Here is a 144,179-nt window from a genome sequence, read left to right on the forward strand (position 1 = left end):
TGGGTGAAACAGCACTTCAGAAAACAACCCTAAAATGCATATCACCAATCTAGGAGTTATAGGGCAGGTAAGCAGGGTGTTGTAGAGTCTTGGGATAGGATTTTCTTTTCAAACTGCCAGTCCCTGGAAGATCAGATTGGGGACCTGTATTTAAATGATATTCTCAACACCAGTGGACCACCACTTCCTGGCTCAGCAGAAACATCGGGTGAGCGATGGTTGTGTGTCTCTGTCTCTGAATCAGAGTCATTACGATTTCATTTCAGTCATCTATCCTGTTTTGCTTTGGGACACGTAATTGAAAAAGATTAACAAACAATTCAGTCTTTTGTCAGAAATAATCCGATTTTTTTATGAAACTAAATTTGATTTTGTATGGATATATATATTGCAAATATGGAGTTCCCGCTTCATATCAAAACAAATTGTCAAAGTGCAAATAAAACCTCAATGAACCTCAATGAACTACTGACAAGATGGTAAAACAATAATGCTATATCAGCAAGAGTCACAAGTATTCTAAATAAGATTTATTTATTTTAAATGAAGAAGATAATGAAACAGATAATATGTTGTATTTAATTTAGTGTGGCTCATACCAATTGGAAAATGTCATAGAATTATTGTTTGCAAATCATTAACTGCCACAAAGCCAAGTTGTGCTTCTGAGCATGCCTGCATAAGATGTCAATTTATCTTCACACCACACTGCTCCGAATGTGGTACAGTTGGCAAGATGGCTGGAAACACCAAGTCAGTGCCTCCTTTGTGAGCGATTGTTCAAGCTCAATTGGCACTTCTGCAACAGTGCTTTGTCTGTGAGATCAGGCAGAATAATAGCAGAGGCTTTGAGGCAAAGAGAGGCCTATTGTGGTCAGCCAGCGGCCAAAGTTAGATGTCATTGTGGTCATTCGATGGATTGTGCCAAAGGCCATTGTGTCTCATAACGTGACACAGTGGAGGTACAGAGTTGCTGAGTGAAATCGATCTGAGTGGGGACAAAGATCACCATTTTGTGTGTGTTTGAGTTTTGCATTGTTTGTTCACGTGCTACGTATATGTATTTGTATGAGTCTGTGTTGAGTGCTGTGTGCTGTGTTTGTTTGTGGAAATTCAGCCGACGCAGGCCTTTCACACCACTGGGATCAGCGGTTTGCCACATCAGAAGAGAGACTGAGAGAGGGGTGAACCGTGTGGATGCCCCCATTATGCCCCTATTGTGCCCATGCGGCTGCATCGATAGCGCTATTGCAGGGGCCACTGGCAGCAGAAAAGTGCTGTACAAGACACTTTGAGATAAAGGTTCAGTACACCTCTGTGTCACATGAAGAAGAGAGGGGACAAAGAGCCTAATGAGAGCAGTGAACAGACTGAAAACACACACACACACACACACAGTAGTTCATCCCAAAAAGGTATATGTCATGGCCACAGCATGATGTTCCACCACCCATCTACACTGGTGTGTGTGTGCCTCTGTGTGTTTGTGTGATGGCTTCTGTGCTTGCTGGCCACAGCCTGAGGATGGTTGCCTAGGACTTGCATGCAAGCTGAGATAGGAACAAGCCTGGGCAGGTCGCTTCGTTCCCTTCACAGGACAATGGCTGTTTCAGATGCTGAGCAGGAGTCGTGGATAATCAGTGAGAGACTGGGGGGCCTCTCACAGCCCCAGCCTGACATGTATGCTTTTGCCAAGTTCCAGACAGACTTGCATACACAGAGAGCAACATTGTTTTTTTTTTTTGCTGATAAAGTATCCTAAAATGCTTTTCTGATAGCTCAAATAAACAAGTCGACACTGAGGACTGAACCTTGTTTTTTTTCTTATTGTGTCATTTCCCTGCTGTCCCTGCTTGTTTCTATAGTGGAAGTTTAATACTTCGTAATTTGATTATACCTCCATAACTTAGTTCAGCAATACCTTGATCACACCAAGAGTCTCTCAGCTTGACACTGTCAGTATGTGACAACTGAAGAAGTACAGCTCTGGTTTACTGGGCATCTCCTATCGGTGTCAGAGGAGTTTGGCCACAAAAATGTTTGATAGCACACACACACATGGCAGATGTTTGACGAGTGATTAATAGTTTCAACTGTACACTTCAGTGTCTGTACTGAACAATGGCTGTGGGCAGCATCCTCCTTGAAGTGTCTGTACAACACAATAGCATCTAACTAGTCTTGAACATCCACCCAAATGGTTTCAAAATGAATTGGGTGGGTAAGGATAAAAACAAAGGTGTTGAAATGTTGTTCAGCAACCTTTCACAAACAGACAGGTTCTGCAGGTGGACATGATGTGAGCAGTGTGACCGACTAAGCAGGGTGGACCTGCTTTAAGCTGGAGGCGGTGAGCACCAGCCCTTCTGAAGTGCTCTTGAGCAAGATCCCATACTTCTTCCAGTGAATTTTCACATTATATTAGCCCATGTTCATACTTCTATTGATATCAAAGTGTATGAAGTGGTACACACTATTGTGGCTAAAGCAACAACTAGATTATTTTTGTCTTCTTTGCTCCACCCGACAGTCCAAAATGTTTTGTTAATCTTAAGAAAATATTCATATTTGAGAAAATGATAACAATGTTTTTGTTTTGGGGGGGGGGGGGGGGTATTTTTGCTTGAATGTATTGTTTCAGCTTCAATTGTCATCTGTGACATCTGTTCACAGGTTTCCAAATATATTGGAATTGACTAATTATGTTACATCACTGCCTATAGCTTTATATACTGTACGTAGAGAGCCTATAGGGACAGCTGCCACGTTTCTCACCAATTGCACATGAATAAGGAATTTCATCTTTGTGAAAAATAACTATTGAATTTTTTTAAGATGGTAAAAGTCATTAAGTGCTCATCACTATATGTTTTAAAGTATGAGACGCACAAATTCGAGGCATGCAGCCATAGCCATTTCATATGTCCCTATTACATGATGCATCTTTTACCTCACGGTGCGCACTGTCCGGTCTGGAGGCTGGCACGCTCTCTACTTTATGAATGGATGGGTGTGGCGCTGGTGACAAGCAATGAGGCTGTCGTCACTGCGCTGATAGGCGCTGGCGTGCTGTAGTGGTGAAGGCTGGTCCAGAGAGAAACATAACTGCTCTGCCGCCGCTTTGGAGAGACAACGGGAGAAGGAAAGGGGAGGAGAGGAGAGTGAGAGAGACAGAGACAGAGACAACAGCGTCACTCCACTACCCAGCGAGGAGAAACTGGCGAGAAATTAGGTGAGGTAGGGGTCTAGGACAAACAAAAAGATGGGTGCCGACTTTTATTGTGGGATATTGTATTTGTATACATGGGAAGTGAACAAATCAAATGAGCAGAAATCATTAGGGGATTAGCCAGATGCGATGATGATGAAATGCACGCGAGCTGTTTAAAAAAATCGCGGATAAATCCCTCGTGCATTTGTGATGTAAAGAGTGGAATTATTACTTTAGAAAAAAAGACAGACAAAAGAAAGTCGAAAAGGGCTCCTTCCTCAATGTGCTCCCCTCCTAGGTGTGACAGAAACAACAAAGGGACGTGGAACAAACTCGCATCAGGACCACAGGCGGACAGCAGCCCAGACAGATCGTTAAGCACAATAGGGGGGGGGGGGGGGGGGCTGCAAACAAGAGCATGTCTGCTGCTTTTTGCAATATGCAGCAGTCTTCATGTAATTACATTCCTCTTGGCGTCTCTCGGCTGCAACGGGCCGGGAGTGCTTTTCCTCTGGCAGGTCTTCACTAAACACGAGCGTTTAGAAACGGAGCCGATCATTTGAGAACGTTCAAGTCCAGACTGAGACGGAGCAAAGTGTTGAAAGGTGTGAGTTGTGATTCGGCGTTGTCATCCACAGGAATGCCCTGAAGTGATTGCATGTGTTTGTGCCTTGCAGTTGAATGGGGAGAGGCAAGAGACGAGCGCTGCCCAGAATTTAAGTGAAAGGGAGCAGAGCAGCGGAGCGGTGTGAGCTGAGAGCGGACGGCGAAGGGGGAGAAAGACCTGCAGCGATTCCAGAAGTGAATGTCTCTTAAAGGTAGGAGCTACGTGGACTATCACACACACACACACACACACACACAGCCCGCTCTGTGTCTTAACTTGTCAACTGTGTATATGTTCTCAACTAAACGGTCTACAGCGCAGACCACATGTGGACAAGGTTGCATAACGGTTGAGTTCGTTTGGGTTGCTCAGTTTTGCTCTGATGGACAGACCTCAGGTTGAACTTGCCTGACATTTAACTTCTGCTCCGGACAGAATTTGTTCAGCTGTTTGGGAGATGAGACCCGAAAAAATAAAATACACTGCAAGGCATCTATATATATATTTGGTCATTTGTCTGACGGCTACATTTGCAAATAAAACACAGCTCTCGTATATTTTATGTTTAAGCTAAAAACTTAAGTTCATCAAATCAATTTGGGTGTGACACCTAAAGTCAACCACAAAAAAAACGACATTTATGAAAGCCAGGGGGCTTCTGCCGTAAAAGGTCAGTTTTATTTTGTGCCGAGTCAACCAGCAATGCCCACAAGAGTCCAATATTTCCTATTTCTTTTGTTCTTTCCTCTTCCCTTTTCCAACACTGTGTGCACAGAACAGATGGTGGGTGTGGGGGGATGGTCTCAGAGTTGACACCAGTTCCTCCGCTCTGTCCCACTCCTCGATGTTTTTCTATCTGTGGAATTTGAACCATTCTTCCGTTGGGTTGAGGCCCATCCCTTGTGTCTGCCCCTGTTCAGAGGAGTGGGTTGTCTCCAGAGGAGGCTGTGAGTGTGTGTATGGGTAACTGGGGCTTTCCAGTAGAGTTGCACACGAAACAGTTCCTGGTTGCTGGATGGTCGTCTATGAGGCCAAATACACACAGCTGGGAGTCATATAAGAAGCCTTTGTGTGAGTTGAGCAGTATCGCACACACAAACATGCTGACACGCAGAAATACACAGAGTCCGGTTCGAGCACACACCTCCCCTCAACAGGATCCAGAATGACTTGGGGCTGTGAGATGTGAGCATGGGAAGGCTAGTTTGCATTGTTTGTATGTGCATACATGTATGTATGCAAGGATTTAGAGTTGCAATTATTAAAATGCAAAAGCAATCCCAATTGAAAGACACTCAAATGCACACCCTTGCACGCTAACACAGGCATTCCCACATCAACAAGAAAAAAAAACTTAAAACAGAGACTCACAGTCACCGTACAACAGTGTCTTCTTCTCTTACCAGCACCACATGATGTTTGTCCTCTTGAGTAAGTTTTGGAGAGAGTGAAAACATGGTGGTGGGGGTGGTTGGAGGGAGAGAGAGAGAGAGAGAGAGAGAGAGAGAGAGAGAAGTAAGTGATTGTGCTGGTGATGGCAACTGTACCGTTTGTTTCTGTCTCTACTGTATGTGTGTCAATAGCTTTATCGGCCTCTGCAGCTGGTCTGAGTTACAGCGGGTAAACAAATGCCATCAATAGTTTGGTCCACCAAAACACTGAAAACAATATTAATACAAAGTCAAACACCATGTGCCTGCCACAGTTGTTTGTACATATACTCCTGATTTCATGTAGGCAGGAAGTACAGCACATCTTTACAAGGCCAGACAGCTCATGTGTGAGGCAACGGGCTGTTTGTGTGTGGTGAGAGACTCGGATAGGAAGGTGTCGCGTCGCCAGCGAGGACAGGACAGGGCAGGGTCGGACCAAGAGGGCGAGAGGAGATAAGAGAGCCACTTCATTTCAGGGACGGTATCTTCATCCGGTCGTGGCCGGGCTGGCCCGAGGCCAGGGGGTTGTGTGTTGATATCCAGCATGGCTGCACTGACGGGGAGGCTTTACAGAATATGGGGAAAGACTTATGGGCTGAAGGTTGTTATGCAGCAAGAATCGCTTCATTTTTGTATGATCAGTGCATTCAGGTTGTATTAAAACAATTTTAGTGGATGTTTCTTGTTGTGACTTTATGCCCTTCAGGTTCTGGGTCGTTTTCAGTGGACTGTCACCTGTAGGAAAACTCTCCCTGCTCACATGTTCGACATTGTGCAGCTTGAGAATAACTGATTGCCACAGGCCTGAGATAGGACAAGGTCAGGGTCAGGTAGCATTCCAGTGGAAGAGGAAGCTGCTCTTTAACGAAAACGGTGGGTGGACTGATTGGGGCTCGGAGGTCTTAGGCCACAATTTGCCAAAAAGCACAGACACACTTTTAATCATTAATAGCATATAAAAGTTGCTGCTGCTGTTTCCCTAACCCCTTCACCCCCACACACAGGAAATTACATTTGAATATTTCCGTCTTCTGACCTGATGTCTGTTTCATCAAATCTATGTTGCTAACTGAGTTCATGTTTGTGGGTACTTGCATGTGTGCGCCTGCATGTGTGTTCAGAAAGAGACAGCGTGTTATGCCACAGACACCAAGAGGCACAGCTTGGTTGCTTGGCTCTAGCGCCTCTCTATTTATGTTCATGTTTGTGTGTGTGTGTGTGTGTGTGTACTTCTGTGTATCATGGTGGTGGTGATGTATCACTGCAACACATATCTCTTCATGTGCATCTGCGGTCCAGTGTACATGTATATTTTGGTATGTTTGCATCTCTGAACGCAATTTGATCCCTGGGTGTCTCTTTCGTTCTCTCTTCTTTGTGGTGGAAAGCCGATCCCATTGGGTGAGTTGGCTCCAAAGTCATATCACTGAGGATATGCCAACTAAATATTGAAGTGTGTGTGTGTTGAAATCACAGATTGCACTTCCCACCATAGGAGGTTATCTGAGGGTTTTATACAGGTTGTTGTATATCGCGTGCTACGAGCAGGGTTGGACGGGTGCGGTTGGCCTTCCATCCCCAACAGGATTAAGGAGGCTGACCCACACACTGGCCACTTCCCATGTCTGTGTGGGATCAAACAGCCCCATATGTCTTGCTTCTGTGTTGTTCACACGCAGCTCATCTCTAATGTCTGCCCACCTGCCTTACAGTAATTACTCACATCCCATTACATACACTATTCAAAGCTGTGGCTGTCATTAATTGAGAATGAACAAACCCCAATTCAAACCCTCAGCAACATCAGCGATTGGCTGTGCTCGGGTGAGAGCGGGAGAGTTTGTTAACAGTTCCATGTTCTTGTTTGTCAGACGGAGAGAAAGAGAGTTGCCACTGCATGCGTAATGTCACGTAGACGTTTGCCCTCATGTCATTTTAGCGCTGCTTGCTGGTGTTACAGGGAAACTTGAAAAAGCGAGCAAGAACAATAGTTAAGTGTTCTCGTTCAGTTTTCTGTGACCTTGGGTGTTGCTCTGTTTTGGCATCTAATTGCTTTCATTGTACCCAGAAGTAGTTGTACATTTTCCTCTTACACCACTCCCTACTCTGCCTTCATCCCATGCATCCAAAAACCTTCCAACACACCCAGACTCATACACACAGACACAATAAGAACAAGCCAATGACTCACACGCAGAACCACATTTGGAAACACAAATAGACACATAAACACATTGACACGTGCATACGCTCTCTGCCTGTCTCGAGTAAGAACTAAAGGCTTTTAACTAATCTGTGGTGCGAGGAACGCCCAAGGGTGCCATTCCTGCTTATCAGGCTCAGACCAGTTTTAATGTTGGCCAAGGCACTCATGAAACCACAGGATTTTAATCTGTAATTGTGTTCTTGTTCGTGTGATTATACCTGTCCACGAGTAAAGGTGTTTCCTTTCAAATCTATATGTGGTTTCTTTTCTTTGTGCTTGTAATTGCCCGCATGCCATTCGATCGAGGGCTGCCCATTTCTTTTGCAGTTTAGGCGGCTGATGCAACCTCACTGACACTCTCTGTCTCTCTCTCTCACACACACACACACACACACACCAGAATGGATGAATCAGATTTACTTATGTTCTGTCATCATCCTAGTCAGTGTTTGTCTGACTCCCGTCTCTGTGGTTTGCTCTCCATAAAAATCTGAAATTGACTCGCCATAATTTATCTGGTTTGGCGAGCCAGTTTCAGCTTGGATCTATTTATAGTCATCGCATACTTCAGGAACCTTTTCCTGAATTAAAACAAATTGAGAGGAAAAAAAATCATACAACTTAAAAGTCAAGTTGTTGTTTTTTTTTGATAAATGAGAGAGTAGTATAAAGCATGATGGTATGTAAATCATTATATATATCGTGAGTTATAGCTTGTATATAGATCTGTATAGATAGTCTATCAGTTTGTAAAGTTTGTCTCTCTCTGTTTCTCACAAGAATACGTCACTCTCATTTCAACATAAATATTTAATCAAAATCATCAATATCATTCCTATTTTATATCCCGTGCTTCTTCAACAGAGGTCCTGTTGTGAATAGTTATTGACTTCCTGAGTGTTGTTATGCTGCTCCATAATAGCTGTTATGGTTTTCCCCCTCACCGCAATGATCAATAATACAGTAGGGACATACTGTTGATCTAAACTAAATGGTTAAAAGCCATGTAGAATTGTTTCGGACATTTTGAGATCAGTAAATTACATTTTGCACATCCTAGTGTGTCTGATCTGAACATTTCTCTGGTCTGAAAAGTACCTCTGTTCACAAGTGGTTTGGATTAGCTGGGATCAACAGTTATGCACAAAGAGCTTCCACCCCAATGCCCCTTGCCCTTATTCATATGACTAAAGCCCCGTGTGGCAGTGCTGCAGCTTTGCAATGAATGACATGTGGTCACAGAGTGAGGTGACTATTGTGTGCCGGTTGTATCACCAAAGCGCAGCAGTGCAGAAACAACCGGACACCAGTATAGAGTTTTCCATCACGATATTTTAGGAAGCAGACTGTGCATAGTGTATCAGTTGTGTGTCAGCATCTGTGTGCATGCATCTGCTGTCTTGTTTAACGATGTTCCCGCAGTTGGAGTTGCATGTTGAACTCCATTATGACAGATTCACGCAGTGTGTAGGTCAGGTGAAAATCATATCTCGATATTTGGTGATTTTTGTGGCCAGCTGAAGGATTACATAGCTCTTCTTAGCCAAAAAGCTTTGACCTCTGAGGGTTTCAAACCCCACTCAAACTTTCTCAAAGCCCCATTGGATGAAGTCAAAACTGCATTTCCATTGAGATTAATACGTTGCTGTTTAGCTCCGTCTGTGAGATGCAAGGTTTTCAACACACAACAGGTTTGTTTTTGTTTGTGCAAGTGCGATACAATATGAGGAACTCTAACTCACAGAATGGATAAACAACATGCAGGGTATTTGAACAAAGCACAACAAAGGACCTTCCTGTTATGCCTCAGCTCTCTGTCATTGTTGGAATGCTGTTAAGCATTCCAACGATTGTTCTTCGAATCTTTATTCAACTTCTATTTCTTCCGTCACACCTCTTCTTCTCCTTCATATTTTAAGCTACAGAAACCGTTCAACTATTAAAATGTTCAGCTCTTTCACACGGCATTTTAAAATAAAAGCCCCACAGAATGAATCCTAACTGAAATGCTTGTGATGAGCCTGTCATTTAATAACTGGTTTGTGTTTATCTAACATTATGATTCTGTCTCCTCTCCCCTTCTCCCCCACACCCCACACCCCATTTCAAAATAAAAGCCCCAGAGAGTGAATTCTAACTGAACTGCTTGTGATGAAGCCTGTCATTTAATAACCTCTGTTTATGTGTCAGACATTATGATTATGTCTCCTCTCCCCCTCCCTCCCCCACCCAGCCCCACCCTTTCAAAATAAAAGCCCCATGGATTAACTGTATGTAAACATTAAACTGAAAATTAGGCTTTTTTTGTTGAAATAATGAATGCTCTTACTAATACTGCGACAACTACTACTGCTGCTAATATTTCTAGTATGACTACTACTACTGCTGCTACTACTTCTACTACAACTTTTGCTGTTGCTACTATTACTAGTTCTATTACTGCTACTATCAATATTATTACTACCACTACTGCTATTACTACCACTACCACTATTACTTATACTACAACTACTACTACTGCTATTCATGCTACTACCAGTACTAATACTACTACAGCTATTAGTACGACTGCTACTAGTACTACTACTACTGCTACTTCAAATACTGCCATTACTTCATTACTTTTACTCCTACTACTACTACTACTACTGTTATATTAAATACTACGACCACTACTACAGCTATTACTACTACTACTGATACTAGGCTACTACTTCTTCAATAGTAATTCAATTTTCATATCTGGCAGCAAACAGTATTCGGATATTCTGATATACTGTATCTTTGATAAGCCAGTATTAGCTGAAAGCAGCATGTATCATTCAAGCTGTAGTTGTTACAGCTTAAAGAGCTGTGGTTCTCCACTGTTCTCTAATTTCTTCTTTATTTCTTATGGATTACTGGCTACTTGTATCTCCTTAAGAGTCTAAAAGTTGTTCAAATAAAACTATGAAAATAAATCCCTCTTTAGTTTAACTGGTTGCCACTGGTGGACATATGCAACGTGATGAGAGGTCCCGGGCACTTTGCTTCATTTTAACGGGTCACAAGCCAAAAAGGCCGGGAACATATACAGTACTTTGCAGAGTGCTGGGTTGATGTACTGTGTGCAGTGTAATCTCTGCTTCCATGTGCCAGACTGAAGTCCAGAGGTATTTGGCTTGGCTTCAGTTTGTGTTTGATCAGGCTGTTTCTGGAATATTGACTGACCTGTGCCCAGGTCAAATACATCTCTTTCCTCACAACGATTGCCTTTTTCCTCTGCTCCTGCCCTTCTCCCTGGTTACTGTCACATTGGTCAGCACTTTGCACAATTTCATTCCACTACATTCAAGAACTAGAAATATAGAAATATTTGAATGCATTACCAGATGATTGCAACTAAAACAACCAAAGAAGATTTCTCTTTTTATCTCCTGTGCTTCAGAGGACTGAAAGCTCTGTTTGCTTCTTGTCCTGTTTGTTGTCTGATCTCAAACCTCAGTCCAAAGTTTACTCTGATACATCCTCACCAGAGTGTGAGTGTTGGCAGAGCTGTCTGAGGTTCAGAGAGGTTACCAGCATTCCCAACATCCCCACAGGTAGCAGCAAGGTGTCAAATGTACTTAGATTGCAAGTATTGTTGGAAAAACCTCCTGGCAGATGACACATTACAGGACTTGGTTGTTTACCACCCATTGATCTGCCATTAAGGGGCTGGTCAATAATGCTCGTAAATGTATCTAGAGCATGATGTAACCCATCACAGGAACCCATCTGAAACAGAATGAAGGCAGATGTTGCCTGCTGGGTCAGTTGAGTCATACCTTCCCTTAACACTATCAGATACTAGCACAACAATCAGAAATTTGAGATGTATCCTGTATTTGGCTTATTCCCTAATCCCTGCATTCTGGATATTTCATACTGGCATTGAACTGTTATTCAGAAAAAGAAAAAATATATACTGTATATATTGAATAGGAATCATATATTTAGGCAAATGCCACATACTAAAGTAAACACCAGAAGAGTTGAATGCAAAAAAGTGGGACACATACATCATTTTATGTTAAGGTTTACATGTGGGGTTTCATCTTTCACATTTGTTAAAAAGTATTTCTAAAAACTCATCCAATTACATTTACCGAGCTATCTCCATATCAACGAGCTCCAGGAACAAAATATCCCATTTAAGGCACTTTGCAGGTACCATGATAAGCTTCACTCTTATCCCTGCTGATGGATTAACTAAAGGACAAATTAAAACATGGCTAGGAAATATATCTGGTGGATTAAGTCAATTTCAAAACTGACATTGAACCCATGTCGTGTCTGGGGAGTAAGTGTTATAAATCGAATCAGACGTGGCATAGAGAAGATGTTCAGAGGATTACCGGTACACTTGTACCGGCAATTACCGGCAGGATGTAGCAAAGAGGTTTGACATGGTTATGACCTTAGAGAGTCAGATACCAGCAGGTATCAATCCTTCTCTATTTCTCAGAATGTAGTGCTGTGCTTTGTCTTTCTGTCATTTGGTGGGTAGTCCAACATCTCGAAGGAAAATGTGGACGGATACTGAATAGATAACTAGGGGATGTACTACATTTGTTTACAGGTGCATTGTGAGTATTGCTATTTAATTCATAAACATTGGTATTTAAATGCACCCCATGGGTAACATTATACCAAACTGCATACTGATGGTAGCATCTCACATTTTCCATAGTTTTAGACCAGGGCCACTGGTCTGCCAACAAGATCACATCAGACTTCCTATAGTTGTAGATCTATGTCTTCTGCTGCAGTCCATGTCTGTGTGGCCTGCTGAAGTCTGTTCCCTTGCTAATCTAATTTGCATCCTATCTTCCTAGCTTTACTCCCCTAGCTTTAGCACGTGTCCTATTTCCACCTCCTTCCTGATCTCCATCCCCATTTCCACATCTGTCTCCGCCTCATTCCTCGACCTGATTGTCACACCTCACCTTGACGTCATTCCAAACCAGACCCTTGACCTAAGGGTCTGGAATCCACCAAGGAGATTCTGAACCTACTGGCTCAGCATGCACTTCCCAAGTTAATTAAAGTGATCTTTCACTTTGGTGGACTTTTAGCTACACCAATTAGTGCCCCTTTATGTCAACCGCCACTGAGATCGTTACAGAATCTGTGCATCATTATATTGATCTTTAAATCTTCACTCTCCATTTGCTTGCAATTCTGAGGAACCTATTTTAGTGTCAAATCCAAACATCTAATACACAAGATATTGTGTATTAGACAGGACACTACTTCTCCCAAACAAAAAGGCAACACTTCAGGTTTTAAAGTTATGCTTGGATTCAAATCTGCAAATTTTCCAGCAAAGTGAACTATCACTTTAAGAGTTTGGACCAGCGGCTGAAGAGAGCCTTCATAAGATTAGCCCTGCCGCTTGACAGCCACAGCTTAAGAGGCACCTCGACTGACCCCTGTGCCTCCATCAGCACAGAGTGTACATTTTGTATTTGCTTATGCGTGTGTATATTACAACAATTGTGTTTGTTAGTGGGGGAGCCTGTTCATGCCTGCATGTTTGATTTACCGTTAAAAACCGAGAGTCAGTCAAGTCATGAATATTTTGCGTGTCTGTACATCCATTTGGGCATAGAAAAGCAAGCAAGACATGCCTGTACAACCTCAATCCCCTCAGGTCAGAATACAGACAGTATATCATGCCTGTGCTATGCCACGTTTGTCTTTATCATCGAGGATTTACGCCACTCAAGAATTTAGAGCATCCACTCAACCCTTCAGCCTCTCAAAAAACCCTTGTACATCTTGTTTATCACCAGGCACTCTCTTGCTTTAGGCCCTGGTTTAGGATGAAACAGGCTATAAATTACAGGCAAGGATTCTAAACCAACAAGAAAATAATTTGTCAAACAAAAGGCCCACAGAGGCTTACAAGTCTTGCCTAATTAGCACTCAGAGATGTTTTAACCATGGTGCTGGAGGCCATGCCAAGGAAACCATAGCCACAAAAAGCTGAGTTATCATGATATGGGTATTGTATGCATTGATGGTGGCAGATGTGCTGTGGGTGGTTGTGTGTGCCAGATGCCACATGACTCTAAATGGAGTCTGAGGGCATTTAGCAAGGGACAGTGAGGCACTCACAGTAAAAATGTAAGTTGGCATTAATATCGTGATCAGAGGTCTGTTTATTCTCAGACAGAACCACCACCACCACCACCCACCATACTCTCTCAGCAGTGCTGCCTTTCTCCTTCACTCATCCCGCCCTCCATCCTTTCCTTCTGGTTAGCTATTCCCAGCTGTATCCAGCCTTTGCCCCAGGACCTCAAGCCACTTTAAATTCCCAACATATTCCACTATCATGGCCCATCATCACCAGCACACACGTGACCTGATCGTACATCGGTATTATAGTCAGTAAACGGGGTGAAATACCTAATGACAAGTGTGTCAACAGAACGTGTTATACATGTATCTCACTGTTTGGGATACAGGAGTTCTTGGGCACAGTTTAATAGCTCGTACATTTTTATCACAGACTTTTTCTTTGAATCCATGATTGGTTTTAAGGGCACAGGTCATTCAGTATTACTTCTCCCTGTACAGGGTGCACACCTCAAACACACGTTTTTTTTATATGCTGCCCGGTTTGTGGAAAATGTAATTGCTTGATTTGGTCATTAGATAAAAAAAATTATATACATTTGTGAATTTTGAAATTCTAATTTGGTCAGTTGGTTGAGTTTGAAATTGGACAGTGCAGTTTGGTGTCTGTGGTACTCATAAAGAATGCAGAAATGAAGGCAATACCAACACAACACGAGAGCTGATTAAAAATGGTATAAAACGATTTTCAAGATAGATTTGTTTTTACAAGGCATAGCATTGAAGAGTGAATACATTCATCAGCTCCTGACTAATGCACTGAAACCTTTTACTCTATTGGAGTGTTTTTTTTTCTTTTTCTCTTGTAAGGAATGGAGTGATATGTCTTCATTAGGATATAACACCAGCATAAACATGGAGTTTTCCAATTGACTGTAGATAAGACAATCTGCTGATAACTTAGTAAGTAAACAATACCCTCTCTCTTGCACTCTGTCTGTCTGTCTCTTCCTCTACTTTCTCCCAGGCCTTATCGAGCGTTGAATGTTTTTCACTTTAACTCACACTGTGCTAACATGCCCACTACCCATCGCCACATAAGCTGGCTGTTACAAAACACTCTGTTTCATGTCAGGGTGCCAGCTCAGCCAACACATCTCAGCCACCTCTCCATGTCAAAGTGTGTGTGTGTGTGTGTGTGTGTGTGTGTATGTTTGTGTGTGTGAGAGAGAGAGAGACAGAGAGATAGAGAGATTAAGAGTGATGGATAAACGGTCGTTTCAGAGTCAGAGATTTACATAGTATGTTTTTGATATGCACTGTTCTTCTACCTTGGATCATTTGAGAATGCCAGTTTTCCACAGGCTCATTTTACTTCAGCCTCCAGTCATTCATTCCATTCTCACGCCTCACCTTTGACCTCTGAATTTTGTTCCCAGAGAAAATAATTGAAGTTCCTGTGTTGATGCATTCTTTCGTGTTGCTCTGCAAAACAGAATTGCGTCATCCTGCCAAGAAAGAAGCGAATGATCTCATACTGTAGATCTACATACGTACATGTGGTATGTAGTGTTTTTTCATGTGTGTGTGTGTGTGTGTGTGTGTGTGTCTGTCCGCGCTGAAGGTAGAATTTAATCTTTGATACTGTTATCAGCTCCATGGTGCTGGAGGACTGTTTGGAAGACCCACTGCAGCTCTGACCTACTTGTGTCAGTGTATACGGGGCTGCAGACTGTTTTCCATTGAGTGTGTGTTGTATGTGTGTGTCTTTAATAGTGCTTGGGATAGTGTGTGTTTGAGGAGAACTCTCTGTGGACTCGGGGAGTGTGAGAAGCTGGGTGTTTTGACAGCTTTAGAACTGTTCCAGTACAGTGCTGAGGCAGGGGGTGTGCAGGCCTGTTGGATATTTGGGTGAGCTGTAGGGGTGAGAATAGGGCCAGCGGAGGAGTGGACAGGAGGAGATGAGATGAGGGGAAGAATTTCATTCCAAAGTGCTCTACGACCATAAAATCATACCTGCTATGCATTGCTTAATAATAAATAAATGTATGATGTCTGCTAAAATCAATCCATTCGAGCCCAAAGGTAGCCATAATGTAAAGTAGAGAATTTCACTGAAACGCCTGTAATTCATACTTTGTATGAACAGGTGTCACATTTTAAATATGGTGTATCGTTGATTGCAAAATGAAGGCCTACCTAAATGTTTGATGAAGACTGAGGGGAAGGCATTTACAGAGGTAAGATGGAAGTATTGTTAAAGGTAAAAAACAATATCCACAGGGTGCCAAATTGGGATTTACTGAACTTGAAAAAAATATTTTTTACCTAAATAAACAAATTCAATCCTTCAATAAAACTTGAGGAACATTGGATGGCGTTGAATATACTGCAGACCAAACTGAGTCTTTGTCTAAGCAGCAGGACGATCCTTGTTGAGGTAGTTATGCCAAAGAATGATCTCAGCTCATTCTCCCAACTTTAATCTCACCAAAGTGTAAAAGCAATGGGTGTGGACTTCCCACACAGTTAATAAAAGAGCGATAAAGCTCAAAAACAAAGCCACTCAGTCCTCTCTGTACTACTGTAGCTGAAAAGGCCAGACATAAGCTCAGCCTGTGCTGCTTGAGAGTTCTCTCACAAGTACACCTCTCCACATTTCTGAGCCCGCTCAGTGCCAGTGCTGTGAACCCCTGCTTTCTCCAGCAGCATTCCGGTCCATCTTTCATGCTGTTTCATTCTGGCCATGCCAGCCAGGTCAGGGGCCAGAGTTTTCTCAGGCCTTCAAGATAGCACTGGACAAATAGACATATAAAAAAGACATCTCCACTTAGTTGCACATTAAAATCCTGTTCATGTAACTGTGGTGTTGTTGCTGGTGTTATTGCATGTTGTGTGCAAGAGCATACATGAAAACACAAGAGTTTGTGGAGACAGACTAAGGAGAAAAATGGTCAAGTATAATAGATTTGTGGTCTTTGACTCTAAGCATATAGTGTGGCAGCTACTGTTGATCTGCACAAAAATATGTCACACAGACGAGGCCAGGGGCAGTGGCCTTGAGTGTCAACACTGACATAATGTAGCAAAGAGGGTAGTTTATAGCGTCTTTGTTCCAGAGAGGTCAGTACCAAATTCTACCAGTAGATGTCCGTCTTCAGTCTTCCACAGTCACGAAAGGAAGTTGGTAAGATCAGACTGTCCTCGGGTCCCCAAGTGGCCAAACACTGCAAAATGTCCAAAATGAATTGTAAGATAAAATGCAATCTAATACAAAATGCATTTTCTCTTCTTATCTGGAATTGCACAATGAAAGGCAGATGAACTCAGAGGAAGGTTCATGTCTTTAAAACATGCCTGGGCAAAGCCTTGAGTTGGACAATATAACATTTATAAAGTGAGGTATTTTACCTCCTGGCAACATGGCGACATTCACTACTCTGATATAATTTAGCTTAACATTCCAGAAGGTAATTCCCTGACATCGAGATCTTGAACAAAATGGGAGTGTTTTCCACATCAATCCATGATCTGCCTTTTCTTTCTTGGCTCCTGTCTTTTGTAGCAATACATAAGTGTTGCTATGTGGTATCTAGTTGCTAACAACCAGAATAACCACAGAAGAGAAACTATCTCCATTGCCTATGAGTAATAACGAAACGATTGCATCATTTATCTGGATTTCAGTTTGGATAGGGAATGACTAATGTGTATGCGCAAGGATTAAAGGATACATTAAGATAACATCAGATGGATATTCATACTTTTGCACATTTACCAATTTATTTTTACATATTTTGTTAAATGTTTGCCATGCTTTTTTAAAAAGTGCTTTATCCCTCGTGTTTGGGTAATAATGGGAGTCACAAGGAAAGAGAGTCTCCAAGCAGCACAGTGGTGGACGTGAATGCTCCACCACCAAAAAGCAGCATGCTTTCCGGCATGTATTGAGTTAACAGGATGGAACGAGCACGCGTTCGGGCGGGGATACCATCATCATTACAGGATAGGATTGGCTCTTAAATCCTAATCTCTTATGAGACCTTAAAGTGTTCCTCTTCAGCTCCAGCATCTGACACATACGGTCTTAAATACAAGTTGTTTGTAGTGTTCAGCCACTTCTGTTGGCTGATATTTATGTTGAAGAAAGCTATTAGAAGGCTGTTCTTTAGTCCCGAGTCAAAGTAAAAATTGAAAATGCAAGAGAAAATGTAAACGCCAGGGGTTGAATGTAATGTTGAAATGAATGCACACCCCAAATATTTTACAACATAAAATGTCTTTACTATTCATGTGTTCTATGCTTTATAGTCCACCCCTAAATATCACGGACGTGCAGCTGGCGTCGATCTGCGCCAAATTTATATTTTTCTGACAGCACTTGAACGCAGCACAAAATGAGACGCTTGAATTGTGTAGTGACGCGCAGCCGTGGAGGCGTGCCTCAACTGAAATCAGCTGGGGGAAACAACAACAGAAAAGGAGGTGACTCAGACCACAAACATCTTTAGGCCGGCTATGTTTACATTCCACCCTAAAAAGCGTCCGATTAAAATCACAACAGCATTGCATCAGGTCTGCAACAGCGGGTCGAGACTTATTGAGGACTGTGAGACGCTGGATTGAGAAGGCAGCGAAGGGGAAGTAAGAGGAGAGGATGTGACAGGTCAGCTGCTCTGCAGACAAATGTGCTCTGATACAAACAGCGAGACCACCGCGAACACCTTTTCATTCTCCGCGCGTCCTTGTCTGGTTTGAGTGACCGGCTGAACCACCGGCAGAGTGGCATGTGGGTCAATTCCGGAACCGTCGGAAGGTAGGGACCCCTCCTGCAGCAATACAGAGTCACATGCTCCCAATGCAATTCTTGTTGTGCACTAAGCAATCCGCACACTGCTTGTAATATCCTTTACTCTGAAGATTATTAATTCATCAGCTGTATTTAAATCAATGGTGACTTTATTGGAGACTACCTAATGGATTTTTAATCTCTATAATGCCACTGTAATAGTCTCAAAGGCTCTTATATTTTACATGTATTGCATTCTTTTTTTTATAATCCCACGCGTGGTGCTTCAGAGCATTTCGAATCAGTGTGGTAGTGCAGCGGATGGGTTTGGCACGTTACGCAAGACTTATCAGCTCGGGATGTAGGATGATATCCACCTGCCTTTTACAACACAGATGATAACAGACACCTTACCACCGCGCTGAATGTGTGTAACCTGCATTGCGTTTCCGCACACAGGGATGCCAATACAATGGATAGCCTGCTTTGTTGAATCGGTTTCCCAAAAAAAATATGAATGAGCCAGGTGGTTGTGAATGGCTACGGTGGGAGGGAGGGAGCGCACGAGGTGCTTTTCATTGATGAGTGTAGTGATGCGACAGCACATTATCTACTGGAATAGTGGATCAAAGCTATGGCAATAGATCACGAGCAAAATCTTGCTGTTTGAGTTTGTAAGAATGCACATGCACTCGTGCACGTATGCACCTGAATACACACACAATGATGCTGATCCTGTGGCTATGACGTCATCGGAGGAAGTGACTCTCCCCTTTACCTGTAAATTATGTAATTTCCAGTCTTTAGCAATGAATCATATCTGCAAAGTGTGGTTCGGTAAACAAACTGTTTTGTCTTTTGGCCAATGCATCTTTCTCCTGAAAATACGTCTATTAATGGCCACCTGCCTGTGGCTCAACCTTCTGCATTACTAAATATTACTTTCCATTCTGGTACAAATTACAAATAAGTATTGGTTTTAGACTTTCTATTGGCCCACTACTTCTGTTATTTTATCAATGATCGAGGCTGTCGTTATGTGTACGGTGAGATGGATCTGGGACAGAGCTGTTAGCCTGGTTAGGCACTAAGCCCAACGCTTTGACTGTGTCAACAGCTGTGAGATAACACAGTGCAGCACTGACAGACCCACATGGAAGAGTCAGCCAGCATTATATGGCTGCTTTGAATGTTCTGATCCCTGGAACAGACTGTAGTAGGGTACCCGGGGGTGATAGACCTTGCAACTGCGTGTACGTATTGTGCTTTATGTGTGTGTCTTCCTGGATCTGAACCCAGTATGTTATGATATGGACCGCTTTGGTGAGAAAAAAGTGCTCAGTGTTCAGCTCTGCTAGTGGTATGTTTGTAATATGATGTATAATATAATAGAATGCTAATTAGGGTCCAGGCTATTGAAAGGACCAGGCTTTCTAGCACATTTTTAAAGTATGTTGTGTTTAAAGCCCCTGTTACATTCCCAAAGGAGATTCATGGCCTGGAATGTGTCTGCCAGGCAAACTTTATCCACCTCCAGTCCAAAATTGCAATATTGTTTGGGTCACTTTGCCTTAAAGTTACAGTAATTCCCAAATGCTTTGACTCAATTTCAGAGAAAAAACACAACGCACACAATCAGAACATAATTATGTATATCTGGAGAAATGTATCATCATTGCATTTTGAAATATCAGTACAAATGATGTTGGCAAGCATCAAACCAGAGTATGACATAGTGATTGCAATGATCTGTTTTGCATTTTGTATGCAAACACTGCATACAAAAAGAATGTTTTGCTCTTCAAACTTGTACTCTCAAAATGAAGTCAAAGCAGTCACAAAGTACTGTAATTGAGAGGTCATCTGTATATTTGTATCAGAAATGTCTAGAAAAGAAAAATGGGTGAGAAAGTGGGAGAGGTGATAGAAGAAAAGTCATACTGGAAGATAATAAACAGCAAAAAATGTTCTGTATCGGATCAGATGCTGGAAAGAATGTTGTGAAATAGAAACACGATAAAGACAAACGAGTTAAGACAGAGAGATGGAGAGAAAGAGAAGGTGTAAAATATGGACAAGGGAGGAGGAGGAGGAAGATGGGAGGGAGAAAGGAAATTAGGGCATCAAGAGGAGCCTTCCTGTGTTTACAAAGCATTATCGCAGCAGAGAGAAGAGAGGAGGAAGGCTTTCTCCTGCAGGCTCATGCTGCTCCCAAAGACCCTCATTCATTAGGATTTATGCGTACATATCGCCGTCTGCCACGGTGCGCACAGTAATACCAGTGCCATCTGCAGTGGGTGAGGCAAGTATGTGCCGGCATGCTTGCGTGTGAGCATGTGTGTGCTAGTGTGTGTGAGTCTGAGGTCGACTGTCAGCCATCAAGAGGCTCCCTTGATGGCTGACAGTAGACCTGGTCCGTAGCAGAGGCTATAGGCTACAGACCAGGTTATGTAACCAGTCTGTGCCAGCTGCGCCTGTGGCAGTCACTGTCTCAATCACCCACATAACACACACACACACACACACACACACACACACACACCTGAAAAGCATATACCGGTACCCAAGTACGAATGAGTAGACTTTTTATTTCACGAGGGCATACTTTGACAAACAAATAGTGAGATTAGTTTGCACATGTAGCCATAATTATATCCAGCAATTGCACATGGACACTTTAAATATGCAGTCAAGCCTGTGATAGTGTAAACCCCATAGCTCTGTGCCAGTGCGCAAGTGTTGACCCATCTATAAAGTGGGTGGTTATTGGGGGCATTTTGTTTTTGCTGGGTGGGAGGGAGCGGAGAGGCAGGCGGCTTCAGTCAGGGTGGTGAACTCTAGCCCCAAGGAAGAAGACAAAAAAAGAGGCAGATGGGGGGCTGTGGAGGGCTTTGGGATGAGAGGTGGCTGCCAGTGTATTGCTAAAAGTATTGCACAACAGAGAGAGGGAGACAGAGGGGGAAGTAAACCGGGTGTGGGAGGGCTGTCTGTTTAATGCTCCTTGATTGCTATCCAGAAAAGTGCAAGGTCATAGATAGATGGATAGATAGATGACTTCTAAATCAAGGGGCGGAGGGAGAGAGAAAAAAACGAGGGAGAGGACAAGAAAGAGGGCGGTGGAGAGAGGTTACGAAAAGACAATGGGGGAAGTGAAGAATGGAATAACTGTGAGCTGGAGCGTTAGATTTGGAGAATGAATACAGAATAGGAAGGAGAGAGGAGGGAGCTTGTGAGCGGGTCAGAAGGTGCGGGTGAGTGGGCACAGCTGGGAACAAACCAGAGAGACATAGACAGACGGAAGGATAAAGGAACGGATTTAGACAGGAAGTGTGTAAAAAAACAAACAGCAAAGATGCCAGGAAATGTGCAATGAAGTAGAGCTTCAAGCCATCTCCTTATGAAACCCCCATCTGGCTTTTAAAGCAAAGCCATACTGAGATGCACACTATCCAAATTATGCATGAGCTTCTTTGTCTGTCTGGTCCTCCTGCACCAAACACACGCGCACACACACACTGACTCAATCCGGGACATTCCAGAGTAGAAACCAGAAGGTCGGTGTTTGAGTGTTTTCGAGTGAGTGTTTGAGACCCCATCGCAGCGTTCCTATCACTGTGGTCTTGCCTACACCCATTCATATGTCACTACAAGAGTCAGAAATGCATGCACAAAAGAACTGGGACAGAATCTCATTCTCTTTTTCAAGCACGCATGTTATGGTTACATGCGACACTTCTTTGCCCATGCAGCCTCCTTTGGGGCCCTGCTGGGAAGATGACACTGGCTGGCAGATGAAGTCTAGACGTCTGTGTACAGTTCACTATAGGTCGTTGGCTGAAAATGAAACCTGAGCTATGCAGCTTCTCTTTCCGCTCCTCTGAGCTGCACTGCTCTGCTCTCACAGTCTCCGGCTTCAGCTCATCCCGAGTCATGCAATTCAAAATAATTGTTGAAGTTGGTGAAAGCCCAATCACTTTAAATATAAACCTGAGAGCAGGTGCATATCTATACAAGTTCAGTGGTGTGCTAGTAAACAACTGTGTTATGTGCGCTGACTGCCGTGTGACCAGACTCTCGCTCGGAGCCCGATGCAGAGCATCAGATGGAGGATGATATCTGGGAGCCGGGTACTCTTGATCCCCCTGGGAAACTGTCCACACACCGACACCGCCAACTCCGCCTCCTGGTTACATCACTGCTCGCATCATTCCATGCCTCATAGGCCGGCCTTAAGCTCATTACCACGTGCACACACATGCACTCATGCATGCTCACATGCCTATATGCCGATGACTTACCTTCCTTTGGGTCACTATATGATCTCACACTGTTCTCTAACTGTCTTCCGCTCTTAAAGAACCACATATTTGAGGGTAGAGAGAAGCAGCAGCAGCAGGAAAAGCTGTGCTACGTTCCCCTGAGCAGCCTCGGTTATTGCTGGTCTTGCCCTTTTGATCCCAGTGGCATAACTGACCGATTCTAATGCTGGGCTGACAGTCCCTCTCTTTCTCTCTAAGTCTCTAATAATCCCGCCCCTGCCTTGTTTCTCTTGCAATCCCTTTTGCTTATCTAATGTTGCATTGGAAACGCTAAGCATTTACAATACTCGGCGTCCTCTCATATTGGGGATGTTACAGCACCCCTTGCGTAGTAGTTTTTTTCCTATTACAGCACGAAGAGGGCTGCTGCGATGACTATTAGGCAGATAGCTGTTAGATAAGTGCAAACGTTTTTATTGCTTCTTCTATCTCACTCCTCCACCTGTAGTACGTGTCTCAGAAGGTGTCGCAGCCAGACAGGTGGCAGGGGAAAAATGGTATTTATAGCTCCGAAAGGCACAGTTCTATCTGTTCCATATGGACCAATCAGGAAACGGCCTCTATGACGGACACTTTTCTTCAGCTCACATAGACAAAGGTAGGCTCTCTGTGCTGTACTTTCTGGCTGACGTAATTTGGGACTCCTTTTGACAGCAAAGATGCTTTTGTTGATGTTGGCAAGGGACATCGTTGTCTGATGTCTCTGCTGGGGGAAGAAATAAGCTCTATAGTTTAGCCGTGGTCTTATGAATAGGTTGGAGGTCTTTGGGGACATGGAGAGCAAGTGATGGCTGATTAACAGGGTGCACACATGGCTCATATGTCCGATGAATAGATGCCATTTTTAGCTGTTGGTCTGAACTGGCATCCACGTCAAAGGATAAGCAAGGCCTTTATGAATGTTTCAGTTGCTCTATTTATGGGGTGTGTCTTTGATCTAGTTGCAAGTACGGATGGACTGATTATCTGATTTCAGGTCTAACTGGGTGTTTGGTTGCGTGCGTGTGTGTGTGTGTGTGTGTGTGTGCGTGTGTGTGTGTGTGGGGGGGGGGGGCTGTTTATGCAATACAGCAGATTCTTCCAGAAATGTTTTAGAAAATGGGTATTGACATGTGTTTTGACATCTCAGAAATGTTTGCAAGCAGTTTATCGACAGGGGATTTTGACAAGCTTTTCACAGGTGCGTGGTTTTAACAGAGGAAGTCGAGCTGTGTTGCATAACCACCTCTGTCTTGTGCTGCGGTTCAGTGCAGAGTTGACAGGTGCTCAAACTTGCAACGAACACTTTCTTTCTACTTTCCCTTCTATGTAAGCCAACAGTAAATAGGTTTGAACCCAACAGATGACGCAAAGCTCCCCCTGGGCTCCCTGAATGAGCTAAAAAGTTATTACGAATGCCCCTGGGAGTGATTTTATTGTCTGTCTTTTTGCATTGTGTTTTCTGTGAAGCATGCTATCAATGCATCAAAAGGGGAGTGGATACAGGGAAAGACAGACAAGAAGAGAAAAGGACAGTGAGCTCATGGGAAGTCTCGCTGTCTTTCTCTCCCTCTCTCTGTGCTGTTACAGAAATAGCTCTGCGGCCCCTTCATTCCTCAGCCTGCGAACCACGTGTTCTATTGAGGAGTTTGGCAGACGCGTCTGAACACACTGGTCAGTACAGCTACGGGAGCCTTAACACAGCCTCCCTAGCCTGGACTGGGCGAGAATTAGAAGCTGTATTGTCGCTGGGGCCAGTTGCTTTCATTGTCCAAATGCAGTGTCAGTCTTCGTGGGATGCATTATCAATGTGATTTTAATATCCCATGAATATTGAATTAACCTCTTTTCGTTCTCTCTCTCTCTCTCTCTCCTTTTGCCTTTCTCCAGGGCCCTCTCCATGGATATAGACACAGACTATGAGCGGCCCAATGTGGAAACCATTAAATGTGTGGTGGTAGGGGATAATGCAGTAGGCAAGACCAGGCTAATCTGTGCCCGGGCCTGCAATGCCACCCTCACACAGTATCAGCTGCTTGCCACCCACGTGCCAACCGTCTGGGCCATCGACCAGTACCGTGTATGCCAGGAGGTGGGCACACACGTACACCTAAACACACAGCCAAACACAGTGTGGAAAGAGCCACATATAGGCACACTCTGGTACACCGTTGGACATGTTACTGAGGCTGATTCTGTTTATTGTTCATATGTATCACAGCTGAAAACCTCTCTCTTCAGGCCTATGAAATACAACTTGATTCTAAAGATGTTGACCATGCAGTTTGATATTGTGCATTGTTTGTGTTTTTTTCCTTCCTGAGTGATTGCATAATCCTTCAATATCACTAAAACATCAAACATCAAAATGAAGTTAAGATATGTGACTGTTCTGCAGGTGTTAGAGAGATCTCGTGATGTAGTGGATGAGGTCAGTGTGTCCCTGAGGCTGTGGGACACGTTCGGGGATCATCACAAAGACAGACGCTTCGCCTATGGCAGGTGAGCGGATGAGTACACAGTAACAGGCACACCTTGCAAACACAATCCTTTTTCACAATTGGTGCATCCAAGACATCTTTGTCTTGTCTCTGTAGAATTTGTATGGCCTTGACACAATTTATTTCGGCGAACATGTGAGCTAATTCTTTGCCGGGCGGTTTAGGAGAAAGAAACCTGACAGACCCGCACATAAAAATGCCCGCATAACATTTACCTCCCCAAAAGTCGTTTTTTTTGTGTGTAATCCAGCTGCCACGCTTTTTAGTTGAACTCTGCTCTCAAGCTGTTACATCCTTCCTCCACCAGACATGATTGGATCATCGCTCTATCCTCTTACTCCCTTTCCCTTTATCAAAGCTGCTTTATTGGCATGAAATGCAAAAGTACTTATTGCCAAAGCGAAATCAGCAAATACCAATTCAAACGACGGTGACCAAACTTGACCACATGACAGTAACACAGAAAAGTGAAGATACATTTCATACTTTATTAGATGAGTTCTGTATATATATATATATATATATATATATATATATATATATATATATATATATATATGCCACATATTTATCTAAACACAATAATTAGAGGTTTTCTTTTTTCTTTTCCCACACAATGCTGAGACATTTGTTGCCATCTACTTTGCCATTTTATCTATTTTATACACATCTTTCAGAATTGACTGTTTCTTACGTTCACAGCATTACATCATAAGCCATAACCAGATACAAACATCAACACACACACACACATGCATGTACACATCACACTGTGCAACCTGTGAGTTCTCACAAGGGTGGGTGGATGCACTTCGTGTAACATGTCACGCTGTCACCTTTTGGCAAGTATGCATGCCTGACTGCGTTTGTGCATTTGTAGGTTGGATGTAGTTCAGTTTGAGGATCAAATTCCCTCCCTTCTGTTGTGTTCTTCCACTCCCTCAGTGTCTGTACACTTGTACATTGATCTGCCTCTGTGTGTGTCTGTTTTGGTGTGTGCGTTCGTGTCTGTTTGCATGTCCCGCATGCTTCGTCAGCCTACAGTCAGCTGATTAAGATACAGTGCCAGCTCAGCTGTTTTCCGCCTGCCTGCCTCCCTGGCGTCTGCAGCTCCAGGCATCAACCTGCTCCTCCTCCTGCTCCTCCTCCTCCAGCCATGTTCATCCACTCTTTCATTTTGGCCATGCTCTCTCTTCCAACCTTCCCTCAGACTCTCCTCTGCCTCACCTCCCCTCTCCCCCATCTCCCTTATTACCCTGTAACTCAACTCCCATCATTAGCCTCCTCTATACTCTTGACACTTGCTGCTCCCAAACCCTCTTCACATCTTCCTCCACTCTGCAGCCTGTTGTTGATATCAAAACATCACATAGTTAGACAATACCCAGACTGTCACATGCTTTCGTTATCGGAGGGGAACTTCAGGAATCTCAGCCTGAAAATAGGCTAAGCCGAACCTAACCTGAGCCAACCTCAACTAAATGGTTTTGTTTTTTTTCAGTCAGCAGAATTTTGTGAAGAAAATAAAAATCTAGTTTTGCTTCTTGAATAAATAAGCACAACAATATCACATTGCTCTGGTAAGGATTGTTATTGTAATCTGTTTTAGTAGCTTGTTATTAACTTTTATGACACTGATAGACAGACTTTATGACTGATGAGAAGTGTTATGCCATGAGAGTCAGACAATCTGATTATCTGGGACCTCTCTGCTCATATTTGTGTGTCTATGTCTGTTTTTCTTTTTACATAATCGGGCAGCTGATGACCTTTGTAGTTTGAATCTGCCACACACACACACACACACACACACACACACACACACACACTATTTATTAGCATTCGTGCTGGGGGTAAATTGTGATAGACTCACATGTGCTTTCTCATTCAGACAAACCTATATGTACAGTACACATTGTTGACCTGCAGGTTGAACCTGGAAGTAGCTCTGCAGTGCAAAGCATCAGTACGAATGGATTAATCTGGTACTAGCTTTTACTTACCTCACCGTAACTCTGCTTTTGACAGATTTATCAAGATTGTACAGGTTTAAAATATATCTTGGGCTCATATGTTGGTACAGTATTATGCTATCATCAAGGTATACTGGCACAAACTAGGGCAGTGAAGCCTAGGTTGTAAAGAAAATGCTTACGACACAAAGAACAAAGGCACGTACACATAACATGACCTCAAACAGAATAAACCATGGTAATGATCCTTTGACAAAGTGCTAATGGACTGTGTGTGTGTGTGTGTGTGTGTGTGTGTGTGTGTGTGTGTGTGTGTGTGTGTGTGTGTGTGTGTGTGTGTGTGTGTGTGTGTGTGTGTGTGTGTGTGTGTGTGTGTGTGTGTGAAGTGTGATGTAATGTTGTGTCATTGGGAGTAGGAGTAGGAGCTTTTCAGAGATTACATTCGTGAGAATAAAGTTGGACTATGGAACCTGTGTCTCTATGACACTGTAGAAAATGTCTGATATGGTGCTGTGTGCCTTAAAAAGTAATTCAACTTGTCACTCAGGTAGCTTGTATGTTTGTAATGCAAATTGAGTATTTTTATTAAACTTCTTCGAGGCCGTTTTTTTCTTTGAAGATTTTTCAATGCTTGAAACTGTTGAATTTGATTCCAAACAGGTGGAATTACCTCTGTTTGTTGGACTTTTTACCTGATTTGCACAAAGTGTAGTAAATATTTTAAAAGTTAATGAATAAAACAAGCAGATAAGTTTTTTTTTTACAGTGGCGTTGCCTTTGTCTATTCAGTAAATAGGCCATGTTCACTGTAGCACAGGAGGGGAAAAGAGAAGTGTTTAGGTGGTTTGTAATGCTGTTCTCAAGTTCAGGATGTGGTTTAGCACCTCATGTCTTCTGGTGTATACCGAATACCTGATGAATGTCATAAACAGGAATATATATTTCATTATCTGCAGGCTATTAATAAGTTACACAAGTGATGGTGATGCAAAAATAGGCCTGGTCTTGTGCTCCTGGGGTCAAAAGCCCTGTGTTGTTGTGTTGTTTTAAGAAGTGGATCATTTAGGAATCATAGATTCTTGCACGGTAAGCATTGTACTGGTACTAAATGATCCGTCTCACTGACAGAGCTTGATTTAACATTACCTAGAAACAGACAGACATGCGCAAACATGCCACAGACCAGAGATATATATATATATATATCAGCACCAGAGAATAGCTGTACGTGCTGTTGTGGGCTTGCTTAAACACATCGGGTGAGGAAATGAATTTGTGTGTGTGTGTGTGTGTGTGTGTGTGTGTGTATACTGATCTATTCTTAGCCTTCTCTCTGTGCATGCAGCCTTGCAGGGCTTAGGGATATTTACGTAAGAGAGAGAAAGAGAGAGAGAGAGAGAGAGAGAGAGAGAGATGGGCCACACAGATCACCAGCCCAGAGGCCCCGACAAACTCACGCACACAAAGTCCCGCCCACACACATACGTCTTGTGACCCCAGCTTTCTGGATGACACTGTCGATGCTCCCACAATGCTTTGCAGCAGCTGAACAAGCTTCTTCCATACACATATCACACATGTTTTAACATAAACTGACAAGATGTTCAGTGACTCAGTATACTGGCCCCTTTTGTTCTTCCTTTCTTTTCTGTCCCCTTTACGCCATCAAAGGCCGTATGTCTTCTCTCTGCTGACATCTCTTGCTTATGACACAACAAATCTGCTCCTCCGTGCCATCTTTTTTTTTTCCCATCTTATCTATGATCTCTGTTAGGTTATAAGTCTGAAATGAAGACTTTTTCTACCCCTCCTCTCCCTGTAGGTCTGACGTGGTGGTGCTTTGCTTCTCTCTGGCTAATCCCAATTCCCTGCGCCATATACGCACCATGTGGTTCGCGGAGATCAAGCACTTTTGTCCCCGGACGCCCATCATTCTGGTTGGCTGCCAGCTGGACCTGCGCTATGCCGACCTTGATGCAGTTAACCGTGCGCGGCGACCCCTAGCCAAGTGAGACGCCTTCTTCATCAGGCATTAACAGTCAAATTCATTTATTAACTGTAATCCCAATTGTTCCATCATAAAAGTATGTAATATTATTAGTAGTAGTAAAATGAGAGTATAAATATATGTTGTTAAAATGAGTTCTCAGATCACAAATTGTGTAAAAGATCCTCAACTTCCTGCTTCCCTTTTACTTGCATCTTTATCTGAACACTTTCGTCTTTATATCATTATCTCTTCCTGTCCCACAGACCAATCAAACTTACCGATATCCTTCCCCCAGAGAGAGGCCACGAGGTGGCTAAGGAACTTGGGATTCCCTACTTTGAGACCAGTATTGTTGCCCAGTTTGGAGTCAAAGATGTCTTTGACAATGCCATCCGAGCCGCCCTCATCTCCCGTCGTCACCTGCAGTTCTGGAAGTCCCACCTGAAAAGGGTCCAGAGGCCCCTTCTCCAGGCGCCATTCCTGCCTCCTCGTCCGCCTCGCCCCATAGTGGGCATCCCAGACCCGCCTCCCACAGACGGCGAGGGCCCCGATTCCCTTTTCTGCCAGCCACTGTGTACAGATGTTCTTTTCCTTCTGCACGGTGGTGCCACATGCGTATTTGCACACAAAGTATATCTGGCAACGTCCTGCTCCAAGTTCTATGACCTCTTCACCCTTGATCTTGGTGGATCATGCATGGGGCCATGGTGGGAGGAACAGGAGAGCAAGGAAAACTTGGAGAGTGGAGAGGAAGAGGAGCAGAGCAGGAGAGGAGCCAAGGAGCAAGCTGGGCGCACGAAGAGCCTGGACATTGATAAAGACGGGGTAGATGGAGGAGTGCGGGGCCTGAATCAACCCCAACTGCTCCAGCAGGGCTCTTTGAGGACTTCCCAGAGTGATAATGCGCTCCCCTCTCGAGCCCACTACTCCATGGGAGCACTGGGTACTGGTCGAGCACTTTCAGGATGGGGAAGGGGGTTCCTGAGTGTGTGTCTGGAGCATGTTGATGATCCCATGACGGGACGACCACGACTCATGACTGTGGTAGCCATGGATGCGCTTATACAGGAAGAACCATTCAAGGTGACTTTAAAGCAACAAGATTTCAAAAACCATCATTGTGCAATAGAACATAAATCTGTTGATGTGAATATTAGAAGTGTTTGGCATATTACTGCAGGCTACAAAAGCTTTTTTGGTGTTTTCCCAGCTGTATATTTGACGTCTGAATTTGTTCTGGTTTCAGGCGGTGCTTCAGTACCTGTACACGGGCAGTCTGGACGAGGGCCGAGGGGATCTGATGCAGGTGGCCACCATCGCAGAGCTGCTTGAGGTGTTTGACCTGCGGATGATGGTGGCCAATGTTCTCAACAGAGAGAGCTTCATGAACCAGGAGATCACCAAGGCTTTCCACGTCCGCAGAGCCAACCGCATCAAGGAGTGTCTCAATAAAGGCGCTTTTTCTGGTAAACCAATGTGCCAACAACTCAGTGCCTCAATACATTCAGTAGCATTGGTGTCATTGTAGCTGTTTTTCCATATATGCACCAGTAGGTGCTTGACTGTAGGTGTGTGCATGTGTGTAGAGGATTACGAAAAGCTGATGAGGAGAATGCGCGAGACAGACATTAAATATTGAACTAATGTCCAGCATTCTTTCTCTGTCTCTGGAAATGTACACGTTATGTACATTTTGATCACATACTTGCCGACAAAGATGCATTTTATATGTTGTGGTTTCCCTGGTTTCTGAAGTCCTTTTAAAGTCATCAGGTGATCTGATGACTGACGTTTCAGTCTGCTCGGTTGTCTTTTGTCCGCTCTCGTGTGCATCCTGTGTGTTGTGGGTGTGCGGTGTTGTCTGCTCCTCTAAGCTGTTATCTATGCATGTTGTCACAGCATTTGCAGCCAGAGCCAGAGATCAGCTGTCTCTAAATAACGCCTGTCTCACATTCACTTCTCTCTATAATTTATCTGTTGTCTTCATGATTATAGTAATGGTAATCTTCATATAAAGTGCTAATAAGAGATTATATTGATACATTAAGCAAGAACAACTGTATTATCAGACTTGCTCAACCCAGTTATTATTCAAGGATTGTTTTGAAGATAGATGAAATCCTTTGCTTTCAGATTTTGCCCATTGCAACATGAATACACAAATATAGTTGCTGTGTTCCTTATGGACACTTTCTCTACCAAAGCTGTAGTCCAGATTCCACACAGGATTTACTCCATGACCTACTGCCCTGCGTCTGCTCTTCTTCCCTTACTCTGTGTCAAACGCTGTTCTGCCCTTCTGTCAATTTATCTTTCTGTCTGTCTACCTGTGTCTATGTCTCTGTGTGTGTCTGTCTGTCTGGCCTTCTGCCTGTGTGTGTGTGTGTGTGTGTGTGTGTCTGGATGTCTGCCTTGTCTGTCTTTCCCCCTCTGTAGCTTGGGCTTCTGTGGCACTCCAAGAGATGAATGCTCTTTTCCCACCCCGGTTTTAGATGTGGTGTTTCGACTGGACGATGGCTGCCTCCCGGCCCACAAGCCCCTGCTCATCTCCAGCTGCAGCTGGATGGCTGCCATGTTCCGAGGCTCTTTCATGGAAAGCTACATCGAGGAGGTGAGTTCAGATGTACCGGGATGAGCTTCAGGATGGAGTTAACTTTAAGTTTTGAGCAGGGATTTAGTTTTTGTGTCCTGAATCTTAGGAAGGTAACTCAGGTCAGCCTTTAGGAGCAACCTAAGCACGCTCCTGTACCAAACAACAGCAACATCTGATTCAAGAAGCGAGTAAGCAAAGGTGAATGGGTTGCTTGGATAAGGTTTATTACTTGGTAGATGTCTTACCCTCCTGACATTGCAAATCCTGCAAATGTATGTCTTGTTCTCATTGTGTGCTTCTGGTATGTGAAGGCTTACAGCTCAGCATGCCAGAGGCCTTTCATCAGATTGACCTATAAATTGTTGTTTCACCTGCAAATGTGGTTGAAACTCTGCAATTACTAGATCCCCGGAGGCCTTGCACACATAATGAGTGATGATAATGCAGTAGCCCGGCTTGACTTGGACTTGCCCCTTAAAGACTTGAGACTTGACTTGCCAAAAAGGACTTGTGAGCATCTCTGACACACAGACATACTTTTTTTCACACATCCCGTGATAGCAGAACTTGGATGTTTCACTAACCTGTCTCAGTGCTCAAAGTAAGCCCAGAAGAGTACCTCTTTTGAGGTCAGCATTGTCCAAGTGGTGGGTCTGGTTACTTCAGGTGCGCTCTCCTAGGGCTGGGCGATAAATCGATTTAATCGATTAATTCGAATGTGTGCTTTAAGGCGATGTGTTTTATTGAAAATCGAGAAAATCGCCCCCACCCCTCCCCCCCGTTGGGTTCCCGTAGTAGAGTGCGCGCGCATTGTTTACAAACTAAAACAATGTCACCGCCGCCGCCGCCGCCACCTCACAACAACAACCCAGCATTTTGGAGACATTCACCAACTGTACTCCGCATGAGAAGAAGAGTGCCCGGTGGAAAGCCATCACGGATGCAGTCGCGATGTATATCGCAAAAGATATGGTGCCCATATACACCGTGGAAAAGCCGGGGTTTATTCACCGTCTCAAAGCTTTGGACCCCAGGTACGTGCTACCAAGCCGTAAACATTTTTCTGACGTTGCCTTGCCTCGGCTGTACAATAGTACACGCCAAAGGATCTCTGCGGAGCTGGAGGGGATGTCATTCTACTCCGCAACAACTGACCTGTGGTCCAGCAGGTTGACCCAGACACCGATCCACTTGACTGGTGGAAGCGTCACCAACTTAACTTTCCAAGGCTAAGTACTTTAGCAAAGAAATACCTCTCTGTGCCAGCTACAAGTGCCCCCTCTGAGAGGCTTTTCAGTGTGTGGGGGGGGGCATTGTTACATGCCACCGTGCATGCCTGAAGCCAGAGGTAGTAGACAGGCTTGTCTTCCTGGCAAAAAATATTTAGAAAAAACATGCACTACTGTTTAATACTGTTGGTTATGTTGTGAATGCACTTGATTTTGTTTACATGCACTTATTTACTGTGCAAAATATGTTATGTTGATGTTAGATCAGATGTTGCACTTTTGAAAATGTGAATGTTAAAGGGTCACATACATTTTATTTCATGCTGTGTTTGTATCAGTGTATTCAGTTAGAAAAGCTTACTGTAAAAAGTTACATTTGCACAGTTGTTTACAATGGAAGGCTACTATTTAATGCCATTTAATGTTATGTTTAATTTAATTTTATATTTAAATGATTCAGGCAAACAAAAGAGTGACCAAATACTTTTTGTATACTACAGGCACCTTTCTACAATGTTCAGGTTTTGTTTGCACTTTATTTTTATCAACCTACTTGGGAAAATCATCACAAAATAAAAGAAAAAAATGTTTTCAACAGCTTCTGTCATCTGCAAAAAATTTTGGGGGAAAAAAATCGATTTAAATCGTGAATCGGATTTTTTGTAAAAAAATCGGAGATTTTTTTTTTAGGCCATATCGCCCAGCCCTACGCTCTCCCTCACCTGAGGTTCAGCTTCTGTGCATGTGCAGCCGACTTGACCGAATCAGAGAGGAAGTTCATGTCTCCGTCTGTCTTTAAGTCGCCTCTCCCTGGACTGTGTTGCCGAACCAGATCCTCTGGGGTATCATGACTTTCACGGTCAGTAGGATTAGGTTACCTAGATTCAGGCCCTCAGAAGGATTGGAAGTAATCAGAGAGGGACAGACAAGGAATACAGATGTTGTATATCCAGTTTAGGCGTATAGCTCAAAGTTATAGAAGGCATGTTAGGAGAAAACTAAACCATTTTGTTTTTTTTGTATTTCCATGCGGATGGCCTGTATTTTAGTCCAGAACACACCATGTGAGTGGGTGTGAAAAGAAGCCATTGCCGCTATTGTGGAAGGTGGTGAACACAGGACATCAGCATCACTGAGGGGGCACAGTGTTTGGTGCTGATGGGCTGCCGGTGTCTATGGTTACTCTAAATGGGTCATGTTAGTGGCTAATGTGGCATTGTTTATGGCATGGAGCTGGCACAGCATAGAAGGCAGGTGCACTGGAGACAAAGACTCAAAGGCTGACGGCACAATGAAACTGCCGGCACTTGTGTTTACGAGAGTGTATACGGTATATTTGTGTATACGGTATATTTGCGTGTAAATGTATCTGCGTTTTTACGTTGGTAAAATGGCTTTGCAGTGCTAAGTATTTAATGTGATTTTATATGCCAATGGCAAGCTGCAGTTACTTATTTCCTTCTTTTATAGGCAAAGGTGTGAAGTGTTGCTAATGCACAGATTGCATTTACAGAATTGCCATGACATTGACTCACAACGTGTTGTATTCACCTTGAGGCACACATCTTCACGGATAAATGCTATTTTGACAAGCAGTGTCAGTAGTTGTTAGCAGAAATGCTGACTAAAACACTCAACACTGGTCTTTGATAGACGCAGAGCATTTAGAGCAACTACTTTGACACAGCAGATGGTCCGGTTCTGTTCGGTTACTCTAAAAGAGAATCCGTACTGGAGAAAGAATTAAGAGATGTGGATGTTGGAGATTTACAAAAAAGAAGTGAAAAATGACAAGATGAGTCTCATTTACTCAGGGCAATATTCTTAGACATATTCAAAATAAACGAAATTGTTGATTTCCACAAAATCTATCAAATTAAATGAGTGGAAAAACAGGAAATGTAACAGTTAATGGGTTATCTTTATGAAATACAAAAAAAGACGATATCATGATATTATCATTTTGCATCTGTTCTCTTAGGTTTGGGAAGATCATCATTATAAATATATTATGTGAAAATGTATAGAACCTGTAAATATAACTGAGAGTAGCATGTGGTCAGCCCGTGCTGCTCTATTTCCATGCTCACATCACACTTCTCACTATTTTTAGATTCACACATTTCAGTGGCGATGCTGTTGTGTGATAACATTCTAGTTCGGTGCAGAACAGCGTTAAGATATGTGTTTCATCCTAATTTTTTATCATTATCATCATTATTACTCAGAAAAAAAGAGGAAACGACGTGTCCTTTTTTCACTGCGAGAAGAAGAATGATGTCAAGTTTCTTATTCTTTCTCTTAAACTTTGTACCTGATCTGTGGTGGCGGCTCTATGACTCACTGCTTTTCCCTCACCCACACATTCTTTTTTTTAGTTTTTTGAGTATTTTACACTCATTGCTTCTTTAAATGTCCAATTCCGTTGAGCTGAGGCCTTTTTTAAGCCCTTGGAGGACTGATATATCGCATTTACAGAGGAAGATTTATTTGTTTGTTTATTTGCACAATACACATAAGTAAAAAGACATTGTGCAGGAGAGATTGAAAACATAAAATGGCTCAGGAAGATACATGCCCTATTAGATATCAATAGTACTTGAAAAATGGATAAAGGATAAAAATCCAGTTTCCGCAGCAGTTCTGCAAAGATTGATACAAATGTACAACTTGCTTTAAGTTTACAAGTTCAGATGCAATACAACACAATCCAGGAAGTGTTTTAAAACTGTCCTTTTGGGTTTGCAAATAATGTAAACTATTCATTGAGCTCTCGGGCGGCAGACTGAAGGGACAAAAGAACACGTGTCAGTACAGCTGATGGGTGTTTTCCATACTGTGGATATGTCTACTCATTAATGCTTCCTATCCCCAGCTGGGGCTTCAAGTTCTAGAGACCACCCTTGTCGTGGTGTTGTAACATTTTAGTCATAACGAGAGGTCGCGCCAAGTTGACATTCTTCTAATTGGCCATGGTAGTGGAAGTTGAAGAGCCTCTCAGTGGGTACACTTGGAGAGCTCCTGGAGGGGGCAGGTCATCACTTCCATTATCTTGCCTTCCTTTCGTCCTTCCTGGGCTTAGACTGCATCACCTGCCACTGACTTTTGTGTTTCCTGTTTGCTGTTTGTCCAACTCTCAGTAATTAGGACCTTTAAAAGGTCTTGCTCTTTTTATTCATGTATGTATATAACTACCAAGTGTGTTAGTGGGCTACACCTAAAAGCAGCATTTTTGCCTTTTGTCGCTAAGGTGTGATTGATGGTATGGTGACATCTAGAGGTTATTGCAGGTGATTGTTTTTATTTCTTATAATGGTCTCTGGTTCTGCACTTTTTCCCCACTACAAAACATTGGTTTATATGTTGTTTGACCGTAACAATAAAAACATGTTTTGCTGTGCATGTCTGGAGTGGTCCAGTCATCACTAATAGTCTCCTATGTTCATGTATTATTGTAGTTCACTATAAGAGCATCGTCTTTCCCAGGAGGACATTGAGCGCCAGTCTGAGTGTCTCATTTGTGCAAAGGGTCTGATAGCAGGGTTGCCTGTGTGTGCTTTTGGGTCTTTAGCTATAGCCATATTGCTCACATCACTGGCCCCCAGACAGCGCTTTCATCTGAGCCTAGATCAAAAACACTGCTACCAGAACAGCATGTCCTCTGCCCTTTACCTCCAAATACACACTGCACTGCTTTAATTGAAGTTACTGTCTTTTTTGCACCTTACCCGATTTCTAGCCATTACGCTTACAGTATATACTTGCCAACACATCCTTTCATATTAACTTCTCATGGAAACAAATGTCTATATTTGTGCCCATTTTTCTTTCCTCATGTATTTTTGTTTTGTTTTGTTCAGGTATCCATTCCTAACACCACTGCAGCCTGTATGCGCGGGGTGTTGGAGTTCCTGTATTGCGGTCTGCTGACACCCTGTCCTGGTCTGGAGCCCATAGAACTTATTATTCTCGCCAACCGTCTGTGTTTGCCACGCCTAGTCGCCCTCACAGGTAAAGACTCTCTCTGCAGAGTTAGACATGTTGCAAAGAGAACCACTTACTCGAATGTCTTCTTTTGAATATATGTTGCAGAATATGGTTATGATCAAGCTTTATCAGGCACAAATTACCTTTTCATCAATGACTCAAAAGAGATTTTGAATAGGAGATAACAATGTCAGTGGTGCATGTAAACAGTAATATTGACACGATTATGTGCATGTTATGCGTCTCCAGAACAGCATGCTGTGGATGAGCTTCTCCAGTTGACAGCAAAAGGAGGTGACATTGATGAACAAGTGTTGGGTTACCTCGAGCTTGCACAGGTCTGTTCTTACAAAACTGTTCTTCAAATGATCAATTTATAATTTACCAATGACACATTTTACATTGTGTAGGCCTCTTCTCTCACAGCTGTAATAACTCATTTCTCCTCTGTTTTTTCTTTTCTTTTGCAGTTCCACAATGCCAAGCAACTATCAGTTTGGTGTCTCCATCACATCTGCACAAATTATAATAGCATCTGCCGCAAGTTTCCCAAAGAGATGAAGGTCATGTCTGGAGGTATGTTGATATTTCCCCCTTCTTTTTCTGTGCATATCTGAAATGACACCTGAAATCTTCCATTTTTTTAATGTCCCCTTTTCTGTACCTATCTTTGTACCCCCCCCCCCCCCCCCCCCCACCACCCCTCGCTGTAGAAAACCAGATGCACTTTGAGAAGCAGCGCTGGCCTCCTGTGTGGTTCCTGAAGGAGGAGGACCGCTACCTGCGCTCTCACAAGGAGCGTGAGCGCGAGGAGGAGATCTTGCGCAAGCAACACACCAAACGGGGCTGGTGTTTCTGGAGGCACCCGTCCTCCTCTCCGCACGTCTCCTAAACGGTTTCGTCCACTAACATCCTACCCAGGATGATTAACCCCCCCCCCTCAGCATACAGAGGAGGTCGACATTGAACCCTCTATTATCAGTAGATAAATGACTCTCAGTGCTACTATGCCTGAATCTCAGCATGTTTGAGGGAATGTATGTGCCTCTTTATAATTGTGGGTGACTTCATGAGTGCATTTTGGTATATGCTCCTGTGTGGACTTAACTGAAGGTTATGTGCGTGGATGTGTGAGTGGATGTTTGCCGTTTGCATGACTGAGTGACTCTTCCGAGTTGAGTGCTTCCCAGACTCCCTGATCTATAAGGGCGTGCAGCGTTGCAGTGCACCCCCTTGTCCCCTCCACAAGAGCTCTGTCCCTCCACCAGCACTCACAGTGTCCCAGCCTTTGAGTGATTGGACTGGGAGCAAGGGCTCTCTATTTCTCTCAGTCTCCTTCCTTCACATTGACCTTAATGACTATTACTCATTGACCACTGCAGCTCCTCTCGGGGAGCTCACTTCTGCCTTCACTTCTACGTAGACTGTTAATTTGCACACACAGACTGGTGCAAAAGATCCACCCCTCTAAAACCAGCACTGGATTCCCAGGAACTGACACTTAGCAATGTAATTATTATTGTTTTGATATTATTTGACCTTTTTACATATTTTTTGCTTATCAGGGGCAAGTGGAAGCGTTGAGAATTTTGATTGCCATTGCAACAATAGCACTGTTCTAGAGCCCAGGTTTGGGTGCAAGGGCATCCTTAAAATCGTGAGCAAGTTGGGATACTTCAGTCAGGAGGCTTGATCATTGCTATTAGCCTACAGTTTAGAACTGAAGTGGTCCTTGGTGTCCATCATCCACCCCTGCACTTCCAAACCCCTCCTCCTGCACACCACCACGTGCAACAAAAGCTAAAGACAAGCTCTCCTTGATGCACCTCAGAGGCATTCAAAGTGACCACTCTACAGCAATGATGGGGGCAAATAGGGCTTGCCTTACTTGATACCTCTGCCATTGAGGAATGGTGGATGCAGCATTAAACAAATACGCTTGTTACGTCGATGACCACTTGGTTGCGTCAAAGCACCTCAGCCAGCCTGCCTTTACACCCCTACACCACTAGGGGCAGCACAGCTCAGGGCCCCGGCACTAACTAGTTTCTGTGCCTGTGATTGCTTCACTCTAGTTTCAGTTATTAAGATCAGTATAACTTATCCTTGCAGTGTTATAAGAAAAGCTCACCGTGTTTTTAGTGCATTTGAAAAACGGATTGCAGCTGACTTTGGATTTTCACCTAATTCTGGATACCAAAGCTGTGATTCTTTTGATCTCTTTCTTCCTCGCTTTCTTCATTTCTGCTTCCCTGCTTCTTTTTATTGGCAAGAGGGGATGGAGGAGAACAGAGAAAGTGGCTCACGGAAGAAGGAGGCGGCAGTATGATATGGTATTTGAATCCCTTCTCGTGGTGGTGTTTTCAGTCCGTGGTGTCAGAAGAAAACTGCTGTCACTGCTGGACATTGCCTTCCTTTCCTCTTGCTGGAATTGAACATGGTGCTTAAGTCATAATGAGACAGTGTCCGCATGAACACACAGACACACTAGCTATTCTATGTTCACAGTTAAGCGTCTGTGTTTATCTGCAATGAACGTGCAGAATATTGATGATGGTATTCAAATTTGACACATTTTTTTAACTCTTAACAGTCTGCAAGAGGTTGGTCACTGTTTTTAGCGTGTGTAGATTTCTGCCTTTACATACAGTGGTTTCAACTTTGTAATGTCTTTACCTGCTTTTGAATTCAAAAACAGTGTGATCTGGTATGCTTCCTTGTTCAGCAGGAACATTATATTTCTTTAGATTCAATTTACAGTCGTGAGTGTTGTCTTAAAGGAACTGCATATTTCGTAAAGGGTGCTCATTTCTTTGGGCTTTAGCACTGAATGTGAAAATGAGACTTTATGGCGATGAGTTCCTTTTAGCACATCATTCTATTTGTGGGTTTGTGCCCCTCAGCTTTACCCAGACCCAAACCGTAGGAGATAGATGGCTTGTGTGAGACATGTGGTGCGTTCTGCCGTTCTCAATGGGAGGCGCGTTAAAGTCATTGTCGGCTACCGAAATAGAAGTGTGACAGGATATCACGAGACCCAAGTGAGAATTTAGCTGATTCCTCTGTGAAAAGATTTAAAGTGGAGTAAAAGTGAACAAGTCTCAGTCAGTATTACATGCAACCTACATCATTTGGAATTACTACACGGATATTTTTAAACTCATCCCAGTGCAGTGCTTTGGGAATTTAGAAATGAGACCTAAAGAGGAAAAAGTTGGGGGACAGTTTTTGATGGACTTCCCTGGCCTCCTTTTGGTTCCCCATAGAAGGGATGGCTGTTAGATGTCTCTTATTGATGGTCGGTATGACCCATTAAGCCTCTTCTCTTGGTCTGTGTGCCTTATAGTTGGATGAAACTAAAAACCAGCAATATCGTAGTTCAAAGCTGCAGACAGGTTCTGCACTGGTGGACATGATGGATACAGTAAAGGCCGCCATGATAATGTTAGAATGGATTGGTTGGTTGCTTTATGCACTCTCAGCCATTATCCTTCTTGAGGATATTTTTTTTTGAGCCAGCTGGAGTCATGCCTGCCGAGAATCTTAAGGCCTGCTGCTTGTTTTTATGCAGACAAAGACACTTAAATTAAACTCTTTGTAGAGTCTAGTACAGTAGGTTGGTTAAACAAGAATGTTTTCTAGACAGGGAATTATTTGGATGTAGAAGAGCAGGTGATTGATTAGCAGGTTGATTCCTGTATGGTAACTTTGAAACCACTGACTTTGAGCACTGGCTGGCCTGTGTGCTGGGGGAGCGCAACCACTTTTGTAATGTGGTTAATTTGCATGGTGGCCTATCTTTGTCATGATAATGACACTTGGTGTTGGAATGCACTTTTCTTCCTTTTGTTGTCTCTGAATACCTTTATGTGCTTAGCATGAATTGTTTCTCGTGTCAAATTGTTTTTTAAACCTGATGATTGTAGCACGATATTTCCACTTCTTCTTCAGTCTTTCAGAATTTCCCACAACTTGCTCAGTGAGGAGCTGAATAACACAACTTCAGCTTCTTGGTTCATGTCTAGTTGGACGCTGAACCACACTGTAGCTCTCTGCGTGCTATGTGGCTTTATGCATAATTTTTATTAAGTAAGCTCAGCACAGCTCAAGGTAGCATCGCTAATTATACATAATTAAATAACATAATTAGGATATGTTGCTGCCGTGCAGCAGTCCCCTATGCTGTTACGGCAATTACTACAATCAATCTTATTCTTGCGAATTTTAAGATATTGGGCATGAAACAGAAAATCATAAAAAGCTAAATTTCATATTTCAAGAATGCCCTTAATGGCTGAAAGCCAAGTGTAATGTTTAGGTTCAGCCTGTATGAAATGACATGTTTCTGTGGACAACAGTGCTTCTTCACCTTGGGGTCGGGACCCTATCTGGGGTCACTTGGTATGCATGTGGGGTGGTGGGAAATGATCATATTTGATCATTTAAATACTGTAGCTTTATAATATATATCGCTACAATATTTATTTGGATATTTTAACTTCCAGTTGAGAACCCCTATACAGAGATGGAGAGAAGGAGATGCAAACCTTGATAGCTTTAATTAGCCCTCAATATTTGCTCCACACTGACCCCTACAGGCCAAAGTCACATTCTGACAACCGGATTGTCTTGTTCTATCCTAACACACCCTTTTTACTGTAACATTCTCCTCATTTATCTTAGGTGGAGCTTTTCTTCCGTCTTAGCATGCCTGACCTTCCTTTTTAAGTGTGAGGCCTAGTGACTGAAGGAACACCTTGTTTTTAGTCATAGGTGTCTCCTTTGCTGTGCCTTCAGTGAAATCTCACGCTTTTGGCTCTGTACATGGTTGGCGGCACTAAACCTGCGGCCTTCTGGGCTCACAATAAAGTTGATTAAGCCAAGAAATACACACACATGTGAGCACCGATATAAAACTGATGCAGCTTTCTTTAATGTACAGTATCTTAGCGTTGTTACTGGCTAACTTCCAATGATAACACTTTACAAGTTCAGTGTGTAACATCATCTATGCTAAAGAAGCTTAAATTATGAAATGACCAATAAACCCAGCAAACCAGCAGTTAAAAAAATAATAATTTTGCACTCTTTCAGGTGCCTGCACTTTCTATTATGTAGCCTAATACAACTTTTTTGACAAGTACGCTAAGTCTTTGTATTTGCCAGTTTTCTTGATCAACATTTAAATATCTTATTACTTTTTCCACTTTCTTGTGATCTGTCTCTCACTAAGCCAAATTCAAAAGCATACCCTATTGCTTCCACTATTTAGCTCTATCATGCATGAAGTCAGTGTATTCTAATTTGGGGAATGGCATCTGTGGACTACTGGTTGGATTAAAGGCAGATATTAGTTGGGACAACTATATATATATATATTACGCTTTAATTAATATAGTTGTTATCCAAAGTACAGTACAGTCATGTAAATCTGAGTCCCAGCTGGAATTAGCCTGCTCACCGTACTGTGTCTACAGTATTTACTTAGCCGGTGTATACATGGGATTGAAAGGACGGTGAGGCCCAGAACAGGGAGTGTTTATGTAGACATACATGGTGTGATTAACCCCTGGTCTATACTGTCTTTTTTAGGTGGATCGTATATACTGTATAATATTGTTGTGTTTGTTTCCATTGACTCATGAGTTTATTAACATTTACTGCTCATGTTATCGTGTTTATTACAATAAAAGGCAAAAGAAAGAGCACACTACACTCACAAATATTAAGGGCTTTCAAGAAAATAAACAATCTGAATGTTTTGCTCCTTTTGCAAAAGATGTTTTGAAACTAAAAATTTGTAATATTTTTGAACCACTGATTTGTACAAAATAAAAAATAAAAAGTAGAAAAAAGTTGTTTTTTTCCGTTTTTTGCGATTTCAGTATTTTGAAGTTTGACATGGATTTTATTAAAAATGTTAATCTTTTGTACTTGTCTCATGTGTTTCTTGTTATTGTGTGTTTTCCTGTATAATTCATAGACTTTTCTGATACCTAAGTTAGTTTTTCTGCTAAATGTTACTCAATATCAATGTGCAATTAAATTACTTAAAATAGGTGGTCATTAAGATTTAAATCATTAAGGAGAACATAACACCAATAAATACCACGGACAGTCATGAGAAAACATTTGAAAACTTGAAATTATATCCAGATTCCATATAAATATTCTTTGTTGGGAATTTTAACTGAAACCATTTACAGTACATTGATCTAATGATCGATTTTGTCCTTTAGTTGACGCACTAATTTGTAAAATGTGACAGTTAACAAGTCAACAGAATAAAGTAAAAAAACAACTGAAAACAAGAAAAGCAGTTGATTCTATTCTTCCACTTGTCGTTCTCAACCCTTTTCCTCACACAATAAACGCAAACTTACACACACTGCAAGTTTGATGCAGCTGTGCCACCTAGTGGAGAAAAACCCCCACTGTGCAACCTTACTGTGTGAGATAAAAATACATATATTTCTACATGGAATAGGTTGAACACATATTTTCTATCCATTAAATCAATTGGTTTCAAAGTTGAACACACACATATACAAATAAACTCTCTTTATTTAGTTGTTGTGATGAAATCGACAACACATGTATCATACAGAATTGAAGGTAGGCATTGCAAGACTGTAATGGCACGGGTCTTCTGGCAGGCGCTCTACGTTTAGTGGGGGATTTTTTGAATGATTCACGAGACCCAGAGTTATGTTTGAAGTCCTAACACGTGCCTTGGTTCACAGATATTTACCGTTTCAGGGCCCCGGCTGGGCTGCTGTCAGGGGTTCCCTGCTGCATTAACTCATGTTGAGCAGCATACTGAAATTTGCATGCCTCTGTCTCATCATTCATTTGTTCAGTTTTAACATTAAAAGTTGTCTTCAAGATCACCAAGCAGTGGCCCTCCTACATACGTATATTCTTTTCACATTTTCTTTTGAAACTTTGGATGAAAGAGAGACTGAATCAGCAGCTCCTACCCAGTAGCTTCCTGAGCCCATGCATAATCAGCATCAACATGCTGTGAGCTGAGACTTTAGAGTGCGTCTGGTAAGAGATCCCAGAAAGCCACAGAAACATGAGGGGAGTGGGCCGAGTGTTGTCATGGTAATGTTTAGTGATGTGGCTGATGATGAGTAACTTTAGAAGAGTGACGAGGGAAGGTGGTCGGTTGCGGTACAGTGAAATATGTATGTCATTCGGCCATCTCGACATGTGTGTGTGCATGTGTGCTACAGCCAGACTCTGCCAGGAAAACACAGCAGTGAAGCTGCCTGCCGTGAAACTCTTAACAACCAATGATGCGCACCAGTTTTCCTCTCATTCTCTAGTAAATGGAGGAATTTACTAGCGTGCTTTATGTAGCGGAGACCTCAGCATCATCCATGGTCACGAGCCATGGTTTGAACATTGATTACAGACATTTATGCTGCGTCAGCTGTTTGATCCGTAGGCTGTGTTCAAGGTTCCCACCAACCTTGCCCCTGCTCTCGCACCGCAGCCTCGTAGAACACATCTTAAATCCCAGACACACGATGACATCACCACATCTGGCTCTCATTTTACAGGGTTCGCTCGGGATGCAGATAAGAAGGTATGAATTTGAGAGCAAAAGACAAAACGCTGTCCTACAGCTGAGAATGGACAATGCGTTGGGGCTCTTCTTCGACCATTCAGGTGTGATAGGAGCATGAAACAATCAGATACTGTACAGACGAATCTCTGCTGATGCTTGAGACCTTGAAGAATATGATGGAGGAGGGAGAAGAAGCTTTAAACCTCAGGGAGGATGTATGCCTGATCAAACCTGGATCAGCACTGAGCTGCTCAACAGCAAGATTGTATTTGGGGAGCAGCTCAGTGCTGATCCAGGTTTGACACTCAAATGCTATGGACGTTTTTATAAAGAAGTAGTCCAAGAAGTCATTCCAAACGTACAGAGAAGGTACATTGCTAGAGGAGTGACACATTCCTTTGTATATTTCACCTTCCGCCAAGTGACATCTCATCTTCATGTTGTTGGTCCAGACCTCCCCAAAGTCTGCTCCATAAACAAAACTGTCTGCCTCCGCCCCCACCCTCCCACTCGCACACACACACACGTGCATACACCTCTAAATCAGGGCCTCTCACAGCAAAGTTTAGGAATACTTTATCATCCTGACACCGCAGTCATTTAAGGTCTGTTTTGCATGGAAAAGCAGACGTGGAGCTCCTTTTCAAACAGATATTTGTGGTCTCTTATTATTTCCGTGTAACCCTGCCATTTGTTTACGCTTGTCATATTTCACTGAAGCAAGGCAAACTCGAAACCACGAGGAAGTCAAATCTTATGTTTACTCGGGAATGAGTAAAGGGGAGACAAAGTGAAGCGAGAAAGAAAAAGCATGCTGTTCATCAATACTGTGTGTTTCCTGAACTTATAACGTGATTTCATACAATGCATGCACACAGAGACTCACGCACACACACTCATATACACTCTCAAACTCAAGGGGAAAATATCTCAAGTTTTGTTTTAAAAGGCGCATAGCTGAGCAGTGACCTCACCTGGAGACCCGACGGGAAGACATCCAGATGATTCCCAGAGAATGTGTAAATCTCTCTCTCTCTCTCTCTCTCTCTCTCTCTCTCTCTCTCTCACATACACAAACACACACACACACACACACAGACACACACACACACACACACACACAGACACACACAGAGGGTATGTTTGACGATGATGTGCAAGTGTGCCCTCTGTCTTTTCTTTCTCTTTCTCTTCCCTACAAATGCCTTTTGTTTCCATCTTTGCCACATACCGCTGATGTTTTCTTCTCCTACCACGCCTGAATAACCTGAGTTGACCTCAACATGTCTTCCAATGCTAAGGCACGGTGTTGTTAGCCCCAACCAGCTGCTGTTGTACGTTTTTGAGTTCAGCTGTCAGATAAATGTGTGTACACCACATTGTATCACCGCTGACTAACTTCTTTGTTGTATCATTGCCAATCATGAGCCTCTCCCACATCTACCTCATTATCTACCTCCAGGAGAGCAATAACATGACTCCTCCACTGAGCTCAGCTTCCCAGGAGGAGGTGAGATACAGATGACAAAGTCTGTTCACTCTGCTAGAGTAAAAAAAAAAGCATACTCTGTCACTGATACAATAAGTAATATAGTAAATTAAGAATTGACTTTAGGCTTATAGTTATTCATAACTTTTGTTATGAATAACTACACAGACAAAAACTGCTTATCACATTGCAAACGTGGAACTTCTGAAAGATTGACACAGAAAATCTGCCATATAAATATTCCCTTCCTAAAACACAGCTTAATTTGAGGAAGGACTATTTAAGTGTAGCCTTTAAAACATCATATGATGAGCAATAAAACACGATTGCTTCCATGGGATGAATTAATTGTACCATTTACAGCTAGGTCTGACTTGCTGGCACAAAAGGCTTTCAAAAGGTTGGACACATTCCAGCTCTTCATACTGTAAAACAGTCAATTCACAAGACGATGGGATAATGTCACAGGAAATGTTATATTTGTGACAACTTCAAAGGAAGATTACAACCACTGCAACTGTTCATACACACGGAAATATGACCGCACATGCAGGTAATCCTGCCTCTCACATCATGCAGAGAAGAGCAGTGGAAAACATATTATTAGTGAAGTAGGACAGCAGGAGGACAAAGTTCAAGCTGTGACCTTAAACCCGAACACATCTCTGAACTTTTAACACCACCCATCAGTTCTGAGCACACATGAACCTGCCACGCAAGCCTCGACCCAGGGAAACAAATCCATGCCAACAAGGAAGTGGTTTGTTTAGTGGCGGAAGTATTTTTTTTTATCAATTCAGAGGGAGATTGCATTTTGTATGTTGTGCAATGCCACATATTATTGGTGGGTATTATCTGAGACACTTGCTGATGAATGGATTCTGGATTTAAGATCGAGCTGAGAGACGATGAGAGGATGTTGCGTGTGACTGGACCACTCAACACTCACCATGTCACCATGCACTCTGCTACTTTAGACGATGTCAGGAAGGCAGGAAGCTGGACAAAAAGCCTGTGACAATTAGAGGAGTTTCAGTAAATAAGGAGAAAATCCCCATTGGCACGCACACACACACACACACACACACACACGTGCACACACCCACACATCTCCAAATCCCCACTGGATATACAATCATTCCCCCATTTAGACCCCATCTCCAACAACAGCTGCCACCGCACCCCAGCAAAGGAAATGCCAAAGTCCTCTGAAGTGGAGCATAACAGCACTGCAGTTCACATCCACAGTGAAGCACTGAGAGTCTGGAAGGGCAGGAGAGCATCTAATAGCAGGAAGTTGTAAGAATAATAGGGGCATGGGGATGTCATGCCCCCTGTCCCTCTGGCATGCAAGCTTTGGCCCAAACAGCAGAGTGTGTGTGTGCTGCATGCTTGCTTAAACAACAAATGCAACATTTTTAACACAACTTGCATTAAGGGTTTACCAGATTTGGGTTCTTTGGGGAGAACATTTCCAAACAAAGAGTGAGGCTAAACAGTTGGAATGTGTCATGCCAGATTTGTGACATGATTTGTATTACTAGACATTATGGCAATTTAAATGTGTTTTTGTACACCAGTCATCCTTTGATTCAAAGTGGTTTGCTTTTCTGTAATGTAAATACTAAAAGTGTTAAACTGTTTTGTATTTGTGGTAAATATTTATTCGTCATTTCCCTGACTCTGGCATCCCTGGAAAACAGCTACAACCCTATCAGTGAAAAATGTAACCAAGGAAGAGGACTACAAAGATGGAAATCGAAACTTTTCGGCTGAAAAGGAGATGATTCTTCTTTCCCAAGGGATTGTGTTGGGTGACTGTGTTAATCCAATACTCTCCAGTGTTATCATGAGCCACTGTGAGAGAACTATTTTCTGACCAAATCTCAGCAGTGAAAATCCACCCAGAGTCTGACACATTAGACAATAAAATCCTATGACTTTCAGCCCACATACATCTGTCCTGGATTATCTAAGAATGGCTGCTAAGTAAATTACAGAGCTCAGGAACATTCCCATCATCCAAGATCTTAAACCCCCATGCCACCGACCCACAGTGAAACACCAGTGCATGAGTGTGTGGCTGCGTGTGTTTGCATGTCTGGAGGGAGTTAGTCTAGGGTTCACAGCTAGTGTGTGTGTGTGTGTGTGTGCATGTGAGCCTCTGCAGGGCCGTGTTTGTGCATGATTGTGTGGTCAGTTTGTGTTTGTGTGTTGTCACTCTTGGGTAGCCATTGAACAGACCCCCAGCCGTTCTTAAACACCGAAGCGGCCTCTTGTTTATGTGCAACCTGCTTCAGACCCAGTTCCCATGAAATTGGCCCTTCTTTGGCTCATTCAGAGATGGACTGCACTGTAAATGGCTTCTCTGGAGTCTGCCAAAGGCCAGTGGGGGCCGATTCAAAGACAAAAAGAGACGAAGAGAGACTGACAGATCCAAAGCTGCCGCACTGCCCCCTGTAGCCCCTCTAACCCACATCAACATTTACTATTCTGGATATTTTGCTCAAACAATGGCTAAGCCATCACAAAAACAACAACAACAGTGAAATAATAACATTAATTTGACAATAAATGAATATTCTATTGGATAGTTCTATATGCTGTTCCCTCAGCGATCATTCTGGTCGTTCTGTGTGAATAATGGTGATGAGGCACAATAACTCCAGGGCTCTGCTGTGACAGTTTCACACAGTGTACGACAATTAAAGGGCAGGCCAAGTTGCCTTATAGAAGAGTTACCAAGTGAACATCACGATGAGGACGATGCACGAGACAGTGTAGTGATCTGTACGTGTAGCTGAGCGGTTTTCCTCCAAGTGACCCAGCTAGTGAAGTCATTACGCTTTCCACTCTCTCAACGGGAGGTGGGGCCTTACAGTGAAAACGTATTCAACCCCGCTGCACAAAGAGCAGTGTGCAGTCGCAAGTCTCTTTCACGCTGTGAGTGCGCAGCGCCTGCACAGATCGCCTCCAATTTGGAACTTAAGTCCACACTGCATGAACCTGCATTCCTCTACTGCTGTGTCCTCGGCCGCGAACGACCCTCACTGTTCCGCTGTGGCTGTTTTGCAGCAGATACTCCGACCCCGAAAACCGTCGGGAAAAGTGACGAGAGAAGCTGCGGGAGTGGTCTGGAAACTTTTGCCATCATGAGCTCGCAGACGGTCAACCTTGATACCTACAGCCTGTCGTTGCTCACGGCCAAAGAGGACATCCTCAACCCCCGTTCCTCCACCAACTGGTAACACATAGAGCTCTCGCGCAAACTTGCATCTGCCTGCATATAACACAATATTCGTGATATATAAGATGAAATGCCAATTTCTTGATGCTGCGACATTACGATACGAAATTACGAAAACGAGTATAATCTGTATCTTATGAAACTTTCATGTTTACTTTGTGGGCTGTTTGCTGTTGCATAACGCTTGTAGTCAATCCAATGAGGGATACGGAGGCAACCAGAAATGTCTTTAGAAGTAGGCTACAGTAGTGGCAAACGCACGCAAATTGGTTTCGTCACACAGGCGTGTATTGACTCTCCCAATCCACTCGGAGAGGTAATGTGAGGTATGGATTACCATCCCATTACGCACGCCAGGCGTCTGGTGTGGCTCAAAGTGCAGCACCCGCTGCCCTCACCCGGGTCTTGCGCTCTATGACTTTGTTATTCTCCCCAAGGAGCTGTGAGGCTTCATTCTTTGTGCCGAGGATCATGTTCCTGATGAAGTGCCGATCTCTGGCAGGGGTTGTCTTTCAGGGAGAGGCTCTTTAATTTGACATACAGCTCAGTGCGCATGCATGAGTATCATCCACATGATTAACCAATGATAATTATGATAACAAATATTGAGGTCTTACTTAAATGTGTAAGTAAAGATTATTTAGGAACAAAATATTCAAGACCAACTATACTATTCAAGTACAAGTAAACACATTGAAGTGTTTTACCAGAAGATCTATCTCACAGTTTTTAAATTTCAAGGTACATTTTGACTCTAGACGATTCTTAAACACATGAAACGTTTAAATAATTCAGTCATTGTGCTCTGGTGTATGTGGAACAATGTCATGCTGTACCTGAGATTTGGCTAACTTCGTTTGTTACAGTTTGGCTGGTCTGTAACTATGGTGCCCTATCCATCTTTTCCAAACATTCTCCTTGTCTCTTATATTCTTTCTCCATTTTCCTCTCATATACTGTGTGTGTGTGTGTGTGTGTGTGTGTGTGTGTGTGTGTGGTATTGCCATCTCAGCTACGGACATGTTGTCACTGGCTATACTCAGCTAACACAGGGAGAATTAGATATGACCCTGCTCTTTCCACATAACCACTCACTTTGATTAAGTTATAGTTTAGAGAAGTATAGGCCAAGGCCCAAGCCCACACACACACGTGTGCTCATGTGGAAGTAGAGGACTGATTCTGTCCATTGCTGTTTCATCTTCCTCTGCCTCACATCTCTCGCTGCCACAGGGTTTCCCTGCCCACATTCTTCCTACCTTCTTCCTGGCTTTTCATGATGCCTTACAGACTTGAGGAAATGGGATTCAGAACACTATGAGTAAACCTTGACAAACTGAGATCTGACATCTTCATGAATGTGGTGGAAATAAGTTCCCCATCCAGGCAGAACATGCTTAGTTTCCATTCTTTCTTGCATTTGGAAAATCTGTAAAAGTTTCCATGTTCAGTATCACTACGGAGGTTTTGTCCCATAGCGACACCTCACAGTGATTACCGTACTTCACTGCGTACTACTTACTTTCTCATTGGAGAGCATTTACCTAAAGTTTCAGTGTACAATCCAATGTATTGTCACAATGCTGGATGAGACCATCGTGGACAATCACACAAACACAACAAGCACGTGTTTGGTTGAGCTGATATAATCAAAAGAAAAGGAGAGAGAGAGAGAAAAATCCCCCAGCATTCACTGAGCTTACTTTAGAGGACTAAATAACTCTGTTGTGACTGAATAGAGAGGTGGGAGGAGAAACGGTCATGATTCCCTCTGTCGAACCACCCACACAGACACCCACCTTGCATGTGTGTGTGTCTCTGTGCGTGTCGAAGGGCTCCTATTTGCATGCACGTGAGTTTGCTTGTGGATATATTTGTCTCTGGATGTGCATTTGCACCCTGCAGAGACTATTACAGTGAGTCTTGGATCTTGAGCAGTTTGCACTGAGACGGGTAGGAGGCTTGTTTTGTTGAATGCTCCCGCCCCCCACTATGTGGCCTTGAGGTCCCTGTGTGTATTATCTAATGACCTTGTGTCATGAATGGGAAACAGACCCTTTGTGAGTAAGACTCTGAAGAAAAGCGGGGCAATTTCAATGCATCCTTCATTCAGACCTCTCTGCTCAACATACAGCCTTGGAGGTCTCTCCGCAGTCTCCCAGACCATTGTGGGCTGCAAAATGTCCCACTTGTAGGCTGGAAAGCTGTGCTGCCTGCATGTGTTTTATGTTAGTGTGTGTCTTGAAAGACAGAAAAAAGAGAAACAGTGATAATGTTTGTTCCCAAAGACATGGTCTAATTCTCTGAGCAGGAAATACTTCTCATTGTTAGAAGCAGAAATCATGATTTATGTCTAGTTTACACCAAAATAAATCAGATAGGAACTTTTGGTAAGGTCAAACTGGTCATTGACAAATGGAAATATTTCTATGCAACTATGTTGACAGCTTTCATGCGGGTGTAACGCTTATGAATATATGGCTACTACAACTCATTTGTCATTTAGAAGCGTACCATGTTGTTCCCGAGCTGGGCGCCTGCACGATTGATAGAGGGCGCAGCGTGCGGCCATTTTCATTTCCACTGTAAGTCTTTCCCGTGAACTTAGCAAACCGAAGAACATTCTTGGTAAAAGGCCACTTATTTTGTTATGACTATTGCCGTTTGTCAACACCAATAAGTTGTTCTCTTATCAGAATCCTCGCTGTGAACGTGAGGGACACAATGCCCGTTGAGTTATTAGTGTTTGAAACTCCAGTTAGTGAAGTGCATATTTCTTTGATAGTTGTTGGTAGCCATTGTGAGAAATGTCTAGTCTGATGTAAGCAGTTGTTCAGGGAGCTAATGTAACACCACACTTTCCGTTCTATGTCTGATAACGTTACCTTTTTATTAAAAAAACAAGGAGCCATGCCACTCTGGTGCATACTGTTTCATTGTAATGTTGTAAAAAGATCGCAAACGCTATCCACTAGATATAGCTAATCGCTAGCTGACACTAATTGCTAGCACTCGCTAACTAACGTTTAATTCTACAGTCTATGTAGCTAACGCTTGGCTAGTGGAACAGCTAATAGCTGGTGAAGCATTAAAGTTGCATTGCACTTATTCTGTTGACATTAAAGCCGTTCAGTTCTATTCGGTTTAACACATTTTAATGGTTTGTAATACAACTACTGTTACATTGTGATCACGCACATTTTGGTCATTCAAATATAATGTCACATGTCAAGTAAGTTAGTAGTAATAATTCCATTAATATTTGTTAATGTTTGAGGGGAAATATATTATGTATGAATTATGTATAAAAGGACTAAAAAGAAATATGTTACGTAATAGTAAATCCTTTTTCCGTTCTCGTTGCTATATATATATATACAGTAGTACAGTACAATAGTAGTACACCCACAAGGACAAGGAACTCTTTGGATCTCAAACTCCTACATGTAAAGGAGCATTCATTGATGCTTTCCATTTAAAGAGGACTTATTCTTTGTTTTTTTCCCATTTTATTTGATACTTTAAAGAGCTCTATTTTATATTATGTTTTGTTATTGCTGTAAAGCAATACAACTTTCAGCCGTTCAATACCAACTCCTCTCGTGAATTATTGCATACCGTTGCCCGAACCTATGTAGATGTTGGCGTCTCCATTGCTATCATTGGTTAGAACTAGAGGCACTACATGAGCTTTTTGCTTTTCATTTTGTACGAAATGATGTGTACACATTGTTCAAGCACAAACTCATAAATGTTTTATACAATCCAATACAATACCTCAGTGAGTGGTTTGTGTTCTGCACATTTCAGCTCGGTAAATAAGACCAAAGCAGCATGCGCTATCAGAGTGTCTTCCTGTGGAGTATCAAATAGAGTGCGGCACCTGCTTCGCCAAGCATGAGAAAGAGGTGGGAGAGGTGAGTTTCGAGAAATGTTTACAGCATTGTTTCAGTGGTGCAAACTGATCAGATTCCTTTTTGAGTTGTGGAGCAGTTTGACCTCGTATTCGTCAGACTTGGGTGTGGGCTGTATCCAGACATTTGTGGGCCCTGGTGACTTTGGACACACCTTCTTATTCATAAACCTCTTTCTTGCTGTCCACACTTTGATGCTGTGTTTCAGTGTTTCACCATGTCCTCTAGCAGGGATTATTACAGTTACCGTCGTGACGCATAAAGTAAATATCTGATTGCATTGTAGTAACGAAATGATTCAGTTTAGACAGAAACACCCTTTCTCCAGTCCGGGATGTATGAATGAAGTGTATTGTAACCATATGTCCATAAAGGAAACAACATGCTAAGATTGTGACATTACAGATTGTATTTTTATATTGTTAAGGAAGTATATATTGTAATGTTATTTTTTTCAGAGATAACTGAAACCCGTTTTAGGGTGGTGTTTTTTACTGTCCCGGATTTAGCTTTGCCTGTTGAAGTCAGTTCCACAAAAATTGAAAAAATCCAAGAATTTCCCTAGAAGTTACGAAGTACTTACTGTTGAGTGATGTAAAGCCTGCAAAGCTGCAAAGTTATAACCCCTAACTCTAAGTCACCAAATGGGCATGGAATTCCAGGATTCAGTTTCAGTTTTAGCATTGTTTTGAAATACATATTCACCTCTGGCACCACTTACGTTTTAAAGACATCCACTTTATTTCAGTAACGGGAATGGTATCCAAGGCGTTGTTCTTTTGTAGCTGTCCTCCAGTATAACACAACATGTTATTCAATCCACTTTATTTATTTACCATTTATCTTTTCTTTGATTTTGACTGTCTCTGGGAAACTTCAACAATCACTCTTACCCATTTAAATTTAATAAGCAACAACCTCTCCTTGCCAGGCCTCTGATATCCTGTGAAGCGAATCTCCCGTTGATAAATGGAGGAGCCTTTATTTCAGCATCGGCCCGGGGTGTTTGCGCTGCTGCTACTCGCCAGAATTTCCACAGGCTCATGCATGATTAACCAAGAGCTAAAGAGTTCCTGCGTCTAAAGTTACTCGCTACTTGGAAGACACCTGTGGTTGTGGGGAGAGGATGGGAGGGAGGTAAAATGCAGGGCTGGCATTGTGTGTAGATGCACATGCATTAAGTGCTCCTGCTTGTGTAAAGGTGTACAGTGTGTCCTGACTCAGCATCAAGTCAGTTATCTTCTTCGTAAAGATAAACAACCATTGTCATCGCACTGTTATCGAGAAGTTGCACACTGCCTGAACTTCCTTGCTCTTGTTCTGCTTTTTATTTAGTTCCTTAATTATCCACCTGCCAGAAAGAGACTGACTGACATATTAATACGAGCTGTTGACACATAAACATGTTGTGTGATCCTTATCCAGCCTTGTCAAGGTTGTCATACCGTTCTGTGTTGAAACAAATCCTTCTGATCACCTCACTGTGAAATCCCGCAGACAAAAAACAAGCAGTCTGGTTGGTTTCCTCTTGCTGTTCAGGATACGGCTTCAAAGGCAGCACATAGTGTTTATCAGGCTAAATGATAAAAGGACATGTTTGATTGAATCTTGATATAAATAGCGTTAAAGTTCATGGGAAGTCAAAGGGCAGTTACACTGGACCAATGCCCAGTCCACTATCTCTCTTTGTCGCCCTGTCTTTCTCTCTATCTCTGCTTCTTGTGTAATACTTTGCAGTCGATGTTTGTGAGGCATAGATCTCCTTTGGTTTCCAAAGAGGCTTGCATTCCTATCACTTATCACAATATGTTTGCTGCTAAAACCCAGCAAAAACACCAGTTTTGGTGTATTTCAGTTGAAATAATTCACGGGCTCTAACATCAGATACTGGGGCTTCCTTTCACACCATGGTGTTCACAGACTCTGTAAGGGGCAGCAGTGATTATCACAAAGGATTCAGCATTACGACACATTTTACTCTCAGGTCACACCACCGTTGCAAAAGCTAGCAGGACGGGAACTTTGCTTAACCAGAGGGGGCTTTAGTTGGCTGGACAATGGGGCCCCCAAGCACTGACTTGGGCTCACCAGAGTGGTGCTTGGGCCATTCAAGTGCTTCTAGTGTGAGATTAGGGCAGAAATGATGTGTCCCATTGGGGCACAGACATATCCTGGTTAAATAAAAGTTTTTTAAAAGCTATTGCATACCACCAACATAGTGCCCGTTTCAAAGATAGAGGGTTTGCACCTGAAAGCAGGACTGTAAAGAGTCCCCTCAGCTTACCTAGCTGCTTGTGTGAGCGTGTCTGTGGGTGGCATGTTGGAAGATGATGACAACAATGATGGCTATAATGGCTGTTATATGTATCTCTTTAGAGACTGCTCCAAACAGTAATCACCGAACAACTGCTTACTACTCCTACTACTCCTTTAAACGTTGTTTAGGTTCATTTGGGGTCTAAGATGAAGCTGCAGGGTAATGGTAGGTCTCAGTCATGATGAGACCTGACTGCAGAAGGTTATACTGTATGTGTGTGTGTATCTCTGTATGTTTGGGCTCCTTAGCATGCAAACTGTCGGGTGCATAACCCCAAATTGATACTGTGTTAATTGAGGTGTGACTTGTAATTGCCCCACAGAAGATGCAAAAGGTTGGTAATTAATGTTTCATGACCTGGTGGCACGCCGGTGCTGTTATTCTTCTCGGTGTCAATTTTCTATTGGTAACAAAATAACTTCAAGATAAACACAAAAGAGCCGCTACCCTGAAAACGATGTAATATCTAGCAGGTGTGGCATATTTGTTTTTATTACATTAAAGGTTTTGTATTAAGATTTCTGTGAACAATAACCAATAAGTATTTTGTCAAGTCGTCCTAACACGTGACCTTTCTGTCAAATCCTCCTTTTGTTCATTCAAGTGCCTCTGAGCAGTTGACCTTAATCCAGATACCCTCTGCACATTGTTTCCACTGGAAATCTGTCCTTTATATGCCCACAGCAGTGAGCTCAACAAATATGGTATTGTTTCCCTTTTGCAGTTCAAGATCAAGGCTGAAACTGTGGCTGTGTTTGTGAAACCAGATGAATTGTTCACGCAAATGCTATGAAAAATAGAAGCTGGGTTGAGGTGAATTGCTTGTTTAATTTAACTTATGGGCCTTGAGTGCAACATACAGAGTGGTGTTTCCAAGGGTGTGTCAGATATCTGTCTAAAAACATCTGTATTTTAGTGTGTCTTCAAACTTTGGCAAGACAATGAATATGGTGTGTGTGTGTGTGTGTGTTTTCAAAGCCCAGATGAGGTACATTTAGGGGACGGCTGAGCAACAAAATGATAAAGTAAGAATAGATTCCTGTGCTGACATTTACTTGTGTCTGAACTGCAGAGTTTGCTAAATATATAATTTTGGAAACCAAGCATTTGGCACTCAGGTACAATGCAACTCATATTCTAGCATTGCACATATGAGAGTGACCGACCTGTCTTAACATTGTTTCCACGCTTGAATTGCCCAAGCAGGAGGTAGAGAGACACAATGTTCTCCTGTGTAGCTCCCACATCCTCCAGAGTAGCTCCCACACAGGTGTCTAATTGCTGAAGAATATACTCGGGAAAAGATGGTCTTAGAATCGGGCCAGATGAGGATAACCTCTTAAAGATTCTTGTGGGAGAGATTTCAGGTGTGTTGTCTTATTTCCAGAAGTTAACCAAATATGTGATATCAAGAAAATGCTCGACTTCCTGTAGAAGTTAGGATGTGTTCTTAAGTCGCTCCTCTCTGGCATCTTTAGCCTGCATTAATGTTGTGAAAGGCGTAACCGAAACATCTCGTCATGTCCTGTGTTGCTGCGTCTTGTCCTTTTGTGAGCGTGCCAAGCACAACACACTTGTAGTGTCTGTGTGTCTGATAGTCACAAATCTGTTGACAGACAAAAACAGAATTGTTATTTTGCTCTTAATTTCAGTGATGAGATCATCCGACACTCGCAGTGACACTTTCACACATATTTTACGCAAGTGTTCATCGACACATGCGGAAATATAAACACACAAGAACGACACTGAGCCACATCAACAATGACGCATCCCTCTCTCACTCCCATAGCTTCACTGGCGCTGTGAGGTATCATCACCCTTTGCATCACCCTTTGCTTAAACTATTTCTCCCTCTTCACCATGGTGACAAAGGAGGACCGTGGTTGTAATCAGGACATTCTTATGGTCAACTATTAGTGTCTTGCAAAGTCTCACTGCAGGGCCTTGACTGAGAACTCCACTTTACTTGTTCTTGTCTTGTTTGTTCACTTGCTGGTGGCGGATGGTGGGTGGTGGGTGGGTAATGAGAGTCTGGAGGGTCTGTTGTCCTGACGACCCTGGTGGGAAAACTAGTTTGTTTGTTAAGATAGACTGAATGAAGCGGGGGGGACATGAGTGGAGAGGGATTGAAGAGGATGGGAAAGGGGTGCCAAGGGACACTTGGTAAGAAATACAGAGGAATAACGAGATGACAAAAGGACAACGCGTGAGAGGAAAGAGAAATTATTTCAGTTCAGCGGGATGGCCTGTATCCGGAGGTTGCTGAAAAGCAGAATGTCTGAAGCTGGAGAAGTGACAGAGTAAAGCGAAGGGAAATATGAGAGGGCAGGTGGAGCGGAATGAGAGGGAGATCAAAGCACTGAGAGAGGCAGCAGAGAAGACAGGCCAAATGAGTTCTGAGTGGGTATGTGATACTTGAGAGAGTTTAGTTTGTTTTACGGAAGGAAATGGTTCTCGATAAGATGCCATCATGTTTTTAATTAACTGATAATGACTGTGATATGAGTCTTTTCCTGTTTGTGTGTGTGTGTGTGTGTGTGTGTGTGTTTGTGCTTATGTGTTATTGTGTGTGTAAGCAGTACGGGACAGCATGCACAGGAAATGCCAGAGTGATCCCAGTGGAACACAATTTTAGAGGTTTCATCATCACTCATTCCTCACCACATCTCCCTTTATCCTCCTTTACTCCTTCCCATGTCAGGTGTAGGAAAGGGAATTATTTTGCCACCCACTCTCCTGTAGCTCTCTGAACAAGCGATTTACCACCCTGTAAGAGTCATAACAATTTACCCCATAGAGACCCCTGTAATACGCCCATCTAGACACTTTCGTCCAATAACCACATACTCTTCTGCCCCCTTGGAAACGTCCAATACTATCTGGCTGTTTCCCATTGTGCGGCATTGTTAAATGCGCCCCTCTTAGTCTACCCATTTATACCTATCTACATCCCCTGTTGCTTTTCATCGTTTTCCCCAGTGTGAACCCATATCTTTGAGTGGCTTTTCTCTAACCTGAATAGGTCGGTATACTCCCTCTCCACGTGCACCATCACTCTTCAGCACATGCCCTCATGACATTGAACTGCATGTACCCATTTTCTATTAAACCTAAACATAGATTTCACGACTGCTGTCTTCTTACTTTACCTGCATGTTTGAGTGAGACAGTATATCTCTTTTATTGCACAGTATTTGCGCATGCAGGTACACACTGAAGAGTGTCAGTTCTACATCGTCTTAATTCAAAAAAACTTTTATTATACATTTGGTAACAATAAATAAAATAGTTTTTTTAAACTAACTGGTAAACTAACTGTTTGATCTACCACTATACATATTTCGTGTCGTGTTGAGGTAGAGCGTTTGAGTGTAAAACACACCAGCTTCCTCTCTGTTATCAGCACTTGCATAGAGTATGTAACACACAACAGGGGAAGTCTAGACTGTTTCCTCTTGCTGAATTCGTATAGGTCCTACAGCTTTGAGAAGGAAAGATGTGATTTCTGTAAATCTCTTTAAAAACCAGTGCGACTGAGCTGCTCCACGCTTCAGCCTTTCCAATGTGTCATAAATAGCGGGGCACTCCAGGTGCGGGAATATGTATTGCTTTCACGTTCTGTGTCACTCTGACACACACACACACACCTACACTGTTGATGGTGGTTATGTTACACAGAGATAAATGTGGTGGCAAAGTCATTAGTACATGTGCTGCACAATGACTGGTTATTGTTATCTGTGGAATTAACTCATAGCTGTAACACAAGACCAACTGTTGTTCATGCATTCCACCATTACACGCAGTTCATCACCTGATGACAGTGTTCACTGCTGTTCTTCTGTCTCATGCCCCAGTCTAAGTATTACAGATGTGTTTTTTCTGTATTTGCTGTTTTTTTGTCCCTGTACATTTTGAAATTAACATCTACAGCAGCATGCTTTTGTCTCTCTTTGTCCATCCCCCACTCTTTTCCATCTGCCTCAGCACAGACAAGGCTGTTTTCTCTCTCTGGTCCTTGGCACTGATTTAATTACTTATTTGTTTAGTTTGTCATATTCTAAACTTCGCTGGCTCTGTGTTTTGCTGAGAACAGACATTTTCCTCCCTACCCTCCTCCTGTCAGCAGCATTCCATTCAGTCCCTCCCACTGCCCCCTGCTAAATCACCTCCACTGATTGATATTGTATGCACTCTGTTGTTTGACTTTGTACCCATGTTTTTGTTTATTTTAGCTACATTTTCTGTTCTTTCTTATCATTTTGTTCTCCGTTGCCTCTGTCATTTCTCCCACTATTTACCATTCCCTCCAGGCTAAATAGCTGCAGTGGTCTGTAATAGTCTCCAGGGGACTCTGCTGTGTCCTCCACCCAGTCAAATACTCTACAGATCAGTCAGTGTTACTCAGTGGGTGGATCTGAGTAAGTACTCTTAAACAGGCAGCCAACTTATTCTTCTAATTGACTTCCATGGATGTTGTTAAAAGGGAAGTCAAACACGATTTATCAACAGTATTAACATTAGCCCATCAATGCAACAAAAATAAAAGCTAAGAAATATTTTCATGGCAAAGTTTTCATCTTCAATCCATGCATGTAGAAACTGATCATTTTAGAGTTTACTAGTTTTTGCATGAGTACAGAAAACAAGACGGTAAAGGACACAACACTTTAGGAAAAAAAAACAGTTGTAATTTTGGACTAACATGAGGTCACTTTACTCCAACATGTCTCAACATCCTTCAGTTCTCCTCTCAACGTTTTTAAAGGTATTTGAAACATGCAAAGCAAGTCGTTTTTTTGCATCACCTTGTTTGCTCTGGAGTCCATCTCAGTGGGAGAGGGGCATGTTAAGTATTGTCTGGTCTGTCAGTTGAAATGACAGCAAAGGGAGAGTACGCCTGACTTCATCAACCACATACTGCTTGAGGATATTTGGCTTATTCATATGTGACTTCACCCCATATCATTCAGGGAGTTCCACAAACATCCCCATAGCTATGTCTTTGCTGCCTGTCTGCTTTATGCCCTGTGGCTTTATCAGCACATCAGCATTGTTTTACAATGAACTATACAGTACATTCAAATGTAAATTACATTTCTTTGTTGAATTAATAACCAACATGCATTTCATTTAAGGCAAGCACAGAGAACTATCAATTCACTAATGTCATTTTAAGATGTTCTTTAGGAGACTTAAGTGCCGAGTTGAAATCCCCCCCCCGCTCAGCAGCTAGTATTAAGGGGCCCTCTTGCTTGGTCTGTGGGGATTACAGTTGTTGCAGCCCACTCTCTGCAGGGCACCTGACTGAATCCTCTGCAGCAGGCCATGAGTTTGAGAACCAGGACTATCCCGTTTTGTGTCTTCTATGTTTTCTTTGCAAATGTCTTCTCTTCTTACTGGTTTTCTAGAGACTCTATCACATATCTTAGGTTTTTTCCCGGCACTCTTTCTCTGAATGGGATATTTAATAAGTACAGAGGTGTTGATATGAGCACCGACCTTCAGCAGCACTCTACACCATTTTGACATCCACGCTTCACCACTAAATGAGGGGCCAAAGAGAGAAACACTGATGGGTCACTGCAGTGTTAAGTACTGGAGGATTGTGGGATGTGATGTTGGACAGTCTTCATGCCTTGTGTAGGGGTTTCTTAACTAGAACAGCATAAAACTTGAACTTGTTTTATGTAAATGTGTGCTCCCTAGCAGCATCTTTCACCACATTACAATTCAAATGTGCCTGTGGCTTAGCATGCCACGTTATTCAGTCACAGTGATGCATCGCCTTCGAACACACAGGTGCTGCAGACATGTAGTGCCATTCTCTCCTTTTCTTATTCTCCACTTACACTCTCATTCTGTCACTTCCTCTTATTCACATTTCTCCACCTTTACCCATAAACCTCCACATGTGTCTGCTTTGCAGACGGACGGAGGAATGCGTGCACCACATGAACACTATATGAGTAACATGCCGGACAGGGGGGGGGGACTTTTTCAGCAGTCGAGTCTGGCTGGACTTTTTTTGCCCATGTTTGGCGAGAGGAAATGAGCGCCGTGGGGACGTCTCCGAGCTCCCCACTCCAAGACAGCCAGAGAGGTAGACAGGGAAACTAAAAATAGCACTGAGCCCAGGTCAGCTTTGAGTCAAGAGCAAGAAGTTGGGGGGCTGATGGGGGAGGGGAGAGAAGGAAACATATGATGTAAAATGAAATGAACAGAAGGAAGCTTGTGGAAAGGTAGATGTAGTGAAAATCTGAAAGAAGTTAGAGCATGACGTAAACATTCAGAAGGCTGCGTTGTTAAAATCACAGGTCAAATGCCGTACATGAGAGTTGGTGGGACCCACTGGGGATGTGTGTGCAATCTGTGGGAGAGCAAAGCAAACAGGGACAAAATATGGACCTGATGGAGAGCTTGAGCTGGGCAGTGAATTCTGGTGGGAGCTCCCAGCCTCTCATCCATTTTCTCATATCTTTCTCTTCATTTGCAGTTTATTATATCGCAACAGCATGCATAACCACAAATCTCTTATATCTCCCCCGCTGGCAAAGATGGAATGAATAAATGACCCATGAGCCCACAAGATCAGAGAGACACAGAGGGTATAGTTGAGGGGAAAAGGATCAGGATGAGATATTGCTCTGGTTTGTGAAGAGGTATGTTGTGCTACAGGATTTAAAGTAGGAGGGGAAGAAATATGTGTTGTAGGAGACGGGGGTCAGAATAATGAATTTAGAGTCGTAATGATGGTGAGATATCAACAGGATATATGGAGAGAGAGGCGATGGTGAAGTGAACAGGGTTTATGAGAAATGGATATTGGTTCTGGCACTCAAAATACATTCTCATAGGTTTGTTTGTATGACAATGGACGAGTAAAGTGAAATGTGTTCCTTGAGAGGATCAAAAACAAAATTGGATGAGAGTAGAATGGAAGAAAATCCGCCATAAGGTCTCTTTAGAAATGACAATACAAGACAAGAGTGTACATTGTGTTCAAGTGTTTCCTGCATATTACCACACTGTAATAGTTCATATTTGAGCCTGGTGTAGTGGAATGCCTGGATAAGTGAAAACAAGGCCTTCTCCAGCACAGCTCACCATCTGCTTCTGTTATGTTCATCTTGAAATGGTAGCGCGTAGCATGTTTGGAGGTATTACAGGGGCTCCAAAGCAAACAATCCCTATTGTTACTGGCTCAGGCTTACAGTATATTGTGTGTGTGTGTGTGTGTGTGCATGTCTGTGTTCATGTCCTGTATGTGTGCCTTTGTCTCTGTATACTCTGAGATGAACGGCCGTTTATTTGTTTTATAGCTGCACTTCGTAGCTGGTTGGGGTAATGATGCACAGATCTCATTCCTCATGCTCCTCACTCCCCTAGATGACGGCCTCTTTCTCTACATTTAGCATGTCTCTTCTCCACCCTCCATCCCTCCCTCCCTCTCAGAGCTGAGGTCATAGCTGGCTCGGTTTGGTTGTGGGCTGGAGTACCGACATAAGAGAGTCTGTTTTTCTCATCAGTCAGTGTAGCTCTCATGAAACCTACATGTGTGAAGGAATGGGGCTCTATCTGCTCTGTTAGTTCTGAAAGATTTTGAATACTTCTGCTGCTACATTACAGTAACAAAGTCAATCAAGTTGCCGACAAAAACAGAGAGAGAGAGAGAGAGAGAGAGAGAGAGAGAGAGCGAGAGAGAAGGCCATCCTCTTGTCTTATTTGCATGTAGCATTCGTGAGCTACATAAGAGTGACCGTAAAAGTGTTTGGGATTTGTTGTCTTGCTCGGGGACACTTCAGCAGGGTATACACTTGCAATGGGAGTCTTAACCTTAACCATCTGTGTAGTGAGTATAGAGGGAGAACCGTCCCTCTGTACTCACTACACCACACTGCTGGCATATCCAGATTCACAATCATTGGTTTACCACGGTATTTGACATTATCCTCTGTTACAGTAAATGGCACAAAAACATGTAATATCTGCAACTGTGAACTTTTGCAGGCATCATTTCATATCAGCAACGAGGATTCACTGAACCGTAGAAATAATGTAATAGCAGGGTTCGTTTAAATTAGTGGGGCGCGGCGGTATTACAGGTGGGGCGCAGGGGGAAATGCAGAATTTTTGTATTTCACAATAAAAAAAGTAAGTAATTGATAAATAAATGGCGAAATGCCTGTACTTGCGTGTAAATGTTTACGTTACGCCGTCAACAGGTTACGCTTGCGCATGCGCGACGGCCATGATCCTTGGCGACTCACATGTGTGGCTTAGTGTTCCAAATGAAGAGACATTTGGCAGGCGGGAACAGAAAAGCAACCGCAAGCGATGCATCCGAGACGAACAGCAAGCAGCCAAGAAGAACATATGATGACGCCTCTCTTGCTCTGGGTTTCACAGGGAACGCGGTAGGAGATGAGGAGAGACCAGTCTGTGTTTTATGTCTGAAAACTAGCTGTGATTAGTATAAAACTTGTTTTGTTTAGTTTTTCACAGGTTGCACTTTATTGTTATCTTGAAAAGATGTTTCGTGCAAAACAGGTTAATTGCAGCCAATTGCAATAAGCTATTTTTGGCCAAATTGTAGTTCTTTTTTGCACAGATATAACTTTATTTGCATCGTTCTGACAAAGTGATTGCACATTTTATTTGTTTTTGTCTGATGGAGCAATCTGGTTTACTTAAAAGTGATTGCAATCTTCTTTATTCTATTATTTGAAAAAGCACAGACGGAGGAGTCACAAAATGTTGTTTCAATAAAAATTCAATATAGACCATTTTGTTACAATTTTGTTGGGGCGGTGGGGCATGAACATTTTTCTTCCTCCAAAGTGGGGTGCGACAGAAAAAGTTTGAGAACCGCTGGGATAAGGGAATAATCCTAAAAATGAGACTTTCATAAAAAGTAGAAAGAAGCATCAGGATATTTACTTGATCCCCGCAATAAATGCTATTGTGCCAGTGCATTTCAGATATGTGTCCTTCCTCGGCGCAGAAAAGAGGGGATTTATGATTCTTACAAATGCCATTTTTTGTTTTGGTTGTTTGTAAAATCAGGATGATAGTAAGTAAAGTCTCAAGGGAAACAAATCCTAAAAAATAGACCTCTGCAAATTCCATCCAAGTGAAAGCTCTGTAAGAACAAAGAGTCTCCCACAGCACAGTGTATCCTCATGTGCAAGCCTGTTCCCTGTGGGTGGAGAATTTGCTCATGCAATTAAGACTCCCTCAGAGGCACAGTGATCTTTGGCCTTGGCTGCTTGTGAATGGTGACCTTTAGGAATGTCTTGAGGACCAAGGATCAGTAAATGTGGATTGGTGTCTAAGCTCTGGATGCTGGTAAGACTAATGAGGGAGTGGAGTGTGTTGTTTCTATAAATATTGTGGCTATACTATTCCCTGAAGTGACATGTGAAAAACCCAGGTGACCCAAAGCTCACACAATGCCCCAAAGCCCCGGAGAATGATTCCATGCTTTGTTGCTTGGTCTTGCTTGATGATATGACAGATATTCAGTAAATACTTGGCTGTCACTATCAGCGCAATGAACAAAATGAGAGAGCCGTTTCAGCCTGCCTCCTCTCGCATGCAGGGCCAGCGTGCAGCTTTGCTCGGTAGGGCGCACACTATGGTGATTGTGTCCTCAGAACACACACACACACACATACCGATTGACTTTTGTCGCTCTTTGTTCTTTGAACAGACAGAGACTTGTTGTATCAGGAAAAAAATAACAGAGTGAGTCAGAGATGCGAACTGAGTAAGCTGGCCATTTGTCAGCCTTTATGCCGACTGCTGTTGTTTTTACTGTAGATTGATTTTGTATGAAAAGCCAAATCCTTTTTCAATATATCTTTTCTTTTTTCGCTCTCTCCATCTCTGTGTTTCATTCTCACAGTCTCATTCGCTCCCTCCTCCCGACACACAGCCACAAACACAGAACATTCACCTTCGGCCGTTTGTAATAGCTGCTCATGGCCGTACACTCTTGCCACCCAGCTCCAGATGTTATTGACACACCCCCAGGAGTCCTACAGAGTGAAATGTACACTGACACACAGTCAGACACACGCACACACACACACACAACCACAGTCCTATGAAGCTGTGACAATTCATCTCTCTGCAGGCCACCTCATAAACTCCCTGACACTCACACACACACACATTTACCCCCAGTTGAGCTTCAAACACACACATGAATCAGGATTATGTGAGTAGCACGTCATGTCAAATAGCAGATGGGTCATTTTGGACTCTGGACTAACTATTTGTATAGATAGCAGCAGGAAAATGTGTAGCATTACAAGTACCGAAGTACCTTGTGGTTTGTTTCTCTTTGGTTGATTCTGAAGTCACATATTTCTGTCTTGGAGATTCTGCAACAAAGCTAACGTCGCAAAACAATCACTCGGTTTAGTTTCGCTTAGTTTGTTCAGCAGTGGAGTTGTAGCTCGCTGGTATCATGGAAACACGTTATGAGTTGTTGAGTTGCCACAGTGACCTGATTGACTGAAGGGTGCGGTAGGACAGGTTTTCACCTGCAAAATGTCAAATACCCTGTAGCTGTGAACAGCACTGACTACCCTTCATTTCACATTCAGGAGCTATCCATCTCTGAGGCAAACACTATGAATGCAGGTTGTTGTGCTGCTAAGTGCCCTCCTGTTTTACACGTGTACTGTACAGGCCTCTGGGAAAGGAAAAAAGTAAACAAGTGCATGTGTCACAGTTGAAGAGAATTTGTTTTTTGTTGGTGCATTGTAGAGATGCTCTGCACTGCAGGGACGCTTGTTATGGTTTACACAAAGTAGGTGCAGTAAAACATCTGGCTATGCATGTGTGCGTGTCTTTGTGTGTCCCCTGTGCACCATGAAAGACTGAACACATGGCATACCTGTCCACACGCTCATTCTTGGATATGAAAGTTTTGAATGAGCCTTTACTTTTGGGCAGACAGAAATCAAAGTACTCGTTTAGTACAGAAAATCCAACCTGTGTTTTGTTGACACTCGTCACAAATATGTCTGTCATGTGATTGTCACCCACATTTCTCAGTAGTTGACCTGTGTGCTTGTCTGTATGTCCACAGGGCAATATTCACATATGATGGGATCACCAACAAGCTCAAACTGGCTGACTCAGGAGGTAAGACGGACTGTCATATATGGTATGTTTGTTAGAAATCAGCATCTTCACTTTGGCCTGAAAGGAATTCACATGTCCTCTTGCGTTTAGAGACAATTCTAACACTCTAACAATGTGTGATTGAGAGCAAATGTGGCATTTCTGTTGTCTCTCCATCAGTCTCGCTGTCTCCTTTCTTACAGCGGGTGGTGTGGCGGAGCTGGCAGGGAAGTTTCACATCGCCAAGCCTCAATACGGACTGTGCAAAGTGGGAAGTGTGGAGACAGGGGGCCCTCGGATTGCTATGATCAGCTGGGTGAGTGGCAGACAGGCTCATGGGGCTTAGCTCACGTAAGCGTGTCATGTTAAAGAGACTCACATACCAGCACAAATTACAAAATCACACATTAACATTGCACATGCATTTTGAAATAGCAGGTACACAAACAAGTTTTAACATCAATTTGTCATATACAGAAACAATCTATGCACTAATCTGTAAAATACTCGAGGGGGACAATCTTAAGCTACTTGACTTATTCACATTCTCTGGTACTGTTTTGACACAGGCTTATTTGGCATCTGACATGTAGGAAAATGCTGTGAGAATGTTATTTTGTCATTGGAGGACAAAACTTTATGAATCACAGTGTATGTCGGATAGTTGTGGGACACGTGGAGTTGTTATAAACAGGCAGGCTGCCACTGCCTCTGATTGGCTGTAAATCCACCTTTACCACAGACTATCTGGCCATGAATTGGTCCAAGAATTACTCCAAGAAACAGATGCTGCAAGAGGGTTTATAATGTTGCTGGTCCGCTGTTGTGATGGCATGGTTAGATCCGAATATTGAAGAAAATCAGTGTAAAAAGAATACACGCATGCATTATTATAACCTTAGGGCTATCAATAAACAAAATAATACTGCCTATTTTATGGGGATAAGCTGTAAATTGTACATCACAATTACTTTCATGCTTTTATGTTTTTAGTGAGTTATCTATCCAAATGGTGAAAGACGTCAATCCTATTGTTCCCAAGCTTGCTTCTTCCTCTTTATTTAGTCGCCTCTGAGCGAGAGGTATGATATGAATGTAAGTCTCTACATCCTCTGTTTGTCTGCAGGTCGGTCAAAATGTGGATGACTTCCGAAGGACAGAATGTGCCAGCCACATTCCAGCCATCAAAAACTTCTTCAAGGTGCAGTACATCACAATGTGCTTTAACCTTTGTGCACTTCGTCCCGTAGTTTGTCTATTTGTTTGGTTTCCCCATTAAACTGTGTGTTAAAGATGACATAATTCCAGCTGTGACATTTTTAGCTTTGAGGAGGGGTGGGAGCAGTCCAGGACATGAAAATACCTGTCTCTTTGTTTTTCCCAAATCTCTGCTGTGGTGAAAAAGTTCTGTGCTTTTTCAGTTTTGTGCACAAAAACTCTATATTTAGTCACGGCACTTTACTTCGTATTGTCTTGAGAGTTTCCTGTCCTCAGTCCACTTCCTGTTGTATTGCAGTTTTGGTCATGTGTTCGGCTATGCGATTGGTCTGTCTTCCAGAGGGAGACAGCTGAGGTTGGGCTCTATTGTTTGTGGTGAAACACAAACTCAAGTGGTAATAGGAGAGAAAGGAAGCAGAGGGAATGGAGAAGAGAGCACCTCTGTGGTTTTATGATTCGGGTCTGCATACAGTTTATCAGCAACTCCGTCCATCATCACGTTAGCTGCAGATTCTTCTCTCCATCTGTGTCCCTCAAACTGTTTATTTTGCGTTTCAGTCTAACTAGGAGAGGTTGAACTGACCCCTGGGTTTACTAGTTTCCATATAAAGGCATCACCCAGTCAACTGCAGAAGCATGTGTGGAATGTTTGTTGTTTTTTGTCTCCTTTTTTTACACAGTGAATGCCGAGTTTGTGAGCCACTGTCTGAAAGCGCCTAACCTCTCTGTGTGTGTTTGTGTGTGTGTGTGTGTGTGTGTGTGTGTGAGCACCCTTGGTCCTGTGTACATATTCATGTGGGATTTCAAAATTGTAAGGAAATTACCACATGGTCAATATGGCATGGAGTGAAGAAAATTGTCTCTCCTTCTGAGAATTGTGGGAGAATTGTGACCCCTAACCTTAGCAAACACACACACACACACACACACACACACACACACACACACACACACACGCACACATATATACATTAACAGCCAGACCTGGGAGACGACAATGCACTTGTGGTCACTACTGTCACTACTAACCCATGTATCTTTAAGCGCAACAAAAAAGGAAACAAACTATTTTTGATCAAGACCAAACTGATCAAGACCAAACCAAAAGTTGTAATAATAATAAAAATAAAAAAGTAAGTTTAATTCTCCTTTTACACAGCAGTTCAGACTTAGATGTATTAGTTACAGCTGGTTCAGACTTAAAGAGTATATACTGTATCACCTTGCACCATGGACATCACAGCCAAACATATTGATGGCATCACATACGTTGTTCATGAGCAAAAGAGATCTTTCAAAACTTGACTCATATGCTGGCAAAGAGCAACGTAAACGTCATGGGAAGCGTTTTAAAAAAGCACAGCAGTCTGCGTCATACCTCTGTCTGGGAAATAATCGGGGGTTGCCGTGTGATAAATTCCTCAAAAGTGATTACTCAAACCGGTTTGTTTAACAGTTTCTCGATTTCACAGCAAAAAATAGCATTACAAGAGGTGACACATGATACCAGTGTTTGTGGAGATCTCACAAATATCTTGTGTTTCAAGCACCAAACTGTCAAAGTGGCAACTTAATGTTCATTAATCAATTAATAGTCGATCCGTCAATGAGTTTATCGTGACGTGAATTGTGGATTTTTACGTTGAGTAAATGTAATGCAAACTTTTTCTGCTGGTTCAAAGTCAAACACATGGTGTTACAGAATGCATTTATGAAAACTCATAGGCTACTGTTTTAAGGTCACCTCTCTCGTTTTGATTGATCTGTGACCTAAAACAATATGTGACTGATATGGGGGAAATAAATGAAAATAGAGGGGTCATGAGGTCGTTACTGACATTACCTAGCTCACCAAGGCAAGGTTGTATTTTACCGTTGTCCACATTTAGCAGAAATAAACCGATGCCACAGACTCTCAGCTTAATTCCTACTTGACCTTGTGATGACCGGGAAACAAAACTAGTGAGATAACCCACATACATAGATTGAGTGATGATACTAACTTGGGGCTCAATTAGCTTGTTTTCTTAGAATCTTGGCTTTCATTGCTTTTGATGCAGTTTCCCTCTGCACTTTGTTCGTTTGTATTCCTTATTTTCTTTCTTTTTTTCACTTTGTGTCTGTCTTTCTAGCTTGCTATTCTGCATGTCCCAGCTGGCAGTGAGGTTTTTGTTTTGTTAAGGAGAGTCTGCAGCAGCAGATTTGGGTTTGTTACGTACTGGACTCAATTGTGGCGTTAAGTTATGAAAACTAAAATATGAACAGGGTGCAGCTGTTTCCATTGTTCTGCATTTACACAGAAGTAATAGCAGAATAAAGTTAAATTGGAGGTGTGTGTGCGTGTGTGTGTGTGTGTGTGCGTGTGTGTGCAGGGGCATTCGATGTTGATACAAAAAGATAGATATGAGAGTATCTGATATAATCAGATATGAAAAAGGAAAAAAATGGAACTTAAGTCACAGTCTCTTGTAAACATGGAATTCTGGCATCTCGCCCTGACACACCTGAGAAGAGAGGATTTACTTTCAGGATTGGCTTCTATTACTGCTTCTGTCTTAGGAGGAGCCCTCTGAGGAACATTAAATGCTGTTAATGTAACAATCTTACAGTCCATGAATCAACTTACATTATTTTTTACATTTAATGGAGTGTTCAAAACGGTAATAATTTAGCGAACAGCGTAACAAAATGAAATTCTGAATTCTACATGCAAATGATAACCCTTATCATAAGTGACCCATCACCCATCTGGGTCAGACTTCAACTGGGGACACATACAGTTTCTCCACATCCACCTTCTGTCTCCCTCAGTCTCAACAACTCCTGAGTAGGAGACTGTATGAAGCAGTTCCAGAGCAGACAGTTTGTGCAGAGTTGAGCACAATTATATCGAGTTGGTAACTCTCACATTGTCACGTCACCTTGGCCTCCTTTTCCTCCCGGAGAGGTTATATTCTTATACCCGGAGCTGGTTTTCATCGCCACGGTCATCAATGTCACAAATCCTAAAAAAAAGATGGTTGGTTCGCAGGCAATATCCCACTTGGATGTTATACTAATAAGATTTTCCCTTGAAAATATTTGGAGCATTGATAGGGGTAATTATGACACATTTGCCTTAATCGAGCAGTTTACTATATAAGCAGTACTATGAACTCAAATAGAAAGAGTAAAATGTTAAAGCTAGCAGATTGGCACTTGTGAAGTCGTTACATTTACAGCAAAACACATGTTAAGGGGTTGAAATAAGTGCAACAGAATATACAAGGGGAAGGCAAGAGACTGAGGAGGGTGTTATTTAATCTCTAACACTTATGATTTACATCTTAAACAAGATGGTAAAAAGGGAATGCTAGGCCTTTAACACCTTAATGCTGCTGAATGATTCACAGCCATATCATGTTATAAAAAAGGCATGACTAGATTTGCATAAGGTATGCAGGGAAGAACATATAGACAGCGTTTTGTTCCTGAGAGAAAACTGTTCTGTTATATGTTTAATGCAAATCTGTCAATCCTGCACGCTGGTGTCTGAACTGTGCATGTTTAATGATTGCCATGCATTCAAATGAACTGCCATTCCGTAATACTATCGACTACCCTGGCAGTTTTGGTACCTCCTGTACTTGATGAACTACGGTACACGAGGATGCCAGGTGGCTGTCAGTTTTAGGCAAACATGTTTTGCTACTCGGAGCTTTTGCTGTATATTTTGGTTCTGTCTGTTTCCATGATGTTCCCTGCATCCCTGGCAGCACTGTGGGCTGCTTGTCTGGTCTGTGTGTGTGCAGTTGGCAGTGACAGCTAGAGTGATATGGATTATACACTGTTCTGACATGTATTATAGGGCACATTGAATGCTCTGTTCAGTGTCAGTGTCAGCGTTGTCACTCAGATAAAGCTGTGGTTTCCTGTTTGGAGGCTGACAGACCTGGCCCACCATCAACAAGCCTGGTCTTACTCTCCGTGGAATTTGTTCTGAGGTCCTGGCCACATACAAATGCCTGTATACATGCATGGTTTCATGCTTAACACCGATCTGTCCCATGGAAATAGCTGCAGTGAAACAGTATGTCTTGGTTCTGCGGTTTTTGAACGTGATCAATAGTCTTTTTCATATCTCTAAATCTCCCTGAAGCTTATCACATCTATTATTTTAATTTTTTTGCATCCTTCCCTCCGCCATTGCTAACCATCCAAACCAAGCATTCCTGTCCTCACGCTAAAGCCAGGAAGGATTATTGCTCCCTCACAATCCTTATAACTGAAGAAGTTGCACAACTCTTTGGCTCCAACTCTGCATAACTCCAAGTCAGACCAAGAGAAAAACACTTGAGGGTCTGCGTATACTTGTGTGTGTGTGTGGATTTCTAGCTGTTGTGCGTGTGTTTGTGTGTGTGTGTGGCTTCAATACAGTATGTAAGGCTGGATTAAATTCACATCGGTCTTACTTTACTTACCATCTCTTTTTCATTCCCTGCCCTCCGTGTTGCAGGAAGCACATGCGTTCATTAGCGCAGATAAAATGGAGGATGTGATAGAGGAGAAGATAACAGCAGAGCTCGGCAAGGCCCAGGCCCATACTCCAACACAGTGGGTGAGAAGGAGCTCCAGGTCTGCGGACAAGGAGGAATTAGTGGTGAGTCTACTGCAATACCTCATCTACCCATCAGATGGAGACAGAGACTTTCATAAACAGATGGTGACACAACTTAGACGCTTCCCTCATCGGTGACTTCAACGTTTCACTTTATTTTTTCGAGTATGTTTATTCAGTCATGCCCATGAAAATAGGGAAATGAATACAAAAAAGGTTTTAATTACTGACAATGATGCAGTATAATACAGTGACACAAAAAAATGCCTCTGAACACATTATTGGAAAATGTACAAATATGTGGCTCTTCGTTCACTATTCCTTTGTTTGTCTTATAGGGTACAAACTACAGAAAAACGAATGCTGCAATGGAGATGAGACGAATAAACAGAGACTCCTTTTGGGCACGTGCAGAGGTATGACAACTTATCTCAATTTGGCCACATTTGAGTGGCTAAAATGTAGTTCAGACGGATGTTTACCGCAATGTACACTTGGAAAGCTATTGAAGAGAGTCATTATTTTAATACGTTTCCCGTTGTGTGTGTGTGTCAGCGTGAAGAGGAAGAGAGGAAAGAGGAGGAGAAGAGGCGTGCAGCAGAGGAGAGACGTCGCCTCGAAAGAGAAAGAGTTTCAAAGGAGCGGAGGGATGCAGACGAGAGGGACAGGAAGATGAATGAGAAGCTGCAGATGATTGAGGAGCAGAGGTAGGAACAATGTCTATTTCCATAGTGCCCTCCAGTGGCTGTATTTTGTAAAGATTTGCAGAACAAAATGCACTGAGAAAAAATACAAATGCAACACTTGTTTTAAGCTGAAATTGAAGATCTAAGACGCTTTCTATGCACACAAAAGGTTTATTCACTCAAAGTTTGTGCACAAATGTGTGAGAATCATTGTTGGCGAACACATGCACCTTTGCCAAGATAATCCATCCAGGTGTGACATTTCCAGATGCTGATTGAGCAGCATCATTATCACACAGGTGTGCCTTGGGCTGGTCACAATAAAAGGCCAACATGTATTCGGACTTCACATGACTAGGGCTACAGAAATGCATTTTTTTTTTTTGGGTCAATTATCAGTCAGTATCGGCTGTGACCAACATTTGTCTCATACAGTGTGACACATCTCCTTGTGTAGAGTTGGTCAGAATTTAGTTGTGGCCTGAGAAATGTTGGCCCACGTCCTTTTCAATGGCTGTGGGAAGCTGGTGGCTCACAGCAGCAGCTCTGGTGGCCGGTCCTGCAGTCAGCATGCCAATGGCAGACTCCCTCAAAACTTGCAACATCTGTGGCACTGTGTTATGTGATAGAACTGCACATGTTAGGGTGACTTTTTTTTTTTATTCAAGGCACACCTGTGTTATAATCATGCTGTTTAATCAGCATCTGGAAATGCCACACCTGTCAGGTGGATGGATTACCTTGGCAAAGGAGAAGTGCTTGCTAACACAGTTTTTAACAAATGGGTGCGAACAATTTGAACTAAGTTGGTTTGTGTGCATAGACTAAGTCTTAGATCTTTTATTTCAACTCATTAATAATGGGAGAAAAAAAGCATTTGGATAATGACTTTTGGAAACGGTAACATGGCACTGTCTTTGTTTTTCTGTCGCACAGAAGAAAACGGGCAGAGCAAGAAGAAGAGCTGCGCAGAAAGGAGAAATTTAAATGGGTGAGTGAACAGATGCGTATTTTAAAGATGATGTTTTTTATTATTTAATGATGCAAAGTGGTCAGACACTGTTTTTGTCGTGTCAAAAAGCACACCTGCCTTGCTGGCGTCTGACTTTTCAGTTTGGTCAGGCTGCCTGGACTCATTGACCCCCGTGTAAGAACTGGGTTGACGTAACACTGTAATTGTTTCTTTGTTCCTTCCTCAACCTTTGATCCATGTAATGTAATCTATGAGAACCATGTAATGACCACCGTCGTCTGCCACAATATCTGCTGATATGCACAGATGTACTGCTACATGAACAAACAGTGGACTGATTTAAATGTACAGGGGAAAGTGGACTATGTACCCACTGCTGATCATTTGGTTTATAATGAGATATTTAAGGGACTTTACAACTGATAAGAATGGTATTTTACATATGTCATTTTAAACCTAAATTAACACGTCACTGATTCATTGACGCATACTCTGAATGGACATGACAACCTTTATGCATTTTGACACACAATTATTATATTGTATGCTGAATGCACAAACATTCCTGGATTCTGGCTTCCATGTTCAAACTGTGCAACACTAAGATTTTACGTCAGACGTTAATGTAAACGAGTTTTGGACTTTGGGTTGTATGCATGTTCGTGGTTTGGATCATTAATTAGGGCTCAATGTCAACACACTCAAGAAGTTGCACTCGTCTCAAGTGCTTTGTCCTCTACGTCTTCAAATAGTCCTCTTCTAAATGAAGAGATTAAAAAAACATAAAAATGTGTGTGTGAATATGTAAATATGATTCCACTGTGTTTCTGCACTGACAGGAGCAGCAGCAGAGGGAGCATGTGGAAGATATGAGGTCTCGTCTTAGTAGGAGCGAGTCCATAGAGAAAGCAGCAGTAAGTGAATCTTCGTAGAAACCATACAGCTGACATTACTTGATGATGTTTTGAAATAACTCTTTGTATAAGACTTGAATGGGCCACACGTTTGTCATTGCAAGCTGTCTCAGTCTGTTTAATCATTTCGATTTCTTGCCTATACTAAACATTACTTGACCTGTAGGAGGCAGCCACATTAGTGTCCCAGCGCTCCATGAACCCAAGGGAGTTCTTCAGGCAGCTGTCATCATCATCATCATCACAAAGTCCCACCAGCCCTGGATCCTCCCGCTCTGGTACGTATACTGTGTGTGTGTGAGCTTGAACGGCGGTGGTACCACATGGCACCATGCGTTCAAAGGTCTAGACTAGCTTTTTGAAACAAGGATCAGAACTGGATTGCAGTGCATGCAGTTTTTGGAATTTTTGAATTCTTTCAGTTCTTGAACTAACTGCTAAACAAACCCGTTTTCTTTTTCTCCAGGCAAACCCTTCAGACGATACCAGCGCAGCCTGACGGATACAGCCTTCATCTTCTCTAAAGCAGAAGAGAACACGTCATCCTCCCCTTACAGCTCACCCCTGGTCTCCCCCTTCTCCCGAGCTCCTCCCTCCCCCATCTACCGTGCCACGTCTCCCCCAGCAAGTCCTGATTTCCGCCGTGTCACCTCTCCACAAAGGCCTAGAGCCCCCATTTCACTGCCCACATCACCTCTCCGCCCTGCCCCGCCAGTCTCGGCCCTGCCCAGCGTTCCACAAACTAACGACCAAGTTCAGGCTGTTGTTGAGCCCAAACTCCCATCACCCACAGAACCTTCTGCACCTCCCGCCTCCCCTAGTCTGTTGGCTTCGTTGTCCCCGGGTTTAGTAAAAAGCAACCCCTCTCAGTCGCATCCAGAGGCCCTGCCAGCATCGCCCCCAAATACCCCAACCCAGCCAGAGCACTTAACTTTCTGCTTCCAGTCTGTTGTAGCTCCCCAGGCTCCGACAGCTCCTCTTCCAGAGAGACCACAGCCAGACACAGGTAGGGTGGAGCAGGGCACAAATGATTACATTGGGATCTGATTATACAATGTTTTTTACTTTTTTGAGGTGTGTGGTGAAGGTGTAATTATCCCAAAAACAAGAAAATCAGGGTGATGGTGCAATGTGAAGAAGAGCCTATTACTGTTGCCAAAAACATGAATCGTTTGACATTAAGTAGTGGTTGTTAAAATTTTTATTGCAGGCTTAAGTGACTTGGCTGTTTCTGCCAAAACATACTCCACACAGCCAGTAAAGCAGGCCAGGGGCTATATCAACTTTTATTTCAGACTCATGAGTCCATATAGTATCAAAAAAAACAACAACAAACAAATACAACAACAATATATAAAATACAGTGTAATCATTGCAGTTAATAAAAAAAAAAAAAAAGTCACTCGTTGTTAAAAACATACAGACATTTGTTCCAATGTTTCCAGAAACAAGAAGTATATCTTGTGTCACTTTGTGTTGGATCAGTTAAGGCTTTTATAATTACATTTTCTGAGTCATTTAACCGACTTTTAAATTTGTACATAATGAATCGGTGGCCTGTTGTGCAGAAATGGAAGATGGAATATTTTTACAGTCCAGTCACAATTACATATTCCTAAAGTAACCCCATATACTTTTAGCCATGCCAAGCTTAAATGTAATGTGCTCCCAGGATTCTTTATAGTTCAGTTTTTCTACCACAGGCATACACAGCCACTGTGGGCTCTTTTACAACATGTAAGCTTATCAGTTGTGTTTTTAATGATACCGTTTTCCAATCAACAGACCTCAACAACGCCACTCTTGTGCACGCTGAGCTGGTCTCAGACACTGGCTACAAAGTGCAGGCTGTACTGGTGGAGGAAGATGAGGAAGAGGATGGGGAGGAGCATGAAGAAGATGAAGGTAAAACGCAACCAGAGCCTTGTGCCGTTACCACAGAACCAGTCCAGACTGAGGCGGAGGAGAATGAGGAGGAAAAGAATGAGGAGGAAGAGGACAAGGAGGAAGAGGATGAGGGATTAAAAGCGGAAGCTGAGCATGCCCCACTGGAGGACCCTGTGGAGGTAGTGCAAGAGGAAGAGGAGGCAAAGGAAGATGAGGAGGAGAATGATCAATCAGAAGACAGTCAGACTCCCTCTGAGCCTGCTGAGCTTTCAAAGAAAGAGGAAGAGTCGACAGTCTCTGGTAGCTCTCTTGTTCTTGTATCCTGCTATTTTGACTTAATTAACATTTCTTATTGTTACACTGTCACACACGGTTTATTTTTGAATGATGCACTAAAGCCTTCCAGAAGTTGGAATGGCATTTGATAATATGCTGCTCTATGACAAAAGATTACAACCAAGTCATTATTTCAGATGCTGAACCAATCTGTCAAGTAATCAAACATGAGACTGTCGTCGTGTCAACCAATGGGATCACAAATGGAGAACAGAGTCAGAATGGCATAGGTTTGGCAACACATCTATTTATAACAATATTACAATGTAGGATTATTCAGTGACAATACCTTCATTCACTGTGCTGGTTGGTCTGTGATAAATACTTTTTACACTGGTGTACCTCAGAGCGATCCTTGAGTCCATCGGACACAGAACTCAGCTCAGCGGCGCTGACCGGCTGCTACGAACTTCACAACGCAGCAGAGGATGCTGACGTCAATGAGGATGAGGAGCAGACGATCTCAGAAAATGGACAAGAGGTAGTCTATCTACAAACCATAGACTTATAAGAAGCTACAAACACATACATGAACACACATGAACTACTTGTTCAGTGTCTCGCACAAAGCCGGTTTGTCTAAAAATTGGAATCTGTTCTTAATTTCAGAAAAGAATATTGTTGAATATTTGGTTGGTCACTTCTTTACCCTGTATGTTGCACTCAGCCCCAAGCTAATTAGTTACTAATGAAGATGTTAATTTATAAAAACGGTTACAAATGTCTTTTAAAATTTTTTATTTAAAATGCTCAGAAATGTTCTAAAATATTTAGTTGCTATAATGTTCAGCAAACGAAAGTGTTTAGTACATTTGTTGGGGACTATTTTCAGCAGTGGATGAATACGCATTCGGATTACTAGTGATTATTTACAGCAGCGGGACAGCGTACTACATGTGGGATTAAGAATAAAGCACAATGCCTCTTCATAGTAAAAAGAACATGTCACCCGGAGTTGAGGTGTTGCTCAGTGATGCATTTGTCATAGTTTTTGAGCAATAATTTAGGTTTATTGCACAGCGGAATAAGATATATCAGGCTTTAGCTCCATGGGCAATACTTGTTCGTAAGATAAATTAATTGATGGTTTGCCTTTTAATGGGCTTTGTTGACAAATGTATAGAATATTGCCAGCGTTATCATTAAAGATTCAATTTAATTTGAAGAAAGTCTCCATGAAAGTGAATTTAAGTTAAACAAGACATGTATTTCATTACAGCCTTTCTCTGACTCCATTTTCCTCTCCACACAGGTTTTAGCAGAGCAACAAATGTGTGTCCGAGCTCTGTATGACTACCAAGCAGGTAAGCTGCCATTTAGAAGGTAATCGCCATGCATGTGCACTTAAAGTGCCTCCACTTACAGTAATTGCACCGTGATCAGCGGGTCTTCAACATGTTGTCTTGCGGTTCCCACAGAGGACGAATCTGAGATCTCCTTTGAACCCGGTGACATCATTAAGGACGTGGAAACGGTGGACAAAGCCTGGTGGAGGGGATGGAGCAAAGATGGCCGTCAAGGCTTGTTCCCTGCCAATTATGTGGAGACCATATAGACAGGCAGAGACACATGACACTCACTCAGGGACACCATCTCACATTTGTGCATGTTTTCTTACCTTAATCCTCCCACTGACACTTTGTACTCTCTATTTTGTTGGAAGGATAAAGAAAAGTGTGACTCCCTGTTTTGTGACTCTATTTTGATTATTTTTATTTTTTTTAATTTTTTGAGCAAAACAAAATATTCTCATAAGTATGCAGACATTACCCAGCCTCATTTTCTTGGATATAATAGCGGAGACCTTTTTCCTGGACCAAAAATAACTTATTTCCTTTTGAGATACAGCAGGAATGTTTGTGGGAGGGATCAGATCTCGATGACAAAGGATCACAAACTTGCTTTTCTTGTGAGAAACACAAACAGCTTCTTCTGGTGTGTTGCCGTCTTTTTGATCCACACATATAACAAGCATTCCATTCTGCTCAGCGTTTGCTTTGTGTGTTGCATTGCTAAAAAAAAATAATTTACTGCTTTTGACTGGTATATATAATCAAGATACCTGTATCAGACATCATCTTATAATCACCTTCCTGTGTCTCCTGAGTTGTTTTATAGCACTGTTTTCTTACTGACGGTCTCACAGCACATTTTAATTACCTGAACGGCAGCGAAACAGACGACGGAACAAGCGGTAGAAAGAGGCACTGTGTTGACATCTGTATTTCTCCATCACTCGTTAAGATGGGCTGTAGTTTGTTCATATGGTGATGTCCTTCCATACATTTTGTGATTACTTCTCATCTTAATTTTCTGTCTAGAATTTTAAGAAATTAAAGTTTTGTGTTTCCACAGATGTTATAAAAATCTTCATATTTTAATCTTCTGTTATATCCTAATCTACACTGTATATAAGAATGTATAAAAACTGCAAAGATCTTCTCATTTTCTATACATATTTGTATGTTTTACGCTTGTTTGATGGTGTATATGTTCTTTGTATTTACTCCAAACTTACAAATATATAGCGTCTACAAACTCAAACTTTAAAGTGTTTGTCTCTTGTTTTCTTCTTCACATTTACAGGTTTTTACAACCAAACACACTGTGATAGACATTTTATTTTCATCCATTTAAGTTGAGCACAGTTTTTTAAATGAGAGCAAATGTCACAGGCATTTTGAAGGAATTCTAAAAATAATGTAATGTATTTAACGTACAAAATAAACCATAAATACATCACAGACATTACATGTTTACTACTTTGAAATAAAGCATTTACTAAATATATTTTCACAGCACACAAAAATGGACTCAAATTGTCACAGTGAGGTGATCATGAGCGGGTGTTTTCTGTTCTCGTAATAAAAGACAGCGCACAGATTTTCAGCAAAAGTATTTATTTTGATATTTTCACTGGTAGCCTAAACCTGATTTAAATATATAGTTATTATTGGTCTCATCTTATGCACTGCTTCCTAAATGCTTTGTGAGGGAGAAAAAAAGAAAGTTATAAATTGTAGTGCCGTGTTTGCACCTATAGGTGGAGACATTGCCTTTTCTGATGTGTCAGTTACGACATCATTGGGAGAGAGCTCACTGAAATGAACCGATTCCTCAGGACGAAAGGCAAAATATTTTGACAGGCAGAGAGGAGGCTCATTGTTACACACATTTTAGAAGCAGGATATGCAGACATTTCCGAAGCTAAAAATTGCTAATTTTGCTACACCACAAACAGGATTTTCCTCTCAGGATAATAATGATTGATTGAATATGACATCAATATTTCTTAACCATACACCTTTAATGTGTTTTTAAGCGCTAGGTTACGCTCTTGTAGTGCCAGTTCAATAACAGTGTTTGGCACATGCGCCTCTGTTCTGAAATAGAGAGGTAAGGTCTGACATGGGTCTCATCCCGCCTGAGCTGATGCCTGTTGACAGACTGACTTAATCCATCCAGGAGACTATTCTGTTGAGGTTATCCCAGAAGGCTAATCATCAGTGATATGTGTGAAAAGGTGATGAGCCTCTTATGAAATACTAATTGGGTTTCAAGAAGAAGGCTGTGCAAAGCTCAAATGAGCAAGATTGAGAGATAGAAAAAAAGTTTTAAACAGCGAGACGAAATACGTAACACTCATCGTGCAACACCAATGTATATCATTTTACATTGGTGTGCATGAGAAAGATGAACAGGCAAAGGGATGAACTGAGAGTGAGAGGACATCTGTGCACAGAAAACGTGAAGGCAAATGTATCTCGACATGTTGTGTCCCCTCTTCTCTCACTTCGCCATATCCCCGTTCCCATGGTCATCCCTACAACTCAAGAGATCCCTTGTCCCTTCAGATTAAGCAGAGTGATAGGGAGACACCGGCTAATGTGCCAGTCAACTTTCCCTTCCCCTTCCCCTCTGTCTTTAGGCTGTCCATTCCTTCTGTGACCCTCATCAGTAACAAAAACCCTCCGACTAGGGTGCTAAACTAACAGAGAACAACCCCCCTCCCTCCTCCTGACTTTCCCTTTATCTCTCATTTAACTGACAGAGCCTATCTGACCGGCGGAGGACTGACAAGTGTGGGACGGCCGAGGTGAAGTGGCGGTAGGGAAGTGCCACTCATTGTCGTGTTATCTGCACAAAGGCCAACGACAGACACCTAATCTGACCTGGCTGCTGATGGCTTGTGGCTTATTGGCTGGGTTTCTGCTCTGAAGCAGATTCTGGCAAACCTTGGAGGGGAGGATAAGCACAGACACACACAAATATGTGCACATGGGCACGGATACCCACGTGAAGCACACATACATGTGCAAACAACCGAAGACGCCCACTATTCTTAGCCTCCATATCTGAGGCAACCTCCTTCTCCTTGCCACTCCTCTCAACCTCTGCCTTTCATTGTCTAACTAATAGTTACTTCTACTTTTTGTGATTAATTATGTGTTTGGGAGAGTGTCAGTTTACGAGAGACAAACATCTTACCACAGCAGTTTCATAACTCCGTGTTCAGCTTTCCTTCTTTGGCTGCCAGCACCTGTTTGCAAGTGTGAGCGAATGGCACTTGTTTTCCTTTTGGCTCATCGTTCTGCAGTGAGAAACATGAAGGACAGGGTCACCGCGTCCGTCCTGAAGGCTTCAGGTTACCTTACCAATATTTGTGCCAGAGGACTGCCCGGTTGGATCTTCCCCACTCCAAAGTGCTATGAACGATACAGTACCCACATTGCTCATGCTTTCGTAAAGGTTTGGCAGAGCTCAGGCATGCAGTGTTATTTTTAAAAGACTTAAGAAGCTCCTGTCTTTCTCTTCCCTTGGTGAAATAAAGATCAGTGTTTATAAGAACCTGTATGTTAGAGCACTCGGAAATGGGTCTCATTTTGTTCTTGGCTCTTTGTTCTGCAGGGGCATCCGTTACCGTGGGCAGTATTTCATCCATGGTATCGAACATTACCCGCCGGCAATAGAATAAGCTCCATTGCAACCCTAGGTGCTCTATCAAAATGTGAATGCACCACTGATGCTGTTTGCTTGTGAGACGATCTCAAGGCTACAACTGTTATCGGGGAAGAATTTCTCTAAACTATTATGCTTCCTCAACATGAATCAGCTTTAGCTTGGTGATAATTCCTTCTGGTGTAAGTCTTGATTAAACCTTTGCTTTTAGACATCTCTCTTGTTCTTGACATTGTCATTTTCTGTTTTCCCTTTAAAGATAATCTTCAAAACCGCTGAAGTAGATAACGCCTTGGAAGCTCCTGATGGCTCCAGCCAAGATTTTACTGTCAGCATAGAAACCGGCCCATTAACTTCTGAAACCCTCTTTGGCAAAGCTCCCTTTCCCCTCCATTGCCATCAAAAAAAGCTATTTCCCTCGGCCAGTACAACCCTAACAATGAATAGAGGATTAGAACATCCCTCTGTCTTGCAGCAAAAACAGTAAAAAGGGATTTTTTTCTCTTTTTACCAGTCATTGGTCAAGACTAGTTGGCAGCATCCCCCCCCCCCCCATTTTTCCTGACATGATTCCCAAGAGGCGGTTTTTGCTTTTACGATACAATTCCTCCGCTCACAATCAGCTAACATGTGGCATTGTGATCCAATCACGAGATTTTTTTTCCCCCCTTCAGTTCGTAAATTGTTAAGTCTCTCTCTGTCTATTGTGAAGGAATCTTCAAAGTGGTGGGAAACCACAGGGAAACGTTGGTAGTTGTTAATTAATGCAACAGACTCTGTACAAATGCTTTATTTTCTTGATTCTAAAGATGAAAAAAATAAATCATGCTTTGAATCTAGCAACAGGAGCATTCAAATCTGTTACCTCATCTTCAAAACCGTTATCCTGGACAATGAAATGCTGTTGTGTCTCTGAAAACCATAAAGTGATTTTTATTAACTCTGCTGTGGTTCCAGAAGAAATATCTCCATTTCTGGTTTAGGTTTATTGGATTTTTGTTCATCGTGATCATTTATGTTTCCATTCAGTAAATTGATAAAAAATGTGTTTCTCTAAAATTATATTTCCTGGTCTTCATGACTATCATTGAATTTGAAAGCAATGGGGAACATGACAGAGGCTGTGCACTCAAAAAAATAATTCATTGGATGAACTCAATTAAATTGTGGGCAGGTTTTCCACCGAGGAAATATAGTTAAACCTAACTTAAACTAAAAACATCCATGCAATATAATTAAATTGAGTTAGTCCGACTCAATTTTATCAAATACAACCTAAATAAAAAAATACCATTCATGAAATGAAATTGATTTGTGTTAGTCCAACTCAATATAGTACAATTCATTGGAAATGAATTAATCAGGTAAAAAACTTTTTTTTATTTGACCCCCAATTAAGACACGAGACAAAACCTAGTTCAAGTGTTTTTTATTGAAAATGCTTAAATACATTAAATATGGTACAAATCTGACCATCCATGATTCTAGAGCCTGCATTTCATTTTTTAAATATTTGTTTTTTTTTTACAAAAACACTGATCAGAAAAGGATAGCAAAAAAATTCCAAAATGATCTATACAGTGCATCTTTCATCGTTTTTAAATATTAAAACAGTAGTCTTGTAACAGCTCCACAACTGGTGACAAATAAATACCAAGCTATCCCAAATCCCTTGGCGCCACAAACAAAGACGCCATGAGGGTGGAGGCTATGCACTGCTCTCCAAACAGGGAATATCATTGCACTGCAGTGTAGTCACTCACCATAAACTATCATTTCCAAAAAGCACAAAACTTCCTGCAATCGATATGTACAACCACTATTGCAAGTGCTAAATTCCCACTACTTTGGTTTGTCAAGAGCAATACAGCTGTTTTCTTTCCTACCAGTACAGATGGTAGTACAAAAGGACTCCTTTACACTGAAGAATAGCCGATGATGTGTTATCATGTGCAGAAACAGGCAACTTGGACCACTTTTGGGCTACAACAGTAAAATCACAAAACATCCACAAACTAAAACTTATAGATTATAAATAACAAGGATACTCATAGTCAATGGAAGTTACAGCGTATTGAACCGTGTTAGGGTCCATTTCAACTTGAGTAGAGAGTCATTCAATCAGACAACGAGGAAAATGGACGTGCAAGTTGACGTTCAAGCGTAATCACACTCGAGTTGGGATGTGGAGGTGAATTGGGCAAAACTTTCTGCGGGTAAACACTTAACCAAGCTTGCAGTGACATGTAAAAGTTCCGTAATTTACAGTCTCTGGCTTGCCTCTGTGCAGCTTAGTCAATTTTTTCAAAATGTCAGAACCAGGAAAACATCCATGAGGTCATGGATTGTCGTTGACTGGGCGGAAGATGAAAGTAGAAAACATCCAAAAGATCTGACAAGGTTCTTTGGCTTTGTCACTTGGTGTTCACCTCTTGTGCAAACATCTTGATTTTCAGCTCCTGTATCTTAGAATTCAGCTTGTGCCCATCCAAATTCATTATGACCTTCTGGAGAAGCTCAAAGATGTACTTGAAGTTGTCTGGAAAGCTTAGATTAAGGGCACAAATTAGCCCAAAGCATGATGAACGCCATGATGACACCGTCTACGTTGTTCAGGACTTTAATGCAGTTGATCAAGTCCCACGTCCTCTGGCTCCCAATCTCTTTGGATCATGTAAATCCTTATGACAGTGAATGCGATGTCCCTCACTGCATCCTCAGCGGCGGAAGCCTGATAACAACACAAACACAGAAAACTTGTGTTTAAACTTGTGATTAATCCACAAACATGTGTGTGTGTATATATATATATATATATATATATATATATATATATATATATATATGTGGGTAACACTTTGACGCTACATGGGAAACATATTGCGATAAACTTACCAGATTGATAAAGAGTCTGGATCTTCATTGAGGTAGATGACAGGCTTCTCAGATGCCCTTCCCTTTTGGTGTTGATGTCATCACACTAAAGGTTCTGGATAAAAGCAGAATAAAAGCAGGCCATTTACTATTCATCAAATGTTTTTAAAAAAGCAGATATGGACAAGAAAATATTACAATAACCACCCCAATACAGTGAAACTAATATTGTATACATATGTACTAACCAAATCATTGATGGTCAGGACATCCTTGATCTTTTCTCCTTCACACCTCCTTTGCTCTTTAAGCCCTGTATCAGGGAGTCTGAGAAGAGGTCCAGCTGTGACATGAACTTTGATTGAAATGGCTTGGTGGTGATCAGCAGGAACTCTGCATTGACCTGAATAACAAACAAAATACAGCTGTTTGTTACTTGTTTATTATAATTACTATCACATTATGTGGGATTATTAGATTCAAATTGCGATTGTGAAGCCATTAATCATCAAAATGGTAAACACATAGAAACACACATTTACTTACTTAACTTTGCTGGAACAGGGAAGGGGCCTCTGCTCCACAATCTCTGGTTGAATGTGCAGTTCAGCATGTGTGATTTAGAAGCTTACTCCATGTATTAAATGTACATGGGCAATGTATGGACATGTATAGCGATAACTGCCCCTACAATGCCCATGCAACAAGAAATACCTGCTAGCTAGTTCCAAACTGCATTCTTTACACTGCCACATGCAGAGTCCTAAAGAGAATAAAGATAATTAGTATATATCAAACTGAACATATAACAATGAGAGATCAGCTCGCATCGAGCATATAACCTATTACGTGCTATCATTAGGAGGTTGCCTCAAGAAGCTTGGTAATGCTGATCAAACTGCAAAAGATGAGATGAATGTATTTGTGGAGGGAAAGGCTGGAATAATCCAAAGTTCACATAAAACAAAGTCAAGTCAAAAGTGCTTTGGAGCACTCATAGATATAATGTTACCATTTAGAATGGACGAGCAATTCACCTTTTACAGCAACACTAAAGCTACATACAACAGCAATCAAATCATGCATGCGTGTTAAATAAGATTAAGACAGTCATTTTAATAAAATATCAAACTGTTTGCCTTGAAAACTCATTCGCACTCCTGCCTGCGTTCACACAGTGTAAGGTCATAGAAATACAATGAGTAGAACGGACATCGATGTTTGTCTTGGTCGTTTTACTCGTTCAAAAGAAAATAGTGCTCAACACTGCGCATTGACCGTAGTATAACAGAAAAGTTAGCCCGCTACATCGATCAGTTCTTCACAATGACGACGGTACACGTACAAACTGCCGCTGCTCTGATCCAGTTACATCGGTTTGAATGGGAATGTCCGTTCTACGCTCGTTCTATTTCTATGGCTGCTGCGCTAAAACGCCGCTGACTTCCGTGTGTTCATGCATCAGGTGCCCGCGCGAGTGAGAGGAATTCAGCGGTTTTATGAGCTCATGATTTATTCATATTAAACATTTTTCAGTGACGAAAACGTGGCTAAACCCACTACAACTGAACGCCCACTACTAGAGAGAGTGGCCTTCTACGGCCTGCCGACATTATGGCGCTGGAGAGGGGGAGACCGTAGTCTGCTCGTTTAACTGCTCTCCTACTGTTTTTTAGTGCATACAGTTCATAAGGAAGCCTTCGGCGCTGCGTCCAAGCCGTATTAATGACAGTACCCTGATCTCTGGTCTGCTCTATAATGCTAACCACGTTGGCTACCTAGCTTGCTAGCTAGCCTGTGTTGCCTTCGATCTTATTAAAAACGGAACAGTCGTGTGGCTAAGTTATCACGTCTGTTCCACACATTGTGGTCATTATTACAGAATGGAAGCCTTCATTGACAGCGAGGTACAGTCTAAACTACTACAACAAAATATATAAAGTTACTTACCAAAGAATGGACGGTCGGTTTGAATCTTGCTGCAGTCGGAAAGGGGGGAAAGACACTGAGCACGTGATCTGGTACAGGCGCAAGGGGTAGTCCCCCAACCAAACACATTTATTTTGAGTTGATACACACCATCCAACCTAAATAAATCTAATAAATGAAAGTATTCATGCATTTTATGTTAGACCCATTAAATATAAATGTGTTCATTTTTTAACTTGATATATTTAAATTAATCAAACACGATTTAAATGTGTCACCTTTAAGAAGGGCTTGAATCGTTTTTTTGAGTGTGGTGACCGCTGAAAGGCAACTAAAGCAAAATTGGCCAAGATGAATGATAGATAATGGGGTTTAATCTTAAAATTGTCTAAATTGCTTTCAATCCAGTAAATTACTTTAAATGTTTTGGATTGCTTTTGATTGTACACAATTTAATATGTTTTAATAAGAAGTCATAGTAAAAGATCTATGAAGAATAGTGGAATATTGTCAGAGTAAATCATGACCTTAAACTAAAGTCTAAATTGTTTTCAGAAGCATGAGTAAAGTCCTAGTGGTCAATAATTGGGTGAGCTGTCCCTAAAGACTACCTGGGCTAAAAGCACTTATTCTCTTGGTTACTCACACACACACACACACACACATACACACACACACACACACACACACACACACACACACACGCACACACACTCTGGGTTTCACACATGATGCCTGTGGCATCACAATCACTGCCAGATGCTGTGACTTTCTTTCAGACAATTCATTTCACAAGTATCTCTGAAGGAGCAATGCCGATGGTGGCATCTGAGGGAGACAAATGTACATAAGCGCGTGTGTGTTAGTAAGTGATGGGGATATGCCGGTGGCACTGTGTGAAAAGGACACATATGAGATCAGATAGAGCTGAGACTAATTCACAGCCCGGCCTGAGGACATTAAGCAGGATAAAGTGAGACATCTTTTCTCACACCATTCAGGCTAAGCCCATGGGGACGCATTGTTTATTTCTTCGCTGAACTACATGATTTCAGGCTATAAGGGTGGTTTTGAAACACAGAAAAAAAAAAACATGGCATTGTTTCACACAGCTGCATTTTTGTTTTTTTAATTCAAATAAAAATAGTTCTACCCAAACCAATTCACATTTTTCAACCCTCTAATAAGACATACCAGAACTTGTGCTCCACACTGCTGTTCTATGATTGTGATGTTAACCGTGCAGATTTATAGTGGATGAGACACCCAGAGCCAGCCCTTGGCAGGCCAGGCACGGTGCCCGCCCCCAGGGGAGGTGGATGATGGAGAGCAAACAGCTAATAATTAATACCATGATTACACAGGCTGCAACAACATGGGGAGACAAACCTTCACACACCCAGGCGGGGACCTGACCAAGACTGATAGCACAGGAGCATGCACGTACACACACAGATGCAGAAGTACACAGACACAGGCATGCACGCGCTGTATCTGTCACACACACACACACACACACACATACAAACAGCAGCCAGGTCCAGCACTCACACAATTAATACCACAGCATCTAACAGCTCTTTGTTCACTAAGATCAATTGCAAAATGTGAAAGACACACTGGAGCATTAGAGGAATACAAAACAGTAATTTTATAGTTCTGTTTAGATTTTAAAAGGCCCGTGCAGCAAATGAAAGCATATCTTCTATTCTATTCTTCTTTGCACACATGAACGTGTGCCACTGTAACTGGAGCACCAGTCGCTCTGTGTCAGTTTGGCTGCTGTGAGACATTTAATGTAAATAAATCCGGCTTGCTTACCATCCACTAAACCCTACCTGCCATGTGTAGAGCTGATACTATAATTCAAATGCTCCAAAGACCATAAAAATGTGTTTAGGCTGTAACAATACCGTCCAGACCCCCCTGTGCTTGTGTGGATGAAATTCCTCCCATCCTATACAGCCATTACCTAAGCCACACAGTAGGATAACAACATAAAAACGTCACGGTCACCCTCATTAGCAGCCGGGCTGGAGCTCCTTTGATTTGTACGTGCATGCACGAGGTCTGCGATGGCTTCCATATGGGCACCCCTAAATTTTGCAATATATCCAGCATCACGTTACTCTGAGATGAGGTGATCCCGATTTCCCCAAAACCTCAAGTATTTTTCTAAATGTGCCCGACATGTCCAGGATTTCCTACCATTTGAAGGGATGCAGAGGCGGTGTGTGTTTTCACTACCGTGCGGCTTGCCGAACTCCCTCATAATGGTGTATATGTGTGTGTCAAATCCAGAGAGGGAGAGAAAGACAGGTTGTGTGTATAATGTGTATATGTGTGCATGAGTGTGTGTGAGTAAAGAGATGCCAACCATGGAGGGGCCATGCAGGGCCCGGGGCCCGGGGCCCACAGCCCTTGGCCACCACTTCCTCCCCCTCCGTGCCACATTGACTCTGTTTCCATTACCACAGTGGAAGGAACAATAAAGGGCTGATGTGTGGATGTGTGGTCTGCTAGCACAGCAGAGGCCTGGGCAGCCTTGGATGGATTGGACTCAGCTAGTGAGAGCTGGACAGCTTTGGGTTTGCATGTGTGCGTGTGTGTGTGTGTTTGTGTGCGCATCCTACTGCATGTGCTCTACCTAACGACAGCTTGTCAGACACAGGAGAGTAGAGTAGAGGATTACTGCAGTAATCTTCTACGGTTATGCCCCAATCTAATTTTAACACCTCCGCCTGCTCAGATCAGGTAATAATTGAGCTCAAGTTCTCTGTATTGACCCATCCCATTCAGTTATTTTCAAACTCTGTCTACCGGTATTTGGAATCCAAACAGGAAAAGAAAAAGACAACAAATGAGCCACAACATTTTTTTCGCCTATTTGACTGCAGGTTTGGTTGAAGACGTGTCTAATTAAAAGAACTCAATCATGGGTGAAACTGATGAAATTAAAGTCGATGGAAATTTAAAGATTGTTGTGATAGCAAACACAAATTAGCTCACGGTACACAGAAGAGTTTCTAATCTATTTGTTTCTTTGTTTGAGGAGATGATGACACATTTGATCCTGTCTCGCAGTGTCACATGTCAACCTCCTCATGCCCTGTCACTCTGACAGCTCACAGCCCGCGAGGCAAAGGATCATGGGTGCTGTGTCAGACACAGCGGGGAGGTTGGAGGAAGGCAAGCTAAATGCACGATGTGAGTTTCCATGTGTGAGCATGTGCCTATGTGTGTGTGTGTGTGTGTGTGTGTGTGTGTGTGCATGTGTGTCAGTCTGAAGGGATGGATTCATGCCAAAGGCGAGAGCAACACCATGTCAGAGTGCTAGCAGACGATGCCCATTTCAGATACACTAATTCAAGCAGTCAGCTCAGCCATGAAACCATTTCCTCCCATGATTCCTCCACTCCCTTCCTCTCTGCTCAACGTGCGTCAGCAGCCAGGTGTAGCAGCAGCCATACCTTAGTTTTAGTGAGTCAAAATATCAAGCTTGCAAACGTTGCTAAAAATGTATTTGAAATGAATAACAGGGGGGATGTAGGACTTCACATAATGTCAAATAATTAGTTGCATAACCAAATGACAATATCTTGTTGGTCCGTAAAGCGATTGCTGCGCAATTCATGTTTACTACCGGTAGCTTGGAGTTTTGGTGGGGCCTGCTGCTGTATCCCTCTCTCTGGAGCTCCCCAGGCTTGTTATCAGTAATGTGAGGGTCTCTTCAGTGGATAACCTATCAAAGCTACTGGTCAGGACACTCTGAAGTTGATAGTGTGAGTGTAAGGCATTGCATTTACGCTGAGTAGGCAGATGTGGACTTTCTGTAGGTTATATTTTTTCATCTAACAATTAATGGATTTTACAAATAACTGCTCGCAATCGGTGAGATTAATCTAGCGGATGTAATATTTAATTACAAAAAGAGTGAAAATGACTTGTTTCCAGATTTTTCTTTCAGCTGTGTTTCAATTTCTATGTGAGGAACTCTATCTTGTAGAGAAACTAAATTGTGTATCATATAGTATTTAAGCTTCTCATTCTGTTAGTCAGTTAAGTGTATCTGTCTTTAGGGTAGCTATTGCAGTTCCAAAGCAGCATTTATGTGTTTTTCCATTGAATCAGACGTTGCTTTGTTCTTAGCGTGCTCAGCCTCGGGTCCAGCTCCCGACCCATAAAGTCATAACTATCACTTTGACTAACCAGCTCCTCACATGTACCGAGTGCTCATTTTACCATGGCCATAATATATCAAAACAATTTCGTATATTTTTATAGGCTGAACATTTTCTTTCCTCCTCCACACACACACACACACACACACACGCACACACACACACACACACACACACACACACACACACACACACACACACACACACACACACACACACACACACCTACTCACACACACAGCAATTAAAAAATAAACTGAGTTTTACGGAGTTTACTGTAATGTATGGAAACATGTCTTCCTTTGTTGACATTGACATTATGATGCCTTAAAAGTTTGTCTACAAATGTGGGAAATCCAATAAAATGACCACATGTTAGAATGAGACAAACGTTGCCATAGTAGCAATGGTATTAAATAAGTAAATGACCGGGCCTACAGTGTAATTGACCATCAGAGCCTGGAACATTGCACGAGTATCTGCCCAACAAAGACCATTCAGTAGCTTCAACCAGAGAGCAATCATATTACATACAGAGCTCGTGTGGAAATTGTGATGGTTTCATGCAAAGATATGAATAGTAGGCCCATAATAGTTGCGGCTTAGCCTGAACGATGCCTTTTGAACCAACAGTTGGTTATAGCATTGCCTTCAAATTCCTTAAGCTGTCCGCCACTGTCAGACGAAAAGAGAACCAACTCCTTTCAGCGTTTGGTCAAGATATAATGCGTTTCACAGGTGTGGGAGTCTTGAGGTAATTGGTAATGGGCAACGGCATCTGGGGCCCCTGTGTGCCACCTGGAGAATCACACTAACCCAGCCAACCGCCACCCATTTACTCCCCCAACACCCACCCCGAGTCACACACAGATGCACTCACAGTGTAGCAGAAGGATGTTCCTTGAAAGCAGAAAACGCGAAAAACTGGCTCTTGATGTGGATGTATAAATAGTCCTCACACTGCACAACATGTTCTGTTTTGATGCAGTTATGGTGCAGGAAGAGCCTGGCTTAGGAGGGAGCACTCTTGGGCAACCGTATTGGGGTCTTTAACAAGGGATTTGGTAAAGAAAATGCCAGTTGCACCTGGCTGAGCGTGGTGTGTTTTGGAGAACAGAGAGGAAAAGGAAAGATTTAAGGAGGTAGTGAGCAGGAGAGACAGACATAGAGCAGGAGAGAATGAGAGGCACTCTTCCTAATACACACATACAGTTACGCACACACAGATTTATGCTGCTGCAGGAACACCTGGACTTAAACCTGCTGTAAAGTGGAAAACAACGAGAATTTAGGGTTAACACAAGCTGGTGCATGAAGCAGACACTTTATAATCTCATTCAAACGGATCATTTAGACCCCCCACTCCAGTCGGTGCCACTTGCCAACATGTTGGACTGATTCATTATACATCAATCCCCTAAGAGCGATAGGCTTGCAGCAAAAGTTGAGGAGACACTTCGTTGGCAGACTTTTCAGGCAAGGGAGGATAGAATGAGGTAATGCTCACTGTGCTAAGAAGAAAGCAAGATTGTGGTGTGCAAAACTTTGTTCAGGTATCCATCGTGACAGAGTTTAACATCATTTTAATGTGACCTGGAGTCACACTGTCCTAGTGAGTATGATCATAGCCTCTGAAACCAGATTGAGCTGAACACAAGGGGGAGCACTTATCCTTTCCCTGTGTTTCCCAGGCCGCACAGCCTGCCATCACTTCAGAGCGAAGCTTTCCTGTCCATTGTTGCCTCTTATAAAGTGTGTGTGTGAGTGCCTGTATGTGTGTGAAAATATACTGAAATCAGTCTAATCAACCCAAGCACACGCTCCCAACACGCACACACACACACGCAACCACACACATCGCATAAATATGGAATATATATTTAAAAAAAACATTTTACTTTAACAAGCTCAAACTTTTCCAAATAAATTGAGCGCTCAACCTGAATTCTGAAAAAAAATATATGTACAAAATACAAATACAACTTAAAGGAAAGCTGTAGCCTTTTCAGGACATGTAAGGCAACTGTAGTCATTCCAAAACACAATGGAGCTCAACACGCTCCCTCTTAACACTTGTTCAGGCCTGTGGCATTGAAGGATTTGAATTCTTACTCTGGTGAGTTTCCCCCCTCCGTGAATTAATTCGTCTTTGCCAAAGCGGGCCACATTTGTCATTCGAATTCATGCTAATGAGTGCCGAGGTCTCGTGGAAGTGCTGATAGGCCGGAGCAGCTGCTCTGTCCTTGCGGGGCCTAACTGTCTCCCCCTTTTTATCTGCTCCATCTCTTTATCTCCTCCTCTGTCTGCCTCCTCATCCCATTTCTCTCTTTCAGGTTTTGTCTGCCTCTCTGCCCCCTCCCCCTCTCCCCTTTTTTCAGCTCCTTCTCCTTCTCTCTCTCTCTCTCTCTCTCTCTCTCCTCCTTGTCTCTTCTCCTGTGGTCTTATCATCCCACCTCCTCCTTCTCAAACCTCCCGCTGGTCCTGGGCTCTATGACCTGTCAGTGGAGAGGAGACTGCCCGTGTCCCAGGCTGATAAGGCAGCTAATTATCCAACACTTCCCCCACAAGGGGAAATGGATCTGCAAACAGACAGCTACACATATACACGTATGAGTGCAAACACAATGGTAGGCTCATGACACGATATGTATATATATATAAATATATAGATGGATAGATGCCCTCCTGTCCACTCCTGTTTTACTGTTCTGTATCTGGAATCTGGTTGACAAGTCAGTGGCACATCTTGGCAGCGATTCTAGGGGCTGAGCACTCCAATCCAGCCTCCCAGCTTCCCCACTTCATGGAGTCGAAATAAGCATTCCCGTGCTGTTTCTGCAATGTCCAAATGCACCATTGGTAGAGGGAGAGGTCCACATTCTGTAATGCTCTATTTTGAAGTTTGCCGTAAGTAGTGGCCAAGTGGTTGAGACAGTGTTTTAGAGGACAATCCTACTAAGCTATTTTACACATTTTCCCTTTTCTTCCTTTTCTCTTCTCCCTCAGCAAATAACATACTGTTTTCTGACCTGCTCTGTTACTATGGTGGTTTTGGTTGGTGTGGTACATCATAGTATTCAACAAAGCATAAGAATGTGTATTTGACAGTTTCCTGATTTAATGTGATTCACAATAAGTTGTAAAAATAATTTTTTACAATCTATATTTGATGCTGGTATGGTTTTAATGCTACTTCTTAAGAAATCATAGTGACCAACAGCAGATGATGGAAAGTTTACTAGAATGCTCACTATTTGATAAGATTCCTTTTGACTGCTGCAGAAGTCAAGTTAAACTATCATAGGGATCCAAATTCATTTACTGCAGAGCTTCTAATTGGCTTAGCATGGGAAGCCGAGCAGACACCATATTTATACTTTTTAGACTTAATCAAATTACATTTGGAACTTTATGTGTTTATCACATCGTTCCCAACACCCTAGAGTGTCTTCAGTAATTTGGCTCAGATACATTCCACCTACTCAAAGAGGAGAGTGAGGACTAATGTCATTTCGAGGGGATTATTGTGATCTTTTAACACATCTTTGGGGGGTTAAGCATGTTGTTAAAGAGAGGAAGGGAAGAGCAAGAAAAGTGATAAAACCCCACCATAGAGCCTCTGTTTTAACTTTCACAATTTCTCCCCTCTCTCTCCTCCGATCTCACTCATTTTCTCCCTCACAGCACCAAAAGCCACATTATGTGCTTGTCAAGATGGATAAACCCCTCAGCCAAACGTTCAGATGAAAACAAATGAGTAGGAGACGTTCATGTAATCGCTTCTGCCAGAGAAAGGCTTTAAGAAGAACATAAACACTTTCTGGAAATGTGCCTCGCATGTACTAATTCCCTCACGCTTTTGTTTGGGTCTCATTCAACTTCAGGACCATTTCATACTGCGGCATGATGAGGTGTCACCATTGGAGACACGCTTAAAACTACTTTGCAACACGGTTAGCAGCACCGAACAAAAATATGAGATCATGTTACCTTGCTGCTTGTAAGACTGTCACGATTATATTCTGGGAAATTAAGAAAAGGATTCTTTAATTAACCTGGCTACGATTACGAATGTGGAGAAAGCTGAAAGCAAAAAAAGGAAGATTGCCACCACTTGGAAAAAAGATCACGCTCCACATTATCAGGTCACAGATGCTCTTTGTTTGAAGTGGTGTGTTTTTCTACGGGACGGCTGGGCCCTTTTCACATGAGAAAAGTGCCCCAACTGTCACTGCACTCCCACAATCTTTCCAGCTAACCCCTCTCGTAAAGTTCCCATGGTGGCCCTTGGCCAGCTCACAGGCGAGGGCTCCAACTGCCTCAGTCAGATAGGGAGTTTGCTTAAATTCTGTTAGGGGATCAAGGAGATTTGAATTATTGACCCACTGTATGCAAACTGTATTGAAGAAAAAAATGCCAAAACATTTTCTACTGTGTATATTTTTAAGCATACATTGTACACGTTACTTTAGTTAGGGTGTGTGAGCATATTTGGTCACATTTTGAGTCTCAATCTAATAAGATAACATAAGATAAGATACGCCTTTGTTGATGGCCTGAGGGTAAATTCAGGTGTAAAGTTGGTCTGTTAATAAATATCAGATCTGGATGAACAGCTAGCTCCTTTGTCCTTTTTACCCCAAGTTTGAAGTACAGATTGTCTTCTACAGAAATAGCGGGCAGCGAGAGAAAGAGAGAGAGAGAGAGATGAGGAGAAAAACATAGTGACCAAGAAGATGCTGAAATGTTTCAGAGAAAAAGCTTTCCTCTTTTTAAATATTTAAGTGACAGGACACTCAACTTTCCGAAAAACTTCCCAGAGTTTCTTGAAGTCACTCAGTGTACGTGCAGCACATAGAGTTAATATATCTTCTGAACCCTGGCCTGCAACTAAAAGGCTTGTATCTTTGCCACGCTTCATTGCTCACAATTAAAGTTAAAGCAATGTCTGTTTCAGCTAAATGTCACATCTATAGCAACAAATCAAGTAAACCTTAAATTACTTTTAGCACTGAATCTACAATCATTTTCTGTTTATACAGTAAAATGGAGCAGCTCGAGAATCGATTGCTCCTCAGCAGTCAGGCGTCTAAAAAGAAAAATAAGTCCGTGTGATGTGGTTGGAATTTTAAGGAAAATCCTAAAAGCCTGGCAATGGGTAAATCCCCAAAACTAACACTCTGCTTGTTAAAAGGTAGCATTGAGAAGTCGAAGCTTTGGAAAAGCCTGATTTCAAAGTGATGTAATACAGACAGAGCAACTGCATGAAGGGCTGTGGCTATGACCTCTGTGTCTAGGGAACTCATTTTCATAGTAACGAAACACCAATGAAATATCTTCCCTGGAATGAGCCAAGCCAGACCACCTACCATCCAATAAAAGGGATAGGGAAGTAAATACCCTGAACAGGAAATAATAGTGGGGATGAAAAATGAAACTGCACAAATCTGTACTGATGACCTCTTTAATTTCCTCTGAACTGCATTTCATCTGCCACTAATTCATGTATTGAGAATATTCTGGAGGACACATTGAATCAGTGCCGTTTCAGAGAGCTGATTGAAGCTTCTCTTTAAGCATTCATGTGGTAGTGCTGAGCAGCTGCATTTAACTTACCTCAGATTACCTGTGGTTAATAAGATCAAATACTCTGCTTTTCCGACATAATGGCATTATCATGTACTGAAAGCATATCACAATGTGAACATTGATTCAATTCAGTTAAATTACTCCTCACTCGCAGAGCCAAAAGAGTTGAGTTGTGGACAGCCATGTAAGCCTGGTTGTAGGCCTGTGGCGCGTTAACTAAAAAGCAGACAGAGCATGTCAAGCCTGTAGGCCAGCTGGCAGGGCTCTGCTGTTTGTGTTGTGCTAGTTGGGATGTCAGGGATAGAGTGGGCTGAGGGGGCTGGAGGGGCTACTGGAGGACCAGGCCTCCTCCAGACTTGGCTGCTCTGACTAAATGGACCAGATCAATCACATTGGACGGCCCTGTGACAGTGAGTTAAGGTTCTGCGGCACGGCACAGAGTTTTTGGACGCAACGGCCCTCTGCAAGGCTAGCTGGTTGGCTGGCAGACGCACGCGGCCCTTCCTCTCGCTTTCCTTGGGCTCACCAAGCAGATGGCGATGGCAAGGACGGAGGCGACAAGCTCGCCGTCAATCCCATGCCCCCATCCATCCAGAGACAAGTGATGAGAGAGATTAGGGTGTGGGCGATGCTGAGAAGTATCGAGTGGATGGTGTGGATGGCGGGTAGACTGGTGTCAGCCAGGTCTGGTCTGGATCACACACAGCTGGGCAGGGCTGGCCTGGCCTGAGGCTTGATCTATGAGGCGTGGCGCTGGATAGTGGTTTGGGGATACAGTGGCAATGGAGGCCCCAGACAGTGGTGCAGTATGGTAACATGTCTGAGGTCTTCCTGGCATCGTTTCTGTCAGAATGTGTGTGTGTGTGTGTGTGTGTGTGTGTGCCCCTGGAGGTAGTGCCAGCTCTGTGTTTGGTGGCACCCAGAGATGGGGCAGGGCTAGCCTCATGCTGAGACACTCAAGAGGCAGAGTTGGAGGAAAATATGACCTACATTGCCATAAGGGAGGGAGGATGCTGAGCTTTCACAATGTACACAGAAGCAATCTGAATTCAAACTGTATGGCTTTTACAATTTTTACATTCTTATATCTTACATAAATTACTGAGCAGCTTCAGTTTTCCATAAAACAATATTTTATCATTTTTTTTCTGTAAAGTTGTTTAACTTTTGATATTTTAAGGATGGCAATGTTGTTTTCTTCAGTTTCATCAGAAGTATCACTTTCTTGCTCTGGTGGAAGAGAGACAACATGTTGCAGAGTATGACCTGATTTTTAATAAAGGTGTCTGAAACAAAAATCTATTGAGCGTCGTGGTTTACACAAAGTTAATCATACCATGTAGGAGAATCCAGTTATACCAGATGGTGTCCCTTGGTAAGCACTCAGCTTGTAATCTATACAGTTGGAAGGTACATGTATATGCCATAGGCATTTTTTTCTTAATCCAGATTTGATCTGATTCTTGATGTGTTACACAAACTGAGTGGTGGTGGTGGGGCATTGGCTTGTCACACTGCTTTGTTTACTTTCTGACAATGAATCCTCCCACTTATTTCTATGCAAGTGGCAAAAGACTGTTTTCATTCCTGAGAAGCCAAATTTCAAAGCTCCCACATACTCCAATACAGATGTCTCTGTGAAAATCTGCAATGTATTCACTGGGGCTTTGCTGCGTTCATTGATTTTTCTATAATAAATGTCGCCATGTTGTCAAAATTGATTTTAATTATTATTCAATCCATGTGCATCAAGATAATCTAATCCAGCTATTGAGCATCCATCATTCCATTCTATGTGCATCTGTTTGACATCATTACAGTAAATGGACTGAAATGAATGCCGTTAAAAATGATTTTAAACCACGCGCTGTGTTTAGGATATTGAATCCCGGTAACAGTAAAGTCCTGGAAGATAAAAATACAAATTGCCATCTATAATCTAATCCTATATGTTAAAGACGGACGAGAAGAAAAGTAGGTCATTTTCAAAAGTGCCCACAATGTACAGGAACAACATCAACATGGTCTGCTCCTTGAATGTAATTGCAATGTACATTGGACGGCTCTTTTAGAACTGAGCCTTTATTGTTTTCACATTTCTTTCCCACTCTGAAGTTGAATCTAATTGAGGCTCTATGGAAAAGTATTCAACTCATCTCCCCCAATAACTTTGGATGATGACCTGCACAAACCAATAGGCTCTAAGACGCATTACAAATATGTATCAGGACCGGGATGTCTCGCCATGCTCTGGACACTGTAACTAATTGGAGATCTTTTTTTGTTATCGCGCCTCTCTCGGTGGTTGAAATGTAAACAGGGTGTTATGAAAGTGCCCTTATGGCATGGAGGGAAGCGAGCGAGGCCACTCTGGCACTTACACGGCATGCCTTATAAATTACTAATGGTACTGGACATGTAGCGGTTAGTCATAGAGGAGGAAGGTCTGCGCATCAACCCCACCTCTGTTTGCCTTGTACATATTTCATAAGATGCTTGGGTGGAGGGAAGTGGGAGGTTGTGGGGCATATGGGAGGGTGGTTGAAATAAAAGGCAGCTCACACAGGCTCCTCTCTGTTCACTGTCATGGGTCTGTTACTATTAATAATACCAAGTGTCCTCTCTCTTTCTACTGATACAAGTTCATGGTGTTTTTCTCCTCCCGGCCTTCCTGTATTTGACAACAAAATAGAGCTAGCTGCCGTTGTGTCCACCTTAGCCCAGGCAGAACACAGTACAGGTTGCACAGTGTTAGTTTTAACAATTAACAAAGTTTCCTTTACAGACTCCAGATGACCATTTTCTCAAGGGCTCTGATCAAAGTTGACATGGAAAAGTACACACAAGGCTTTCATACTTTCGACTGAGAAAAGTGTAAATCATACAGCCATAAATGTGTTCTACCATGTCTGCTTTTTCGAGTAAGTGTGTCTCTGTATATTCTTTTTATCATTAGCATGAGTTTGTAGGGACTAGTCGATCTTCTTACCCCTCCCTTCACAATCGTTAGTTGCGGATGAAACATCTCGAAAGTTGCTAATGATTCCCCACCGATCGATGACATTCGAGGTCTTCATGATTACATAATGGAGGTCATGTTATCTGAACAGATCAGTATCCTGTTTACAGTTTACTCACTGCTCAAAAAAAACACCTTGGATTATTGATCGGAAGGAAGGAAGAGTCCTTCAGAACAATATTATCCAAATAATACTTTACAGAACACCACGCACACAAACAGGCAAAATCAGAACCACATTAATTAAGTGGTCTCTCTGTAGAAAGGAAAGTATTACGCATGTGCCACCAGTACACACAGTTTCACGTCTTTAGGTCCAAATAGTCACCTCTGGCACACTGAGCGAAGAATATATAATGACAGGAAAATATATCTATACAGCTCGTATTCTATACAGTAACTGCCCAAGAATGAAAAAAACCTCTGGCTTCTTTTCCCAGTCTCAAACTCCAATGCTCTAATGCTGTACATAGCATGATGAATGGCTAGGGCACAGCTCAATAACAGACAAAAGCATGCTCTCATACAAACGTTGATCTTGAATAATGTTGAGGATAGTATTTCCACCAGAAGAGTGGAGAAGAGGATCCTACTCTTTAGAATCCTACTCCACATAAAGTGCTAATCTAGGTCACATTTGCAATGTAAAAGGACACATTTGTACATCCAAGAACCCAAGTTTCCTCTTTCCTTCCCCCTTCCTTTTCCTCTGGGTTGACTTTAACCCTCAGTCTTTAACCCTCAATTTCAGTTTTCAGAATATATATATATATATATATATATATGTATATATATTTATTTTTCTTTCTTTATAAAAGCACACCATCAAACATAACCTGTTGCCAGGTTACTGCTAGCCTGCAAACACTGCCTCACAAGTTGGATGAAAGACAGTACCGGTAGCAGAGCCTCAGCAGCACACCTCTAAATATAAAGTCTTCAGCTCTTGTCTGTTTGCAGTCCTCTTTCTCCTCTTTGGAGGAGGTTAATGGGAGGCGATGGTCGCGCAGTCTGTTGCCAAGGGCAAGTAAGCCTCAGGCCACCACACATCTGATTGCCTTTTGTGTGTGTGTGTGTGTGCGTGTGTGTCTATGTATGTGCAATTGTCCAGACAATGTTAGATTCAAACCTACTTTGAGGACAAAAAGGCCCATTTACGCAACTGACAGAGAATAAAACACTCACTAAGCTTCAAGCTACTTCACAGATTACACAGATGTTGCAAAAACAAGGTGTTTATTCCGTGTTGTAATGTCCTCATAGGCTCATGGGTCATGTGAGGACAGACTATTCAACCATGTAATTCAGTTAGTACCTGCTAAGGCACTTCAAAATAATTTTCTTTGTGCAATGTTCGACTAGAGTAGAACATAAATCTTATTAGAGTGTATCAGAGCTGTTATGTTGGGACATAATGTCACTAGAAGTGTTAGTTTAGTACAAGTAAAGTGTTGTGAAACTTAATGTACGCTGGTGCTGTATTTTACCTGGCGTCGAGCTATGTGGGTCAGCCATTGTGCTCCTGGGGGCCAATTGTAGCCTGCAGCTGAGGGATGTGGCTGAGTCAGCATCTCCAGTCCACTCTCAGGGACCAGGATGCAGCGCTGTGTTCCGCTGTGACTAGGCAACCAGCCTCAATGTTATGTGAACACATGCAACTGCTGTGCCTCTCTCTAATTTAAGTCTGGCTGTGTCCCACTTTTACTTCATGCAGTCGGGACAATACAGCTATACTTCATAGAATGAGTCGACAAAGGTTACGCAAAGAACACAGAAACACACAAAGAACAGTTTCACTCCTTCAACCAATTTTTAGTCGCTGCAATGTTTGGTTACGGTTATTAGGATTTACCAGAAAGTTTACTCGCCATATGTATAGTCATGCTTTATTCAGAATGATATATTTGAGCTGTCACACATATTCTGAAAAATATAATCACATTTTGAATGTTTCTAATTATCAAACTGAAAAGATTACTTCGATTAAAAGAAACATGATAAATGTAACTAAAATCCTCGCTTACCTTTTCGTCGAACATGTCTGGTTCACTAAAAATCCCTTGAGGGCAGTGCAAACTCAACCATGTCTTGCCTATGTTCCTAACTGGGGTTCAGTTAAATAGATATAAAATATACATACAGTGACAAAATATGACTTATCTAATCTTCTTTTATCAAAAATCTGACACCACAATAGGAACAAAATATACATAACCATCCTGGTATCTATAGTGTAAATGTTGAATTCTGTTTTTTACATTTAAAACACAAAAAAGAGTTAACAATAAACTTTTTTTTTTCACGGTAGACACAAACACACACAGAGACCCACACACAAATCCTCCTCAGTCGCTGCACAAGTTAAACTCAAATGGAGAGTGTTGTTTTGAGGATGCAGAGATTTGAAGGGGCTGATATATTGAACTCAATTCTTAATGTTGGGGATGACAGAGGACTGAGTTGTTAGGGTGATGAAAATGGATATATTGTGTTCAGTAGCTCGCCCTGCCAACCTTGTGATGAATAACAAAGTTTTAGTCATTTTCTCCATCTATGGGTCCACGTGATGAAGCCTCAAACTGACGTTTCGCCATTTCTTCTTTATGATAGGATACATGCAGGTGTCGGGGAAGTATAAAGCAAAGGTTTCTTTTTTTTCCAGAGCAGTGACGGTAGCTATTTCTTAGGTGTCAAAAACATAGATGAAAAGGCAAGTTGCTAAACTTCCAATGTGAGGAACCAGAGACGTGTGGCAACATTTCCATAAAGCCAGCTTAGAGGCTCCCTCGGCATGTCAGAAACCATTTTAGAACAGACTGAATGTGTCGGTACCCAGGCACCTTGGAAAAATGTCCTGTGTTAAAATCATGAACACAAATTCACTAATTAACTCTGATCCATTAAAAATCAATTATAGACGTCTTGGTGAACCTCTTCCACAATATTGTCTCATGTTTCTAGTCAGACATCTTTTCTGCTCTGTCTCTCGTTCTGATCAGTCGGGGCCACATTATACTGATATTACTTTTCTTCAGAAAGGTTACCGTGGATACAAGGATATTACTTCATCGCTTAGCATATGGCATTTTGAGCCACCGCTGGCTTCCCCCTATAATTACTCAATTCCAACAATTCCATCCGATGCTCTTATTCAGCTGTGATTTGAATAATTGTACAGTGAACCATTTCCGAGCCCAATGGAGTGTGTTGGATACTGTTATGGGTCATTGTGATTAAGAGGGATAGTGAGTAATTGTGGGAGCTTTGTGGGAGTCAGTGGAGGTTAATAGCATTGACTGTCACTGGCCATCTGTCTTTCTAACTGAATCAACACATTGGTTATGATGGACACCAGGGAATCACAGGGTTTTATAGTGTGGTTAGTCTGTGGCAGTTATTTGGATTGAGCAAATTAGCATGCTGAAATTCTATCTAAAAAGGGTTCACTGACATGTGCTATTATGTAGAGACTAACCATCTTGGACCTTTTTGTAGACTTTTCCAACATGTCCACAATCAGATTTCTAACCGCTAAACTTGAAAACAATGTCAATATTTGAACATCATAAACACTCCAACTTTGTCTCTCTCCTGTACACACACACACACACATTTGCAGACACGCACGGAAAGAAGAAAAAACACACTATATAGAGTTGTCAGCTGGGGTGGTTGTCTCATAAAGTCTTAGATCACAATGTGATGAAGGGAATCAAGACAACAGCAAGCAGCAGCATTTCATTACATTTCATTTACAACTGCCACTCCGTCAGCATGCTTTTATAGGCACCAGAACTCCTTTTTGTGTGGCTTTGCTGTTGCATACTTGTGTGTGTGTGTGTGTGTGTGCTCACAGCTCACATTTCAGAGGCTGCTCGCTTTTACAGTTACTCCCGATGACAATGCAATGGCGCACAAATTACATACACTTTTTTTCCCCCAGCTTTACCCAAAGGAATCACAATTTGTTTCGCCCAGCATAAACACAATGCCATAATAAGGGCTCATTATGAGGCGCCCGGATTCATTTTGTCTGCAACAGGAGAAAACACTTGGAGATTTCAAATGACAGCTCCTTTACAAGGATAAACATGTTTCCTTGACGCATTGCTGAATTTTTACAGCAATATCAATAGCATTTCACTGACTTATTGGATGGAGAAAAAAAAAAGTATGTGGGTGCCTTTTCTTTGATGAGAGATGAGAGTCATTCAGCACTTGTTTCAGTTCCTATGGTTACATCTTGGATCGGTCTTGTAATGGATGATGTAGTGGACCAAATACATGGTGACATGTTGTTTTCTGTGTTACATGTATGCGTGACTGCTTGTTCGGTAAATCATGATCGGACTGCAATGTGAAAACATCGAATCAAAGTAACCCAGATATAGTGAGTGTTAAATGCTCGGAGTAGACGTGGAGGTCTTTCGTCGATGAAAATCAAAGAAACCGGTGCTTTCCTTTTGCACCCCTCTGTGCCTTTGTCTTCCTCCAAGCCCTTGGTACTCCTCAGCAGACAAGTGCAAGAGGCCGCTTGCTGTTAATTCAAGGCTCTTCAGCGGAGAATTTATTTTAGCTGGGATACAGTGCATCATGCCAAAGGGAAGACTTCCTGACCCACAATCTGCGTAAGCCCCGACCAAGGGCACAGTGAGTTACGGCTCCCCACAGCATGGTGTCATCGAGAGAAGCATGGAGGAGCAGAGGTCTGGGGAACAGTGAGGTGCGTGGCAATCGATTTCTCCTTGGGGGAATCCAACACAGACACCGTTGTCGCCTTACTGATTCCTCTCTTCCACCTCTCTCTGCCCTCTATTGCACTCTCTTTCTCCTCACTCGCAATCTATTCATTTATCCTCCCTTACTTCTTTCTCTCTGCCTCTCTCTCACCTTACTCGGGCCCACCTGCCAGCTTCAGATCTGGAGGGGTTACTCTAAAGTATCTGCTTCCTCGAATCCAACTGCCTGAGCTTCGTGACTCTGGCCTGAACCAGGCCTAATTAAACACAATTAGATAAATCCCATGGACTCTGGCTTAATCCTCTGGACTGCAGCAGGAGCAAGAGAGAGCACAAGCAAGAGAGATAGTCGAGGAAAAGAGGGAAACTTGGCAGGAGAAGGGACAGCACATCCCTGCAGAACAAAGCCAAGCAGAGGGTCTAATGTATCAAGCACATGGATTAGTGGTTAGCTGGGAGAGCTGGGGCTGAGCGAGAGCCTGCGGTTTCCAGCTTTCTTGGAGGCTGACTTGGCCCAGTGAGAGCCAGGGGGCCCCAGTTAGTCTTGTGGGAGGCCGGAAATCCATTTCTGAATGTGTAAATTGACAACTGTATGAAGATAAGTAAATATATCATAATTCTGTCCGGGAGGATTTATTTTAGTTTGAAATGACAGGTGCCGTGATGATTAGTTTTCCACATTCATGTAACCGGAATCCCATGGTGAGACTCGGGAAGATGAAGAAACAGGGCAGGACTCATGCCATGGTGAACAGAGCGCACTTATTTGTCCACCTTCAGTGAAAATGAATCCAGTTCTTCTTTTTTGAGAAGACTTAAACCAGAATTAGTTTGGATCAATACATTATTATCTCTCTACAATACATGACTAAACAAGGCTCAAGCAGAGACACTTTCAGACAGGCATTTCAGAAACAACTTCTGAAATTTTAATTTTGACAACATATTGTTCACACAGAACAGTAACTGTGAGCCTGCTTCTTACGCTCATCTTCTCATCTCTCCTATTGTGTTACCAAGGATGCAATATTTTCATAACCATGGAAAGATAATCTCGCACTTGACTCCCAGTATTGAGTCATTTCAACAGACCCACTTTTGGCCATGTATTATTCACGGGTATTCAAGCCCCACTCTGGCCCAGGGAGGAAGTGCTCTCTCCCAGTCTCCGTCACAGGATATCAGCCTCTTATTCATTATTCAACATGCCAGAGCAGGGCCACTCAGTCTAACTCACTGAGAAGCTTCCTGGACAGGAGAGGACTACTGAGGCTGGTCTCAGGCCACCAATGGTTTCTCTTTCCTCGGATGGACGAATGGAGGGATGGATGGGGTTGCACTCTATCTGGGTTTCGGATCTAGTAACAGAATTTATGCTGTGTGGTGCCCAGCAATCACAGTTGTTTAGTCACCTGATGAAGACAGTGATGATGCCATTAGTGATGATAATGACGATGCAGCTGTGGCTGCTGCTGTTGCTAGAGATGATAGCGCTGATGGCAAAGACAATAATACTAATGAGGGCCCTGTTAAACAGTGAACAACTTTATAATCAATATGTACAATGTTTTTCATCTCAGATTACGTTGTCTTTGATTCAACTTTTTAAACCAAACTTTGAATCTTAAACATTTCCCTTCATAAGGAGTGGTGATGAGGGGGTGACAGCCCTGCAGTTTGTATTGGTATGATATAACGTATTGCACAATATTATAGTTTTACTTCTCTTAAGATGTTATGGTGCATTGCGCAAACTTCTTGATATATTTTCATTAAAAAATCAACACATCATGTTCACCTCACTCAGATTCTTCCAAACTCAAATTCTGATGAGTTCAACTTTGGCAATAAATGATGAATCAACAGGCTTTGTTGGTGAACCTCAATCACACATAGGAAGTGTCAACTAACACAACTTGTAAAGTAGATGAGGGGAGATTGCTGTGATTTGATTATTACCACAATTTGTGCAAAGAGAGAAAAAGTGAGGTACCATCAGGCACATCCTGTAGACTGTACGGCACAAATTCTTCAGAAAAGTAAACACAACGTTTTGCTCCCCGAAACATGCTGTAGCAATTCCTGAGATGCAGTACCTCTTTTCAGCATTTTTGACATTGTTAAACAATAACACTAGCTGATCTTACAGCAGATTTTCTAAACACAGCTGTTCTCCTCTCTGCAACTTTCTACTCTTTTGATATTAAACTGCTTTCTCACTGTCAAGCAAGAGCAGCATGAAAACAGTAATGAAATAAAATAGACAGTTGTCCTTTTTGGTGTAAATATGCACACTTTTCTACATCTATATAATATGCATCTATGTAAATTAAAAATAGCTATAAAAGATCAGTTAAAAGCATTAAAACCCTCAAAAATGAAAGTTTCCAATCCAGATGTATAGTTGTGAGGTAGAGGAAAGTGGCTGAGAGGTCACATTTGAGGGCTTGGAGGAAGATCAATCAGTCTAAATTAGGTCAGTGCCATGGAGGTCTCGGGAGGTAGATGACAGCAGGGAGAGCTTCTGGTTTTGGGTCATATGTGCCAATGACAGAGCTAGCTGCAGACCAGTGCAAACAGCAGACCACCATTCATTTCAACGCTTCCTTCCTGAGATTTTCCTCTCTTGCCTTTTTTTTTTATAGAGCTTTGCTTCAGTGCATCGCCATCATCCTTCATTCATCCTTGATATCTCTCACTTCCCTTTCTCATTTCCCTTTCTGTCCCATTATAATCACCCTCTCCATATTTTAATCACTCTCCACTAAAACCATTAAACCTCCTCTGCCCTTTGTTGGAACAATATATTCAGTAAATTAAAAAATACATAAATTCATATTTCCAGGTCCGAGTCACGGTGGGGTAGCCTCGATGTGTTTTTCTCAGCTAAGCTTTCATTTTGTCCTGGAGGAAACAGGAGTGTTCCGAAGCTAGAAACGACAGGATAAGTGCATAAAAAACATTAAAATACTTGAATAAACTGCAAACAATGGCACAAAGGTGGGTCTTATTTGGAATGCAATTCGCAATGTGTGTGCATTCATTTGCATTGGTGCAACCATGTTAAATTGTTGCATGCGCAAATGTAGTTTTGTCCTGTGTTTGCCTTGTTGCTAATGTGCAGTGATGACTTCAGTAGGCCTGCTACCTGCAATTATTGTTCGTGGGCATTTCCCCCTGTCAGATGTTTTGGAGTTGAGCTTAATTAAGCTGATCACGAGATAACACTTTTATTCTGACTTTGGTTTTGTGATTGTTCACATCCTAATGGAATCTATAGCTGAACTCCATTGTTTATTTGGTTAGCTTCAAGAGAGGAGTTATTAACATCGTGACTGTGATTGCTTAAAGGAAACAAAAGAAAATTCAGACTCATAAAATGAAATTGCTCACGTATATGTATAGTTTAATATATGACAATAAAAGAGCTGAATGAAGGGGAATATTCATTTTCTGTGATTTTATTAATTTCTTTGTGGATCAAATTGAGAAGTGCCTGTGGTTCGGATGTTGTCATGACTTGGTCTTCGTTTAGGTGGTCTTGACTACATATCACTGATATTGTTGAGGCTGTTACAGTTTCTCGTAGAGGAGGTGAGATTGACTCTCTTCTCCTGGAGAAAGCTATTGCCGATGGTAATCATCATCTCACCTCAAGAGGTCTGAATGAGTACTTGGGTATCGGAGCATTTCTGTGATTAATTATATGTAAAGGGCATTGCAAGACATTCCATGGACTTGATCACAATGGGATGATTTTGGACTCCATATATTTGATGTGATCAGTATTGTAATGTGAGTGGATATGGATGCTTTACTTGTCGCTATATGGGCTGCGGTCTTTTTCTAAACATGAAATAATTGATGTACCTGGTTGACTCCAGATTTTTTTCCGTCTTCTGTCAATGTGCATGGGCTCGGTATTGTAGATTCCTGTTCTATATGTTTTGGGGAAATCCTAATATTTATTTATATATATATATATCCAAATCTAACTGTCTCTGGCTGAACTACTGCTAACGAGTTCACAATGCGGAGAAAGTGAAAATTGACTACTTTAAAGGAGTAGTTTCGACATTTAAATACGCTTATTTATTTTCTGGCTGTGAGTTGAATGAGAATCACTCTTAAGCATGAAAACTAGAAAAGCAGGGGAGTTCCAGATTTTGCGTAAAGCTAACTGTTCCACCTCCTGGCTCTATCTTAATTCTTAGCACAGGACAGTGATGTTGATCTTTTCATCTAACTGCAAAGTATAGTGTACTTCCCAAAATGCTGACAAATTCATTTAGGAGTCTCATTTATCCTGCAAATGAGATGGAAAGCATTTGAATACCAAATATACAGTAAATGAGGTTTACTTCTCTCACACTGTGCAATAGATTCAAATCAGATGGGTACAAATGGCAAGTTAGAGGTCATCATTGTGGTCTGCTTCACAACCGTCCCTGAGCATCTAAAGCACAGGTGCAGTAGGGAGGAGGGCAGGTACCAGATGTGTCCCAACCACAGCCTGTCTCTGAACAGATAGAGACGGGCATCTCCACGTGCCTCTCATATCATTCATGGCTCATTAAGTCCACACTGTACACTGGGCATCTGCTCTGCATGTATGTGTACGTGGGCTTTTACTGTCTGCATTTTCTATACACACTATACACTGTATATTATTTTATCTCAGCTCTCTCCAGAGCACACACAAATGCTCTCTCTCATTGCATTTTCTGCACACTGGGGTATTTGATGTATTCAGCCAGGCATCAGTGCACAAAAGAGATTAATATGGGATTGATCCAACAGGCGGTTGGCATAATTAAACCTATACTGGTTTTAATGATCCCTGTCTTGGATAAGAATGATATTAAGAAGATACGCCCTCTGACCAGATGGAAACTGAAAAATTCTGAAAAATGTAAACCAATGCGGAAGTGCCATACATGCATTATTTCTAATGGCCAGCAGGAGGCGATTCCTTCGAAGTCAGATTCTTAAGAAAATGACCCTTTTTCTCACCTGAATTATTACCTTAGTAAACATGTTTATGGTCTCCAGGGCTAGTTTCAAGCCTTCCTCAATACAGGATGAAGTTCATCTTGTAAATGAGGGTCCCATTGAGAGTAAAATAGACCATAAAGCAGGGTACGCCTTAGGACGTGGCTACCGTTATGATTGAGGGGTCACTACCATACCATGGCAATGTCCGCTCTAGGAGTTGTCTGAGTTTTTGTCTTAGAACTTTAAATCTTTCACAGTGTGTTTTTTGTTTATTTAATTCATGAAAAATGTCTTACTCAGTGTTGTGGTTTGACTTAGCGTCACCCTCTGGTCACATCTGGTTGCAAAAGAACAAGAATGTGAAGGCCATCATGTGAAATCTAGGCTTCAAAACGGAAGTCCCCGAACAAATATGTACAGTCTATGCCTCTGACTGAGTTTCTTTAGAAAGTGTTACACTACACCTCATTGTAGTATATGCACCTAACTTTTAGGAGACAACATTAATTCAGGGTTAAGTGAATCTCAACTGGGCTGAGCTTTTGAGAGGTTGTTTATGTGCAGGAAAACTATCCAAACTAGGTGACGGCTATTCATTTTTTTTAAAGTCCATATTATGTGTGGTCCCCTCACAAAGTAAGTTGTTGCAGTGAGCTCTCAATTATCCAGTGATGTGGTAAATTGAGTTTATGAGGCCCCAGTTATCAAATTATTTAAGTTTGGGTCAGAAGAAGCCAGTGCATTTTCATCTCTTTGTTAGTCAGGCTACTTGTTCAAAACAGTTACATCATTCACAACTGATTGTAGAAGTAGTACTTTTTGTTGCTGAAGGTCAGTGTTTTTCAAAAACCCCAAAGATATATAGTCGACCTGGATCCCCTCAAAGAGCTGTATTATGATCCATTATTGTTTGCATCAGTGAAATCGTACAGTATTTGTAATGTAGGTCATTTGTTGATTTGTTTGAATGCGTGGATAGTCTTCCTACAGAACTAAGAAAAGTGGGGAAGAGGCCATTGGTGCCCCACTTTACACCCTCTGGCCCGATATGGTGAAAATTAAAAACCTCCATTTCCTTTAGAGGTCACTACCTCAAGTAAATGAGAAAAAAAGATGATGTCATGTCCTCACAAAGAAGCTCAGAGCAACACAAATTAATTTGCTATAAACTTTGTAAGTCTTCCCACTGCTCATTAAATAGTTAAAGCTGTGGTATTATTTTTTTATTTTTTTTTACAAGCAACATGTTAAATTAAGTGCAAATAGACTGTGAAATCATAAATATTTGGTATTTTTCAAACACATGATAATTGGATACATCAGCCATCAATTAATACATTGTTTACTTGCCTTTGCACGTTCCTTATTGCGCTAATAGGGCATGACAGATTTTGCTTGTTAATAATTCTGCCTGTTGCCTGCTAGAGATGATGGATGGGGTGCAAACAGCTGTGGTATCAACATGCATTTCATGTAAAACAGGGACATGAAGACATGTGGTGTGTGTGTGTGTGTGTGTGTTTGCGCTTTGCGTTGTTTGGCACATTTTCACGGAGGGGTGTGTGTTATCCTTGTCTTTTGGAGTCAGACCCGAGGCTATGTCTAATTGGAGTCTTCACACTTTCAGGCTTGACTCACACTGACACACTCGACCTTGGCTCTCCTCCCTTTGCCATGTAAAGGGAAAACAGTGACACAGAAACATGTCTGCTTCTTCTTGGCTGGGAATAAAAACTTTGCTACTTATTTCTTTTTTTTTGTTTCTCTTCTTGCCGCCTTTCTTCTGCTCTTGTTGTCTGCTTCAATAGACTTCTACAGTAGTCTTTCCATTTGAGGAGATGCACTTTTCAACCATAGAAGCATGATCTGACAGACATGCAGGAAGGTCACAACTGTCTCTCAGCACTGTGTTGCAGCTTGCCAGTTGCTTTATCTTAATTACATGTATGTAGCACATAACCTACGCACATATAGGCTGTGTGTCAGCTAAAAGACAAACATGCACAGGTATACAGCACAGTGGTGTAACGGATCACACCTGACGGTTTGGCACACATGTGAACCGTGGATTAATTGCACTTTTGTTTTTTAATATAGTTTAAGCATCATAGTGTGTAATAGAGTTTTACTGCCACTGCTCTTTTTCAAGTAACAAGTCCCCGAATATCTTTGCAGTGAAAAGATATAGAGCAGTAGTGTGTTCACGTGTACGGAGCGCCATGGCGAGGGGAGAAACTTGAGAGGCCCCCGGTGTCATTTACCTTGAATACACTTATTGTAAGTCGCTTTGGAGAAAAGTGTCTGCTAAATTACTGTAATGTAATTTCATTTAAGTCGCATGTTTGGGAGCATTTGGCTTGCCTGTAAATTATGACTGGGTAAAGGTGGTGGACAAAACCATTATGGTATGTAGGCATTATTCAACGAGAAAGACATGCGACACCTGCAATACATTGGGCATGTCCACACATATGAAGTGCCACCATCCCAGTCTGTCAGTGACAGGGGCCAAGGCACAACAACAAGAAGGTATCATTTGTGGCAGAATCAGACCGGGCGAAAGCTATGACCAAATCTATTGGAGTCTTTATTGCTGCAGACATGAGGCCATACTCCGTTGTGGAAAACAAAGGATTTCAAAATCTGGTTAAAGTGCTTGAGCCACGCTACTTGAATCCCCTCATGCACCCACTTCAGTAAGAAGATTGTTCCTCTATGAAAAGGAAAAGATCAGGATTGTGGACGAATTATCCAAGGCATCCTCTGTTGCCATCGCCACAGACGGGTGGACCTCCAGGACAACGGAGAGCTATATGAAGTCCAGTGCTACAGACACGCCCCCTCTGACAGAGTCACACAGCCACAGATTTGGCGCGATCCTTTCCCCAGACAATGTAGATATTCTCATCGACCATTTCAGTTTTAATGGTATACATTCCAAGTGTATTACATTGTATTTAAATGACACAACCTGATAGGAAGTACACTTAGACCCAAGTTGTTGCCTAGCAGTTCAGTTCAGTTGAAGCTAGCTCCAGTCTGCTCTGCTTTCTTTCTTTTTTGTTTTACTCTTTTGATGCTGACACTGGCTGTTTTTTCTTTCGCTATTGTTCAAAGGAAGATGCTGTCAACATGTCTCATATTGCACTTTAACTTGACAGAATTCTTGAATTTTACTTTCAGATTTTATTTATTTATTTAATATTGGTTCACATTGGACATCTTAAATATTGTGGTTTTCATGTAAGACGACAGCAAAAAGTTATTTGCTTTAAGTGTTCTTGAAGTTCTTCAAGTAATAAATGGAAAGCAAAGTTGTACTTGTCCCCCCCTCCCCCCTCTTTTCTTTCCTGATCCGATCCGTGACTCAAGAACCGTGATACGATCCGAACCGTGAGTTTTGTGCACCCCTAGGGGAAAGTGTTATAGGGTCAAACACTTCTACTTCTCGGAACTCGGCCATCAATATACCTCTCACCATACATTTCAATGCTAGGTCCCTCAGGTCTCTCTCCCCTTTTAGCATCCAAGGGCCCTTTTATGGGCTTGATTTTTCCCTTCCCATCAGGCAGCATTGATCAAACAGCACACTTAGGGTTTTTCAAGGTGGACATTACGACTGATGGCAACCAGTACTGGCAGCTACGGTGTAAAAACTGTGGCCATTATTTACCTGATTGGCCTCTTCTCCATCTCCCAGTGGTAGGTATTCCATGATTTTGAAGGTATTTATACCCCAAAAGGACCAAACCCCCCTCAGTGTCAGCGGTGAAGTGCATGCTTTCTGGTGGTATCAATTTAGTTGTTTAGTAGTGAGGAAGGACGGGGGGTGGGTAGATGATTATAATGATGTGTTATAGCTCAGATTGTAAATAAACTTTACCTGTTGGGTTGTCTGTCCACCTGCTTTATTCAGTCAACTTGGCGACTACTTTCTAAATTTACAAGTCAGTCTAATGAAACGACGCTTTAATATACAATTGATTTTAGGAGGTATGATGCACCTTTTAAAAAATACACAGACATTTCTTGGAATACAAGTGTTGCGAGGTTGAATTTAACTATTGTGCAATGCAAATCTGAAAAAAATGCTTCTGTTAATGATCTCACACATATTTTTTCAATCCTTTTATTCCGATTTCCGAAAAGTTAATAACCTCATACTGCCAATAACTTGGTTAATGTGCCATAAACACATGTGGCTTTGTGTTGTTCATCAATGCCAATTATTCAGCAACACACACTGCTCCACTGCTTATTCACTTATTTACATTGTTGATGTAATTGTGTTGCTGATTTTACTGATTAAAGCAATTAAATAGTTGAGATTGGACTTTGGAGCATGTTGTTACCAAGGAGACTGTGACTTTAGTTTCCTTCCCCTCGTCATTGGTAGTGAGTCGGACTCTGAGCAGGAAAACAACATTCCCTCTCACCCCATGCCTGCTCTTACTGTAGTCCCATTGGGCAGTCGCACTTGGTCTGCGTGGGCAGATGCACTCTGTAAGTAAAGGAGCAACATACAGATGTGAAAGTCTTCCGATTTTAAGCACGGAAGCAGCAGTGGATGTAGTAACAGAACAATCATCGTGTGTTTCTCTTGTGGCCCTCAAGCCTGCATCTTAACATCACAGTCCAGACATCCTGTGTGAAAGAGATGACAGACAAGCGGCTTCAAACCAGCATCGGCCTCCTCAAGCAATTTTACATACGCTATGTGATGTACCCCAAAAATATATTCTACAACGCATGGAAATTTGTGTTTTTAAGAATCGAGCTGTCGAGAATGAGAAGCCAAACATAGCTGGTGGGTGTTGATGTCCGTTGCGAAGGGTCACTCATACCCCTTGTGCGTACCAAATGGAGATGTTGTGGTAGTCGATGGGCATGTGTTCAATTAGAAGAGTGTGTGTGTGTGTGTGTGTGTGGGGGGGGGGGATCATGGTACACAGAGGAGTACAACTAAGACCTTTTCTCTCTCGCACTCTCTGCCAGCCATCCAGGGTGAGTTCAGTCATTCCAAGCCACTCCAACCGCCGTGTCCCTAAATCGATGTAACCTGGAGCTGGCATAATAGACCCGCCTCATTTGTTTCCTGGGCTTACAGTGACATGGTTCACCATGACCTCAGACTTAACAACATGTGCTGGTGCCACGAACCGTCCTTTGTAGCAGGGGGTGTTTTTGAAGGGTGCCCAATCTTTTCAGAGGGCGTTGTGACACAGATTAACATTGTGATTCCTTGTGTGTGTGTGTGTGTGTGTGTGTGTCCGTCCGTGTCCATGCAGAGAAAGCTGTGTAAATGTCATGGCCTCCGTAGAGCAACCCATGGTTGTGGTAAGCACCCTTTAACAGGGTTTAGCAGGGTTTAGCAGGGCTATCTCTCTTTCTGTCTCAACCATAGTTAGACACACTTTATATTCAGACACACACACACACATTCTTGGGGACAGACTCATTTTCTCTTCACTGTCCATGTAAGAACAAGGCCAATAATAATAATCATAATAAATACATTTAAACCACCTAAAAAAAACAATACTGTGTAATATGTTTGATTTATAGTATAAAATACATTACCGGTATTTACTAAATATAGTGTTACATTATTAAAATGCAACTATGACATGACATTACCACATATTGTGAGAAGTTTGATCTTGTAAGCGTTAAAGTCACATTTGTTCAGCCACATCAGACTCCAGACAAGAGAATTAAAGGGTAGTGATGTTCTGCAGTCTCACAGAGGCTTTTTTTTCATTCATTTTTCAAATTGTGAAAATTGAGTTAACAATGTCTCATTACATTTCCGACTAAAGCAAGGGACCTTTGGGGTCTGATCCATAGATGAGGATGAGCACTCTTGTTCTGTCGTGTCTCACAGATGCACAGAGAAAAGGTCCTTAAGAATATGCTCCTCGCACTTGGACAGGAGGCTCAATTATGCCTGCCACGATTTCAGCAGAGACGCACAGACACCCGTCATGTTGAGTGGGTTTGCAGGCTGTGGGCGGCGTGCCAGGGGAAGGTCAGAGTGCCCATCTTGTATCCAGATCTGTCGGCTCTGCTCCTACATGTGTTTTGTCAGTGCTGTGCGGTACGGAGGAATCCTGAAATAAGAGTGCTGATTGCTATGATTGCTGCGCCGCCATACACCAAGTGTAGTATTTCAAGAGATGTGGAGGTAGAATATCGTTTGTTTTTTATCGTTTTTGAATAAAGTTGCATTTTCTTTGATTGAGGGGATGTAAACAATTCATGCAACAAAAGAGATGTACAGCTTGGGTTCTATTCAGTTAAAAGGAACAGCATCACAGGCCAACTTTCTTTTAATAAAAGCAGTAAATGTACAGAGAAATGCTAAATTCTCTGTCCCAACATAACACACTTTGTATTCAGAGCTTTACACAATCAGTCTGTGAGTCTGTTCATAATTCATACAGAGTAGGGCACTAAACACACCATGAAAGTGGGTGCCAGAATGAGCAGGGGGCTCCCAGGGGATTCCCATTCCTGCATGTGTACCGTATCCATACCTTTTCTCAGGTCCCATCTGTTTGCCTGCTCAAATCCCTCTGGCCTGTGCTAAACACGCTGCCGTACACTCCCCCACGATTGGAGAGGGAGAAACGAATGGGCAATATTTGGTATTTAAATGTGGTCTCTGTGATGCATGGTGTTGCTCTTATGAAGCAATATCCCCAGAGTAACATTTAGCTACTGCTGAGCAGGTTACACATGCGGCTGGGTGAGTTAGCGGCACCCACACACTGTAAGTTGAACAGACTGGGAAATGAATAACAGAGGAAGTTGAGAGGGAATAAGTCATGCTTCACCAGCAGGCTCTAGTTGTTGTGTATATGAGTTACTTTGTAAGACAGAATTTTCTCTGAGGATGCTCATTTCCTCATGACTCAGTTCACTTTGTGAGGCAATTACCCTTCCAAAACCCCAAGCACCCGATCTCTTCAGCTTCAACACAACTCTGGATACAGGCAAAAACACTGCTTCTGTCAGGTTGAACGACTGATTATAGATCTGAAACGGAAGCCATGCTGATTACTGTACACGTGCACCTCAGGAGAGGGGCGTTCCTCTTATGTTACGAGTGTGACACCGTCAAACCACCTCCATGCGGTGCCTGACAGGTGCAGGGAGTTGGGGTTTTCTGGATTGTCAGCAGGGGCATTGGACAGGATATCACGCCCTCTGATCCCACACACTGTCCCCTGCCGACCGGAAAGACCCCTGCCTTTTGTCTCTAACCCGCTGTTGACAAGTAGCTCTTACTGCCATGTGGTCTCCTGGGGCTGCTGTCATGGTGAATAGAGCCCCCCCCATCACAGACTAGACTGTATTAATACCTACAACTCTTCTTACACCCATTAACAACACGGGGAACTTGTTCCCAGAGGAGGTGTTCATAGTTATGGCAGCCAAGATCAATTTCAACATGACAAATAAATTCAAAAGGAAGTTCATTATGTGACCAATTAGAGAAGCAGGGCTCATCTCAGTTGTCTTGGTTGTATTAAAAGCTTGGCCATTTGGTTGGACTTATTTTATTTGAAACTGAAGTTGGCCTTATGTGTTAGGTCTTAAATTATACTTTTAAATTGTTAGCTGGAGCCAATACCAAGACAGATGACAGAGAAATAACACAGCATATACAATTTCTTTTAAAGCATTCTGTCAAACAAAACGGAGATCTGCTTATAACATCTGAATAAAACGAACAATTCCCAGAACATAGCGAGACTGATGCATATCTCAACCTTTCAGGAGAGCTGTGACTCTTGTTTCTTTCTCTGAGCTGATTCCCACTGATGCATTTGTGTGGGCTGTTCCCAGGTATTGGAGGTTAATGAGGAGGAGAAATGTGGTTTCTGCCCATATCTCCTATCTGCCTGCCTGCCTGTCTCGGCTGCTCAGGGTTGTCACGGTGCGCTGAGCTCCTGATGTGGCGTATTAGGCAGGACAATCGTTATTAAGCACATTTCAGGCTCAATTACCACTCAAATGCACAGCCATCAAGGCTCCACCACGGGCTCCCAACAGATGGTTGCGGGTGTCAGATAGACAGGACTGGTGATGTCTTCGTCAGACTAGGTGCTGTAGTGTAAAAAGACCATATTGACACAAAATCAAGCTCCAAACAACATTTGTCCCTTTTTTTTCTTATTTTATTCATCACATCATTCACCACAAAAACAATAAGTGCAACAAGTTATGAGACACTGGTCCTCGGTCATCTGTGCAGCCTATCCATCATGTGCCTGGCTTATTTTAATAACTACATCTGCATTCAATAATTGTGGAGCCAGATGCATTCTCTTTCACATTACGTCTCGCGAGATTAGATTACTATTTTGCCAATCTACTCGAGATACTGTTTGTTTTTCTCATCCATTTTAGGTGTTTCAATATAGAGGGTGGCTGGGAGTTATCGCAGGTAAGGCCTGTGCTCATAAAAATAGACAAAAAGAAAAAGGGTGCAAGTACTGTTCAAACCACATGTTAAAAAATAACAACACACTCTGTGAAAGACGCTACAGTGACCTTTGATTTTAAATTTAATTAGCTATTAAGCGGAAAATATTTTTTTCTTTTGTCACTTTCTCTCATTCATGTTCAGGGAGTTCTTTTAACTGAGTTACAAGACTGTTTCGTATTTTAGAAGGACACAATTGAGACATTAAAGCGTAAAGTGTATGTTTCACAGTGTACGTCTGTCAAGTCATGTGAACAAGTAAAGACTTGAAAGAAAGGTCTTTTGAAAGCTTGATACTTGTATCGTGAAAAGTAATTTAGCTTTGGAATTATCTGGCTTGAGAACAGAATGGTGCACCGTCCTTTATCTTTGATCAATTCATCACACAAAGGGATTTTATAATATTATTGGCAAAACGGAGTCTAGAAGACAGGGTTTTGAAATGTCTAAATTTCCGAGCCTGCCAAAGTAATCATTGAGTCATTGGGAGTGATAAACTAATATATTACTTACGTTTGTGCCATGGGAACATAACATTTTAGGCAGCCCTTCATTTTTGCCAACTAAAACGCCTTACACTTATACTTTGTACTAAACAGTCTTTGCTCCTTGCAAAAATACTAAGTGGAAAAAAATGTACGTTGCATCCTCATTTTTCCACCTGCCATTAACGTTCAGAGTCTCAAAGCATCATCGTAGTACTGGAGCTTCCCTTATGAGAAGGTAAAAGTCCAGCCAAGGCTTTGTGTGTTGTGCAGTTTCGAAAAGAGACGTTGCATAGCCCTCAGATAGTGACTCACACTGTGCTTTACAGACAGCCAAATTATATAAAGATAATCACGTTCGAAGATAAGCCAGTTGCTGTTTCCCCCATTGCACGCAATGTTACTTAGTCACTTTAGCCTGTCAGGGAGAATTACCCATGGTGGAAGTGAAAATCTAAATCTATAACTTAGGGCAACATTTAAACCTCTCCAATGAGGAAAGGGCTTTGTTGTCGATCAGCATTTGACTTGTGTGCCGCCAGCAAAAGGTTATCATATCTATGATTTCAATTTGATATACCTCAAGACCATAAGATTATGTTTAACTTTTATCTTTAAAAAAGTCGAGATCTAAATCTCGTCCCAACCAAAACACAACCACAAAAGTGGATCTGACGATGTCTTTACTTTGTATTTGTTTTAGTTTGATCTCATTTTTAATAATCACAGCATGTTCACTTCCTCCACACTGATTCAAAATATATCAAATATTTAATTTGTACACATTCATTCCAAAACACTTCCTTGTGATGCGGCAAATACCCTGAGAACCCTGAGAGCTGCATGCTTCGGATGATTATGATAATGCTGATCTGCTAATGTCATTTTGACTCTGAGGCTGAGGGAGCTATCATAGTAAGTAACAGTCATCCCAGCAAATCAAATCAAGAGCTTTGGTTTGTCTCCAAAACAACCTAGAGATATAACAGCGACGATCTTTGAACTGTAAATCACATTTGAAAGCTGTTCACGTCTCCAATTTGCGTGTTTTAGATACTTATCAGAATGTCTCCCGTGTGAAAGTGAATGTGTTGAAGAAGCTACAGTTAGCCTATTTAACCACCCACCCGGGCCCACACCACCCACCTCAGCATCTGAGTCACACTCTGCATTCTCTTTCAGATGGGCTGAGCAGGAGAATTAACAGCGCAGCACAGGACAGCTCAGCTCCGCGTACGTGTGTGTGGGTGGATCAGCCTTATGGCTTCAGTCATTCAACCAACCATGAGGGCATCAAAGAGACACAAGGAGGGAGAGAGAGAGGGAGAGAGAGAGAGAGAGAGAGAGAGAAACAACAACTCCAAACGAGATGTCAAACAAAGAATATGAGAATATGAGGGGGAGGTGAGGATCCATAGACAGAAAGTGAAATAAAAAAGCCAAGAAGGAGCAGGACAGACAGGCCAGACACCAGAGGAGCGAGCATATAGAGAGGCGAAGGCACAGCAAACAAAAGAAACATGACAAACATCCTCTTCTCTACGTCCATACCTTGACACACAGGCAGCCACTGTTGAGAGCGGTAATATTACCTCCACCACAAACTCAACTCAAATGCCCAAGAACTTCCTTCGGCAGGATTGTTGGCATGAGCGCTGAAGCTTTTGTTCTGCCAAATAACGTTAGGAGGTGGGCAGGCAGAAGAGACAGGGCCCGCTTCTGAGATGGCACGGATGCCAGCAAAGAATGTGTGAGACCAGTTAAACACAAGGAGGGGGATTGTATAGAAGTGACAGTTAAGCTTCCCGTGGTGGACACTAATGCTATTGAGATTCCGTCTCGTGTGCATATTTTAGAGATTTACAGTATGTCAGCAATGTTCCCAGTGATGAGCATGATTTAGGAATGTTTATTACTTGAATGACTATGAATTCATCTTCTACTCATTCTGGATAGCACAGGGAAGAGGTGATTAAAACTAAGACGCAATGTTTTCGCAAGTTTTCATGATCAACTACTTTCCTGCTGTGCTTTATTTCAAGAGTTTTTGAAAGAAGACCGAATGTAGACACCAATACATTTCCTCTCCATCCCTTTTCTGCCTGCATATTTGCCTAAAAAATGCATCTTTCTCGAATACGTCAACTTTTTTTGTTTTGGCTATAGCAGCCATCTCTGAAAAGCCATGCACCACTAAGCTTCTCGACACATTGAGCCCGTCAATTCTTTAAGTCAGGCCTTGACTAACTGTCAGCAAAAGCAGTCTCCTGCTCTTCTTTTGCATTATGTATCCTTGTATTGTTTGTTCATTTCCAATGTCGTCCAGCACTGAACAGATGATACATCTTCTCAGCTAACTGTGAGACCAGTACTTCTCGATTGCTCCCCCTGATCCCATCAAGGAATATTTGTTCTAACTGCTGACACTATAATGCTTCTGTCTGATCAAAAAGCGGATGATTTTTAAGCCATGGAGAGAATGCATGTTGTTCCATCCCCATGACTGGGTGAGCGTTGTGTGTGTTAATGTGATTAGTGAGACATTAACGCCTCCATGCTCAACCAGCCAGACGCAATAACAGGCTTGGTATAGAACAACTCTCTCACTTTCATGCTCTCTTTCTCTTAGTCTAAATCGAGGCCGCCATGCACCAGCCCGAAAAACATTCAGTTTTCTCATCGCAATCTTTGTATGGAAAAGGTCAATTAAAATGGAAAGATTATGTAATGGTCAACAATGGGGAAGTTCAAATCATCATGTTAGCTAGTGTTGCATCTCCAGTCAAAAGAAGTTCAGTTGAATGCATATTGGCACATTTCTGCACTAATATTGTTGTTTTAATTGCATTAATGTAATGTGGGTATATCCTACATTACATCCAGTATGTGCAACTCTAGTCCCAAAGAGAACATTTATTTTCATGACCGTGAATGTAGCTAAACTCTTGCTTTTGCTCTACCAGTGAGAATGGTACAAGGTGCAGTGTAATGTGATGGGAGTGTCATGCAGATGAGGTGGCCTATGACACCTCTCCTTTTGTTTGTATACACAGCACAAGGACATATTGAGTCCTATGCTTTTTTTAAGATGCAAGAGGAGGAAACAATTTTTTTTTTATTTTAACATAATCATCATGTGTCAATAGTTCCTGGGCCATCTGAAAGTACGAATTAGGGAACAGGGACTTTTTCGGCGGAGAGGCAGTACTGCCCAGGTACCAAAAGGGGTTTAAGTCGTCTCCTAATTCTATTGAAATTGTATTGTTCTGCTTTGTGCATTATTTTTCTGCTAATATGCACCACACATACAGAGTACATGTATGGCACAGATGTGTCACTGCCTGCAATGCAGGCTCCCAATCGAATAGAGGGAAGTTATTAGGTAGTGATTGTGTACACATATTACTTAATGTGCACACATCACCTTTCCCCAGTGTCCCTGTCTACACTCGTACAACGCTCCGCTCTTACACGACTGGGTGCTATTTTAGCCTAGCAATAGAAACAAGCAGTGCAAAGTGCTTGGCCCAAAACATATGTCAAATGGAATGCAAAATTGATGAATGTTAACCGAAGAGTATCAATATGTGAACGGACATTACCGGTATTTAGTTCACATTGTTTATATCTACAAAGTGTTGTTGCATGATCTTGCCCTCGTTGCTTTATACTGTACAGCATGTAAGACAATGCTCTGTGAAAAGGTGTACATGTATGAGAGCGAGGGAGGCAGAGTGATGACTGTGTTCGAATAAAGGAGATCCATCTTGAACCCACTTCCTCAGAAGAACACGCTTGGCTTTCACTTCACTCCTCTGAGGACTGTATACTCGGAGCCCCCATCCTCCCTCCCTTCCATATACACCTTCCTGCCTCCCTTTTTCCTAGTCACTCCTTACCCCTCTCTTCCTTTTCCAACCCCCTCAGCTATTGTAGCTAGCTAAAATCCTCTTCATCACACGGCACAAAGAAACCGATTAAAAAAAAAATTAAAAAAAAGTGGAAAAAGTGGAAAAAGGAGATTGGCCAACACACCGAAGGAGGTGCAGATTGAGACGGAAGGAGTGAGAGTGAATGAGGTGGGGAAATGCCATATTGTGGAAGAGGTAGAGAGTGAGTCTTGAGAAGCAGACTCTGGGTCAATGTGTAGGCAGCAGTTCGTTGTTTGTTTTTATCAGTGCCCCACCGGTGCTATGGGATGGGGTTTGAGTGAAGGCCAGTGGCCACAGCTTTCCATGGAGGGTCCAGTGATGAATGTTCAGAGGCAATCTAGGACACTGCAGCAGAAGCACCATCAATTCAGTAGCCGTATCACAGCACGACTGGGAGGAACTGTACTGTGGAATGTGTCTCTGTATATGTCCCCAAATGTGTGTACCTACAAATTCCATTGTGTTTAAGAAAGCTTGTGAGTGTGTGTGTGTGTGTGTGTGTGTATAAACCTCGTATGGGGGGAAGGGTTAAAGGATTACAGCTGTCTCTTGGCTGTGGGAAGTAGCTGAGCAATGCTTCCCATTGGTCATTCCCATGAACCCTTGCTCTTTAAGGGGCACAGTGGGAGGCAACAGTGAGGACAGAGGATTGTATCACCACTTACTGGACCATACACAGCCAAACTGCCAGCCCAACGTTGAGAAAATATCTTTGGAATATGTATACATTTTTGACACATAAATGACCGATGGCATCGATTGCCGCATGCACTTTTATGCAAACCGAGACGACAACTTTCTAAAACAATACACACATGTTAAAAAGTCCTACATTTGCTGATACTTGTTTTATTCCCACTCTCCGACTATGGTTTACCCTTGGCCTGAGCCCACCACTCAACTCATCCCTGCCACACCACCAACCACTCATTAACAGGTTTTTCTGGATGTGAGCTCTGCCAGGACCTCTCTGCGGAGGGCATGATTAGGACGAGAGGGGTGGGCATTACGCCTCAAACACCAGCCAGAAAAAAAGACACACACGGTGATAAGGGCAAAGAATCCCGAGCACGTCATTCATTATACAAGCTTGTCATGGTTTAACTCCTTTCCCCTGTAGCAGAGCACATTTACTGTGAAGGAAACGGCACAAATAATCATGTTTCCTTTGCCCTAACTGTATCAAAATGTTGTTTGGGGAGCTTCAAGAGACGGCTAAACTTCGCAGTCCCTCACTGTCACAGAGATAGAAAGGATGACTTCACAGAGCTTTTCCTGAAGGAGAAACATCTTGGCTGAATGTCTCTCTTCCTGGCATTAGCTAGCTGGATGTCTCAGTTAAAGCGTGTGTATAGCCTGTGGAAAATGTTTCCGTAATTTATTTGATCACATTAAAATTGGGAACAGATTTGTTTGCTGTGACAATGTTTGTTGAGTCAGGGGCAGCCAGACGGTCTCCCACAGTGGCCTGTTGGATTTGTGTGAAGCTACAGACAAGATGTCTGTAGGCCTATACAAACACCGTACTTCACCTTAACCGGCGCTGTCAAAGAATCTGTTCGTATGGCCTTAAGAAAATATCACACATACGGAATGTTCCTACCTCATCATCAACCATTATGTGTTTCAACCTAGAAACCAATTATGATTATTAGTGCTTTTTTTTATGCATAGAGCAATCATGACCACAAAATGTCCCAGTTCTCCTTTAGCTTAGCCAAATATTCCACTGTTTTGGAAATATAACTAATGGGATGATCAAAGGGCTCTTTTACTGGTGAGCCAACATATCCCCCTATCACCTCACAAGTAGTTAACTTGCACACGCTACCAATCTTCAAATGCATTTCCTGTCTCTGGACAGCTGATGCATTAATGTAACTAACTAAAATGTATTATTGCATTAGTATGATCCATGCTTCTGTATCGTTGACTCTGTGTGGAGCGTTATCCCACCATGCCAGTTAGGATGAATGGTAGCCTCTCATTTAATGTGTCATTTCTTGGTATTTTTGAATTCACACCCAACCCTCCCACTTCAGAGACCGTTTGAAACTTATGACACATTGTCTGCTGTCCAAAGAACGCAGGAGGAGACTCAAATGAGCAATGGCTAACATTCTCACATTCTTTACATAGCTTGCACATAAAGGTCATTAACAAATTGAAGAAACAAATTATCTGACAATGGCTAACAGTCTTTATTTAAAAGGGGATAGGTATGTAGATGCTTTAAAAAAGTGATATAAGAAAATGTATGGGATGGTATAATATCAGATGTAGTTATTATTCTTTTAAAGTCACACATTTAAGACCACAGGCCTCATTAGCATCAAACTGATGTGTAAATTAGTTTATTTCAGAAAGAGGCCTTGGTTGCTTTCATGTAGTGATTTCAAAAGGCACAGAGTGAGCATCAGTATAATTACCACACAGACAGAGACATTCACCCTGTTGTGTTCGTGCAGATGTCATTTGAGGATGATAAGTGGTTTAAATTACTTTGAGATGACTGGACATCCAACTGAAACTTTAATCAAAGGTTAAAGAAGTATTACACTGTTGGAAATATGGTCTTTTCATAAAACTGGGCTGACTATGAGGTAGAAACAAAGGCGCAAATATTTTTCAAATTGGTGCTACATGACCAGAGTAAACCTGGGCTGTGATATTTCACTTTGCTCAAAAGATAGCAAACCTACATCAACAATTTAAGCGTCTGCATTTTCCAAATGCACTAGTATTATTCAAACGTATTGTTAGGTTCGCAATGCGTACCGAACCGTGAGCCTCGTACGGAACGGTTCAATACAAATACGTGTATTGTTACACCCCGTGTGTGTGTGTGTGTGTGTGTATATATGTGTGTATACATACTGTATATGTGTATAAAATAAATAAACATATATTCCACTGCTGTCAATGGTAAAATAAACAAAGTATTCTGAACAATGCTTTCCGTTTTCTCTTTTGTTACACTGATTTAATGTTACACTAATTTAATGTTACACTATCACACATATCTGTGAGTAAACATGCATTGCAAACTACACAGGGGATTTTAACATTTCACTGAAAGACATTTGGAGGTAAGAAGGTGGAGAGAAAGGTCTCTGCACATGTATATCGTTGGGTGGGCAGGAGGAAAGTCTTGAATAGACAGCTATTCAAGATCGGGCTCAGAGACCATGGACCTCAATGTCACTGCCAGTCTAATACAGACGCCAGAGGAATATTATGGCTCTGGCGGAAATTAATTGTGGGCAAAGAGGGTTCCTCTTGTAGCTCAAGACAACACTGGTGTCAAAGAGGGAATAAGGGCAGCTGCCTCTGGGCACGGGCCCATGCCAAGTAAACATTAGGCATAACCCCGCCAAAGGAATATTTTGCAAGATGTGTTTGAGGCCTCACGTAGAGGTTCTTTGATTCTTATTCAAAAGGGAAAATAAAGGCTTCTTGATAGTTTCAGGGTTGGAGCGGCAGAGACAAGAATTGGACTTGACAAGAAAAACACGCATAAAAATGAATGAGGCCCTAAAAGGCTTTGAAATAAGGGCTCTTTACATTGAACTCTCGGATTAGGAAATGGAAAATCCTTAACTGAATTCTTTATTTCAGCAACTCGCCAGTGAAGAAAGCTTGCAGGAAAGGCATTAATTTTCTTCAATTACACTTAAAGGTTAAACCATCATCTTTGTTATTAAAATGTCAACCCGCTGTTGAGATAGTGGGACGTCCACATTTCCAAAGCTTTTACCTTTGCCGAGACATCAAACTCTCACAGCTGGAGTGTACATCCCTTCTTGCTGATAAGGGGATAACAGGGGCTCTCTGGGAGTATAACGCAAGGCCTCTGGGTGGTCGAGTGGCTTGTGTAGAGAGGCTACTTCGCATTGACCACCACAGTAATGGACTAGCGGAGCAGATATCATTATCATTATCTGTCATTTGTGATAAAAGTGTCAAGTCACTAAAAAGACCATATTTGGACATGAGGATTGGTCAGTGTTTGGTCTATATATATATATATATATATATATATATATATATATATATATATATATATATATATATATATATTTATTTATTTATTTATTTATTTATATATATATTCAGATTATCTTTTCATTCAAAGTGCACTCACTACTAAATACTTAAATAGCTGCCTGTCAGACAATTGCAAACCTCCGGTAGCTCAAGATCAGAGTGTGAAATGTAAAAATATGGCGTTTCTATGCTTTCAGTGCATTGTCAGAATAATATCTCAACACTGCTCAGACTATGCCATATGTGTATGTGATTGTCTTTTGAAATGTGATATCTGGAATGTCACCTTTTGTTTCTCACCTTCAGTCAGACCACTGGGAGAGCGCACACAAGGTGCCAAATTGTCGCCTTTTTTTCTCAAGCTTATTTTGCATTGCCTTATATGGCTTTGATGATCCTTGTGATGTCATGCTATTGCGGTCAAATTCACTAGAAGAGAGGCAGAAATAGTGGTTATTTAATGAATTTTATTGGATAGAAGAAAGAGAAATTTCCAGAATTGCAGGGTGAATGATCAAAGGTCTCTGGTCAGACTTGAACTGATGTAGTCGGATCCTATGATGTCGTGTAGGTCCTGATGTAGCTGATCTAGATAGATCTAGAGTGATATAGACAGGAATTAAACGGAAAATGCAAGTCCATGCTCTATTTTGTAATCTGATCTGATCTGCAGCCCCTGTCGGCAGGACATCATCATTTGTGTCTGCCTTCCAGACAAATCACTTTAAAATACAAATTGCACGCATCACAAATGTGTGATGTGACAACGCTATGGTTAAGGTTTGGTTGTGGTTTGGGTTAAAATGTAAATTTTGTTAAGATTAAAGGATCTTTTGTAGTCAGTTTTACATAATTGAATCTGTAAGTGAAGGTTTCTGAGCGATCATAGTCATGCTTTAATAAAAAATAATGTTGAATGTCTGTTGGAAACGGGAAACAGCAGTCTCCTGTGTTGAAATCTGAGGTTTTGTTGACCCATTCATCCGTCCATCCACCCCAACCTCCGCTCTGTGGACTTTGCCGCTCTAAAGCCAGTTACCTGACTTCCGCCTTAGCACCTGTCATCATTACTACAGCTGCCAGAGGGCTGTGTAACTTTAATGTAAACGTGTTGTTTTGGTGCCTCTGCTAAAACTACTAATGTGTTTAGGTTTTAACATGAATCCCGTCATAGAAGACAGATATTCTCTCATTATCAACATAGTATGAAGGTATGGTAGATTCAGCCTCCAGGCTATACGATATGTTAAAAAAGGAAAATATATTTAAATTTTCATAGAATTGGAACACAGCAAATAATTGTTTTAAAACATAAAGAGAAGAAATTAAATGATACAGCTATCAAGTGGAAAAGCAGACCCATGTTTCTGTTAATTATTCTACATTCCAAAGTGTTGTGTCTGGTAAAGGAGGACATTTGGAGCTAAGAACTTTTAAATTCCCACACAGTCTAACAATCCGTAGCTAAGCCAAACTTTTACAATGCTTATTTTGTGCAGCTCCTCTTACCCCGATAACGAGTATAATTTCGCACATCCTCAGCATTACCGCTCCTCTGAGCCACACCTGCACTACTTACAGACTGGTGGTGCTGATTAAAAAACAACTGACATCAGCAGTGGAAAAATGAACAAACGCCTCGTGTCACACTTCCGACCCCAGGGTGAAAGAGTGCAAATGAACGAGTGATCAGTTTACCATCCAATCATCTTCGTGTTGTAACTTCCCCTGTCTGCGCTTACCTGTGTCTGCAGCAAATGTCAGGCAGTGACTTCTCACCAACTATTCTCTCTTTCCTATCCTGCTCCCCCTACTAGTGGTGCAACAAATCATAAAACGCACGGTTCAGATCGTATCACACATTGGATCAGCACAAAAGAAAAAAGAGAGCAAACGTAACTTTTAAAGATCCCTGATTTTTGCCGCTGCTACTAATTGTCGATCATTGATGATCCCTATTGGAAGATACAGATCCCTTTGTTGTCTGATTATAGCAGCTGGTCTACAAGGCTCCATCCGTCCCAAAAATCATTTCAACTGCTCTGAAGTCAGTGTAAACCATCAGAAATTCTAAATGTTATCCTTTTACTTTGTTATAGTAATTTAGAGGGTTTTTTTTTCTACATTTAAAAGACAATTTAAATAATTTGGATTTTTTTTATTTTTTTTTTATGGATTAGGACAAATCTTGTCATTAGCAGTTGTAATGATGTATTATAAGCTGCTAGAGGTGTTGTTAACCGGTCATATTTCATCTCTAATATCTATTTATGTTGCTGGGAAAAAATATCCTTCAAACAACATGGATTTATTCAAGTTTGTCACAAACACTACATTTTACGAGATTACATGTGAACACGTTATAATTTACCTCCGCCCAATACTCATTTTCCCTGAACAGAGCCTAAATGCATCATAATGTAACCGAACGGAACCTTTGATCGTTAAACATTACCAATGCTACCAAACTTACTTCTCCTCTCAATTTAAACACAGATTGGTTGTTTACAACAGAACATTATCAGAGATCGGCGACTAGAAAAGCATAAATGCCGATATTTTACTGAACGATAGTCAGTAAAACTGTATTTCACACTGTGATGGTTAACCTTAAGCTTTGTAATTAATCCGCGGTTTAATTGCGTGCCGAACCGTGAGGGGCGATCCGTATCGACGGTGGTCCGTTACACCACTACCCATTTTATGGCGTGGAACTCTATGTGACAGATAGCACTGTGTTAGCCCTGCTGGTGCTTTTGACACTTAACAAAACACATCACTTAAACCAATTACAGTGGAAATTTTTATTTTTATTTTTATTGCAGCTACTTTAGATTAGATTTCTGACAATTTTAGACACATATTTGCACACTATGTATTCATTTTTGAGATCAAAATTTAGGGAGGTAAATGAAGTGAGTTGGAATTTAAAAAGTGGAAAAAAAGAAAAATGCTTTGTGACATGTATAGTGCCTTCATGCTGGTCTAAAAGGATTTCACAAACTTGAAATTGTATTCCAAAACACATTGCACTGACAAGCTACACATACATTTTCAAAAAACGAATGAGTAAACACAGATGCTAATTTGGAGTTGAGAGAAATCATCCTGACCAGAGTACCTCTACCAGATATTCACAGAAAACTGTCATTACACATTTGGATCTAGCTGGCCTATTGCATTTATCCCTGCCATCTGATTCAGCTCACCCTTTGGTCAATTGACAGCTGTGCCCCTATACATACATACATACACAGCCTCAGATGAAAATACTATAGAGTTAAAATAACTTTGATATTGGGCAGTTCTGCTTAAACTCAAATAATTTTTAGTAACGGTGACTTAAATTTTTGCTACCAAGCTTCTTTGATTGCTTTGACTCATACAGGTCGGGCAAATAAAACTACTTGGCTAAGGTTCATGAAAGATCATGGTTAAATGTCACAGAGGTTGTAATCTGCCCTCCCTGACCTATCACACCCTTCCTTTTTGAAGCACTATATGTTTATTACAGTATTTCCAGCATTTGTACTGAAAGTCGTAAAAGTAGCATAAGAAGTACTTTACTGCAAAAATAAAATGTTTTCAATGGCCCCTCCATATCTCTAAAATCCGACTTATTGTAGCATGCCACATCACTGTCATCCAAGTTGCTCGTAATAACACTATTTCACTAAGGATGTAGTGAGTGAGGAAATTGTTGTTTTCACATCATTCTGTGATTAATAGTGAATCTCCTGAGACACAGTTGACTCCAAAACTATCCGACACCTTTTCTGAAGTTTAGCTACATTATATCTGGTACATCTGCAGGAATGCAGGGATAGAGTCCCTTGATCCCCCCCCCCCCCCCCCCTCTTGATTTAGAGTAAAATAGACCATAAAACCGAGCATGCTTTAGGGCAGGGCTACCTTGTGATTGTGCCTACCTTGTCTCTGTCACTCCTCTGGCATCCAAATATGGTCACTTCCATTCATTGTTGACAAAAAAGCCAAGATGGCGACAGTCAAATCGCTCAACTCAAGCCTTCAAAACTGTACAGTTTTACAGTTGTAACTGTAAGACTGTATAACTAACTTCTCCTAACATATTGTTAAATAACTCTCTCTGCATTTATTGTTTATTCAAGTGTAAACATATTGTACATGCAGTTATAAAAATGAAAAATGATATTTAAACACATTTCTGTTATTATAACATAAATTATTTTAATTGAGGGTTAAGAAACCCACATGACTCTATCAAAGATCAAACTATTAAAGAAAATAACAAAGACAAATATCAAACACAAGTTATTACATTAACTTTGTTCAAAGCTGTTTGTGTCACCTCTCTGCATCACTAATGTTCCTCCCTGTCGTCGTCCTGTGAATGGCAGCTACATCCAAGAGCTCCTCACTGAGAGTCAGGTCTTATAAACATGGATAGATGCTCTGTATCCGTGTTGTCTGTGCTTTCATCAACAGATAATGAAGAAGACGAGTACCTGCTCGTCTCTTAGCTAGCTGTGTTGTTAGATTGCTGCTAGTTCATGAACTCGGTCTGCGATGGTGTTTCTTCACAAACTGACATTTGTAAAAGTCTGTATCTGGCCGGAGCTCTGCTCACATACCTTTAGCATGCACTGGGCTGTAGCTGTGTAGATATATTCTGCTGTGATTGCAGTCCCCCTTTTAATTCTTGGACAGTTTGATGTTTTTCTTGGAGGCTAAATTTAGCTCCGTGTTTGGTGTCAAAATGCCGACGTGAATTGTATTCCTTCATCACCGACACTGCCTCCTAACACAGAAGACAGACCCATTGTTCTCCTTGAAGCACAAACATGTATTCGCTTTCCCATCTTTCATTACATTTTCTTCCCTCTGCATCAATTTTTCTCTTCGTGGACATTTTGGGATTATTTGTCGATCTTTTTCAATCGTTGGAAAACCTCTTTTCGGGCTGTTGCCTCTCCTGTCTACCTGTTGTGATAATGTTAATGTCGGTACACAGACAACATGCTATCACATAATTTCAACTTTCTATCTCATAATTTCGACCATGGGGATACTTTTATTTTGAAGTCTAACTTTTAATTATTTTTCAAAAAAAAAAAATATATCTTTTTTTAATTAAAATTATTTTTTTTGCTGGCGGATTCGCGGGCCACATAAAATGATGTGACGGGCCGGAGTCGACCCGCGGGCCTTGAGTTTGACACATGTGATCTAGGGATTCTGACTCCTAGAAATGTGGGGGATAGAGCCAGTTTAGCAGGCTGACAAGCACACTGGAGGCAACAGGTAGGGAAACAGACTGGATGCTAGCAGGCCAAGGAGCGGACTGGGAACTAGCTAGCTGGATGCTAGCTGGATGCTAGCAGGCTGAGGATTGGACTGATTGATGTGAACCTGGGGCTGAGGATCTGAGGTGTTGAGGAACTCTAGGTATCGAGAGTACAATATACAGTATGTGATAGTTATAAGCGCGGATGAAACCTATTGGGATCTCTTTAACTTGTCAAACTAAATATTACCAAGTTGTTTTTTGCAAACATAGATCAGCTGTATCAGGTTGTAACTTTGCAATCGTGAGTTGTTTTCCAGGACAGCATTCACTCATTTCAAATATTGGATGTCCGGAGCACCCCGGTACAGTATAGCTCACTCGGTAGGTCCGGCGCCCCATGTACTCATGGGGTCCTTGGTACATGATGCGCCGACCTTTGCCTCCTGTCATCCCCTCTCTCTCTCCTCTTTTTCGAAACCAAAAATAATATCTTAAGAACTTTTGGATATTTGTTGTAGCATATAGACATTGCACAATGCTTGCTGAATTGTGTGGGTTTGTCATTAATAGAAATGCGATAACGACGTGCGATAACAACGTGAGGGCAATGTCTGACCCTGCCACATGTCGGTGCGAGGTTGAAAGTTGTTTAGGAAGGAAGCAAATAACTGAATAATATAGTTGTTTCGTATCATGATGGTAGCACAGAGTGTGTTTTCTACAAAGTAAGTGGTAAAATGGCGCTGACTCAGGTTTGCACCCAATTTCTTCCTCAGCTGTGTTCTGCTCTAGTGAGCAACAGTCACCCAAGTGATTCTGACTCGGCTTGACCTAGGACAACATTCTCTCACCAGGTCCAGTTCCACCTCACTGGGTGCATATTGCCACTCATGCACTTAACAGTAGCGTGCTCTCTCTTTCCCCCTCTTCATCCTCTCTCTGTCTATCTTGCAGTTGTCTCAACAACTTCTTTTTGCAGACTCCTCCCATCACTCACCCTTTCTGCTTTCTCTTTTTACTGTCTGTTACTCCAGCTCTCTGTCGATTTGTGCTTATAAATTCTTTACTCGGCTCCCTAGCCATAATTTAATAATCAGAAGTAAGAAGCAGAAGAACGTTCTCCTGCTCAGTTTTTTTTTCTTGAGATTTGCTCAGTCATTTCTTGTCCTATATGATTATTCGGCAAGGCAAGGCAAGGCAAGTTTATTTGTATAGCACATTTCAACAACAAGGTAATTCAAAGTGCTTCACATGAAACCATTAAAAGCATAAAGGTAAAAGTAAAGGAGATTTAAAACATACATTGAAACAATAATCAATGTCTCCCTGAGACATTACGCTGCACGCAATCAACCATACACTGCCGCAATTCTGCAATTACTCGCACACAAACCACGTCTGGAAAAGATCTCTGCCGATCTACGTTTTATAGTGTACGCCTTGCACGAACTCGGTCCCGGAGGAAATGGCGATATATTGTGCAGTCCTTTTAAAACCATTAAAAGCATCAAAACATAAGGCAAAATAAAAGGAGATTGAACAGCAATTAATTGGATAAAGTCTCGCTTCAGAACTTCAGACTGTTGTTTCACAATATCACAGCTTCCTGTATGCACGATGATGTTTTTCGCTGTGGGATAGTCAGCTACGATGTCCAGGATTTTGTCTCTCATGTCAGAGACCATATCTTTCGGAAAGCAGAGTATTTTGGTGTTCTTGCTGCATAGTTTTCTGACATCTTTTACAGCATAGTCACCAACAATCAGAGTCTCAGGCCCAGTCATTAGCTTTGCCTGCCGCCTTTTACTCTCACATTGACTCTCAGTTCTTACCCTGCTTTGAGGCGATAGCTGCTTATCCAGGTCATCAGATGGAGATTTAGGATCCTGCGACAATGGAGCAAATCTGTTTTGAAGTTGTAGGCTTGGTTGTTGTGGAGGTGTTTTGCAGGTTTTACTTTCCTCAGCTGTCCTTGGCTTTGTCCGTCTGGGTGCAGGGGTTGAGAAGGAGTTCTGCCCGTGTGCTAGTGCAGGCCAGCCAGTCGCATCACAAATCCCAGGGCGCTGGGCTCTGCCTGTTAGTCGTCCTCCCACACATTCTCTCTTCGGCTTTGCACCGAGAGAGTTCCAGGGTGGACCACCATTTGAAGATTCATTATCTGCTCTCTCCTCCTGTTTCTTGGTAGCCCTGGTTGTGCTCGTTAGCTGTGTCTTAGCTTGCATTTGTCCAGTGTTTTGAGTCCATAGTAAAGTGGTATCATTCCTACACAGTCCATTTACCTCCACGTTTACTTCTAGTCGGTGGATTTTTGTTTCCAAGACTGCAATCTTCTGTCGGAGTTTGTAGTAGTCGTCCGTGGAGAAGGGAGGCATCTTGCTGCTACTTAGCTTTAGCTTAGCTGCTAGTTAGCATCAGCTAACAATCCAAATCGCTCGACGTCTTTCTGGATTTGTCTTCACTCAAACGTTGAAGAGTGATATATGTGATATATCTGACAAGATATATGTGATATATCTGGCAAATTGAAGAAAGAAAATGCAAGAAAACGCAAGCAGAGGCAAGCAGAGGCAAGAGCAAGCAGCAAAGCGACTGCACTCTCTCATAAGAGGGAATTATATTATTAGAGGAGAGACGAGTATTATTTCACGATTGAAATGTGACGCATGACATACGTGATACTGAAGCACTAAACAGTGAGGAAACTGACAAATGAACTTCTACAGTATTTCTGACAGCTGTTGTAAAACAAAGCTTATGCTAACACAGCAGCACACACATGTACATACACAATAACAGACCACCTTGATCTGTTAAAGACACATCAATAGATCTAACACTCACGGCTCAGGTAAGGACCACAGTGGCAAAGTCATTGTTGTATCTCCTTCGAATAGTGTTAATATTTGAGTGGGCCATAAATAATGCTGACAAATAACTGCATAAAAAGAATTAATGAAAAGCAAACAGAAGTGGAGCAGAGAGATGCATGGTTATACAGAGTAGCGACAAATTACCCTGGGGGGGGGAGGGTGGTGGGATAAGGGGCTTCGGTACAGTCATTACTCTGTACAGCGAGTACGGTCTGGCTAACACCTGTGTTTCCCTCCGAACTGCCTCAGCCTAATTAGCCCACACACACCCTGGGGATCCTCCGATGCACAATACCTGGACTGGGGGTGGAAGGGAGGGTTAGACGGGGAAAGCGGGGAGGGCATATAAAAGTTTAAGGTAGAGTGAAAAATATAAAGCGTAGGTAGAGAGAATGGATCCTTGTAGTTACTCAATGCGCTCTTCTGCTGATGCCTGATTACAGAATGTTATCACGAGTTGGTGTCGTCAGAGAGAAGGACGGGAGACAGTGGCACAGGCAGAAGCTAACTGGCATCTGCTGACAGCAGTGAGAACTGGAGGCTGAGAGGTGGAGGAGTCACGCTCCTCTCTGTTTCATTTGCACTCACCCCATGGTTCGGAAGTGTGGAATGAAATGTTTGTTAATTTCAGATGTCACTTTTGTTCTTGTTAAGAACACATGGAACTCCTGCCCATCCTCCCACTCCCAGTGATAACACAATTCATTGCTGCCGTTCTTGAGATCTGCAGGCTGACGGTCCATCGCTTACACTGAGATGTCGTTCCAATAACCTCATGATGTAACACCTCTAATAACTGTGTGTATATATGTGTATATATATACATACATATAATATATCTAATATATATATTATATATATTTAAAATGGCATGATTTAAAAACTTAATTCTTTACTTGGTTCAATACTTAAATATTGTGATAAGCACAATTATACATATTATATTATATATTTTTCAATTTATTATATCTTCAATTCACTACATTCTGGACATTGTGTTTCCCCTTCTCATATTCATCCTCTTCTCTCCATTAAATTTCACAGGTTGGGTGCCAATAAATGAAGAAAAATGTTCAATGCTCATCGATGCAGTGATCCAGCTCGATGCCTCGTTGCCCAGAGGATGGAAAAGAGTCTGAGAGAGTGCGAGAGATTCAGCCAGGCTGGCCCCATTGAACTCTGGGTGCGTCACAGTGGATGTTGCCACGAGTAAAAATGTATACTGTTGCATAAACGTAGATGGACAACAGATGGAGTTCATAACAACATGTAATTAAAAGAAATACATGCCTAGTTTACTATACTTATCTCTGCTACATGCTTGGCTAAAATATGACAATTTGTGTTGCTGTGAGGCACAGAGGAATGAAATAGTGTAGTTTCACATATTCCATTGTTCCAGTTTTAAGGATTGATCACTGTACAGAAGTAGTCTACAGTTTGATATGCCGCCTTCCTTTCTCTATCTGTCACAGTCCCTTTGCCACTTAACACACTGCTGCCAGCATAGCAAGACACAAAAAGACAAACGCACACAAGGGCACCGGACTGCTTGTGTCTCAGCAGGCAGGCGCGCACACACACACACACACACATACACTTACACACACACATACACACACACACAGGCATTCATTCAAATGAATTGAAGTTGACACTCAAACATGGTGTCGATCACTTACTGATCTCTGCCAGGAAATTCTGTAAATGTGTGTGCGCTTACTTAGTGAGATGGGAGGGCACCGATCCCACACATGCTGACTGCAAAGACAAGCATGGATCACATTACCCTGTGCCTCAAGACCACACACACACACACACACACACACACACACACACACACACTTGCTCTTGTGTTTATACATCTTCAACTGGCCATGTGCAACTTCTGTTTTGTGAAACAATGTTAATTTTCCCTGAACTGTGTAAAATATTATTAACAAAACCAAGCTGTATTCATATAATCACATTGGATGACATAGAAAGGCAATAGAAGCAGTACTAATTCAATATTTTTAGTGTTCTATAAATCATATGTAAGTTTGATCTATATAAATAAATCATGAGGTCTCAAGATGGGTGGTTTGTGGTGAAGAAAATGACTCTTTTTCAAAAACATACAAGGTGTTGGAGTGAAAGTGTTGACGCAGAATAGTGTGAGAAAAAAAGTAGAAATTGTGGTTTTCCTGGGCCTCTCCTTGCTTGAAGAAAGTACACCATAGTGGAATTTACACAGATTATGCTTACTTGAATTTGCAGAGTATTGCTGACATCAACAGAAACCAACTTGTGTTACAACCTTTTTATACCAAATATCCCAGTAGCGAGGGGGTGTTAGTGAAATTTTCCCACTTCCTCTTATCTTCTTATTTTAAAATATCATCTCTCACTTCCACCTTTCTTGTCGTATCTACAACTCTATCCTCCTCTCTTCTCCTCTCCTCAACACGGAGACGGATCTGAGACTCCTCTGGCGGTGACAGAAGTAGGCTGCGAATGCCACAGCGCCGGCCCAATCAGTGACGATCTGCATGGTAATGTGTGGCATGGGCGGGATAATGAAGTTCCCAGCTTGCCGACTGGAAGGCTATCCTCCGGTGTGCTGAGTGATTTATCTCCTCTGTCAAGAGCCAGGACAGCCAGGACTTGTCCTTCCCCATGGTCCCCGGGAACAGGAGTCGAGCAGAGCCAGATAAGAGATGGAGAGAGCAGAGGGTCCCATTTGCTTGCAAAACATAAAGCAGGATACATACATTATATCAAAGCAAACAATACGATAAAGCCTCTTTAACTATTAATATATGAAAATGTATGACAGGTTTTTTTTCTTCTTTTCTTGGGGGGGGGGGGGGGGGGGTGGGGGTTGGGGGACCAGTGCAGTTGTTCAGGCGTAATAGTCTGTGGGACCTATGACCCTCCCCATGTTGTTTCACTCATTTGTCCCCTACACTGTCGGCGTATTCATCACACTCATCCTGCCCAAAGCAACATGACAAAATGCAAAATAACTCTCGTTCATGATTTACAACTCTTTTGCGATGTAGCCACGAACAAAACCCAACAGTGTTGTTGTCTATTATGCAGAATACAGGCCATACAGAAAATAAACAGTGACATCGTCCCATGGTACTTGTTTGAGGACTTCCAGTATTTTCCTGCTCCAGCTGTAGGTGTGATCCATTAGGATAAAGGAGAGAAACGGACATGTAGTAGAATAGTCGTCAACTATTAAATGAATCGCAGACTATTTTGATATTATATTCTATATATTATTATTTTGTTAAAAAAAAGTCTAAATTGTCTGATTCCAGCTCCTTAAATAGGAATATGTTCTGGTTTCTTTGCTTCTTTAAGCTGAATGTCATTGAGGGTGTCGTCTTGGGCTTTGGGAAACACAGATAAACATGTTTTTATAAGCAAGAATAATCGATTAATTGAGAATATAATCGACGGATAAATCAACAATGAAAATAATTGTTCGTTTGAGACCTATCTGCACCCCATCATTTCCTTTCCCCTCTCATTTTCTACGTGCTCTTCTTGGCACTCAGGCCTAAAGACTGGTCACTTTAAATCTCTATCAGACTTGACTTTGGACAAAATCAGTCCAGTGAAATACATCATGAGTTCATTTCGGTAATTAAGCATTCAGGTGGAATGAAAACAGGCTCACTGAATAGGCCACTATATGTGTGTTGTAGACAATAATAAACACAATGTGACTTTGTTGGCTATATTACATGTATATCTTATCTGCATACAGAAGCAATGTCCTATATGGCTCTGTGTCAGAGGAGGGAATTAAAGAACATGCAGTCGGCATATCTTTGTTGATGTTGTGATGGCGTGCATTAAGATGGAGCCATGACCGTGTTTTTTGTTGTTGTAATTATCATAATCTTAAAATTGTCATATCCATGGTTGACTTCCTGTCTATTAATCTTGAAAACTGAACTTTTGAATCTTGTTCTGTCATGTCAGCACAATGAAGTATTCACCTTAACAACACCTGACTCAGCACTCAAACAGTTGCCCTAGGTTTACCCTCACATAAAAACATCATTTCGACAGGAGAAATGACACATGGATTGTGATCCATGGTGCGCTGGTAATGCCCAATGAATAGGAGTAGGAGCGCCTGTGACAGGTTTTGTGTTAGATTATCTAAAATGAACCACTCTGTTTGTATGTAAAATATAGATATCTTTACATTATCACACACATAATATTATTGAATTAATCTTTAATTACACTAACAATGTCCCAGTGTTTTTTTCATTCACCCCTCCTCTTATGTTTAATTAAAACAAATGAACAAAGCCAGGGGTTCTCATAACCTGATTTGGCAAAGATCAACCTCATTTGGAGTCAATTGAAATATAATGCAGTGGAATTAATTATCTTATTTCCACTGTGCATTATCTGAGCCAAGGTACATTTTGAGAAACACACGGGCTGAAAAGGAATTGTATGATTCTTAAAAAGAAAGTCACAGCATTAAAAAAAAAAAAAAAAAAGGTGCGACAAGCAGAGATTGACAGAATATTCTGGACAGTCGAGCACATTGAACGGTGCAATTCTCCAAACAAAACGTGTGAAGACAGCATCCTCTAAAGCTTTTGAAACTGTAGCATAGTTCACACTTTAATTTGTCACAGCTCTAATTTGACAATTTCAACCTTTCAATTACTTAATTATTTTAAAAGTAATTCCTCTCACGAGAGTCTAAAGATATTGTTGGAGGATGTGTGTTGTGAAAAGCAGGTCTGGAGGCAGAGTTGTCTGAGGAGGAGCAGGAAGTAGAGCCTGTAAAGGGGATTGAGTTCAGGTTTGAGCCCTTTTTGCCCTTACTGGCCCTAGAACCCTGCTCTCTACTGGACTCAAGCCTTGTCTGAGTAAACATGTGAGTTCCTTTCCTTTCTAGGGTGTTAAAGAGTTGCCACATATTGCTTCTGTTGTGTTAAAGTTGTGCATGGTAATAATACTTTGTATGTATTTCTGCTTAATAAACGCAGCATAGGTTGTGCCCAGCGTCGTCTGCTCTACACCTGTCTACAATACCGGTACATCAGTTCAGGTGGATTTCCTGGTGTATCATTGTGCCTGACCGCACATCCACATCCGTATTGATTGTATTAACAACAACAGCCTAGAATATCACATTTTTAAGTTAAACATTTCCCATGTCCCTCACCTCTTTATTATTATTTTTTTCTTTTTTAATCAAGCATCAGTGATGGGTCACAAAGAGAATGGAAAATGTTTTCCTTTTTGTGAGTCAAAAGGATCCAGTGTAACCCTCTTGTTCACTGCAGCTCATTATTAGGAAGCGTTAACAAGTCTGTGTTCAGGCAGAGGGAGAATAAGTAAACAGTAATTGACTCCTGGCCTCTCATCGCATTAGAGGGCCCAATAAAATGGGCTCTGCTTTCACAGGCGTGCAAGATGACTGAGGGAGCATGCTTGTCTCGTTTGTCATCAGAACCCCCTGAAATAAGCGTACAGCCTCAGCAGATGAACCATGAACTTGAACTCGTATTGTGTAATAGACTCACTGTATGTCTCTCTCTGCTCCTGCAGCTTTTTCTTTCCACTCTATCATCTGCCTCTTTGGTTGAAATAGCATTTCTGTGATCGCGTTTCGCAGCGTAAAACAGCGTTTTAACATTCAATTGCACACACGCATATAGAGTGTACAGTATATGCACATGCAAACAGTGTGCGTTGGTGCAGAGCACAGCAGCGGTCTGGTGGCAGCTGAGGCTGGCGTGTGTCTGAGCAGGCTCCTTAGATGCAGGCGAGGGTGAGGGTGACAGCGTCAGCTTGGCTCTCCTAATGAATGTCTCACTTCCCCCGGCACACTCCCTTCACTCTCCCCTCGCAGGCACCTAGCACCCCTCCGCCTACGGGCCCCCACATCTCACCGGTCGACAGCTAGTGCCATCATTGGTATGACCTCATGGCCTCCCAACCTCGCCTGCGGAGCCAGTGTCACTTTGGTTTTGGCAAAGGCTGGGGTTCTGGGGGTGGTGTCAGGGCACCGTGAAGGGTAAATAGATTAATAGAAGCTAATGAGAGGCAGAGGAGCAGTACAGCCAATACATACAAATTAGTGTTTGTCTTTATCTTTTCTGTTTCGGTCAGACGTTATAGGAAGACAGTATGCAACACACACACACAGTACTTAATGTCAGGGTGCTGCGCATTTAAACCTTTTTTTAGGTAAAGTCACATAACGTGAAATAATGTTTCTAAGTGTAAAATGTACTTCCATTAAAAAATGTACACACATTTGTGACAGCGTTGTGCTTCCTCAATCACTTGTCAGGTGGACGATGTCCCAACGATGAAGTAGAAGGTGAATAGAAGTAATTTTCTCTTGTGAGAGCCGATGAATCCATGACAAAAAGGATAAAACAAGTTAGAAACACTTATGCATGAATTACACACAAGTAATAATGTTTTGACTACTGTGTACTATTTTTTTTTAGCCCCCTGTTGGTGTTGCGTTCCCCTAGGAGCTCCTGTCCCCACAAAGTATAAAGGGAATTGTGTTTTTAAATTGTCTGTTGGTGTGACTGTGCTTTTATACATCCACCCAATGCATGCTGGGATATGCTGATCATATCTATTTTACTAATATTTTTTTATTAAGTCATATGTTTAACATATGTTATAATAAGTTGATTGGTTATTCAAACTTGCATCAACAATGTAATAATAGAAATCAATGGTGCTTTTAGCGATTAGTTTACTAAAATTTGAGCAAACAATTATAATTGAATTACTGAGCAAGTCAGACTTGAATCTACACTACACACCATTATGCATGGGCACGTACAGCATGGTATCGGGATTTTACACATTTTACATACAGCTCAAGTGTAGCATTCAGTTACATTCATGGCTTAATGAAGTGGATAGAAACTCACCCTGAACATGTTGGTCTTTCCAGTGACAAAGTGGAAACACAGTGTTATTGGTCACTCAGGCACTAATAATGTAATAGTTGTGATCACTGGATGAGCTTTGATTATCCCTCACTCTAGTAGTTTCTATCTCTCCCACATACACAGGCAGATATTCACACTGATTGGTTGAATGCACTCTACATGAGCTCACTATACTGTATGTACTGTAGCACACGTTGTGTACATCCCCATTGTTTCAGATGTTCACTGAGATGTCCACCACAAAGTTTCTCTTTTGGTCAGTGCAAGTTTTTTTGCTTCTTGTTCCTCATCTTGTGGCATATCTCTCTACCTTTCCATTTTCTTTGATTGCGGGTTTTCAGTGTGGTTATCCAATGTGTATCTCTCCCCTCACCCCTACTTGAGCAAGGTGACAATTACAGGGTTTTCAAGCTGAGAGGAGACACTCATCAACATCTATAATCTATGGGGACCCTCATCGCACACACACACACACACACACACACTTTACCACCCCCACATGTCCCTTGCTGTTCCTCACTCACAGGAGCGGAGCAAGCAAATCCAGAGGCATGACAGATAGACAGACAGACTCACAGACGTATCATTATCCGAGCCTCACCATCAGGGTGGGTTGTCTGACGATAACAGGGCTGAGGACCACAGCTTTCAGTCCCATAATACTGCAACACAACTCTTTGCATACTATCAAATTGCCAGTCACCCACCTTATGTGAAGTCCATCCGGGCCCTCTATGTCGCCCTTTACTGTATTAATGTTGGTCTATAATGTGCGTGGTTTATCGTTTGGTTTTTGTCGAAGGTACAGGGAAAGAAATAACAGCAATTTATTTTACTCAAGGATAGGTTTGCAGCTCTGGTAAATTTAGGACTGTGATCAGTTTGAAGTATTCTCTTTTGCGACAAGGCGGTCAGGTGAGGGGAAAGTCAACTATTGTGTTAGTTTTTACCAATCTCTCTCTCAACTCCTCTGCAAATCTGGACAAATCCAAATCACTTTCATACTCCCTGTCTCCCCTGTCCCCTTTCCTCTCCTCCTCTGCTGGCGTAGACCCTGTCTGGACCTAAACAGGAAGGGTGTGGCGCTGAGGTGGCACACCAGGGTCGCGACCTGGCCTCCCTCCCGTCATTAGAGCCTCCAGCTGGGCCAGGACTTCCGTTGATGTGGTCCACCGAGGAGGGGAGGCAAGGGAGGGACATCTCCTTAATTGTACCCTAGGTCATAGCGAAAGGAATGTCTGAGGTCTGAGGCCTTGTTACACACACACACACACACACACACCAGAAATGCTCATATCCACGCTCTCTCTCTCTCGCTCTTTCTCCACCATCTCTCGTTCTTCTGTGTTCTCCACCTCCCATACACCCACCCCTGCGGAGAAGGCCACTAATTGGCACATTGGCTGCCAGTGTGGGTGTGGAGGGAATGTCAGAACGCCACGCCATAGCAGGGAACCCACAGACATCTCCAGAGCAATATGGGGACCCTGGGGAGAAACGGAGAAGATGAAGAGCACCCTACTTCACAGCTTCCTTTGACCATTACATAATATAAAATAGGTAAAGATAAAAACATGCAGTACAGTTGGTCAGCAGGTTTTGGGGGGGATTACAGATTACAATCAAATCGTATCCATTGCTTAGGTTTTCAATATTATGACAAGTGGTGGTGCTGCAAGAAGATTTTCTTTTCCAAATTGACTCATTACCAGTTCACGGGCAAAATAAAACTCTATATTTAAAAAAAACGACCAATGCAAAGACATTTATGTTTAGGAAAGTTTCAGGTCCAAAACTAAGTCTCCATCCACCAGTAACATTATATGGAGGAAGAGAACATTTGATCCAGACCATATAAAAGACTCTCCATTCATTGCCAGTTCGGCATTTTTTAGAATTTTTTTTTATTGGCCCTCATCCTCTCTTTTATTGACTTCTCAGGCCATCTGGAATGCTCCAGCTGTGACTATTTTGTCTACTGTAGTTTGAGTTATTTTTTTTGTCGGACCATATTCCCACACAAAGCAACATACAGTGTGCATACAGCAGACCTGGATCAGCACAATTTAAACACCAATTTTCAATTATTACACACATAATATACAGTTTCTGTGTCGGTCACTTATTTCTCCACTGAGAACAGTAACAGCTGTGTATTATAATAGCTGATGACTTAACTAAGAATTGTATTAGCTCTCTATGGTGTCCTATTACTGACATTTAATGGGTACTATTGGATTAAAGACCCTTTTTTTCACTGTGAAATTGATTGAATGAATTCCTAATTTCAAGGACTGCCAGTACACCACAGGTAAATATGTTTTCAGGTGTATTTGAACCTCTTAAACACGAGCCCTATTTGTAGGCCTCTGCTCGAAAATAGCATACCCATACTAAGGAGACCACAGTTCTGTAACTACAAGGTCTATTTTAATAGTTGTTGAGGCTATAATCAGATCACAACACTGGGGAGATTGTTCAGTGGGTAATATTGTGTATATGTTGCTGGTTAATATCGTAAATTAAGACATTACACTGCTCAAATTGAAAATATTCAGGCACTTTTATTGATATTGTGTTTTTGAAATAATGCAGCAGCTCCCTGAAAACTCTCCCAAATCATAGCACAACT

General features: G+C 42.0%; 2 protein-coding genes and 1 long non-coding RNA gene across 5 annotated transcripts; 2 read left to right on the forward strand and 1 right to left on the reverse strand.

The window, feature by feature from the left end:
- Positions 1-3,128: 3,128 nt before the first annotated feature.
- On the forward strand, positions 3,129-42,845 carry rhobtb4 (Rho related BTB domain containing 4). 2 transcript variants are annotated; one of them, XM_079270570.1, is made up of 12 exons: positions 3,129-3,232; positions 3,889-4,029; positions 24,540-24,741; positions 25,048-25,151; positions 28,946-29,131; positions 29,377-30,196; positions 30,360-30,579; positions 31,606-31,724; positions 36,796-36,946; positions 37,172-37,260; positions 37,393-37,498; positions 37,636-42,845. In XM_079270570.1, the coding sequence occupies exons 3-12, from the start codon at positions 24,550-24,552 to the stop codon at positions 37,812-37,814; spliced, it is 2,166 nt and encodes a 721-aa protein (XP_079126696.1). In that variant the 5' UTR covers positions 3,129-3,232; positions 3,889-4,029; positions 24,540-24,549; the 3' UTR covers positions 37,815-42,845. The 2 variants fall into 2 exon arrangements, with proteins under 2 accessions (XP_079126696.1, XP_079126695.1); XM_079270569.1 differs by lacking the exons at positions 3,129-3,232; positions 3,889-4,029 and adding an exon at positions 18,273-18,378.
- A 6,087-nt stretch (positions 42,846-48,932) lies between these two features.
- LOC306778495 (uncharacterized protein) lies at positions 48,933-78,905 on the forward strand. Its single transcript, XM_079269999.1, has 16 exons — positions 48,933-49,231; positions 66,570-66,625; positions 66,808-66,920; positions 67,731-67,805; positions 72,318-72,461; positions 72,758-72,835; positions 72,975-73,126; positions 74,042-74,096; positions 74,918-74,992; positions 75,159-75,270; positions 75,459-75,998; positions 76,778-77,179; positions 77,353-77,445; positions 77,563-77,696; positions 78,468-78,519; positions 78,634-78,905. The coding sequence occupies exons 1-16, from the start codon at positions 49,140-49,142 to the stop codon at positions 78,768-78,770; spliced, it is 2,310 nt and encodes a 769-aa protein (XP_079126125.1). The 5' UTR covers positions 48,933-49,139; the 3' UTR covers positions 78,771-78,905.
- Positions 78,906-84,289: 5,384 nt separating this feature from the next.
- LOC306778401 lies at positions 84,290-87,043 on the reverse strand. 2 transcript variants are annotated; one of them, XR_013772039.1, is made up of 6 exons: positions 86,999-87,043; positions 85,891-85,946; positions 85,595-85,811; positions 85,297-85,451; positions 85,070-85,163; positions 84,290-84,905 (listed from the first exon to the last, which is right to left on the reverse strand). It is a non-coding gene; the product is annotated as an uncharacterized lncRNA (long non-coding RNA). The 2 variants fall into 2 exon arrangements; XR_013772038.1 differs by lacking the exon at positions 85,891-85,946.
- Positions 87,044-144,179: the final 57,136 nt, after the last annotated feature.

This window comes from Melanostigma gelatinosum (genome assembly GCF_949748355.1).
Source record: "Melanostigma gelatinosum genome assembly, chromosome: 6".
Classification (NCBI taxonomy): Eukaryota; Metazoa; Chordata; class Actinopteri; order Perciformes; family Zoarcidae; genus Melanostigma; species Melanostigma gelatinosum.

Coding starts and splice junctions, on each gene's coding strand:
- rhobtb4 (XM_079270569.1), top strand. CDS start 18,350: ATGTGGGTCAATTCCGGAACCGTCGGAAG. Junction 24,742..25,047: donor AGTACCGTGTATGCCAGGAG/GTGGGCACACAC, acceptor ACTGTTCTGCAG/GTGTTAGAGAGATCTCGTGA. Junction 30,580..31,605: donor CAATAAAGGCGCTTTTTCTG/GTAAACCAATGT, acceptor CCCCGGTTTTAG/ATGTGGTGTTTCGACTGGAC.
- LOC306778495 (XM_079269999.1), top strand. CDS start 49,140: ATGAGCTCGCAGACGGTCAACCTTGATACCTACAGCCTGTCGTTGCTC. Junction 77,446..77,562: donor ACAGAGTCAGAATGGCATAG/GTTTGGCAACAC, acceptor GGTGTACCTCAG/AGCGATCCTTGAGTCCATCG. Junction 77,697..78,467: donor TCTCAGAAAATGGACAAGAG/GTAGTCTATCTA, acceptor CTCTCCACACAG/GTTTTAGCAGAGCAACAAAT.